This window comes from Tinamus guttatus, unplaced genomic scaffold, assembly GCF_059628265.1.
Source record: "Tinamus guttatus ecotype Peru unplaced genomic scaffold, ASM5962826v1 Tinamus_guttatus_pri_ptg000710l, whole genome shotgun sequence".
Taxonomy (NCBI): Eukaryota; Metazoa; Chordata; class Aves; order Tinamiformes; family Tinamidae; genus Tinamus; species Tinamus guttatus.
This window is the reverse complement of record NW_028289244.1, coordinates 2238072-2380143: the sequence shown is the minus strand read 5'-3', so window position 1 is coordinate 2380143 and position 142072 is coordinate 2238072. Positions and strand designations below refer to the sequence as shown.

The 142072-nt window shown below is 45.0% G+C and overlaps 6 protein-coding genes across 8 annotated transcripts; 1 reads left to right on the top strand and 5 right to left on the bottom strand.

Moving 5' to 3' along the window:
- The first annotated feature begins 27719 nt into the window (after positions 1–27719).
- Positions 27720–33581, top strand: PITX1 (paired like homeodomain 1). Its single transcript, XM_088536750.1, has 3 exons — positions 27720–27934; positions 30595–30800; positions 32926–33581. The coding sequence occupies exons 1-3, from the start codon at positions 27772–27774 to the stop codon at positions 33463–33465; spliced, it is 909 nt and encodes a 302-aa protein (XP_088392876.1). The 5' UTR covers positions 27720–27771; the 3' UTR covers positions 33466–33581.
- Positions 33582–54070: 20489 nt separating this feature from the next.
- On the bottom strand, positions 54071–65098 carry CATSPER3 (cation channel sperm associated 3). Its single transcript, XM_088536943.1, has 8 exons — positions 64995–65098; positions 63682–63835; positions 62338–62568; positions 58373–58555; positions 57826–57966; positions 57057–57176; positions 55843–56019; positions 54071–54091 (listed from the first exon to the last, which is right to left on the bottom strand). The coding sequence occupies exons 1-8, from the start codon at positions 65096–65098 to the stop codon at positions 54071–54073; spliced, it is 1131 nt and encodes a 376-aa protein (XP_088393069.1).
- A 2948-nt stretch (positions 65099–68046) lies between these two features.
- Positions 68047–91179, bottom strand: PCBD2 (pterin-4 alpha-carbinolamine dehydratase 2). Its single transcript, XM_088536939.1, has 4 exons — positions 91115–91179; positions 88235–88366; positions 69535–69615; positions 68047–68153 (listed from the first exon to the last, which is right to left on the bottom strand). The coding sequence occupies exons 1-4, from the start codon at positions 91175–91177 to the stop codon at positions 68058–68060; spliced, it is 372 nt and encodes a 123-aa protein (XP_088393065.1). The 5' UTR covers positions 91178–91179; the 3' UTR covers positions 68047–68057.
- A 1071-nt stretch (positions 91180–92250) lies between these two features.
- On the bottom strand, positions 92251–95255 carry TXNDC15 (thioredoxin domain containing 15). The gene is made up of 4 exons (XM_088536783.1): positions 94767–95255; positions 94478–94641; positions 93809–93939; positions 92251–92985 (listed from the first exon to the last, which is right to left on the bottom strand). The coding sequence occupies exons 1-4, from the start codon at positions 95253–95255 to the stop codon at positions 92789–92791; spliced, it is 981 nt and encodes a 326-aa protein (XP_088392909.1). The 3' UTR covers positions 92251–92788.
- Positions 95256–99659: 4404 nt separating this feature from the next.
- On the bottom strand, positions 99660–113438 carry CUNH5orf24 (chromosome unknown C5orf24 homolog). Of its 2 annotated transcripts, XM_088536937.1 has the most exons (3): positions 113361–113438; positions 103991–104420; positions 99660–102043 (listed from the first exon to the last, which is right to left on the bottom strand). In XM_088536937.1, the coding sequence occupies exons 2-3, from the start codon at positions 104415–104417 to the stop codon at positions 102003–102005; spliced, it is 468 nt and encodes a 155-aa protein (XP_088393063.1). In that variant the 5' UTR covers positions 104418–104420; positions 113361–113438; the 3' UTR covers positions 99660–102002. The 2 variants fall into 2 exon arrangements, with proteins under 2 accessions (XP_088393063.1, XP_088393062.1); XM_088536936.1 differs by having other exon boundaries at positions 99660–104420.
- Positions 113439–116410: 2972 nt separating this feature from the next.
- On the bottom strand, positions 116411–139818 carry DDX46 (DEAD-box helicase 46). Of its 2 annotated transcripts, XM_088536924.1 has the most exons (24): positions 139750–139818; positions 137722–137910; positions 137303–137443; positions 135597–135714; positions 134545–134710; positions 134059–134210; positions 133642–133755; positions 132527–132692; positions 131950–132070; positions 131425–131600; positions 130851–130972; positions 129688–129766; positions 127789–127871; positions 126870–127034; positions 125720–125882; positions 124979–125172; positions 124276–124413; positions 123690–123839; positions 123036–123233; positions 122206–122424; positions 119897–120041; positions 119125–119198; positions 118310–118388; positions 116411–117283 (listed from the first exon to the last, which is right to left on the bottom strand). In XM_088536924.1, the coding sequence occupies exons 1-23, from the start codon at positions 139764–139766 to the stop codon at positions 118341–118343; spliced, it is 3138 nt and encodes a 1045-aa protein (XP_088393050.1). In that variant the 5' UTR covers positions 139767–139818; the 3' UTR covers positions 116411–117283; positions 118310–118340. The 2 variants fall into 2 exon arrangements, with proteins under 2 accessions (XP_088393050.1, XP_088393049.1); XM_088536923.1 differs by having other exon boundaries at positions 117018–118388.
- Positions 139819–142072: the final 2254 nt, after the last annotated feature.

Sequence of the window (142072 nt, the reverse complement as noted above, 5' to 3'; positions counted from 1 at the left end):
AGATTATTGTAAATGTCTTTCTCTTCAGCCCTCCTCTTCAAAAGCAGTCACAAAAAATTAGGCATATGCTGATTTTTCACGCTGCAGCCTGTCTCGCAGCAGCTTTCCCGGTGCACCGGGGGGTTATCCCGGCAGAGCTGCTCGGGGGGACATGGCACAAGGGGCTGGCTAAGGCAGGTATCCCCATGCCACACACAACCGTCCCCAGCATGCACCCTGGGGACCACTCTGTTAAAATGGCCCAATCCTTCATTTTGGTGTCTTCCTCCTTAGTTTAACAGCAGTCAGGCTGTACTCCACACTTGGAAAGGGAGCAAGTCTCGCCCGTCCTTCCTCTGAAAGATGAAGTTTGTAATTAAAAAAATAAGGTGAGGAGAACAGCAACTTTTTGGGGTTGCAAGCAGCACACGTTCCCAAGCAATCAGGATGCTGGGCTTGGGAATTTGTCTTGCTTTTTACCTTGATGTCCGCTAGCTTAAAGCAAGAGGATCCAAAGACTATGATGAGAGCAATAACCATTCCGGGACGTTTATAAATGACCCTCTTAACTGTTTATGAGACATTATCTGAGGTAAAGCAGAGTAGGAGAAATAAACTTGAAGTAGGAAGAGCTGGCTTGCCTCCCAGATGGAGCATGATAAAGCACCAGTGTCAGTGTTTCTTCTCAGTTTTATGGCAGCCTTTAACTGCTTGGTGTTTAGGATTTTTTATCAGAAAACGGAAAGAAGAAGGAATGGATCCAAAGCAAAGTGGTTTTCACAAACAATATTCTCCAAATGACTTTATGTGAGCAGATAGTGTGTTATCTGGCTATCAAGATAACACCATTTATTTTTTTACTTGCCACGACAGCCTGCTGCTCAGATTCCCAGTCCTGGTATGTCCAAGGAATTCCTGAGCACAGCAATAAATTTTCAAAGGGATCTGGATGACCCCACTGTTTCTCTCCTATTAGAAAATATCTTGAACAAAGTTAATCTCTGCTCAGATTTAGCTCATTGAATAGATTTCTATTGTCTCCCTTGAGTAGCGTGTTTGTTTTCCCTTCCCATATTTAGCAATGAATATCATCATCGCTCTCTGAATTTTGTTCATCTGCCTCAAAACATTAATGAATGGCCCTTGGTGGAACCGTGGGAATGGGAGGAAGTTGTTATACAGAATGCTCTGCTGGACGATGGAAGTACATAAAAACTACCTTTTTTTCTTACTTTTCATTAGCACAAAACCTAAACTATCTCAAATCAGAAATTTTCATTGCCCTTTGGAATAACTTTCAATTCTACTTTAGGGGAAAAAAAAAAAAAAAAAGGTAAAACACAGTTGCTCCAATTCATTCAACTTTTAAAATGTAAGAAACCAACGGAAGATTAAATATGCTGGAAGCAGGCCTGCAGGAAAGGTAAAGTGAAATGGAGGCCCTAAACAAAGATTGCTATTTTCAACTACCTGCTTTAGGCACCAAGTAATCAAGGAGGTGCCTAAAATGTGCAGCAAGGCTACAGATAACAAGGTACAATGAGCTGTAATATTCAGCTTGAAAAACAGGGACTAGTTTGATGTTAAAATACAGGAGAGCATTTTAAAGAATATTTTTATCTCAAGAAAACCAAATTACAGATTTAAGCAATGGGATTTGTAAAGCTGAAGATTGGAGCTTGACTGATTTCTACAGCTTTATGCTTCTCTCTCATGTCTTGATTGTGAATTTGCAAATCTATCAGTTTTATCCAATGCCATTCCCCACAAAAGAGACAACCAGGCAGGTCTAGTAAAAAAAAAGAAAAGAAGGAATAGTGCTTATTGAGCAAGAGCTTCTTTCTTCAAAACGACTTGTAAGGGAGTTTTGCTAGTTGTATTGGACATATTTATGTTGGATGAAAACCTTCATTTTATTTTTCAAAATATTATGAAGACTTTATTGAAATGGTTGTCAGCGCTGGAGACAGAACAGAGCTTAGTAAATAGAAAACGTCTATATCCATTTAAATAATATTTTTCTCATGCTTCTGCAAGCATGCAAGCTTCTGGAAATGCGTCAGACAAAACTCATGAAAGAAATCTGGCAGGCAGGGAAAAAATATATCTTTTAAGTACTTCAGAAAACAAACAGTTCTGATGGTCTTCTGCACAAGACAGGCGGTTTTATTTTTCCCCAGTGCTCATGGCAGCTCCCACCATGTGCCAGAAGACCTGGATGGGACCAGGGACGTGTGGAGCAGAGCAGCTGTTGGGGGCAGGAGGTTCTCCCAATCTCTTCTCTCTGTATCTGTGATACTTCCATGAGGACAGAGCCAAGGAGCCAAGGAAGCTCCATGTTTCATCTTCCATGGAGCCAATTTTCATTTGAATCCAGCGCTGTGAACTTCTGCCAAGACCTGTATAAATTTATCATTGGTTCTCTTGCAACAGGGCTTCCTCTCATCTCTCATGGATGGATCCAGCTGGAGCTACTATCCCCAGGCAAAAGCAGGAGTGGAAATCTTGGAGGATTTACCTGAAAATTGCAGACTTTGGGGGGCTTTTGTACCAAATCCATGAGGTTCGGGAAGAAAAGGCACAGCCATTCCCATGCTACTAATGCTCTTTGTCATGGCCTGAGCTGGCTACAAGTTCCCAGTCTCTGGGAGCAGACACCCCTGATATTCCCCAGGCTCCGATGGCAACGCAGCCCACCAGCTCGGGAAATGCGTGCCACGGACGGGCAGGCGGAGCCACTGCTCCAGCCAGGCCCCAGGTACTGGAAATTCTGGATAAATACATAAAATCCCCTAATTCCAAGAGTATAAAATTTCCAGGCAGGAAAAAAAAATAATAATAAAAGAGGCTGTGTCCAGGGAAACTGTGCAGTAGCCTGAACATCAAGCCTCCGGTTCCAGGGATTTCTGAAATCTCAGATTCAAAATTTCCACTCGTGACGTTTAAAAAAACTTCCCAAACCTGTGGGAATGCGAGTGGAGAGCCGAGCGATGTCACACTCTCAGCATGCAGAAAGTCACAGCCAGGTCCTGAAGGATGGGGTGGCTTTGGGTACCTGGGAGACGAGTGTGATGCCATCCCTGCAGCTATGGGATGTCCCTGCAGAGCTGGGATGCGGCGGCACTCCGCGTCTCTGCCCTCTCTCTGCACCGGGAGACCTCAGATGTCCCCAGTGTGTAATACCTTGCTGGAAAACCACACATTTTAGCTCACCTGAGCTTCTCTCCCACTGAACGAGAGCTGCTCTGATTCACCTCAATACTACAGTACCACTCTCAGTTACACTTCCAACAGAAGGAATTAGAAATGCCCATTTCTTGCACAGTTTTAGTTCTTGACAAAGGGAATAGGTTATTAATCTGAAATCAGCACCCCAAAAAGAGATTAACCAAATTCTTTAAGAATTCCAACTGCAATCCTGCTTTCATTATTCATTAGCAGAGCAAAACATCATCCAAGTGCAAAACCTGCTTACATTAAGCACCATCCTTTGTAGATTCCCTAAGATCTACATGACTTTTGAACACATCCCAAAGGCTGGAAACATTTTAAGCATCTTGGTGCATCTCCACTTAAAAAACAAATAAATAAAAAATAAAAAAATAGATGCTTTGAGATCTCTGAGTTTGCTCCACGTGAGCCAAGAACTCTACAAAACACAGCATCATGCCCGAATGTTGCTTGAGGACTGAAAGGATGATGGCCATGTTAACATGTCAGAGAGCATGGAGCCATGACTCACTATCCAGTTTTGCTGCCTTTGCCTTGGAAGTGGCTCAGGCAAAGCCTACTTGCAGGTAAGTGCTCCACAATCCTTCACAGAAACCAGACATCTTTCCAGATACAACAAAGTTAACCCCCATAAGAGGGCAAAGGATCTGAAACGATGCACAGATCTTGACCAACGTCATCTAGGACAATCATAGATATGGATTTTTGGACATGAAAGTCTTATTACCCATTTGCTGCTTAAGAGCAAATGTGGAAGGAGGGTCCTTGATGTGCTGCACTGCTCGTAGGCTGATGTAGAGAAAAGTACTTGTAAAATAAATAAATAAATAAAAGATCTCTTAATAGCGGAATATGTGAGCTGTCTGAAATAGATTTATTTATACATTTTGGCAAAGATCACATTTTAATTGGGGTTATTATTCACATGAGCCAGGAACAATATAATATTGTAGAGTAATATAGAGAATCTGACACCAAAACATGTCACAGCAGACATTACATTTGCATTTGCCAGACATGGAATCCCATAAATTGTTATGTCTGATAATGGTCTGCAGTTGAATGGACAAGATTTAAACAATTTGCAGGGGATTATGAATTTCGACATACAACATCCAGCCATGGTTATTCAGAGTCGAGGACTAAGGAGACAGATCTCATGGCAGTTGCTCATGATTCCTATAAAGTTCAAGTCTCAAAAGGAGAGACTCTCAGGGCCAACTGATTGCAACTGATTTCTCTGGGAAGGGGAAGGTGAACGGGGAAGAGAGGATTCAGCAGAGCCACTGAAGGACCAAACAGCAACAACGGCAACAGAGACAGGGATGCTCCTGGGGACAAGTCAGGGACTCAAGTTTCCATCTTACGAAATCCAGTTGTACTGAAGCTCTGCTCCTAATGGTCTTAATTAGGCATTGCAGAACACTGCTAGGGACATGTGCAAAGAGCCCAATAAAATCCAAATGCTTCAAGGCTTGGAATTGTGCAGTCCCAAAGCATTTCAGGAAAAATACCTCTCATGGAATGAAATGGGAGACCAGAAGGAAAAGCAGGTGGGCTTTTGTGCAAGTCCCTGCACACACAGAGAGCAATGGTGATGGGACGGGTCTGTGCATGGCAGTGTCCTTGGAAATGAGATGTTTTACTACCTTGGGTAATCTTTATCTTGGTCCATTGCCTTGGAGCAGTACAGTAGAGCAGTGAAAGCACATAGCCCTGAAGATCTTGAATGTCAGCCTGAACACCAGGGTTACACTCAGTTCTTTCCAAAACCTCCATGGGATCATTATCCTTTCCCCCTTCTTTCTATGCAGAGTGCTGGAAACCACTTAAAAGCGCGTGTGCTGAATGTGTGTGATCTGACCAAAGCTTTCCAAATGAACTGCGCGTTGGCAAAGCAGTCCGGGTTGGGAGCAGTGGGAATTGCTGTGCTCCATTTAGTAAGAGCACGAGAGCAGCGCATCTGTAGTATAAACAGCCCTGCATCTCTCTGCCAGGAATCTCTGCAGAATAAGACAGAGAAAGAAGGAGAGCTCGGAAGGAAGGATGCAACGCACACGTCATGCTCTGCCAGGACTTGTCTATCCAGGGATGTTCAGGAGGGTGCGAAGTCATCAAAGCTTTGGATGGGTCCAAAATCCTTATGTGAATGTGCTCAGTATCGAACACACTGTGACTTTTCCATAAAGACTTCTCAGTTGCAGATGATCCACCTTAGCTTTCCAAAGAGCATCTGTGAAAAAAAGAGGTAAGAAAACCAGCCAGGACTGCAGCCACCCTCTGCAGCAGCGTAGCAGCTGGGAACATTGAAGTTCTGCCTCTTCATGCCAGCTGAAGAGTCTGGATCCATTTGCTTGTTGCTATCCTTTGTAAAGAAAAAAATACAAATCCTGCCCACCTGAAAGCTCTTCGTCCTGAAAGCTTTTCAAAATGTTCTGCCTCAATGTATAACTTTGAGCAAATAAAAAATTCAACTGGTAAAAAAAACAAAGCACCAAAGACATCTCAAGTTGGTAGGTTTCAAACAAGCCCTGCACTTCCAAGTGACTCAAAAAGTCATACTGACCAAGCTTTATAATTTTCATAAGCCTTCAGATTTAAGCAAAGGCAAATTTTGGCTTTCCATTCCCCAGAGCTGTTCCAAAATACTGGCTGTTAATGCTGACTAGCTTCAAATCTATAAGGAAGGAGACCTACTGGTTTTGCTCTGAATGACAGCAAGAGAGAAACAAGTGCTAAAAAAAAAATTGGACTGTTTTTTTCTAGCAACAATAAAAATCATCTTGCTTATGTTCTACTATTTAAATTATACCACAAACATATGTGAACCCTCTGATGCTAGAGTTGATGCTGTTCATTGGGCCAGCTCTGGTTTGGACCACAGTTAGGGTTTTAAATAAGGCAATTGGAAATGGAAGAATATTCTGATTGTTTTTTTTAAGTGTTTCCTTATTATTGTGCCACTAGCACTAAGATCCAAATGTTCAAAAAGTATGAAATTTATTTTTAGATGTGCCACGTTTGTCTAAAATTTTAAATAATTTAAAATTTTAAATTTTAAATGTCTACTGTAGGTCTTCCATGTAGTCATAGGGATAGTAGCACTTTTTTTTTCCAAATACTGATAGTGATTTTCACCAGGATTTTGAGTTTTTCTGGAAAATGGCTTAAATTTTCGTGAAATACTAATGGCGCTAATGAATGTGAGTACACTAAACAAGGCAAATACAGGACATAATCTTGGAGAAAAAAAAAAAAAAAGTAACTCTTATTTTAAGCTGTTTGAACAGTTAGGGCACAGCCAGCCAGGCCAAGGCTGCGCCTCCTTTGACTGATGTCCACCACAGCTGTGTTGGACTTCGGGGATGTGACTCAGCTCAAGACCAACTACAATTAATCAGAATCTCCTTCCATGTAATCCAAGGGGGAAAAATGCTAGTGGGAAACGTGGATGTTGGAAGGAGATTGGTTGGGGCAGAGGTTCCCTCCACCCATTGGTGGTCACCTGGGCTGTTCCCACCACTTGCAGGAGTGATGTCCAGACCATGAATCTGGGGAGTGGGCATTTCATATTCCCGTCTCACAGTAAGTGAGGTGAAGTTTGGAAATTACAGCACCTGGGAGCTCCCTAAATTCAAGTTCTGACCATGGAGCAAGGCACCTGGGAGCTGCCACTACCTCTTTCCTTGCTCGAAGTTCTCCACTTTCAGCGTGCATTCAGCCTGCGACACAAAACCCATTTCCAAATTGGCTTCTATATCTTATTTCCTTATTAGTGCCCTAAGAACAAGGCATTCCTTATGGTAAGCTTTTTCTTTTTCTTTTTCTTCAACATTATTAATTGTCCTCAGTGACAGCTCTAAACGGTTGGTTGTTTTTTCCCCTCTGATAAGACAAACACGTTTAAATCAAACAAGCCTTGACAAATACTGAAGCTACACACCACACCAAAATAATGAGGGAGCCTTTCAATATAATAACACAATATGTATGGGCAAGTTATTACATTGGAACAGTATGAGCTTGTCAGATCACGGTGAAATTGTATTTATTGAAAGAATAAGTAAGAGGAAGAATAGCTGAATGTATTCTACTGTACAAACACGCAGCTGAGGAAATTTTTGGAAAAAAAAAATAGTACACACGCAACACCGAGCTGCTTTCTACACAAAACTCCCTGACATCAATAAAATTCCCCCAATAAATTAAATCCTGTCATGCAAAAGAGGAAAACTCAAATTAAGCCCCAAATACAACTTAGCCAGGTCCAGATGCATGAAGCGAAGAGAGGAGGAACTGTGCAGGGAAGAATTACAAGATCCTGACACCTTTGATGAACATGCTCAGTAGCGAATCCTGCAGCAAGTCATGCACCAGCCCCTCTCTAACCATGCAGAAATGTGTGTCTTACTAACACTTATATCGGTGGTGAATCAATGGCTGTTAATGTATCTTCTTGCAAACTGCAAACCCAGAACAGGCAAACAAATCAGTCATAGAACAAATTTTATTAAAATATGCAGGGTAACAGCAAACTTAGAAGTGTACCAAGTTACATTTCCCAAATCTATGAGCTGCTCGTGTGACTGCAGGGAGTAGTATTATCTCTTTGACTTGTGTGCTTTCTTGCTAAAATCAGGAAAAGAAAGTATGGAAATAGCCCTGCATGCCAGGCATGTGTTTGAGCGCGCGTGTGTGTCTGTAACGCGGGCGGACGATTTTACAAGGCACACAGTAGCGTGACTCATATTGTCAATACAACTCCCAAACTTCTCATTTCTAAGGAGGTGCCAGTTTCGTGCTATTCAGAGCATATTTTGCCGGGTAAAGCACTCCCGGGACTGCAGCTGACCCACCGGCAACACTGGCCTGTCTGTGTGGAGCTGCAGGAGCTGCCAAGCACCGGGTGCGTCGCAGGACAGGGGCTGCTTCATGCCTGGCCTGGTGCTTCCTCCTCTTCCTCCTCCTCCACCCGCACCACTGCAAAACTGCCCACATGGAGCTCGGCTTTCCTTGAGATATTCCTGGAAGGAAGGCTCCTTCCCAGCACACTGGCTGGAGATAACAGCAGCATGAGCCCTCCGCAGTGAAGGTCGTGGGTGTTCATGAGACCCCAGAGGTTCCCACCGCCCTGGTTTAACCAAAGGGCTGAATCTCCCAGGTTCCTGCCCCAGGCAGCAACATGAGCAGCCCTTATCAGAGTGATGCTGGGCCCGAGCTGAGAACGGCCACTGCAAACCGGGGCTAGGAGCTGGGTGGATAAACTGAGCTCCTTGACGGCCCTGCCCAAGCCGAGCTCTCCGATGGCTTCACGCAAAGTTTGACAGTCTTCTCTCCGGAGGCGCTTGCTGGAGAGCAGCCAGCGAGTCATTTGTAGGCAGCGCTCAGCACCCACAAGGTCTGACCTTGCCTCGGGGCTCCTCGCCTGCCCCAGCATGCTCCTCCCACGCAGCCGAGGAGGGTTTGGATCCTCGTCCTGCTCTGAAGGCACCGCAGGAGGGGATAGCTGCAACCTAACAGAGGAATAATTAAGTGAGGCACAGAGAGGGGAAAATGCGAAGATGACTGTGCTGAGCATCAGCAGCTCAGGGAGGGCGACGGGTCGGGTGCTATGAGCAGCATCCCCGAGCTAATCGGTAGTGTCAGAAGTGTAGTTTCAGAAAACAGCACGATTTTGTAAATCTGAATTGTGGAGAATTAGCAGGTTCTGGAAGGAGGCGCTTCAAGTCGTGCGGCTGCAGCGGAAACATCAGATGGGCACAGGGGAGGAAGGACCTGCTGCCCTGCAACATCTTCTTGTGGTACCCGCCAGGCCCACGCAGAGCATCTGGTGGCTCCTGCTCATCGTGGATGGTCTATCTGCTTTTAACTTCCCTTCCTGGGGAAAATGAGGTGGGGAAAGACCCCAGGAAAGTCAGAGCAAGGTAGGGTCTTTCCAGGAGCTCTGGATGTCTTGCTGCACTGAGAGGAAGGGAAAGCGTCACTGAGCATCCCGAAACATCACTGAAGAACCGATGTCAGAGGGACCTGTGGAGATCAGCTAGTCCATCCACTCCTGCTCAGTCAGGGCTGCCTAAAGTGCCTTGCCCAGTACCCTGCCCAGACACATTCTGAATTTCTCCAAGGATGGAGACTCCGCACTCTTTTTTCAGTGAGATGAAGATGGGAGTCAAGAAATGGTCTGGAAGAAGAAAAGCAGAGCAGGCTGAAAGCACTTGAGTATAAGTGGGATGAACTGCAGCTCCTGAGGCCATGAGTTTTGCACACAAGTGAGTTCCCTTCCCCCAGGCGCATCCATTGCCATCAGGGTCAGCTCCATCCGAAGGAGCTGAGGAGCAAAAGGATGACAAATTGCAAAAGGAGATGGAAAAATGGCCAGTGCCCAGAAAGGCTGCCTGGAGCATCCCTCGCCTGCCCGGCGCTGGCAGGAGCCATGCCGGGAATGTTCACCTCACAGCAGGAAAATGTGGAATACACTCCGGGAAAGGGTTTAGAAGAAAGCAGAGAGCTGCGATAAGGCATCTGGGCTGGAGGGTGAGGGCAGAGCTCTGCGGGAAGATTAAAAGAGCTGCATGCGTAGAGCAGTGCTGGGAGACGGCGAAGGGGCTGCGATAACAGCCTGCAAATATTTGGGTGCTGTAAACATCAAGGAGGAAGAAGACTTATTTATGGTTATACATGGGGCATAGCTAAGAGTAATGGGACGAGATTAGGAAAGGAAGGTTTTAGGCTGAATATCAGGAAATATTTCCCAACAATGTCATACGTTGGGCTGCAGAATAATCCTTCCAAGGGAGGCATGGGAGCACATCAGTGCAGACAGTTAGAGCTACCCATGACTAAACCCTGGGCTATGTGCTGCCAGGCCAAATGGATAATGTAATTTCTATCTCTGGCCTCCAAGGTTATTTCCTTCCTGTCTGTACAGGAGGAATATCTTATCGAGTAATAATAATCAGTACATGCCTCTGTCATGATGCTCCTCTCATCAGAGGCAGAAGAGACTCGCTGTCCTGCAAGAAGCCAGACAATCTGGCACATACCCAGGCTTGCAGAGTTACCTCTCTTGTCTCTATAGCACAGCCACTTCTTCCAGATTTCAACCAAAATGAATACCATTTGCGCTGCATAAATTAACTAATTAATTAATAAGGTAGATGGAGCTGGATAATTTTCACTTTTTAAATTTGCAGTTAGATAACACGCAAAGGAGAAATATAGAAGAAAATGGTCCATGGGGAAGGGGATGGAGCAAGAAGAAACCACATCATGCATTTCCTGCATACAGGAGCCTTGGACTTCCACCACGGAACTGAATGTCTCCTGTTTTTTTACAGAGGACAAGAGGAGAGGTCCTCGTGGAGTCCCCATGTAAAAAGGCAGCTCAGGAGAAGCATCATTATGAGTCTTTTGGAGGCAACCTTGTCGCCCTTTTGGGCTCCTCATTGCAAAACCAGCCAGACAGGGACACTTTAGCCCTGGACAAGACTACAAGACACAGGGCAGAGTAGCCTGAGTCTGGGATGTGCTGGGAGGAGGGAAAATAGGGCCTCTCTGATAAATAAACATTCTCTAACACTGAATCCCATGGGTAATAATCCATAAAATCCTCAGGGTTTGGCCTGAGCAGTCACCCAGTTTATGTGCAGTGAGTTACTTCCTCCACAAAAATCTTCCATGCATCCCTATTTCCCATATACTGTTTCACCTCATGCTATGCCTTGCAATATTAGCTTGTAGTGCATTTTAGAGTTATTGTATGTCACGTGGGTTTATGCTTAAAAAATCAAACCACAGCTCCAACCAGACACATCGGGGCCATAGGAAGAATGGTTAAAGATGCCGAAGTAAACCTGGGGAATATATTTACCACCTGTACCCTTCAACTACCAATGACCCCACATGCATGAGCCATGACTGTAGACGCAGGAGCAGAAATCACAAGAGGTGCCTCTCCTGTCCATGGACAGCACTGAGGAGCCAGCAGGTCCCCAGGCGGTGACTTATGGGGCATTGAGGAAACATTTCCAACACGTCACACTGCTTTGAGAAAGATGCAAGGATGTGAAACCCAAGGTAGCAGCCACATGGAATGGTGCAGCCCAGCACATGGGATGGAGCATCACCCGCTCACAGCCGTGAGTCACCACCAAGGGCAGGATACCAGACCCAAGGAAACAGAGGTCTTATCCGGCATGGAGGAGCCCAAGTTCTCATGTTTACTTAAGCACGAAGCAGAATAAACTCTGGTCCTTAAAACTAAACATTTGAATGCACCCACTAATCCCAAAACATGCAGAAAGCAATTATACAAACACACCTTAAATGTTTTTGGCAATTTTTGCAGCTCGCCCAGAAATAAGTGTCATCTTTCAGAACAGGAACAACGAGCTTCTCCAAGGTGGCGGGGAAGTGTCCTGCTCTTCTCTTGTGCAGGCACCGAAAGGTGAAACCAGGAAAGTCCCAACCAGGTGTTTGGCCCCACTCAAAGCAGACATCAAGCACTGCAAAGGATACAGAGATGGAAACATCTCTGCATCTGGGAGATGCAGGTGGATGATCCTAGCAGGCCAGGGAGGACAGAGAACTCACACGTCTCCCATTCTCGTGGGCAACACTCGGTTTTACAGCCAGAAGGCTGAGCCTGGAGCTTCCCCCATAGCTGTGGGTTGATCCCTTTTTTAAAAGTGGCTCCACTCCAGCCACACCACTGAAGCACTGTTTAAATAGTTTCTGGAGGATTTTTTTTTTCATTTTATGTATTTCTTTTCCCGAAAACATGAGTAGTTGCTATATTTAATGTTTTGTAGAGTAAAACCACAAGGTTTCTCTCAGTTCTCATCTATAATTGTGGTAGACACTAAAAAATCCCTTGAGAGCCTTAGCACACAGAGAGCCAGACCAGATCCTCCAAGTTTCCTCTACACACAAATCCTGCTAAAAAACAAATACTAATATAGAGCAGATAATAACTGCAATACTTAGCACTCTCCGGCCATAGATTTCAAGGTATTCAATGGAGGTGGATGAGTATCTTTATTCTCTTACTCATAGGCAAATGAGGGCTTCTCTTCTGCAAACAATTTCCACACAAATGCTTAATTTTAACCTTGCACCTAGTACTGGTGATTGCACTGTGGTCAGAGGAATTGCAGGGAGAACCCCAGGTCACTTATCTGCTCTAGACATCCCCTTTGGGAAACAAAAATGCTAGAAGTGTTTTCAGTACATACACAGGGCAATTCAGCAACTTTCCAGCTGTCAAATATTTGTACCCAAACTCATTCATTTTCTTGCTCTTTTACCGCTACGAACATTTTTAGTTCATCATGAGGTGGGAGAGAGCTCAGCCTTTTCATACCTTTGTACCTTGGTGGAAATTTGTTCACATAATGCTCCATCTCTGCCACAAACACGTTTCCCTGGCGTCATCTGGGTCTATTTTCTGATCCAGATTAGCACCTCCGTGAGCCCTGTTTCCCCACTTGGCTTTTCTCATCTCCATACAGAATATAAAATATTGCCTCTGCCTTCTGGCATTTACGATTGGGTCTCCTATAAGAGATCCATCAGTATTTTACCCATGCCATTAAAATAGTCACCAAAAAAATCCTTCTCTGTCTAAAGAGATGTGTGCCCATGAGGTTTTACTGATAATGACAACCATGGTAAACCAGAGATGGAGATGCCCAAAGGTGATGATGATGCTCTGGGGCCAAAGGGGTGCTCCAGCAAGGTTTGGGATCTGCAGAGAGTGGAGAGATCCCACACGGCGAAGACCAGAAAACTGCTCTGACCCCTTTAAAACAGTGTCCTCAGACATACAGAGGTCCCCAGGGAGCAGAGCATGGGGCCAGTCCTGGCCGTGGCTGCAGGACAGGAGATGCAGAGCGAGCTCTTGTGGGAGCCTGTGCGGTGGCTGCTGGGCAAGATGGAGCAGAGCAACGTCCACCACGTCTTTGCACGTGCAGCTCCCACGTTCACCTTGAATATCTCCAGCCCGGCGCCGGCTCTGCTCTACAGCACACAAAGGTGGAGAAAATGATGCTGCGTCACGTCGGCTCCGCTGGCCGCTCAGGGCTTTCTCTGAAAGCCGCCTCTCATTTAAGCCTCACTGAATCCAGCAGACCTTGGGGATGGGTTTGGCAAATAGAGAGGTCATCTAAATACAGCCTTGTGCGAGAAGTCCATGAGTAATGAGATGCATATTGAGAAATCAGTGCAGAGCTTGTTGCACCCTCCCCTGTCACTGGAACCGCAGAGAAAGTGCAAATTCCCTAGGAAATGCCACCTCGTATGCAATGTGAGCCCGGGTTTACCTGGAGCCAACTCTACCGGCTGGCGCGTGGGCAGCAGCGGTGGCAAGAGTAGGTGACGAGGGACAAGGCGGCAAGAGGAGGCTGAGCACGAAAAGCAGGAGCAGGAGGGAGCAACGCGGCCCCTCACTTACCCCGCGCTCAAGGCTCGTCTCCCCAAAGGAGCGCGCTCTCTGCAGCTAAATCCATCCCTGCAATTAGAAGCTAATAGCTCTAGTGGGAAAACGTAACAAAATATTAAACCATCAGTTTTCATTTGCATGAGGCCCTGCGGATGTTGCCAGAAAGAGCTGTCCATCGCCCGCGCTCCCCTCTCCCATACGTAATTCCTGCCAAATAATGTGGACTTACCTCATTTCCACTCCCAGTCCAGCATGGTCACCTATAAAAATGAACGCTCGGGACCTATGCGTAGAATGTGGATGAGTTTCAGATGGATCATAAGGCACTCAAAAGGCTTTAGAACAACTTTGGAAGTCATTAAGGGTAATAGATACAGGAATGCTAATGCAAGATGGAGAAGGTCCCACAAGGCTAGGAGGGAGGCCGTGCTGCCTCTAAAATGTTCTCACTCCCCAGAACTGTTTTAGGAGGTAACATAAGGGAAGAAGAGTGGCCAAGTCCAGCCCCACCACAGCCCAGGCGCCTGTTCCTGACCATGGCACAAAGCCAGTCTCTGGGGAAGAGTCTGGAGCAGAGCAAGCACACAGTGATGGGCAGAGCACCTTGGGGACTTGTGAAGTAGTGTGGGCTTTCCTGCCCTTGGTGGCCTTCTTTCTTCCATAAATTTGACCAGTTACCTTTGGATGGTATGAAAACCTTTAGTGTCCACAACATCCTACAGCAAAGAGTTCTACCTAACCAGACCTAGTGTAAAAAACTTCCTTTGGCTTTTGTTTTGTTTAATTTTGAGATAGTCACCTGACACTTTCATGTAACGGCCTCTAGTCCTTACCTTAGAGAAGACACTAAATGTCCATTTCCTATTCTCTTTCTTATTCTATTCATGATTGCATAAATCTCTAGACTTGTCTACCCCTAGTCATGTCTTCATGAATGCATGTGAGCACAAATTTACCTTGAAACATGTGCTTAGCCCTTATTAAAGCCAAAACTAAATGCTTCCCAGCTAAGGTAGAACTCTATTATCTCTATTCTTGTGGGTTTGTTTTTTGTTCTGCCAAAGCCTAAAAAGGTGGTTTAAACAAATGCCAATGTCCAAAACATGGCACAAATGAACAGTGTTGAATGCAGTGGGGTATTTTGAGTCAGATGCAACATCTACACTGTGAGAACAAGAGACATATGACTTTTAAGGTGACACTTATTGTTTTTCTTCAAAATCTATACTGCATGATCAGAGGTAGCCAGAATGGGTTGTCATGATATTAAACAGCAGCAGGGATGCTTGGATCAACATCTAGACCTTAAGAAACTTTCCACTAATGCCAAAATCCCCACGATCCTGTTCTTTGGCAGGAAGTCCTCAGACAGATCTCTAGAAAGTCGTTAAATGTGTTGTGATTTAACTGGCAAGTAAACAACTGACCACAAGCTGCAGAATCAAAAATCCCATGAGTGCGAAGATGAGGAGGACATTAATATTTCATTGATTGAGATCTATTCCCATTAATGTCTACGTTGTATAAGGAAACATCTCCAAATGTCATTCTCAAAGAATAACAAGCAGTTTTATTGGAGTAAATGTGGCCTTCCCAGTTGTCACAAAGCGGGCTGTAATTATTTTTAAAAGCCTAAGAGAATTAAACTAAGTATTACCACCCTCTACAAAACGTTGTTTGTTTGTTTTTGTTTGTTATGGGTGATCCTTGGTTTGCAGCTTGTTAGCAGCGTGTCACCGGGAGCAAACACAACCACGCACAGAACCCTCTTTCCCAACTTTCCTTGCAGAGTGCCCTGCATGCTCACACACAACAATTGCTGCAGTTTTTTGATGCTGCATGGATGTCAGCAATTAACATTGTGAGATACATAAATTTGAAGTGTGTTTGTTTTGCCAGAATGGCAATGATGATCAGTTCCATGACTTAGAGGGAGCAAAGGGATTTCCCCTTGTCATAGGAAGATTTTCTGGGCTTCCAGTGAGCACGCAAGGTAGAAAAGTGCTGCTCATTTTGTCTGCTGAGTTCTCGGGTCTTCCTTGATGGTCTCAGCGTGGCTGCCCTGTCCTCTGCTCACAGCTTTCATGAACCTGCTCCAGATGCCAATGTCCTCTGCTCTTCTACAATTTCTTCACTTATTGAGCTGGGGGGAGTACATCTGGTCCTCACACCTTCCTGCCACACTCCTAGCACCCCATCCTCCTAGGGGCTCCAGTGGCTCCACTGGTTCTTCAACACCTCCAAACTTTTTCCTTTTTCTGATTATCTTCAAAAACTCACAGCTGCATTTTCCAAAGACCAGATGAGCGATGACCTTCATTTCAGTTCTGAGTGTCTTTGGACAGGACAGGGGCAGGGACGTGCCTGGGCACTGACAGTAAAGCCGAGGGGAGGACTCCTTCCCATCCCTCTGCAGCAGAGAACAGGACAGAGGCAGGAGGGATGTCAGCAATAAACTGCAGCCCCTGAATGGATGGGCTCGTGGGTCTGACTCACACAAACCTCCCCAGGGAGTGAATGGGAGGGCTGTTGAACTAGAATTTTAAAGCGAATATTTCAGCATTTGCTCCCTTCCACCCTCCCCACCATGGTTAGGCCTGTCTTGGGAAGGACAGCATTTTCCAAATAATTTGTCCTTTTTTTTCAGAGCTTTCCTTTCCATTTGGCTCCAAAACAAATGTATGTGCAGCGAAAGAGGCTTATTCCTTTATAATGTGCCTCTTCAGGGAAGCTTAGAAATGTTACAGTCCACTCATGTTCCAAACATCCCAGTTTCTCCTAAAGAAATGCTACAGCCTCTTAGACACTCTTCCAAAGATGCGCTAACAAGGAAGGCTGACAATAAGGGCTTGGGAAAGTGTAGAAGAGTCATCTCTTTGCTATATCTGAAAATAGAGACTTTATTTTAATGCATGATTGTGATTATTAAAATAAGCATTTACAGAGGATTCTTCTGTTTGTGCCAGAATGATTGGTGCCACCCTCATGCCAAATGCTGGATTCAGTTGGGGTTGGTTGCCCGTGCAGGCTGTCCATGCAGAGGGACCCGTGGCCACATTCTGCACTCCCTCGGGGTGTAGCCTTTGGGGCACGGACCCCTCCGTGCTGAAGGCATCTGACCCTATCTGACTGCTCTTCCACGTGGGAAGGTCATTCCTAAAGTGGGGACTGAAGCCCAGGCACTGTGACCAACTCATTTCCTCTTTGGATCAGGCACAAAGAAAGCAAAGAGACCCGGGCACCTACCAAGATTTACACACTACTTATCCAGAAGTTCAGTACCACATCTTACTTCAGAAGTGCATTTGTTCTACTAGTGCCTAGAGTTTGATGTTTGAGCACGACTAGAGGTGTCTTAGTCCTACTGACCCGTAAGAGTCTCACTCTTCCTTTGCAGTGAAGAGCATGGACAGGCTTCCAGCCCAGAATAACTGCTTAGAGAGGCAGGTCTCCGAGGCTAGGAGGGACAGGGTTGGGATATACCACCCCCTTGTAGCCAGAAGGGCTATGAGCCACCTGGGCGGCCTCTGAGAAGTGTCCGATCTCTCTAGAGCTTTTCTTAACCTGTCCAAAAGGGAGCTCACACAGAGAGCCTGGCAAGGGGGGATATTCCTGCATCCAGGAAGGTCAGCAGGTTGCCGATGTTCTCGTCTTTGCAAGAGAGGAATCCTAGGCACTCTGATGGGCCCCAATAACACGGGCAAGACATTCATAGTCACTACTTAAAATACTTTAAGTCCTTGCACCATTCCAATGTCCCAGAAGCCTTTCCCAGGAAGGCCCCACTCGCAGCAGATCCAGCTTTGCTGTCCCCTCACAAAAACCAGCCCCAAGAGAGCCGGGACCATCAGGGCTGCCATCCTGACTGGAGGGTCATGGGGGTGTTTCCCCTCCGGTCCCCTCCGCTCGGCTCCGTAGGCCAGCAGACAGCCTGGGAAGCTCCTCTCCATCTTCAGCATGTAAACATCTGCTGGAGGAAGACTTTCCTCCTAATAGCACATCATTAAACATTGATTTAAAGACAATCATCTTCCCTCTCTTTAATTTCACAGCACCTTTAAAACAGCTGTTAGGCTGCAGCGGGGACGAGCAGCCGAACAGGAAACGCATTGTTAGCTCCTCACATTAAAACAGTAGAATGCATTAATTTATGAGCTCCTACTTGCTCTCCAAATGTTTTATTATGTTAATATCACCTTGATGTGCTGCTAGGCCCCAGTGCCAAAGCCTCTTTCACACAGTATGTGCCATCCTAAATTACAGGCTGGGCGCCTCCTGGAACTGCCTTTGGAAAAACTGGAGTAAAGCAGCGAGCACTAAAGTTAATATTATCTTACAGACTAACAACCAGCTAATGCTCGACATGTGAATCCCATTTACTTCTCCTCTCTATAACAAATGGCAAGTGTGGGACTGGACTGTTCCTGATTTTATGCTATTTATCTTTCTGATCCATTCCATATTCGTGGCCTCTGTTGTGCGGCTACAGTTTGTGTGAGTGTGTGTGTTTGTGTGATTGTGGGTGTGGGTATCCCAGGGATGTCCCGCTCCGGTGCATGCCTGGTGCCCAATGGCACATCATGGGTTTTTCTCTTGAGGGAGAGACCCCCAAAACGCTCTCCACCATTTGCCACGGAGTCCCCGCGGGCAATTCATGGGAAATCAGGCTTAGCAGAGAGGAGCGCGTGGCTGGACACGTCCTCTGTCAACTTGCACGAGAGCCGCCCGTCCCTGCGGCTGCTGCCCGCGCGCCGGGCGCTGGTTGCCCCGGGGCCATGCCGACCAGTAAAAAAAAAAAGGAAAAAAAAAAAAAGAAAGAAAGAAAAAAACACCATTGCTTCTCCCTCCCCCCTCAAACGAAGCGAAGCGGCCAGAGGAAATGAAGAGGGCAGGGGCCATATAACCCGGAGCGCACCAGAGCCCGGGGCCGCCGCGGCGGAGCGGGCAGCGGCGCTGCCAGGAGCGCGGCCCGGGCCGCGGCGATGCCGGGCGCCCAGAGCGGGCCCGGGGGAGCCGCGGGGCTCCCGGTGCGGGCGGCGCTGCCCCCGGCCCTGCCCCGTGTGCGGCACCCTGGGACGAGGCTGACGTCAGGAGGAGACGGGGAAAATCTCCGCAGAAAAGGGCCGGAGCGGCGGCGGGGCGCGCAGAGCCCCCGCCGGGCCCGGCTCCCCGCGCCGCCGAGCGCCGCGCCCGGTAAGTGCCCGCGGAGCCTCCGCGCAGCGCCGAGCGCGGGGAGCCGCGGCCGGGGCGGGCGCGGGGCGGGCGGGAGGCGGCGCTGCCCTGCGCGCCCGCGGAGCGCCGCGCGCCCCTTGACATCTTTACACCGCGTATAAATTCTTTCGGGGCCTCTGCGCTTCGTCAGCTCTGACAAATGCCCTCGGAAGTGCAATTCCAAAGGGGTTACCTCATTTCTGTGGGTTTTTATATATATATATATATATTTTTTTAAAACCAACCGCGCTGAACGGTTTGAGACCCCGAGCCGTGGGGGCTGCGCGCAGCGCTGCGCGATTTCCCTGCGCGGCTGCAGCAGCTTTGATGAGCATCGCGGGGCGAGGCTGCGCAGAGGCCGGGGCACCTCGGGGGCGTTTTCCAGGTTTGGGGACATGGCGGGGCGGGGAGGACCCGGGCCGCGGCTGCGTGGCCGCGGAGCAGCCGCGCCCGCCGCCATCCGCGCTGCTTCCGCGGGCGCGGCGCCGTGGGGGAATGAGTTAACCTGGGCCGTCGGTTATTTCCGTTTGCAAAAATAAGCTTCTATTAATATAATGTTCCTCTCGGATTTTATTTCTTATTATTTTTATTTACTTTCGGTATATTTTTAAAAATCAGGCACCATTTTTAGGAGCTCTGTGGTGCGCGAGTCTGTCACAGCAGCTCTTCGGGATAACTCTTCCGACCGGGGAAAGAAATCCTCGGAGTGGCGTAGAAAAATTGACTATTTTTCGCATGATATCCCCGCTAAAAAGGACACAGGGATTTTCTGCTAACGGTATCTTAGCAGAAAAAAAAAAAAAAAAAAAAAAAAAAAAAAAAAAAGGTGCTGTGTTAAAAGTGTGTCCTTAGGCAAGTTTTTTACTTCTCCAGCCTTTCTGTCTAAATTTTTTCCAGGCGAATACAAAGTCCAAGGCAGGAATTGAACATAAATAATAGTGATTTGCGTGAAGCGAGGACCCGAGACCTCGTTTGCTTTTTAAATGGCAATTTTAAAATATATAATTTCCCTTGAACGATCCGAGGGACAGGTCTCAGGCTTCTTCCGTGCGTCAGCTCGAGGCGCTGATCTAAAAACTGACTTCCAAATATTTGTTGAAAACTAGTTCAGCGGGGAATGTCCTCCCAAAATCCTTCGTTTGTTTGAAATGCGAACAAAATTCCTGTAAATGTCGTCGGTAGCCCCAGGACAACTTTTTTTCCCTGGGAAATTTTGAGACGAGTTCAAGGCTCCTATGACCAAGGCAGATTTTTCCTACCGAGCAGCCATCTCCGCAGCCTTCCCCTTACAGTTGGTTTTATTGCTCGCTCAGATTTTATTATGAAATTGTGTATTTCCAAGGGTCAGGCTTCCTTGGTGGAGGGGGGGTTAGAGAAGAGAGTGCTTTTCTCTGAGAATACGCAGATTTCAAGATGACTTATTTCCCTCCTGTGATGAGTAGCTCAAATATAAGCTGCTCTTAAGCAACAAAAGGGGAGGAGAAAACATTCTCTAGTTAAGCCGATTTCTTTCCTTAGACCGCCTCCTAAACGTGCTAATAAAACTAATTCGTTTTATTTGCCCTGAACTTTTATATCTAACCCAGTGTGCTGATTAGCGCAGCCCTCTGGAAGGCAGCGTTTTCCTATCTCGCCGCGGGATGTGCCCGACCAAATAGCGAGATTTCCCCGACAAAAGTGGAGGGAAACGGGGCCGCGTTTACCGTGGCCGTGTTTGCTCCCCGGGCCGCGCAAGAGGCGCGCCGAGAGCGGCGCGGAGCCGCCGGGACAGCGCGGAAAAACGTGCAGCATTTTGCTGGGGGGAGAAATAACAAAAATAAAATAAATTAAAAAAGAAAGACGAATATATAAAAATGAAAAAGAGAGAGAGTACAGAGCGCTCACAGAAGTGGATTGTTTTTCTGGTTTTGCATTTTATACGAAGGAATATACTGACTCCACAGATGTTCGATGTTATTCTGAGAAGACGAAAAAAAAAAGCCCAGCACATTACTAGAATATTTCAGCCTTTCAGGAAATGTCCTGTTTGGGGGAAATGTGCTTCCTCCATCAAAACTCTGCAGCAATTAAGGGATTGTTCGCCTGAAACCAGGTGAAGGAAACGCGCACGGGAGCGTAATCTTGAGCGGTTCCAAAAACACCCTTTTTTTTTCCTGTTCAAGAAGAATCCCAACAAATGCAAGACATGGAGGTCTCCGGCCTCTTATTATTCTGCATCAGGAGCATAATAAGTCAAAAAAAAAAAGGCGCATTTCGGATTTAAAGATGCACTGGGTAACATGAGCAGGCTGCCGAGCAAGCCAGTGCCCCTTCCTCCGTCAATTAATCAGAAAAGCATGTTCCCCCTACTCCGAGAGGGAGCCGCGGGACTGTGCTTATCCTCTCTCTCTCCACAACTAGAGAAATATATATATATAATATATTTCCTGAGCCTTATATCTTCTTGCCTTGTCCCCATATAGGGCCGACTCACCCCAGTAGATCAGGCTGAGCACGACCAGAGCTAAATCCAAGCCACTACTAGCAGCAAATTAATATTTTCTTAGCGCGTAATGCAGTGCCTGTGGTCTGGAGGATGTAGAGAGGCCACGAAGCAGCTCGGGGCTTCCAAACACAGGCAGTGGGACAAAAAGAAAAAAAAAAAAAAGAGGACTTGTCACAGGGCAGTGACAGGCACTAAATAGAGAGTTTAGTTTTCGTGGCGAGGAGTCGGGGGAGGAGGGTCGAGGGGAAAAGCCCGTCTCCTTCCAACTGCAGAAAACCTAGGAGGAAAACCATTTCTCCAGCCGTCAGTCGCTGCGCTTCAAGAAAGCCTTGGGGTATCATTTGTATCTGTCAGGAAAAATTACGCCTTCAACTTTTTCATTCCCCGTTTTTGCACGCTCGCCCGGCGCTGCGGGGCCGCGCAGGCTGCGCAGGAGCGCGCACCCCCCCACACCCGCTCATCCACCCGTTTTGCGCGGCTCTGCCTGCGTTGGGTTTTCTGGCCTCAGCTCCTCGATTGCCCAGGCTCCGGCCAGGGACGCCCCTTCGGATAAATGGGTCGTTTTACCGAGAAGACGCTGGTTTAATTCCCTTTTCCCCCTTCTCCGGGGTTGTAAGGAGGTGGGCTGGGGGGCGATGCACATCGGGACCGGGCAGTCCCTTGGTCTTTTTGCTAGCCCAGGAGGAGTCGAGGGGCCGCCAAGGGCTGGGCATCTAAAAGGGGCTGATTTCGTTTCCCTCAGTCCCCTAGGAAAATTGCTTTCCTGGCTGCGCAGAAGAGGACAGGCCGGCTAGGAGCCAGCGTAATTTTCCACCTTCCTTCCCTGAGCGATTTAACATGCCTTTTCTGTTGGGTTTCTTTCCCCTTCCCGCCACGGTTCTCCCTCTCACTGCTTCCTTCTCCCCTTTGCACCCGCCCAGCTGCGGCCTCCGGGGCCGGGAGGGTCCCGGCTCTTGTCTTGGTCGCCGTCGCTTGGGGTTTCCCCGTTTCTCGGTGGTGAAAGTGCCCCCTCATCGCTGCCCCGACGGGCCCTCGATGGGCGCCCGCGGGTCCCAGCCCGCCTGGGCGAGAGCCGAGCAGGGTCGGGGCCCGAGCAGCCGCAGAGCCAGGGTCGGCAGCAGCGGCTGGAGGCCAAACTGCCACCGACCTGCCCGAGCGAGGGACAGTTTCAGAGGCGGAAGCTTTCAAAATACCTCTGCGCTCGGGTGGGCAGCAGAGCTGCGCGTTTCCAGTCCCTTCTGCGTCGCCATCCATTTTTCCTGATTCCATGAGTGGTGATTCTCCCTTTCCCGAGTCCGCACAGCCCCTCAGCCCCGCTTTTTCAGGAGGATTTAATTATTAAAGCTCTTTTCCTGCAGCAAGTCCTGGTCGGACTGACCCCATGGGGACAGAGGTAAGGCCATGGCACAGGGCATGGAGCTAAAAACATTCAAATCTCGGTGCCTCCAGAAACGTTTTTAGTGCCCCAACTCCCCATTTCTGGAAGGGCAGCGCTTTCTACCGCCTGATCCTGCCAGTTGGCCTGACTCAGGCCATGCCAGGGTGACAGATCTCCCGGGATAACAGAACCAATGAACTTCTTCACTCCTTTGCTGCTGGGCAAAGTTGGCTTTACTTGACTTGAATTTGGTTCAATTTGCCTTGTTTCGTTTGATTTGTTTTAGATTCGTTTTGGCTTGGTTTGGTTTGTTTTGGGATCGTTCGGGTTGGTTTGATTTGGTTTCGTTGAGAGGAGCTAGGGTGGACGGGATTGAGTTGATTTGGGTTGGGTTGAGTTTGGTTGGTATTGGTTTTGGTTGGGTTGAGTTGGGTTTGGTTGGGTTGAGTTGGGTTTAGTTTGTTTGGGTTGGGTTGAGTTTGGTTGCTCTTGGTTGAGGAACCTCTCCCCGTGTCTCACCGCAGCTCTTTCTCAGAGGGTTTCCCCTTTTTCTCTGGCGGAGGTGGGCTTGGGAGGAGATGCTTTCGTTTTCGTAACAATTCCCAATAATTTATAGACTGAATGTGAGTCTATACAATGCTAATAAATTTGAAGAGGAAAAGCTGGCAGAGACTTAACTTTGCTGCCTGATATATGGCCCAGGTGGTTTTGTGCTGGCTGCAGATGCCGAAGCCTGTCGGGGGTGGGAGCTCCCTTCCGAAAGCAGAATCCCCCTTTCCCGGTCCCGCGAGGGCCCAGGCGTCCGCGAGGTGGCCCGAGAACCTCCCTCGGCACCTCCCGTCCAGGGCTTGTCCCAGGGCCGGGGCTCAGTCTGAGCACTACGGGTGCCACTTGCCACCTCAGCAAACGCAGGGCTGTCCCGAGGGCCACGGGGCTGCCCGCTGCCCCGGGAGACGCTGCAAATTCTCCTCTAATGTAGACGTTTCTCGTCTTCTTAACGGAGTTGTCACTGGCGTGGCCAGCGCTGATTTATTTACCCGTGCCGGCCCTCGATGCTACGTTATTTACAGCGGGCGGAAACGCGGCGGGTTATCTGGTGTCTCCGGCTTTTCCCCGGAGGCCTGCGAGAGCTTTCTCTGCTCTTTTAGCGCTTCAGCCGCCACCTGAGAGGCCAGGAAGGTCGGAGTCTGTGTTGGGAAGGTACCCTCGAGCAGCCGGGTTACCCACTGGTTCAGACCTGGAGTGGCCCAAAGACAAGACAGGACGAGCCGGACACGGTCTATGGGGACTCAACTCTCGAAATGTGACCTCTCCTCCCTTTTCCCAACCACCTCCATCTCATTGGGACAGGCCGGGAAAGTGAGAGGAAGGGAGGGAAGCCCGGGCCCCGGGAGCAGCCCTGGGCTGCCTTGTGCAAGCTTTGGCTCGACGGCATGACGTCAGGGGAGCAGACAGTCGTGACGTCATACGGGGAAGCCTATGACGCAATGCCTGGTGTCCAGGGAGAGTCCGTCCTCCGGCACCTTGTCTCCCCGTGGCCCGAAACCCCACCGGGGGCGCGGAGCGCTCCTGGCACGACGAGGGGGACGCGTAAATCCCCCTCCCCCGCTGTGCGCTGTTGCGACACGAGTTGTCATGACAAGCCACAGGTAAAACCTGCCTGTCTTTGGTTCGTACCAAGGCGCAGAGCAAGAAGATGGCCTGATACATGTACACATACCTACACACGGACACATGCATATGTGTATATATGTGTGTATATATATGTATATATGTATATGTGTGTATATATATATATATGTATATATGTATGTGTATATGTATATGTGTGTGTATATATATATATATACATATATATATGAAGAACCACACGCCCGGCGCGTGCGCGGGTGTGCAGTACCTGCACGACACGGTGCCCTCGGCCCGGGCGCGGACACGCGTGTGTGCCGGAGGCAGCCTGGCGCCAACTGCCCTTAGCGCCCGGAGCCGGCCGGGTTCTGCCCCGTCCCGCTTCCCCAGACCCACTGCAGACGCCAGGGATCGTCAAGACCGGCCCGTTATTTCCCCCTTTCTCTTAATGTCCAGTAATTAAGGGCAGTTCCCGTGGCAGTTTTGTTCCCGCCAGGAGCGTCCCCCTCCGATCGTGCCCTGGCGGGTCTCAAACCTGCAGCTCCTGGGTCTCTTCAGAGGTAGGGACGTGGGTCTGGGCCCGCACCCTGGGGACACCCAGAAAGAGCCGGGGGGTCCATCCTGCTGGGGAGGGAGCCGAACCGGCCACTGCCACAGCTGTAACTTTGCCTGGAGGAAAATGCGCTGAGCGCCCCGGGCTGAGCCTTTCCCAGCGCTCAGGGCTGAGCCTTTCCCAGCGCTCAGGGCTGAGCCTTTCCTAGCGCCCAGGGTTGGGCCATTCTCAGCGCGCGCAGGAGCAGAGCTGAAACCTAGAACGAATTTTCAAGATGCATTTTATAGAGCAGAACAAAGACTGTAAATTAGGCGCATTAGGAGAATAAAAAAAAAAAAAAAAAAAAAAAAAGAAGACGAAGAAGAAGAAGAAAGAAAAATGCCGCCTCCAGTTTTAAGGCTGCTCTAAACAGTAGGTTTAAAATAACCGGATTATAAGAGCGCTGCTGTTTGCGCTGCCCTTCCAGAACGGCCCCGTCGCGGGGCCCGCTGAGGTCCTGGGGCCCCGCAGATCTGCCCTCCTCCCCGCAGCCCGGGATGAAGGAATTGGGGAGAGAGGCAATAACAGGGCTGGGCCCCGTTCACTCCCCGTGCCCCAAATTCCTCTTCATCGACAGTCCTGAGCGGAGGCTCGTCACAGAGCTGAGGATGGCCACATGGGTATGAATTTGCAACTTAAAGTAAATAATTAAACAAAAAATAAACAAAAGAGACTTTGGGAAGGCAGCATCTACCTGCCGCCACACCTAATTGCTACAGAAGAGAAGCTCAGAAGGGCAGGGTGGGAGCCCTTGGGTGCCTCGGGGTGTCAGCAAGAGTCCCCCCTGCTGCAGCCCCCCCGGGCTCTCAATGTGTTCCTGGGCTACGAGGGGAGCCCGAGTAAATCTCACCCCCACCGCCTCCCTGCCCCGTGTCGGAAAAAGGCTGCGGAGCGGGAGCGCTGCGCCGTCCACTTTCCATGGAGCAGTTCAAAAGTTCTCTCCCACATCTTTACTTGATTTGAAAGCAAAATAGAGTGTCAGGATGGATCAGCGAGAGGGAGCAGAGAAAATAAAGAGGGAAAAGGTCCTTTCGCAGGAATAGTTACACTCAGGGCCCCCCCCCCTCTCCCCCCACCGACACGCGGGGCCGCGGGGCGCTCGTGCCCGCGCAGCGCAGCGGGAGGGTTTCCCACGCGGGGCTCTGCAGCTCCGCGCTTCCCCCGTGAGGCCGGGCCTCTTTCCTTGCCGTTTGCCCAGGTGCAAAGCTCCAAGCCAAGCCTGGAGTTCTTCTCTCTCTTTTTTTTTTTTCCGTTTCTTTTTTTCTTTCCCATTTCCCCAAACATTGAGGTGCTTCATAAGTGCCCTAAACGACAGCGGTAATAGAGGCCTTCGCGCAGAGGGCTGAGCACCCTCGGAACTGCCCTGTTTTGTTCCCTCTGCCCCCCGTTTCCCGTAGGACCTCCCCACACCTGGCCGGGCCTCCCGGGCCACTGCAAGGGGACAAGGCCTAGGAGCCGCCCCTGTGTCGATGTCGCACGGGCTGCCCAGATTAGTGGGGATGACCGGGGCGAGCGGGAGAAGATACCTCTCCCGGGCCCTTCCTCACACTGCCCCGACCCCCGCGCTCGCAAAAAGTCTCCCAGGGCCGCGGAGCCGCAGCCCCCTCCGAGGGTCACCGGGAGTTCGCCGCGGGAGAGAAATTATTCGTTATTAATAACGTGCTGAAAGCTGATGTGATGGGAGCGTTTGCGCAGCGCTTGTTGCTTCGGCCCAAATCTCGGCGGGTCTCTGCGAGTGGCGCAGCCGCCCCAGCCCGGCCTCCGAAACACTCGTGTTGTTAACCCGTCACCAAATAGAGATATAGAATTGTGATTATATTTATACACGTATACACAATTATATACATACATATATGTATAATTATATGTATATGTCAGTGAATATATATGTGTTTATATATGTGTGTGTGTGCTTCTATGTACGTATAAAAAAATAAACCCAGCTCACACACAAATCCCACGAGGCAGCCGGAGAACAAATTCCCTGGAGCTCGGGAGAATGCGGGGCTGGACCCTGCGCTTGAGTCCCGCTGCAGCGGGAGGCTGCGCGGGGCGCGTGAGCCCGCGCGAGGGGGTTGTGCCCCACACTGCGCCTGGGCGCAAACAGCGCGGGGGCGGCTAAAGGGCGGGAGGGGACCCTGCTATCCGCGCCTCTCCAGGAGGGCAAATACACCAGCAAGGCCGGGGAGAATCTGATATTTTTTGGAGGAGGGAGGGGATGTCGTTTCTGAAATATTTTTTATTCAAAAATGGACGGGTCGGGAGAGGGAGGGCAGGGACGCCCTGCGCAGAAGGGCCGGCGGCCGCGGGCCGGGGCTGGGTGGGCGGCCGCGGGCCGCTCCGCGGACGCGCAAGTCGCGCACCTCGTCGGCGGGCGCGGAGGGAGGCAGGTCCGCCCGCGGCCGGGCTGGGCGAGCGCTAGATGGAGTGATGCATTAGCGAGACGGGGAGGTTTTAACCTTCAGGGGGAGGAGCCGCGTTTAACTACAGGCATTTGTTCTAGGGCAGGTCACTTTAATCTCTTTAGCTTTAAACTGTCCAACTCGCAACTCGCGTTTCTCTATAAGGGAGCTTTACCACTTCCCTGCCTATGCGGCCGGCCGGCTGCGCCTCTCCCCGAGCAGAGACAAGCGGCTCCGAGGCATTGCCCGCATCGCTTCTTCCGAGACCCTTTAAATCATACTGTTAGTAATAAGTGGATTTGCTTTTGTTTTCGTTTTTTTTTCCTTTTCAAAATCAAAAAAAAAGAAAAAAATAGCGCGCTTCTCGTTGCCTCCCGTGTGGAATAAACACCTGCAAAATCCCCCAGGCAGCCCGGCGCCCCGGCCATGGAGTCCTTTAAAGGTGGAATGAATTTGGAGAGGCTGCCCGAGAGCTTGCGACCCCAGCCCTCCCATGACATGGCTTCCAGCTTCCATTTGCAGAGAGCCGCGGAGCCCCGGGACCCCATCGAGAACTCGGCCAGTGAATCCTCGGACGCGGAGGTGCCAGGTAACCCCCACCCCTCCGCCCCTCACCGCTGCCCCGCGGCGCCGGGGGGGCAGCAGCCACCGGCTCTTTCCCTAATGAGCGCAATTAATTGGAGGCGAAGAGGAGGGGGGGATGAGGGGGAAAGAGGGGGGCGCGGGGAGCAGCCGGGCCCCGCACTGACAGCAGCGGAGCAGGGACTCATGGTGCGCGCCCCAGACCCGCAGCGGCTCCTTATTTTTTTGGCTATTATTGTTTTTTGTCAGATAATAATCAATCGGGGAGAAGGAAAGGGGGCGGGGGGCTGCGGTTTTGCCGAATGTTTCGGAAATAGCTTTTGCTCGGGCTTATTTTCTAGCTCGGGAGGTGCAGGCGTGTAAAAAAGGAGATGTCCCTGTCAAATGAGAGGCAAGAGAGAAAATAAAATAAAATTCAATTTATAAATAAATAAATAAATAAAATGTCGCGCGGAGGAGGAGAGGCGGCGCGGGCCGGCGCAAGCAGCGCGGGCCGCGGAGGAGGGAGCGATGCGCGCGGCGGGGCGCGCAAGGGGCCGCGGGCTCCCGCACCCGCGGAGGGGCGCGCAGTTAGAGCGGGGAAAGCTGCGGTTTCCCAGTTTGTGTTTCATTAGAGCGGCAACATTTCTGGGATGACAGGGCAGGCTCCAAGGAGGAAACAAAAGCTGCAGGGAAGAGCGCAATGTCTGGGCTCCGCCGGCTCCGGCGGGAGGCGCGTATATCTCTATCTATACATGTATTTATATAGAGATATAGGTGTTGTTGTTCTCAGTTTTAGCAGGTCCTGTAATCTCTAGAGTGGCCGCGACATGAGTCAATCCCAAAGTGGCACCCGGTGATAAACAGGCTCTGGTCTGATTCGCAAACAAAATTCGGGAGCGCTCAACCCGCAGCCTGCAAAGGGCTCCGAGATTAGAGGGGATTATTGGAGATTAGAGAGGGAGATTTGCTCCATTTTGCCATACCCCCTATATGTGACCCCTCTGTGCTGAGGAGGGCTAAAGACCTGCCTACTTTTCCACTCCGAGAAGACACAAAATACCTTTCTCATTTTCTTTTCTTTTCTCTTTTTTTTTTAATGGAAGACAAAACAAAACAAAAGCAGCAAATGCCAATTAAATCCGACGTGTGTTATGATTTGAAATTGTACCGAAGCGCTGCTCATTGGCTTGATTTTTTTAAGGAAATCATGGCGGGGCTAAACCCGGAGAAGGGGTTTCAGCCGCCTTGGATGGATCTGCGCTGCGGACGCAGAGCTTCGCCTTCCTCCTCGGCTTCCCCTCGCCCCAGTTTCGCCGAGAGATTCCCGGGCAAAAAGAAAAAAAAAGAGAGAGAGAGAGAGAAAGGAAGGAAAGGGAAAAAAAAGAAAAGAAAAGAAAATGAGAAAAAAAAGGAGAAGGGAAAAGAAGGAGTCCAGAACAATATCATATCTGTTTTATTTTCCGAGAACACCTTCAGTTTCTGTTTGTGCGGGCTCGGCCGGTGCAGCGGCTGCAAGGCCGGGCCGGCGGGGCAGGATCGGGACCGCAGGCGGACCCTGGGTCTGGGTCCTGCCGCCAGCCTTGTTTGCTCTGCAAACTGCAGAGGGGCCCGCCGGGCGGCCCTTTGCGCTCGGGGGGTTTCTCCTTGGAGCTCCCCTCGCCCTCCCTTTCCTTCGGGAGGCTCCCAGGCAAAGGCCGCTCCAGGGGGAACCGTGCAAGGACGAGACCCACCCCCGAGCCGCGGCCGATTCGGGCTCCCGGTGCCCTCGCCGAAGTGGCGGCTGCAAAACTGCCCCAGCGCCGGGCACCGCGGACTCGGGGCTGCGCAGGGGGCAGTAGCCTGGCCCAGGCCGACTCCGGCCCCGCTGCAGCCGCCGCCGGGCCCAGGCGGGTGCGTTTCGGCCTGGCCTTCCCGTCCCTTCGCGGGCGCTGGAACCAGCGCGATTTGGGATGAAGAGACCTGGGAGGACTCCTAGAAAATACATCTTCATTTTTTTTTCCCCCACACCGTTGCTGCAGAGTCGGGTTCTTGATTGCTGCCTCCAGTCCTTGCAAACTCTGATCAATAAAACGCGTTTTTTCCTCTTTTATTTTCCTCTTTTTTAAAAGTTATTTCGAAAGTTTCCTTTCTTTTTTTTTCTTTCGAAGGTTTTCGCGCAGCTTCGCGTTAAAATAAACAATGAAGTCCTAAAAGTAAAGCAAAAAGAAAATAAAGAAAAAAACAGTAAAAAAAAATAAAAAGAAGACACGGAGGTAGAGAGAGCGTTTTGCAAATAGTAACTGCCGGGTTTTGCCCCTCTGCCCTCCCAAAGTTTTCTGCAGTGGCCGAACACAACAAAGACAAGGGATCAAAGATCGCTCTGTAAGTTTAAAGGAGGGATAATAATAATAATAATAATAATAATAATAATAATAATAATAATAATAATAATAAGCAGGGAGAGGAGGATAGGCCGACGCATCAGGGGATCTGCTCACTCCGCTCCTGCTCTCGCCCCTCTCTCCTCTTCGGGCCGGGATCGCGCAGCCCCCGCGCTGGGCCGGGCCGAGAAGGGTCTGGAAGCGCCGGTGCCGGCTCTGGAGACGCGCGTGGGGCCCTCCCGCGTGTCCCTGCGGCGGGGTGGGGGGGCTTAAAAGAAAGCAAAATAAAGCAAAACAAAAATACAATCAACACCCCCAACCGCAGAAAAGGAGCGGAGCGGCGAGCAGAAAAACGAGGATGGCGCCGCTGACGACCCGGCCAAGAAGAAGAAGCAGCGGCGGCAACGGACCCACTTCACGAGCCAGCAGCTGCAGGAGCTGGAGGCCACTTTCCAGCGGAACCGCTACCCGGACATGAGCATGCGGGAGGAGATTGCCGTATGGACCAACCTCACGGAGCCCAGAGTCCGGGTAAGAGGGGCGCGGGGCTGTAGCTCCGCGGCCCCGCCGTGTCTGGCGGGGATCGGCGTTTGGAAGCGGGAATCGCCCCTCTTGGGAGCCGGCGGTGGGCTGCGAGCAGCGCCGCGACGCTCGGAGTTTTATTTTATTTGCAAAACTATAACATTGCTATAGTAATAGGAATTACATTTGTATTAAACTGCTGCTTCTCGCGCTGATGGTCGCGGCTGCACTGCAGCTCAGCGCTCCCGCGGTCATTGCGCGTCCCCGTCTGCAAGGCCGGCCGCGCAGACCCCGCGCATCCTGCGCACCCCGTGGCCGGACACCCCCAGAACAGACCGAAGGACAAGGCGCAAAGTCAATAAACGCGGTGGGCTCAGAGTTGGGAGAGAAGGTATCTAGTCTGGCCATGTCGAGGCCACTTCGGAGTATATATATCTATGTATGTGTGTGTGTATATACAGATACAGGCGCGACGGTTGTTTGCAGAGGGAGATTTGCGCGCGCTATCTCCGCAGCGCGACCGGATCACAACCGCTGGGGCTGGATGAAGGCTGAGAATTCTCCCCTCCGGGCCCTGCTTTTCCCCATCCCCTCCCCGGCTTCCCACGCGCGGCCTTTCCGCGGGTGCCGGGGAAGCTTCGCGGGTAGCCCCACAGCTGCAGAAAAAGTCGCTTGTGCCTTGGCAATTAAACGGCGAGTGACCCAAGCAGAGATCCCGCCATGGAGCTCGGCGGAGCAAAGAGCGGCTGCGCCTAAAAGCCCCGGCTTAATTGCACTTAAAGCAAAAACAAAGCCAGGGAGAGGGCTGAACTGCCTTCATATCGCTGGAATACTTCAGGAAGCAAATAAAACTAATATACGAGTTGCCATTACCATTATTTCGTTCTCCCTCGGCATGGAGATGTTTTGGTTTGATGTTCCGAGATTGCAGCTTGCAAATCTAACCTTGATTTGCTTTGAGGGCCTTACTTTAAAATGTCTAGGAGCCATAATTAAAACTATTACCCTCATTTTCAGGAAATTCCTGTCTGGAAGCACCTTCCGAGGAGTGAATTACAGGTTTTGAACATGTTGGCTTTCGTTTCCTCTTCATATTTATATGAGATTTTCCCCCCCTTATTATTATTATTATTTCCAGTAGATCCCGGCCATTCTTTCCCTCGACGGTTCCAGCCCAGGATCGGGGGTCACTAATAGCTGCGCCGCGGCCGCGCCGGGAGGTGCCTGGCTGGCCCTGCGGGGCGCGCAGCCTGCGCGGGTCCATGCGTGGGGCGGTGCGGGCGGCGCGGAGCCTCTGGCCAGGGCGATGCAATTTAATTTTTTTAAAACCTGAAAAAGGGAATTGGAGGCTGCCCGGAGCGGGTGGCCCTTTTTCCTCCCCACTTTTGGGGCTTCCAGCACAAGAGATTCAAATAGTGTTCCTAGGGATTAAAAAAAAAAAAAAAAAAAAAAAAGAGTCAGGGAGTCAGAGAGAGGCAGAGAGTGACTGAGCCTGGATCAGGTTTTGCATCAAACACCAGGAGCGGCCCCCGCTTCTCTGTTCCCTGCGCAGGGCTGTAAATTCTCATTAGATATAAAGGCAGAGGCTGCATCCATCCAAAGGCAATGCAGGGACGGATTTTTTTTTTAACCTAAACATACTAATCCAATCCCCCTTTTTATGATCTGTAACAGGGGACTTTTATTACACGGCATTAGCATGGAGAAAGGCGGCGGAGCCGGCACGGCCGCGCGGGCCGCCGTTTCGCCCTGCTGCTGCCCTCGGCAAACGGGGAGCGCAGGGAGCAGCTCCGCGCTGCGCTGCGCACACACGCACCTCTCGCACGGCGCGCACGGGAGGCGGATGCGCGCACAGAGGGAAGATGCGCGCAGAAGGGGAAGATGCGCGCAGGGGCAGAGTTGCGCGCAGAGAGAGAAATGCGCGCAGAGATGCGCGCAAACCCACTGTATCCTCATCCCGATCTCTTCCCTGCGCCCAGTGCCGTCCTCGGGCTGCGCGGACCAACCCCCGCTCGCCGTTGCGCGCTCCCGGCCGCGGTTCCCGCGCGAGGCTCGTTCCGCGCGCACTGCGCGGCCGCGGGGAGGGGACAGGAGAGGGGCGTCCCGCACTCACCGGCTGTGTCCGTGCCCGCAGGTCTGGTTCAAGAACCGTCGAGCCAAGTGGCGGAAGAGGGAGCGGAACCAGCAGATGGACCTGTGCAAGAACGGCTACGTGCCGCAGTTCAGCGGGCTCATGCAGCCCTACGAAGACGTCTACGCGGGCTACCCCTACAACAACTGGGCCACCAAGAGCCTCACGCCGGCGCCGCTCTCCACCAAGAGCTTCACCTTCTTCAACTCCATGAGCCCCTTGTCCTCGCAGTCCATGTTCTCGGCGCCCAGCAGCATCTCCTCCATGAACATGCCCTCCGGCATGGGCCACTCGGCCGTGCCGGCCATGGCCAACTCTGGCCTCAACAACATCAACAACCTCGGCGGCTCCTCGCTCAACTCGGCCATGTCGTCGCCGGCGTGTCCCTACGGGCCGCCGGGCTCGCCCTACAGCGTCTACAGGGACACTTGCAACTCCAGTTTAGCGAGCCTCAGACTGAAATCAAAGCAGCACTCGAGTTTCGGCTACAGCAGTTTGCAGAGCCCCGGCTCCGGCCTCAACGCCTGCCAGTACAACAGCTGACGGGCCCGCGGCCGCGCTGCACCGCGCACGCACAGACACGGCACCCCCGAGAAAGAGAGAGGAGGAGGAGAGCAGAACCCGAGCAAGCGAGAGAGCAAACAAAACAAAAATAACGACAAAAAAATATAACCCCCCCAAAGTTTCGCGGATTTCGATTGCATAGGGAAGAAAAAAAATATTAATAATAATTTCAACCAACACAACCATCAGGACAACTTTTTTTTTTAACATCAAAAAATAACACCGTTAACGGACCAGAAATCTTTTTGCAAGGGACAACCGAAATCTGGTACATGGATGAGTTGCAATTTTTCTCTGGATTATGCGGGTTGTATGTGTTTACTTGAACTTGCACAGGAGTTATTTTCCTTTTCTTTTTTTTTTTCCTTTTTTTTTCTTTTTTTTTCTTTTTTTTTCCTTTTTTTTTTTCCTCAACGCCCCCACTTCCCCGCGAGGAGAGGGGCGAGGGAGGGGGACGCCTCGGTGGTGAGAGCCAGTGGGACGCTTCTTGGCCACTTGTCGCACGGGAAGAGTTTGGTTAAAGTTTACCACTGAGAAACAGAAACACACGCGAAAAAAAAATATATTAAAAAAAGGCGGAAAAAAATATAATTCGCAGAAAACACTCTGCGGGTAAGAAACAAGAAATGGTTAAAATATTAGGTATGAAACTATTAAAAATAATAATGACAAGGGTCAACCACTTATATAAGGCTATATTTATATCTGCCGTTACATTATGCCGGATCATTGTCCATGGCGGTTGAATAAACTGTTTTTAAAATGCATGATTCTTGATTTTTTTCTTTAGTTGGAAGCTATAATCCAGTCATTCCTGATACTAAGCAGCTCAAGGTTCCTACCTCTTCACCCTTTCCAAAAGACTGCAGTATCCCCGGTTGTGAGACTAGCACAAATATCCTCCAGCGATGCAAAAAAAAAAAAAAAATCCAAAAAGACTCAACTGCTCAGCATTTTCCTCACCCAAAGTCTTATCCTGATAATGAAATTATCGTTCATCTTTATTTAAATGCGGGGGAGGGGGTTCCTCAAAAGAAAAGAAGAAAAAAAAGAAAAACTTTTGGAGTTTAGAAAAAAAATAAAAGACCTAAAATGGTCCACTATGAAGTGAATCCTGATACTGCATCTCCGCTAGAGAAACGGCGAGCCTCGGCGTCCGGAAAGGTTGCTTAGCAAAGCTCCAAGTGTTCCTTGGTTTTCTAGCTGTGAAGGAAAAACAAGGAATCAAAAAAAGAAAACTTAAGGTGTTATTATCTTAAGGTGTTATTATGTAAATGTAGATACTTTAACAAGTGCTTGTTGGCAAAAAAAATGGAAATGATAAATATGAACTTTATTAATACGCATACAAAACGCATATGAAGTTTAATTGCAGGCATATTTGTTGCTTATTTTTTGTCGATACTTATTACCTGTAGATGACAAAGAAACATAATATAAAATGCACACGGTACTTCTTTCCCAGTGTATTTCACACCTGTGGTAAACGTTACGCTGGATGTTTCAGTTATGCTGTTGTGGATAAGGATGCAGTATATATTGTTTTATAAGTTATGTTTTGTGATTTTTTTTTTCAAAATTAAGAGCATGGGAATAAAAAAAAAGACAAAACGAAATCAAGAAATGTTCTTTAATGTTTCTTTGCGTAGCTGCGGTTAAGAGACCGGCTCTGTCGGAAGCAAAGGGTTTTTTTGCGCTCGCCCGCGGGCCTTGCGCGGCCGGCAGCGGCGGGGACGGCTCTTTGCGCGGAGGCTGAATAATATCACCGTTAATCGTGCACGTATTTTTTCCACCCCCTCCCCGCAAAAAGAGCTACCCCGCGCACCTCCGCGCTCCCTCCTCGCGTTCCAGCCCCGGTCCCGCTGCAGCGTTTCCCGGTCACGGAGTTTCGGCGCAGTTTTCCCTCTCTCCACCGCGCAAGCCTCAAATCGGGCCCGACGCGATGGTCTTGATTTAACGATTGTTCTTTTTTTTTTTTAGTCTGTTTCCAAGCCGTTGCAAGCATCAATTACACTGACCATTTGTTGTTTGTTACTATTAATAATAATAATTTTTATTATTTATTAGCTACTGTTTATTACTGCTAATTATTTGTTGTTATTAATATTATTTTGTGGAGGAAACAACAACAACAGCAACAAAATCCAAGCCGCGAAGCGAAGCTGGCGGCTCCGCGGTCCCCGACGGCGCGAGGGGCCGCTGCCGGCGCCGCCTCCCCGCGGCCCCTGCGCGCCCGCGGAAATCCCCGCGCCCCCTGCTCCGCACCCTCCGCACGGCGCCTTTCGGGGCCGGCTGAGCCCCAGGGCTCCCAGCCGGGACCCCCCGCACGGAGATTTTGCGGGGGGACCCGCTCCCAGGGCGCCGCGTGATTGTTCCGAGCTTTGCAGGGGCTGTTTTCCCCCTCTCCCCAAAGCGGGGCTCAGCACGAGGTGCTCAGAGCCCCCTCTGCTACATTATCCCTTGGGGGCTTATAGGAGTATGTATCAGAGCAGGAAAACTCCTGGTTTTCCCCTCCGTTTTCCATACGGTTTACATCCAAATGCCCCAGGCTGTTATTTCACGCCAGCTTTCCCGTTTTCCCCACGCTCCTGGAGGCAGCACCGTTAGTCCTGCTGTGGAGTCTCGAGTGCCTGAGCGCTCGTGTTTAACCAAGTCCTGCCGTGGGTGTGAAACGTGAGTCCCAACCCCTCCCGGGCCCCTGCCAGCGCTGCAGTCCAGGGGTGCCGGTGAAATCTGGGCATCTCGACACATTTATGGCTCAGGGGAAGGAAAGCTCCAAGGAAACACTGAGAGACAGCAACATGGGCACCTTTTCTGTGAGCTTAGGGTGCATCCTCCTTGCAGACGCTATCAGTCTCCTCCATGCTTTGAGCCCAGACTCTCCGGGCTGCTTGGAGCAAGGCTTGGCACTGCTTTGCCCAAGCCTGACTCCCTCCAGGAGATGCTGGGGGCCAAATCCACCTCCTCCCACCCCCGTCTGCACTGGAGACCCTCTCCGCACTGTGCCGGAGGTCACACAGGCTCTGCTGTCGTCTGCTCCAGAGCCCCAAAAGGGAGGTCCCAGGTATAAACCAGCTCCTTGGGAGTTTTGGAACCGCCCTGGCCACCAGCTCAGCTGTGCGCGTTTCTGCACAGCAGAGCTTTTGCAAAAGCCTTTCCAGAGCGCGGAGCTCGAGCAGGGGGTTCTGCGGCGGCATCGCCTTGGACCCACCGCGGCTCCACCTTGGTGGCCCTCTGCCCTCCTCTAGGTGCCCTGGCCCTAGACCAGCTCCCGGCCTCCTGGCCATCAAGGACAGCAACCACTTTGAGGCACTGAAATAGCTGGAGCGCATTTTTCCATCTGCTCCAGGCTACTGACTTGCCCGGGAGCCCTGCACGGTCTCCCGAGGTCCCATACGGAGCCCACACTGCAGCCTTTCCCATTGCATCCTGGCCCGGGTGAAGCTCACAAAAGGTTTTCCTGCCTCAGACGGTGCTGCTCATTCGAGATTAAATGTCTCACAATAAAAAGCTGTGGTCAGTTTAACTCGGAGCTGCATACTTGCCTTTATCTGTGGCCTGGAACGCAGCAAGCTATGCAAAGTCCCATTTAAATTAATGGGATGCTTCAGCACTGATTTTAATGGGATTTTGTATAATAAAAATAACACTTCGGAATGCCCTGACGTTTTGTTGCAAACTTGCAACAAAGGTCTCTGGAGCTGGGATAATAAAAATACAGGCTTGATTTGAAACCTATGAGGATTTTGTCATTAATCTCAATGGCACAGTTTCAGGCCTTATTGTTTTAGTGTGCTGTTATATAAGTAAAAATTACTTCAGTAATTAAACAAAAGTTTGTGACAACTTTTCTGACCCAGTCTGGCAGCCAGTAGGTGAAAAATGTAGTTTGATATTATTAAAACAGCCAAGATATTCAGACTCGTAAACCAGCCTTTATACAAGGACTGAAAACAAATAAAAACAAGAGGCTGCACATTATTTGGCTAAATAAGAGTTTGCCCTTCAAACAATATTAAGCTGCAAATACTTCAGGTCTCTCTCTCTCTCTTTTTTTTTTTAATCTAGCCGAGAGAATAATTTTCTGCTCACCTTCATGGAAAACAGCAAAACAAAGTCCTTCAAAGTAAAACATGTTTTAATTAACAGAATAAAGTCTCGAGCTATGCAGCAAGGCTCCTCTGCAGCTCACCACTGTGCGACCCACGCAGGCCGGCTGCACTTATTAACAAGCTACAGGCTACGCTCTGCTCCAAACTGATTAAGCAGCAGAGCTGCAGGCATATTTTCTATCAAAAAAAAGTCTCAGTGGCAGCCAGTCTTTTCTTTGCAGCAGGATTTGTTGTTGTTGTTGCTTTAAACAGGAAAAATTTGTTCCTACCGAAACTCCGATTCCTCTAATGTAAAAATGCCCAAGACGAGATTTTTATTTAATGAAGCCTTCTACAGAAATAAAATTTCTTGTAGGATTTTTTTTTTAAAAAAGAGAAAATATATATGCATTTGATTTTTTTTTTCTTCTCTTGACCCAAGAAGTTTCTTGCAAAAATGCAGGTAGAGGTTCAGCCTTTGTGGGAAAGGAGCAGATTTTCCCAGTTCTTGGCAGGAGCAGAGGCTCTTTTGTGCCCACAGGGAGCCCCGAACCAGCCCCTCCGTGCAGCTCCGCCGAGGCAGGCGGATAACTGACGGCAATAGGCGATGCCTCCATGGAATAACATGTCAAAAAGCAACGTTCAGTCCAGGTTGCTAGTTCATGTCTCACATAGCAGCTCCAGAGCTTCCCCCCTTGCTAAAATAATAATAATAATAAAAAATTTCTATGTGTTAATATATAAGGAACAAAAATCTGACTTACTACGAGCAGGGACAAAGTAGCTGCTGTCCCGCAGGAGTGCAAAGTAATTTATTTTACAGGCTTCAGAGTGATACATGCCTGGGTACAGGAGATTAGCAGTGGGATTTTCGAAAGCCCTGTGTGAGTGAGGACCAGATTTTAAAAAAGAAAAAAAAAAAAAAGGTTTCATTGGATCATTGGATCGGTCCTGGTGTGAGGCTTCCTAGAAGTGAGCTGGGCACCTGGGATTTGGACACTGAGAGGGAAATTTTTGGAGGGATTTAGATGCTTGAAGATATAGTAAAAGCACCCAGTGGCCCCCAGCGCCTGGGTGAGCCTGTGGGGGGACCTAAGTCCCCACCAAAGACTGGTCCTCCCCTTTAAATCCTCTGGCGGGGGCTCATGGCATCCCCCGTGTCCCCTGTCCTGCAGGTGGCACTGGGGTCAGAACACATTTTGGAGGTGCTGGAGGTCGGGGAGACCTTGAGAAATCCTGTTGAGAAGCCAAAATTAATCAGCTGGGACCTGGCACCTCCATGGGTTGTATTTGCAGGAGCCACAACTTGGAAAAGGCCGGCAACCTTGAAAATATCCACAGTCATCTTCCTTCCCCTCTTGTTCCTTATCTATCCCACATAAATACACACACACTCTCAGCTCTCTGATTAACTCCTCTATACTAACCATCTCTTCCTTATACCTTTTAGCAAACCTTCCCCCCGGCCCTAGCCAACAAATGCTGATATTAGAGATCCGTGTATCTCAGACATATTCTTCAGTTTTCTCTTCCGTCGTATAAATTGCCGGTGGAACACAACTTAGTATCAGCTAAACACAAATTTATTTATTTCATCATGTTTCTCTAAGGTGCAAGGTTAAGATTAACTTTGAGGCTAGTGTCTGGGATAGGGTCAAGGATTACAGGTTGGAGCTGGGGGCTGGAGGCAGCTGGGGTTGGGGCTGAGATAGGTTTGGGGTTAGGGCTAGGGTTAGTTCAACATCTAGGGTTATGTTGGGACACAGCTGGGATAGCTCAAGCAATGGGTTAGGATTAGGACACAATTACACTTAGTATTAGGGTCTGCAACCAGATTTAGCTTGCATTGGGGTTAGATGTGGGGTTAGGATTGGAGGAGATCTGGAGGTTATAGGCAGTGTTGGGTTATGCTCAGTGAGGCAGGGTAAAGTTAGGGATTACATTAGGCTTAGGGTTGTGTTAGGGTAAGGTTTAAGGTTAGACTTGAGTTTGTATTCGTGTTAGGGTTCAGGGTTAGTTTTAGTTTTTTTCTGAGGGGAGAGGGAGGCAGATTTCAGCTTGGAACATGCAGTATCTCCCTATTTATTCCCTGTGTAATCAGGTCTATTCTCTTGACATTCCTCCTAGGACTTCTGATCACCTCTTTTTTTTTTTTCTCTCTCCCACAGATCTATGGGTGCTAACAGTAGAGTTTCATAATACTTCCCAATCCATTCTCCCCATATATTCTCATTTACCTGACCTATCTACCTATTTTGCATTCATTCTTGTCTCACACGTCTGGTCTAGCCCATACCTGCTAATCACTCTTGTCCTTTCTTACTGAGCTGATGTATTCAGCACTTCTGCTTTTGCCTATCAAACCTAAGACATCTACAAAACTAACGCCACAATGAACCAAATTTCTTTGCAGTCTAGTTTATTTTATACATACTCATTAAACTCATGTCTGTGACTACTTACCTATCTGATCCACTCATGCAAATTCTAATTAATCTCTCTGTATTTCCATAGCACATGGTAATCTATGTATTTCCATCTGCCTCCTGGTTCCATCCATATGCATCTTTCTGCTTGCCCATACCCACTCTGTCGAGCTTCCTGGTACACACTTATCTCTAGGCACATCCACATACTTCTTCATTAATCATCCTGTCCAGAATCTACCCATCCTTTTAGCATCCCTCTAATTGCATCTTGATCATCAGGCTAATTTCTCAACACTCCCAGCCCATGAACCGAGCTTCTGTCTCTTTTTCTGATACCCAGTCTGACTTGTTCACTAGCCAGTTATCCCAGGCTTGTTTTTTCAGCATAACCTCTAGTCTGTGTGGATTTTATATATAATTTATCTACCCCATGTTTCTCTTAACTAACTCTTCCTTATGCATTTTAATGTATCTGCTTTTCTTATATGCATATATATATATATATATTTAATGCACCTACCCAATATTTCCTTCACCTATCTGTGACATTTAAGTCTCCCTTTTTTATATTACTCTGTCTTCATTCCTCACACATAGTCTAGTAAATTCTCTGCCTTCTCTATGTGTATTATTAATTCATTACTTTATTAACTACTCATCTATTAACTCTGTTATTGTTCTTCCATTACCCCTTCCTTCCTTCTCTGCATTCCTCATAACAAATATAGACCCCATGCAGCCCACCTGTCCATTTTTTCTGATTGTATTAGTAATGTATTTATTCCATCACTGCAGCTATCTTTCTGTCCCTTTACCCAGACAACTCATGTTTTGCCTGCCATAAAGCCACCCGTCTCAATCTAATCTCTCCCTCTCTCTGGGCCTTTAATTTATTAACCTGCCCTCTTCATGTTTATCTAGTCAATCTTTCTGGCTCAAACGAGCTCAGTTAATACTCCCTTTAATCTGCATAACCACACATCTCTTCACCCCTCCATTCAATTTTTTACTTAGCTGATCTAACCCCAGAATATTCTCCGTGCTTATAGGGGCTCATCTCTTTATATATTCATTTTTTTTTTCCATTTCAGATCTGTTCGTGCCTGCTACTCATCTCACATCTATTTTATCTATGCATTCTATAATATCTTTACATCTCTTAACATAAGCTTACTGAGATATCTATTAATTCATGTCTCCATTTATTTTGTAAGCACTTATCTTTTTGGCTGGATCTGTACTTATCTACAGTTGGATCTGATAGATATTATATCTACACACTTAAGATACCTGCTCCACATTTCGATATTTTAATCTATCGACCTCATATTGATTTTGCTTAACTTTCCAACCATTCAGCAGCTACTTTACCTACCCAGTCTCATTTTCTCTTCATATTTATCTATTCCAAAGCTATTTAGCAAACTGACATGTGATACAGAGATCCTTATTTGCTCATTTTATCATGGCTATCAGGCTCAGATACACTTCTCTCATCCCGTGTGTGTTTATCTAGCTGATTTCAGTGTCTTTATAAGCTTTTTGGGTTATACCCCGTGGTCTGATTGATCTATCGCTTTGTGTGCTCACAGAGCCAACCTTTCTTTCCATTGCGCTCTGTAGTTCTCCCCTACCTAATTCTGCATCTTTGAGCATTTCCATCATACAGATATCCACCCTTGAGCCATCTCGCATCCAGCCCTGCTCTCCGTCCAACAGCTCCTACCTAGACTATCCAACCATGCAGGGCACTTGTCCTACATCTGCTCTAGTTACCCCTTGTCCATCAAGCCCAAACCTCTGGCTAGACCATATGGTGTATGTCCAATATACATATTTTTCCGTGCACCCCCTCATTCCCATTGCACTGCTACCAAATAACCCTTCACACTGCATGCACCTCCACAGTGATGCCAATCTACTCCCTCCTAGCCATCTTCCATGCACCCACCTGCACATCCCTACCTATTTACCCTTATGCATCTGCCTAATCCACTCATCACTTTAAGCCACAGGTTTTGTTATACAGCCACCCAGCTCCACATCTGCCACTCGTGCTCATCTTTCCCAGCCGGAGCCCACACTGATCCGTTTGCTCCGTGCGCCCGACACGGGCTCGCGCTTGTGCTAAAGGGGGTTGCAGCTCTGAGTGACCTTTAGCAGCAATACCCTTATCACACACGGTGACCTTGCCTTGCACGGGGCCAGGAGGCACAAGGATATGGACAGCAAGAACAGGGATCATCTGAATGAAGGGTCATGAAACGTCGGGTGTCTCAAAGCACTAGTAGCAGACGGCTGCAAATACATAGTTTGCTCCCAGCACGGTGTGTGCATGTGGCATGGGGGAGAATCAAGACTATCATGCTAACAAGCTGAAGAAAAGTTGACAACAACAGACAAAAAAACAATCTTTGTAGCAGTGAAACGGGTGATTTTTCATGCTATGGCATGGGTCAGCTTCTCCAGGTTTAAATATCTGCTTGGCTGTGGCAGCTGCATGGGTGATAACATAGGTATCGGTTTTGCCATCCTATAGAGCAGGATAAGAGAAGAAATACCAAATTTTTCATCTAAGCTTTCCATTCCCTCTTTTAGGTGTAATTTCCTATATTTTGCTAGTGCTCCAGCATCTTTTTTTGACCAGGCATCGTGCATTTGCCCAGCACCATTTCTAGGTAATTTCCATATTGCAAAACAGAGACCACCCTCTTTTTACTCTTAACTGTTGGGTTTCATTCTCCTGCTGAAATTCTCACTGCTGATCTGGGTCCAAACAACAGCCTGGTGGGATCAAACCCTGTGTGTCTGAAATGCTGAAATCGCTGAACCTCTGAATTTGGGAGTATCCAGATCCAGGAGCTGGGATTAGAGGGTAACAATGCTAAAATGGGGAGCTCAGCTTTGAATGCCTTGTTGGTGATTTCTCTATCCTTGATTATCCTGGAAAACTGCCCCAAAGCATCACTTGCTGCCTCAAATCTCTGGGATCCATCCATGCATCACAGGCTGCCGGAGCAGCTCCAGCAAGCGCATGGGTGAGCGCCGAGCGAGGCGCCCGGCGTGTTTGCCGAGTCCTTGCAACTCGCAGATGCAGCAAGAGCAGGGGAAGAGGAGGGCAGGAGGCAGGAAACTCTTGGGAAAGTGTCATAAATACCTCCCGATATTCCTGCAGATAGCAGAGCCCGCACAAGCCCGGCTGGCCGCAATCGCCGGCCTGTGCGCCAAGCTGTTTGTCTTGGTCTTTGCATTAGGTAAATGCCCAACCCAAATGGGCTGATAAAAGCAGACACCCAGGGAAAAAAAAAAAAAAGAAAAAAAAAAAAAAGAAAAAAAAAAAAAAGAAGAAAAACAAGCCAGAGACAAAGTCCCCCAATCAACATCAGAAAAAAAAGGCAGGACCAGACAGCCATTTAGTGAGCATCTCAAAGCTATCTACCGTCTGCTGGAGGGGCTTTAAAGACACCAGATTTGTGTGCTTGGCCAAAGCCAGGCGAATTGCAGTCTAAAGCTTTTCCTTGAATTCAAGGCTGTGTTTACTGCAGCCAGGGCGAGGGGAAGGAGGCAACCCCAAAGCCCTCCCTCCTCCTCTTCCCCCACCCTGCAAGCCCCGGGCTTGAAACTTGATTTAAAAAAAAAATACAAGATTGAATTTCAGTTTGCAGGATTAGGGAGACGACTTTTAGGGGCTGCTTGTTGGAAAAAAAGCAAAGCAAAGCAGCTGGGAGGGATTAGGCTGAGCTGGCGTCTGCACTTTCAACTGATTCAATTTTGCTCCACAAGACATTGTATCTGAGCCTTTCTGGAGACTATTCAAAGCAAATCATTTTCATTTTACCATTTGGTAAGTGATCAGAGTCTATTTTTAGTGACTTAGAAGTGTCGGGTTTTTTCTCTCTCTCCTTTTCGATTTGGTGTTTTGTTTTTTTTTTCTTCCCCTTTCCCCCTCTTCTTCCACGCTCGCCTATCCGCACTGGGGCTCTCAAGAACAGGCATGTTTCGCGGGAGCGTTTCCCGCAGCCAGCACCTTCCTGGCGCGATCCCTGGCAGCAGGAGAGGCACCGGGGCTGCCAGGGCTGCTCCACTGCCCTGGGGCTCCAGCTGAATCCTGGCAATTTTGGGCAAAGGCAGCGCAGGAGCCGCTGCCACCGGCTCCGGCAGCCTCAGTGGTTGGCAGAGGTCAGCGGTGGCCCCGGCTGTGCCGCGGCCGACGGTCCCAGGTGACAGTTTTTCAGGTGATGCTTCCTCATTTTTAAATTTTATTTTAATTTATTTATTTTCCCCTTCCAGAGCTTAATTTGGCAGTTCTGTGTTTTGCGAAATGTGTATTGCCCTCCGTATGTTTTTCATTGGAAATCAGAAAAGCTTTTTAAAAATGCCTATGAGAAAAAAAGAAAAAAAAATAAGAAAAAAATAAGGAAAATGCTTATGTATTTTTTTTTGAGGGGGGGGGAGAGAAGAGGAATAAATGTGATCAATGCTTTTCTTTGCAGCTTGAAATTCTGCTAGAGTTTACTTTTCCTTATATCCCACTTCACTGAAACGTGGTGGGCTGGGGGGTGCGTTTTTTCCTTTGCTGCTTTTGCATTTTCTGGATGGGGAAGGTGCGTAGGGGGCTGAGAGGGGCCGAAAGGGCCCTGCAGCAGCACCCGGGGTGGCCGCAGCCCCAGTCCCGGTGCAAAAGAGCCGTTTGCTCCCGGAGGCTTCGCTGCCGCTCTGTGCTCCCTAGCAGAGAGCACGGATAAAACTGCTACATCCACCCCCTCATTTCCAAAGCAGAAAGAGAAGCCTCATCCAGCCCAGTGAAGGCTATTTTCCTTCTCCTCTTATATTCTTTGGGAGGTGTTTTTTCTATTAGCGATGTCTATAAAAAGCAGTTATTTTGCGTAACACCCTGCAGGCTGCATCCCGAATAACCTGGGTGACTTTCTGCGGTTTATTCAGCCCGTAAAGCCGGGAGGAAGCGGCATCACCCGACCCGGATTCGCACCCTGTGGCCGCGCACCCGAAGTGCACGGGCCCCCACGCGCATCCCCCTTGGGTCTACACCGGCAAGGAAGGATTAAAGCGACCCGGAGAAGGCAATAAACCCCATCCCAGTGCCGGGATGCCAGATGCAGGAGGGAAGTGGGGCCCCGGAGCTGGCAAAAGCCCAGGAGCCTGATGGAGGGACAGCCCCATCATGAAGGGGACCACTGGGAAGGATGCTCCGGCATGGGGAGAGAGCTGGAATCAGCTTTCCCTTAAAAACAAGGAGGGAAACAGCCCTCTACCCGATGCCTGCATTTGTAGGCCAGACAGGGGGGAAAAAAGAGGAATTTGCAAGCAGGCAGGAGCAAAGCATAACCCAATCTTGCAAAAAGGTGCCTTAAAAATACCACGTGCCTGTGTGCAAGATTTCTGCTGGTGCAGGGGGAAGGGGCAGAGGCAGTAGCTGGATGGCATGGGGGGGCCAGGGGATGGGAATTCGCTGAAACAAATGGGAATGGGTCTGAACAAAGGGGAAAGTTCTGCTTGCTGAGAATGGCAGATGGCACCAGCCCCACCATGCTGCCCTTCAGCTGCAGGAAAGTACAGTAAAGCAATTTAATGAAAACGCTTAAACAAGCAAACAGCGCAGTTAATTGAACCCATATGCATTAGGAAGGAAATCTAAAGTGTACTGATTCATTAAGTTTTATATAACTGTAAACCCCCAGAACCTAAGAAAGAGCAAGGAGCCATGATGAAGTGCCAGCTAAGAGGAGACCCTCTACCAAACTTCACTTTGCTCCGTTTTGTTATGACAAGAACAAGTGGTTTTAACAAGTACGCCATAAATCAGGAGTGCACACTGCAGCCTGGAGTCTTCCAGGTACCAAACTGGGCTGCACACTTGCATGCCTTTATTTTCTGGTAGTTTCTTTTTCTTTTCTTCAGCTTCTTCCAAGATACAGAAATAACTGGAACTTGGATGCTGTCATACGCAAAGAAAACAAGAAGAGAAGTCCCTCAGGTCTTTATTTATTTGTTTTACTCCAGCAAAACTTCCAGTGTTATCTAGAAGATGTTCCCTGCGTCATGTCTACCTGGAGGCCACGGGCTTTGGTCTATCAGATGTGTCTTTCATTCCTGAAACAAAATCCTCTCTGTTGCAAGGAGCATGTCTTGCCAGCCATGACTTTCTTGGTAGGAAACTGTTCAGGATGAAAAACCCAGGCTGAGAAAGGCTCTGCAAACTTGCTGTCAAACAGACTGGCTTGTTCAGTAGAGTCTCTGCCACAGGTTCAGTTTAAACTCTGCCCCCAGAAGTAAAATGTTGGGGACAAAAAGGTTCTTGAAGGTCCCTTTGAAGGAAGGGCAAAGAAGTTCCTTTTTGTCACAACAGGGCCAGAACCTCACCTGTGGATGAGGATAGCTTTGGAAATGCCTGGTTTTGGGTGCTTTAAGTGTGTTTTGGGGATGGGGTTATCCCATTTCCTGCCTTCTTTCCTCAAACTCTCCTGGACTCCTGGAGCAGGATTAGCACCACCTGCTGCATCTTCCCAGAAATCTGGGAGATCTCAAATGAAGGCCAAGAAAGGAAAGGTGAGGATTCAACACAAAAGCAAAGAAAGGGTTGAGGGTTGAGGTCTTGGCAGGTTGCAACGATGCTAATTTAAAGGGTTGCTGAGTGATGGTATTGAGAAGACTTCAGCTGGATCGAGGGTGGTCACAGCCAGGACGAGGTCTTAGCTATGGCTGGAAAAGCATTTCAGGGCACCCAGGGTGGCCAGGGAGGTCTTCAGGAGCCCCCTGAGGTCCCCAGGACTTTCCCCTCGCTCACACACACAGCACGGTGCAAGGGGGATGTAGCAGGAGAAACAGTAGTGCAAGCGAGACCGTGAAGTCCTCTTGAGCAGGGAGGCTAAATCCGGGGGCGCAGGCTTAAAGAAAAGGTAATAATAACAAAAAAGCACAAAAGAAGCAAGCTTTGCTAACGGACACACAGAGTATTATCGGAAAAAAAGTCTCAATTTAAAAATTGTTAAGAATGAAGACACCCAAGGCTCCTAGAGGGAGCCACCATGACTTCAGTGGAGGTCTGGTTCCCATTCCTGTCCCCACATGCAGTGGGAATACAGCGGGACCCGGGGACAGGGGAGCCTGGCTACAAAGTGCCTCTGGAGCAGAAATGTCCCTCCGGGAATACTGGGACCCTGCTTGGCTGTCCGGGATGTCCGTCACCCACAGGGTTAGAGACAGCGCTGATGGATTGGCCCCTATTCAACAGAGCACTTAAGCACAAGCTTAACTGTAAGTACGTACTTAAGTCCCTCCTTATATAGAAGAACATATGTTAACGCCCCAGCGAAGGCTGTGCTAAGTGCATGCTTAAAGTTAAGTGTCTGCTTAAGTGCTCTGTTGAGTCAGGGTTGTTGTTTACTTCCAACAATTGATGTCTCCTGGAATATCCACATTTCTACTTGTGAACCTGACACATCTGTTTTCCCTTAGCATTATTAATAGAGCCATTCTTCAAAAAAGAAAATACATGGCTGCACGATCTTCTAAAATCTGTGATCGCTGCGTTTCGGGAGCACATGGAATCAAGTTCGGAGCAGACCTATGTAGACTCCATGTGTTTTCCTCTCTTGTGGTACTGCTTTTTTATTAAATTTAGAGGGTTTATAAAGAAGCCACAAGGTGACAAAGCAACACAGAGTCACAGAAGGTACCAACAATCCAAATTCATCTTAACAAGAGAAGTGTCACATTGGGAAACCCTCAACTGGAAATGACCGCTGGAGAGTAAATTGTAAACTAAATTGAATTTCATTTCATTAAAATGAAACTCTTACTGCAAATAGGCATTAAATCAATATTTACCTACATGTGCATAACATAAATACAGACTTTTTAATCCCAAATAAAGTCATGCTAGGAAATCATGAACGAGGGAAGATCATTGGAGAGCAGCCCAACAGCACCAGGGACAACTCGAGGAATCCTGACATGTCCCCGCTTGGAACAGCTCGCTGCACCAGGGAGCACTGAGACAAGCACCAAGATGCATCCAGGAAAGATTCATCGGATAAGGCACCAGACAACATCTCACACCTTTGCTCAGCCTTTTGGGTGGTTTTTTTTTTTTTTTTTTTGCATAATTTTGGCAGATTTCAGTAGTGGTTGTGTGGCAGCCGGGTGCTGGTCCTGCTCTGCTCCGTGCTTTCCTTGGATCCGTCCTGGGCCCCTCCTGCCCTGCCGGGCGGTCTCCCATCCATGCTGGAGCCTCAGACCACAACCGAAGGAAATCACTAAACTGAATTGCTCCGACTAAGTCCTCAGCAGGGTTTGACTGGTAAATGTTTAACAAGGAGAACTCCCTGTCCTCTCCTGGCACACATTAAACTAATACACTTATTTTAACAAGGGAAAGGTTTCCCTAAGCTCCTGCTCAATTTGAGCCCTCAACTTCTACAAAAGCCGGTGTGAGGGAGGCTTCCTGGGGCTCAGTAATCGCTGGGACTAAATGAGAGATGGCACCGAGCCACCACCCTGGAGCCCGGGACCTCCGCAGGGCTGGGGATCGCTCGGCTCCGGGCTTCCCACTCATGGTGATCCCAGTGTCCATCGCCGCTCCGTCGGCTCTCCAGGGTTTCAGCCATCCCACGATGGCCACAGCCCGTCCACGGTTCATGCTGGATATGGTTGGCACAGGCAGGACTTGCTGCACAGCGCTGGCTCCAGCAATGCCCCTGGCTGGGATGCGAGGTGCTCTCCCTGCCAGATGCATTTCCGACTTGCTCCCAAGGAGAGGAGCATCTCAGCAAGCAGCTCCCCGGTCTGCACCGCGGCTGTTCCAACGCTGGAGCTGCAGCTGGAGCAGCCATGGGGTGATGTTCCCAGGATGGGGCATCGTTGGGCGCAAACAGCAGATGTAGCAATGGGAACGCAGTGACTTCTGCTCCATGCTGCGGAGATGCTGCCTTTGTAGGAACCCTCCTCAGCTTCAGCGCCAGATGCTTCTCCTCCTGCCATCACAATCCTATGCCATGTCTGTCAACTGTCCCCCCAAAACTGTGGAGCATCTCTACAAATGCTCCTTCCCTCAGTGCTGCAGTCTGCCCTCGTCTCAACATTTAACTGACGTCTCTCTTGCAAAGAGCCAAGAAAAACATGATACATTTGCAAATGTTTTTCTCTCCCCTAGGAACCAGCAGGCACGCGGCTCTGCCGGCACTCACCTGCCCAGGCCTGGCATCGGGGCAGTGTGTTTCTCCTACAGCTGATAGTATCAGCAGGAAAACCCTTTCCACTGCGCCTGTTTTCTTGTGGGGCTGCGATTCCAACAAGTCTTACAGCAGCTTGGCAGTACAGTAAATAAGAAACAGATTTCCCCGTGTTTTGTTTTACCATTTTCTTCTTTTCATAGCATTCAAGTGTAGGCTCAGAGGTCTCTGATCTCACAGGTCTTGGGTTGCGCGTTCTGAACTTATGGCTCATAACCGAGCCGGGAGGGCCTGCTTTGCTAGGCAGATATCTCCAAGCAGAGCACGTTATCTGTGCTGGTGGGTAATTGGGCAACTAATTAGGAGAGTAGAAGTGCACGTGCAATTGTTCAGAAATGCAAATTTTGATGGGAAAATGAAAGGAAAGCAAGACCCGTGGGGCATGCCCCATGTCCTGCATGGCAGCAATCCTGAAATTGCTCTTTCTCTGTGCCAGAAGAACCTGCCGGTTTCTGTGCTGGTTTGAGACCCCTTGCCGCTTCCTGCAGCATTGCCGAGCTCTGCTGCATCCTGCAGGACGTGGCAGGAGGCCTCGAATGAAGGAAAATTCTGCAAATTTTCTGCAAAGCTGCCATGTTTGAGAGCCCGCTCGCACCTGCAAACAGCAATGTCCCGGCTCCAAACTCTGCGTCTGGTTCTCTTTCCATGCCAGCATCCATCTAGAACAGCCTGACCAGTTAGATTAGCCCCTGTGCACAGGCGTGCAAGAGGATTCATCATTTAGCTGGGTAGTTAGGCCTATTAAGATCAAACTCCATTTGCAGTCTTCCCTTAATCTCCTAACTGGACTAATGCTCTTCCAACTCAGGGATGTTCCCACTAATTTTGAACACTTCGTTACGGTATTTTTAGCAACTGAGGTGGGCAGGGGAGCAACAGTCGAGGCCTTGCGGTGCTTGTGGTCGGAGCATGGTGCTCCCTACCAGCCCAGCATCAAATGCTCTATTGGCCTAAGGGTAGGACTCCTTGCAGTAGCACATTTGGGGAGCAAATCTGGTGCCTTTTCCAAGGAAACCCTCCCAGGATAGAGCCACCTTGCAGAACACACACTGATCTCCTTACCGAATGAAGACAAGCGATGGCAAAGCACAAATCCATCGAAAGCCTGTCCCACCAAAGCAAAAATCCCATCGCAGCCCAGTGATTACAGAGGGAAGCAATGCTAGGGCTGGCTGCAAGTCATTGCTGATGTCATCGCTGACATCATCGCTGAGGTCACTCCCATATCCATGATGGTATCATCACTGCTCCAGGTCTGCAGCTCTGGAGTAAGCTGGTGCTGGGGCATCTCCAGGGAAGCCTCTGGAGAAAATAAAAAGTATCCTGGTATTTACACGAAAGCCTCCAAACTTTGTTATCCTCCTAAATGCAGTTTCTCTTTTAAACACAGCGTTTTGCACATTGCACATTTGTTTGCAGCCAGCTAACGAGGCCAGATTAGCCCTGTGTAGGTTCCAGCACGAGGCAGCAGCAGCAGGGAGCCAGTCCCGAGCATGGAGGTGCCTCCACGCGCCCCTGCAGCCTCCTCTGCAAGGCTGACGTGCAAAGCAGGCAGGTAACTCCCTTCATCCCAACCTGCTGCTCGAACGTGCACCACGGCAATGACGGAGGATCACAGCCGCAAACCAGAGGTGGGATTCTGTCTGGAGGATTTCAGAGGTGTCTAGAGGCTTTGGGTGCTGAGGCTGGCATAGGCCAAGGTCCCAACTTCCATGTGAGCTGCTGGAGTCAGGCTGTGTTTCTGGGAGTGCAAACCAGCAAGCAAAAATGGCGCAGGCAGCTCTGGAGAGCAGGTCAGTGGGCATCCAAAACCATCTCCTCTCGGAGCCTGGAGCTGTGGACACACAGCCCCACAGCCCGGGATTGTACACCAAGACACGTGGAAAAGTAAGGTTTGGCAGGGAAAAGTTTGGTATGGAATACAAAAAAACCCTATTGGGCTATATGGCAAAATTACCATCACCCTGTCTAGTAACTTCAGAAGTAATTAGGAGCAGTTTTATAGCTACAAGATCCCACTGGGCACTAGACTAGTAAAACAGCATCCAAGTCTTCTGATGGGAGCATGCAGAATCCCAGGACACGCTCATCCACCACCTCAGGGACCCGTCACCTCTCATGACCAGCCAAGCCTGGCTCATAGCTCATAGAATGTCCAAACCCTCAGAAAGGCCAGACTCCCAAAGGGCTAGGTTGAGATTTGGGAGATTAAGCTGGTCAAGGTTTTGGAGGCCTCCTTTGAGGCTCCTCTATGGAAGGATGGATGCACCTCCCTGGCCAGCAACCCATTCCTAAGTACCCAGCCCAACATGCAGCAGCAAAGGCCACCAACAAAAGCTGGCCATTTCTTCGGATCCATTCTTCTGATTTTAGTATTTTTCCACCAGCAGAAGAGACAAGAGGCTGTTTCCAGGTTGCCAAAATAAAAAGCAGTGGTAGAGGCCACTGCACCGCAAGCAAATTGCTTGCCGCGACGCGGGCTGCAGCACCAGCCTCACGTTTGCAGGAGGAGCAATTTTACAGTGCCAGTTTAAACCATTAATAACGGTCCGCACAAATCCTTGCAAGCTTCCAATGTTATGTAAACACAAGTGAATTAAAATTATTTTTTCCATTGCTGCTTAAAGCGTGCGATGTTTTTTCTAAGCGGCCCCATGAGCAAAAGAGAGGGTGAGTCTGCAGCGACGTCCTGGAGCCCGGCCAGCTCCGAGCAAGTACTTTATATTTCACTCTCGAGATGGTCAGAGCGGAGGTTTAAGAGGCTTTGAACACAAACAGCGTTGGGTTAGTCCTGCTTCGAGTGGCAGCGAGCACGGGAGACATAAACAGATTTCATTTGAACCCGGCTTAATGTAACTGGGTTTACAGATTGGCCACAGATTTCGACATCCATCAGCAGGGCTGTACATGCAGCCCAGGCGTGGGGTCTGGGGGGGACAGGGTGTTGGTGCCACCGCTCTGCACTGTCCCCAGGCCCAGCCTCGGGCAGCGCCGGCGGGCGCGTTATCTGCGCATGGAAATAGCTGACCTACTTCACGGAGCAAACCTGGAATCAATTAATGTCTAGCCTGCATTTAGGAGAGGCAAAACACTATATAAACATTATGTATCATTTAGCTTCTGGGGAAAAGCCATTGCCTGAGAAAAGGGGCCTCTCTTTCTACAAGGTCCAGTCCACCCTTCTTCAACCACTGCCTTGCACCGGCCCAGAGGAGGAGCAGGGCACTAAATATATTAATTTTCCCTCATTAATACGTGCAGGCTCTGCCCTCGCTCTGTCCCCCAAAGCTGCTTCTGACACAGAGATGGGACCGAATGGGACACATGGTCTACCTGGTTCCTGGGCACCACCAGCCCTGGCCACAGCAGCCAAGGGCTGTCCCAGCAGGGCCAGAGCCCAAGGGTGTCAAAAATCTTAAATAAATAAATAAATAAAAATAAAAAAAGCTTTATAGCAACTACAACGCAAACCCCGGAGTAATTCACCAACTCAGCAGCACCTACTGCATCCTGACCCCGGTATGTGTGACACTGTTTTGTTGAAATCTCAGTTCATGCTACTCGTAGAAGAAGATAAATTGGTTGAAACAAGTAAACTTCTTTTAACCTCACTGCTATTAACATGGAAGTCCCCAAAAGTAATTTCTAGGATCTGCATTCGCTTCCCGCACCTTGGTTTTGCCAGCACAGTGAACACAGCAGTGGTCCTGTGCTCCGAATAAAATCCCGGGGTCCCTTTTCGGCATCCCCTGGGGCTGCGGATGCCTCACGCTGCTCCATGGGGCCAGTTCATGGGAAGCCTCCCGGTGCGAGTGTCGGAGCAAAGCAGGTTTTGATCTAGTCTCAGCAAAAACGGTCCCAGAGCACTGGAGCGCCACATGTGTTTCCATCATGTTGGGGAAGTTTTCGGAAGTATTCCTCATAAAACACAAAATTATTACAAACGAGAACATGAAAAACAAATTTAGGAGGAACTCATGTCACTGCTTTCTCTCTGGTCCTTTTACGAGGAGCTTCTGTGAGCAGCTGCAAACCCCTTCAAGAAGGACAAGAGACCATGGTCCAGACCTGGCCAATACCATTCCCATCCCAAATAAACAGGAACAGTGACGTGATTAGCATGGAGCTGCCTTTAGGGCATGCTAACAGTGCAAAAGGCAGCTCCAAGGCCAGTGTATAAAAAGTAGAGCTGTAAAGAAATACCAAGAGGAGCTCACTGCTGTGATAACAGCCTGGGGCATCGTCGGCAGCATCCCATCTCTCTCCGTTGGGAAAAACATCAATAATTTTGATTTGGGTGATGTTCTGTGCTGCTCCTTGTTTATTTTGCTGCTGAGAGCCGTAGCAGGATGGTATGTCCTTGAGGAGGCTTAAATAGAAGTTATTGTTATTTAGTAAAACTCAGCACCCAGAAACCCACTATGAAAACCCTCATGACTTTGCAGCACCCACAGGTCAGAAACACATCCTGGGCACCCAACACCCAGCTTGCACTTTCTTCCCTCTTGTCACCCTCCAGCTCTAATTTCCTGGGTACCACAGCAAAGGGAGGATAGGGTGACAAGTAAATCATGATGGGTACAGGTTGCTACAGCTCCGTTAATCCTCGTCGTCTGTGCAACAAGAGACAGGTCACGGTGGCCCTTTCCCTGTTAGATGATGCATGTGGCAGTGACTACCGTGCCTGGGTGCCTCCTCTACCAGGGCTGGCTCTGGGGCAGCGAGATATTACAATATCTCCAATAAGGACATGATGTTATGGTCTGTGTCCTCAGCACGGTTCATTTCTCTCCAGCTCAGAACAGCCCCTTAGCTATATCGGGTCTGCTTGATCCTAGAAAGGAAGGACAGACAGTTCAGGCACTTGCAGGTCTAATCCCAGCTTTATTGCAAGGTTTCCATGAAAAGGAGCTGAGCTGTAATGCTTTGGGAGCGTGCAGTTCCTGCAGCCCGAACAACAGTGTCCTTCCTGGGCTGCCACCTACCAGGTGTGTCAGGGTCTCCATCAGCACCCGGGATAGACATGGCAAGAATGAGCCAGGAGAAAGGAAAACTAATGTTTCCCGAATTATTTTTGGTTGCAAATGCTTCTGTCCTTACTCAATAGAGCTTCGGAATAAAGATTCTGGGCAGAGTCCTGACAGTCCCCAAGGATCACGTTGCCCACGACAAAACCTTTATTTTTCAATCTTCTCAGGCAGTGGCTGAGATTTTCCTTCCATGCTTTCCAAGATCCTGCTCAATACGCCAAGCATTTCACAATGTAGCTCTTGTAATCTGCAACGAGAGGGGAGCATGGCAAAACTATCCTGCTAGCAGGATGGATCACTTTCCAATACCATTGAAATACCATGTGGAGAGCCTATTTAAGAGGCATATAGAGAAGAGCACTCCATCTAACCACCCCTCTGTAAACCCAGGCAGTTCAAAAACAGTGAAAAGATCCCATGTATTTTGTATGAAGCTGACTCCCCTTTCTGTGTTGGTTTTATTTAACATTCTTTCAAATATTTTTCTCCTAAAGATCAGATATGGTGAATGGCAGAAGTGCCATGTGGGACCGGATCAGCAATGTGCACGGCAAAACACTTCAGGAGCGCTAGTCCTGATGGGTGCATTCAGCACACAGAGGAAAAGTGATGCTAAGACTCCTGGAAGGATCCCTGATCCCATGGGGAACTGGACAGGAGGGAATTTTCAAAATAATATGTCTAGGGCAGTGGTCAGATCTGTGGTCGGGGAGGCAGCAGCGCTCCATAAACCATTTCCTGGCACAAGCTGGAGATGTGGTGAGCTCTGCTGAACCAGCCATTGGCATCTCTCTCTCTCCCCCAACGTGGTCCTCAGCATGAGAAAGCTGCAGCACTCCAGACCAGATCCAGGGTTTTTTAAACAATAGGTACCCAACGTGATCATAGGCTTGCCTCACATTAAGGTTAACCTAAGATGTGTAAAATGTGTCAGGCTGCATTCGAAGGATTTGAGGGAGGTTTTTATGGTTACACGGTCTAAGCGAATTGCCTAGGGTTAGTCACTCCCCTGAACAAGATCCAGAAAAGTCCATTGCTGAGTCAAAGCACAGGTCAGCCTGGATTACTGCTGTAACAAGGCAGGCGAGCATCCTGCCTCCTCTCCTCCTGAATGTGGGTACCAACAAATCACCCCAGTTCCATAAATGCAGGAAGGGCCCTCCTCTCTCCTAGGGATGCAGCAAGGAAACGTGAGAGGCAGGTGGAGGATGGACACTGGTTCTGGGGGACACCCAGGGCTTCCCTGGGGACAAGACGTGCTGCACGAGGCCACCTCTGTCCCTTGCCCTGCACAGGGGTAGGTGGCCCTGTCCAGGAATGCTGCTCACTCCAAGCAAATTTTCCATGTGTTTTGGTTTGAGTGTGTTAGAAAACAGCCCTGTTTGTAGCGCGTATTGGATGTGGGAGCTTTCCTAAGCTCTCAGTACTGCTCATGCTGAGAACAGCAGCATTTTCCCTAAGGAGGATGGCCAAAAAACGTCCACTCGCTCCAATAACCCAGTATGTAGAAAGAGTATTCGGGGGTCTTTTGTCTTGGAGTCTCCCCCATACTCACCAGCTCCACGGTTACCAACCTCTCCACTGACTCATCCTGCAGGTCCAAGACTGTCAAATAAAGATCAATAAACCGGAGGCTGACGCAAAAATCCTCTACGATGATGGAATCCGTGTGGTGCAATGTCTTCTTGAAGTTATCCACCATCTCGCTGAAGGCTCTATATTGAATGGATTTCTGGTGAGAAAAAAAAACAAGCTCAGGAACAGAACACTGTTAGCAATGAGAAGGGGTCGCACAGAGATAGTTGTTCTCCAGACACTTGCGAGCTCCTGCTTGCACCAAGCAGGGTGAAACGAGAGATGGGCTGGAAATGGGGCAATCTGTAATTCCTGCCCCCATGGGGCTTTAGGAGAATGGGGTAGGTGTTGCACGTCCTGGTACCAGCAATCTGTAATTGCCTGTTGAGAAGGGACCCAAGGAGATGGGTCCTGTCATTGTTGAGCTATTGCCACCCCTGGTGCTAGGAGCAAGACTTAAATTGCTGCTCAAAACCAGTCACTCGACACAGTATTTGGACCAGGGATTTTCTGGCCCAAATGCAAGAGCACTCTCAGCCGAGCCATTCTGAAATGATTAAATTACATTTTCTAGCAAGAATGAGCAGAAGAGTTGGGGGAAACAGGCAGTCACGTTGCTCTAATCATTTACATTTCAGTGACAGCTTTACTACATTTACTTCAAGACTGCTTTGCAAAAGCCCTTTATCAAGCAAGGCAAAGCACTCCTGCAGAACCCAGGACATGAATTTCAAGTCCGTAGTAACATTTTGGAAACTTTGCATCAACAGACTGCGAGAGAGCAGGCAGCATCGCGACCTCCCTCGAGTGCTCGCTGAAAGGGAGTCCAAGTCATTTCTGGACGGGATTCTTGGCTTGACATGACCTGAAAAGTTTTCTTGTTAATTTCTCTTTGAAGTTAAACAAATTCAGACAGAAATACACTGAAACCTTTTCTAATATCTTTACCATTAAGTTCCATTGCAATGCTTTTAAGAGCTGATCCTACCAAAATTCTACCATGTGATGATCCTACCAAAAATGCACAGAGAATGTACAGCCTAAATTGTCATAAGAAAGGGGGGGAGTAAAAAAAAGTAAATTATTCCTCCATTGAAAATGGCTCATATTTTTCTTGTCATAGTGAAGAATACCTAATACCTGCAGTTCTTGCTATGCACCCAAGGCCAAACACTGCCTAGCTGGGTCACTCACCCGCTGATGTGTGATCTTGCTCATTTCCTCCTGCTGCTTTTTCAGGAGTACTTGTTTCTTGGCCCAAATTGCAGCCTTCCTCGTTGCTTTGCACTCCCGTTCGTACTTCTGGTTTGAGTCCTGCCAATGCCAAACGGGCAGCATGAGAGCGAGTCCCAGAGCACAGTCAGAGCGGATGGTTCAAGGGATCAGTCAAGGAGACTCGTGCTTCAAAACCCCCGGCCCAGCTCCAGCCCCACGAAGGAGCCAAAATTCTGTTAATTTAGATCAGCCGGGGCTGACACCCTGCGGTTGTCTGAATGCAGGATGCTCTTGCCATGGGCTTCACCTTATTCCATGTGCAGATTCATCCCTGCAGCCCAGTCCCTGTCTCCAAGCACTGACTTGTATCAGATGAGTTAGAGGCAGTTACAAGAACCATGAAATCAGCCAGGGGCTGACGAGACACAGGGTCTGTGTCTCTGCCCTTGGTGCAAAGTGCACTGGCTGCCCTGGTGCAAAGGGCTGGTGGTACTGGAGAAGTGGGAGATTTTAGCAACTGTGGAAAAACAAGAGTCAAAGTAGAGATGTAAAGATGACCCAAACCAGGCAGAGTTGGAAAGACATGCTTATTCTGCTCAGGACAAAGGACTTCTGAATCCAAAATGTTTCTAGTTGCACCAGGAGACCATTTTTACAAGCAGGCAAATGTCAGTTTTCCAAGATAGGCCTGTTGGCTAGTGACATGCGCCCCCAAACACAGACGTGCAATGCAAGGAACCACTACTACCTGCATTTTGATAATCACAACTCCAATGAACATGTGGAAGAACACAAAGAACCCCAGCAAGATGAACACAATCATGAACACGTGGCTGTTTGTAAACCCATGATTCTCCAGCTCTTCCTGTATGTCTGTCCAGCCATCAACCTGCAAATGCATTTAACCAGAACAGAGAGTTAGTTCCAAACCACAGTATAATTCACAAGCCATATGAGATCTTGCTCCTCTCTATTTTTTCTCTCTCCTTTTTATTTTTTATTTTTTAATTGAACACAGTTTCTTCTCTTCCTTAGAGTTCCAGGTTTAAGACAGCTAGCAAAGGTCTCATTGCCGGCAGCTTGAGAGATTTACCCTCCTGAATTTTCAATACACGGTAGGAAATTTATCTACCAAATCACATTTTTCAGAGAGATCTGCAATATGATCTCACTATAGAGCCATTCACACTCACCCCAGCACAGTTGCAAGTTAATTAATGGGCTTCTTCAGCAGCACTCCAAAATTCAGTTTGTTTTTTTGGCTGACAGGAACTGGAAAGTGCTGCTGTACTTACAGTGAATAAACTGAAGAGTGTGAAGAAGGCAGCCTCCATGTTGCCCCAGTTTTCCGTGTCTCCATTTTCAGGATGTCCATATAAACCATGTCCCAGAATGGCAAATATAAACATCAGTAGGAACAGCAAGATGAGGACATACGTCACTGTCTTCACCATCTGGCCAAGAGCCTTCATGACAATCTGCAGAAGGGAAAAGAAAGAGAGTGCTTCTTAGCAGAAGAAAAGGCAGCCCCAGGTAAAGGAAATGCCTGTTGGGCCAGGATGAAGGCAGGGAAGTGGCACAGCAATTCGGTAGGTGACAAGCTCCTGAGAGCAGTCCTGAACCAGCTCCTTCCCATGCACCTGCAGTGCAGTACCAGAAATCGAGGACAGTCGTGGGGCAGCCACCGCTGCGCACTCAAGTGCTACAAAATCCAGAGACTCTGCTCATGTTCAAGCCTCTTGGACTGGGAAATGTCCTTGGCAGGGCTCTGCAGTGAGCAAGTGCTGCCCAGAGGCAAGAGCAGGGGCTGTGCAGTGCCAGAGCGATGACTCTCAACACACATGAGCCTCTCACTCCTTCCTGACACAGGGTTTCACCGTGACAGGTTGCTAACAGAGTAACACGTTCATGTTCATAAAGGACACGGCTCTTCCTATCCCTTGCAATCCACCAAACCCAAACGAGCAGTGCTATTAACCCTCCTGCCTCAGCATCTACCCCGAGCTGCTGCCCTCAACCACTGCTGTGCAGCAAGGGCCTGGGTATGGAGAACTTCCCCCTCGTCCCTCCGGGGCTGCTCTCCTAGAGAAAGCCCTGTGCAAAGCTTGGGTTCACCCAGAAGGAGCAGGGTATGGCCCCTGAGACAGCCTGATTTCTTATAAAGACCTACATGTGACATCGATATATACAAAAGACACTCTTGGGAGTTGATGGGAATGCCGGCTGGGGGATTGAGCTTAGGTCGGATTCATCGGCAATGGCTTTTAGCCAAATGCAAACTTTCCTGTTAACTGCAAATTACAGAAGACGACATGTAGCCTCTTGCATCCATGTTATATTCCTCTAGAGACCAGCAGCCACATGGGCTGGCTGCTTTCCCCTCATTGCAACACGCCTGCTAACACCAGAGCGTTTCTCACACAGTGCACTAGCTCAGAGACCATCCATTTATCATTTCCTCTTTGGACAATAGCTCTGTCAACAGCATCTCAAGTTAAAGCTCTGAAATCTATCCAGTTGATCTGCTTGGATGGTACTTCCTGGTGCAGACATTTGTGCAAAGCTAGCATAAGACGTTCTTTCCAGTCCCCCCTAGCTGCCAAAAAGTTGATCCTGTTATGATGGATTAAGGACTCCCGCAGCACTTGCCTGAATAGACTTTTGGCTTTTGCAAGGCTGGTGTGCTCTAGAAAACAAACACACAACACTGCGTCTGGCCAAACGTCCCAGGTCCTTCTTTTGGCCACTAGTCACTCCTCAACCTCGATGGGCTGAATTTCTTGGATCTACCTACCAAGGCAACAAAGACTTATGCAAAGGCGAGTGCCGGCTTTGCCTTTTTTTTTTTCCCTCTAAAATTTCCAGCTCTGGCAGCTTTGCTAAGAGTGACCACAGAGGAAAGCGATAATGTGGCCTCATGGCCGTGTCACCCAGCCGTGCTCAGAGACGGGCGGCAAGAGCGGGGGTTGCCAGCTCTGTGCCTGCACCACAGAGACCCAGCAGTGATGCTGTAGGTAGCAGCGGTGCAGTCACCTGGACACATCCAAAACTCAGGAGGAGTCAGGTCAGAACACGTCGTCTGGACCACAGGAAGCTGCAGAGTATCCCCAGTTCATAGCTTATATCCACAGGCAGCATCAGGATTGCCTGAGCCTGCTTTCCTCTCCAGGACAGGCCAAGGAAATGGCCCAGACCAGACTGTGCAACGCCTCTGAGCATCTCCCCAGATGGGGAGCGTTCCCAAATGGATGCTCACTCCCTGCCAGGAGGTTTCCGATCACTCCTTGCCCAAAACCCATTCAATCCAGCCATCCTACGGCATTTTTGCCACGTTATGTCACGGCATTCGGCATAAAGAAAAACAACCTCCCCTGGCCCAGCGTAGCAGGAGGGCTGTAAAAAGACTCGGGGCAACTGCAGGCTGGCAAGTGCCTCCTGTGCAGGAGCATCGAGGCGTCCCAGCGGCCAGGGCAGCTCCTGCCTCCCCGCGCGCCCTCAGGAACTGCTGCAGATTCCTCCAAGCTCATATTAAGAAGGAGCTTTGTGGTTCACAGCCTGCACAGGTAGTAAACTACATTGAAATTAATCCTAAATATATATTTTTTAAAAAAGCAGAAAAGTCCTTTTTTTTTTTCTTTCCCTTGAAGAACAGCCTGGCATTTTGAAAGTTTGTTTTCAATTTGAAATAAAGATGAACGGGGCCTACACTGGAACGGGGATTGCAGCTAACAGAACGTCTCTGTATGGAATACAACAAGGAAATTATTTCCTCAAGGTGGAAATTTATTGCTCCAAGGTGGAAGGCAGAGTGTTTTAAAGAGGTTTTTAATTAATAAAGGGAAACGTGCCAAGAATGTGTTGCATGTTTGAGCTCTGTGCATTAAATACTGCTAACCTGTTGAGGGCCAATTTAGACTTCAATTAATAAATTACAATGCACACACAGGTATAAGTAACCTCCCACACCCTCAGCAAAACACATTTAGGCAGACCTATTGCATTTTTAAATGATTTTTAAGCAAAGAGGTGTTGCCTGTTGGGATGTCAAACAGCTTGGGGCGCTCGTCTCCTCAGATCAGGATGCAAAGGCAGGAATCACATGGCCCTGGAAAAGGGGAGGCAGGAGTAAGGCAGGACTTTGTGTGATATTTATAACAGCTCTGGCACAGGAAGGGACTGCTAGAGCCTAAAGAATTTTCCTTCTTTGGATAGTTTTTCCCAATAATGCCATCCAGGCACTCTCTCCCAAAGGCAGGTACAGTGTCCCAGTGGGCACAGTTCCTTACTGTCAAGTCTCACTGTCTTCCACCAAAGCCTATGTTTGCACGGGCCAGATTTCCAACAGCATTTAGGCTCTTAAAGCCACAAACTTGTGCCTACTGGGATTTTTCAAAGCACCTTTGCGTTTAAACATCCCATGGGAGTAAGGTGCCAAGTCTTATCCTCCAGTTTTCCTTACTCTTCGTCCCCAAACACGGCATCTCGGGCGGTGAGTCCCACAAGTTGAAGCGCGTGTAGCGTGAGCTCCAAGCAAACACAAACTCTTCATTGGCATTAAACATCTGCCCACTTTGCCATGCGTCAATTAGCTCTTTTTTAATCATCCAGACTAAACACGAGCATCCGATTTGCCTTTCCCAAATCATTCGTTATTTCATAGGCTATGCTGTCCCTCCTCCCAGCAACACAGAATAATTAACATATAAAAGTCTGGCGATAAGTGAAGTTTACGATCCAAACTAGAGCAACGAAGGCTCAGAAGTGAACGTTATAAGAGCCCTGTGCCCATAAACATCCCACTTCTGGTGGGCTCCCCAGCCAATTAATCACACGCAGAAATGCTGGCCGAGCATTCATTGCCCACATAAGCTCCTTGCTGAAAAACAAACCTCCAGCGCTGCCAGGAGAGAGCTAAGCAGGAGATGGCGGAGGAAAACACGCACAACCCAGGAGCAGCACGTGACCCCTATTTTACAGGGATTTTTTTGTGTCTACTCTGCTGTAGTAAAAATAAAATCCCTGCACTCCACTGGGGAGGGAGCAGAAATGGGAAAGAAACCGTGACCAAGTCAGGGGTGTCTTAAAGAAATCAGGGACTATTAGACTTCTCCTTCCCTCCCAGGCTACCGTGATCAACAGCCCCGTGAGAGGCCAGGCAGCCCCCTGGACACCCAGCGCTCGCTTAAAAAGACCAGGAAAGAGAGTCTGAGTCCAAAGGGACGGAAGAGCCGCCGTCACCGAGCGGAGGGCCGAGCTTTACCCGCATCCCGCTGCTGTACTTGATGAGCTTGAGGATGCGCAGGGCCTGGAGGCCTTTGGCCACCTCCCAGGAGTGGGCCGGAGGCGAGCTGAAAGCGGGCAGGATGAAGGCCAGGAGCAGGATGACGGCGTCCAGGACATTGTAGCCGTCCTTCCAGTAGCCGATGGGGTCCACGTAGAGCTTGAGTAGAAACTCGCTGGTGTAAATGGAGAGGATGAGCGAGTCCGTGAGCTGTGTGGGGAGATGGGGACGTAAGCACCTTGCTGACCTAAGGGATGGCACCTCGGCTGCTGGCACCATGCCTGTGGGGACCTGGACCCGGCCACAGGGACTGTCACCAGGACTGGGCCTGAGAGACACTGCAGTACAGAGCAGAACTGTTGTCCATTGGTGCTGCTGGCCCAGAGGCCACCATGGAACTCAAGGAAAAAATTCTTAACAGTGAGGGTGACAGCACTGGAACAGGCTGCCCAGAGAGGTTGTGGAGTCTCCTTCTCTGGAGATCTTCAAAACCCGCTTGGACGCAGTCCTGTGCCACGTGCTCTAGGTGACCCTGTGTGTGCAGGGGGTTGGACTGGATGACATCTAGAGGTCCTTTCCTCTATGATTCTATGTCCTCCCTCTACAGGGGGGCTCCTGGTCCCTGCTCCTGCCGTTCTTGCAGCAAATGTGGGCCCCAAAGCAGCATTAGCCTCAAAATGGACCTCTGAAGGGCCACGAAAACCAAGAAAACAGCAGAACGTGGACCGAGGCCCTGTTCCACCAAACAGCATCCCAACGCAGCTGTGGAGGGGCACAAGGAGGGCATGGGGAGGAGGAGCGGAGCAGATGCCATCCCCATTGCAAACACCCACCGGGTCCCCTCAGCAAGGGACAAATGGGAAGCAGAGAGGCCCTGGAAAGCCGCAGTTCAGCGCTGATCAGTCATGAGGCCACACGAGGGTCCCAGCTGCATCCCAGATCAGGGACCCTCCATCCTGGCACCGCCTGCTTCTCCCGCACAATCCTGCTTCTGGAGGCGGCGCTTTCCGAAACCTCTGAAGTTCCCCCAGAGCGACTTGACATTAGCCAGGTCTCTCTATATATTACTGGGGTATATAATTAAGGCTCAGAGATTTGCGTACAGTAGCTGAGTTGTGTAACACGAGGAAATCAAGGAGCGCTACAAGAGGGGGTTTTCAATGTGAAAATTGACTAATAAAAGCGTGCTTAAGCCAGCCGCCTTGCAACAACGGAGGGGAAAAGAGCCGCCATGAAAAGGACGTAACCGTTGCCTTCTAAGAACGATAACCACCATGGGAAGGAGCTTAAAGCTCAGCCCTGAAATGTGTTTCCCGGCCTTACCGCGAAGAAGGTGCTGGAGCTGAGCCGGAGGCGGTAGTCGGTCTCCACGGCCAGGAAGACGGCGTTGAGCGACACGATACAGATCATGAGGAAGGCGAAGAAGGGGCTGCCCAGCAGCCGGCGCAGGTAGGCGCAGAACTTGGTGTCCTTCCTCCTGCCAGGAAGAGCTCGGGATACCCAAGTGGCCACCGGCAAGGAGGACTCGAGGGACAACGTGTCCCCTTGCCCATGGCTCGAGGGACAACGTGTCCCCTCGCCCGTGGCTCTCTGCATGCCAAGTTCAAGCGCAGTTTTCCAGAGGGTCCCAGCCATCCCAAGCAGCGGAAAGGCTGAGAAGTTTGGCTCAGCCGGCGGATTGGGACAGATGAGCAGGAATTTAGGGGTCTTGTTGGACATCCCTTATCACTGCTGGGTTCTGCAGGTACAGGACTGGGTGGCTGTGAGACTGAATCCTGATCAAACACAGCGTGGAGACCTTGCAACATGTTGTGTATGGACACCAGCACTCGGAGCTTGCTGTCCTTTTTTTTTTTAAAAAAAAATCTGTGATTTCATCTCATCCAGGAAACAGTATGGCTCCTTAATGATATTTAAATTTAATATCACGTGGAAAGCACACAAAATATCACCCTGAGTACATTTGCTCCCACGCAGAGCCAGGCCTGACCACTCGCTCTTGCAGGCTGGAGACTCCTATGGCCAAGCCCAGCCCTACCGAGACCCTTGTGAATCCTCGGCTCGCCAGCTCCACGTCAGAGCCCTTCACCTCACGTCCAGGGGTACAAACCCACCCACTGCAGTCGTCTCTCACTAGGTTTGCTTTCAGGAGGTGGAATAGCCACACAATTCTGTAGCCAGCAGGGACAGGCATGTCCCAAAGGGAAGGACTGCTAGGATAAGTCAAGCTGCTCCTGGTCGGGAAAAATGCACAGAAAACATAGACATATTCTGTTCTCAGAGGACATAAATGAGGGACTAGGACATTCTTGTTCCCTTGTTTTTGCCACCAAAGGTCATGGTCTAATAAGTACCGAATCTGAGGAAGTCAGTTAATGGCAGTGAGGAAAACCATCAATACCTGAGACATACTTAAGAACTGTTAAATATTTGTAAAATAATATTTGAAGTGTAATCAAAGCTAACACAAAATTCAACCCTTTGCTTTCATTCAACATAATTGCATATTGACCCAGTCGATCCCATGGTGGGTCCCACAGCACAGGAATTACCCAGCAGGTGAATCCCGTCATCCACCCCAATCCCATCCCCGTTAACCCAAGAGCCGCGTTAGGACGACTTCGCTCCACGAGTACCTGAAGTGAGAGAACACCGAGTACCGGGTGTCCACCTCGGAAAAGGAGGTCAGGGACGTCAGGAGGAGGTCGGACATGACGCGCTTCTTGTGCAAGGGCTCCATGGCCGGAGGCGCCGCGCGACAGCGGCCGCTCCACGCGGGACACGCTGGAACCCGTCGCGCAGCGTCGCTGTTTGTGAGGTCACTTCCAGCCGGAGGAATCCGTGTTCCAGGCCAACTCCTGGAGAAATAAAATCCCTAAAATCGCTAGGAAAATAACAAGCAGGTGCTGCTTATTCCCCAACTCACTGCTTTTGCAAGCAGAAAGATAAAGAGGAGGTAACCGCAGGGTTTCGCTGCTCCACAATCCTCTGCCAAGGTGGCATGGGCAGGGTGTCCTCCCCCTCTTCCCAGGGGATTGCTGCATCCCTGCTCCACACGGTGGGACCGGGAGGGAAGCGCTCCAGGTGCCTGTCCCCATGGAGGCAGCCCTTTGGCTTTGGCAGTGCAAAATAACGCGAGCCGCTTCACTCTGTTTTCATGTATTGTTTTCATCCTGGCAATATTGTGTGTATATATATATATATATATATGTGTGTATATATATGTATAAAATTACAAGCACTCCTACAAAGAGGCAAAATTACATTCATTTTCAGCATTTACAGCCTGCGAGGTGCCAAAGTAGCAGGCGACAAGCATTTTTTTATTGCTGGACACTGCCCAGCTCTTCCATACAAACCGCACGGACAGTTTCTTGCGGTGAGACTTTCATCGCTCCCTGAGGAAACCAGGAAAAAACCTTGTCCCTGGTGTCCAGCGGGCCTCGGCTGCGCATTCCGAGGGGCTCCCTTTGGAAGGGGATCGTGGGGCTGTGCCGTTCAGCATCCTGCATCCGTGCTGTGCATAGGGTGAATCCTCCTCCGCGACGCCAGGGAGAAAACTCACAACCACATCTGCTGCTTTTCGCCTTGTTTCCTTAGGAAGCGCAGCCGGAGCGTTAACGATTGCTAATTCCTGTCACTCTGGGAGCCTCCTGGGCGCGCTGCTCTGGATGCTCCATGAGGATGTCATTCCAGGACACACATGTTCGGCTGATCCCAAGGCGCAGCCACAAATATTTGTCTTCTGGAGCAAACAGAAGTGACAAACTGACAGCAGCTTGTGCAGTGGATTTCCCTAGCCGAGTTAAGTGGCAATTCCCTTGCTGGCCGGAGGCTCAAGGCTGGCAGGGCTGCCCATGCCAGTCAGAAGCTGCAGAAAGCCTGAAGCCTTCAAAATAGCATTTTGCATGATTGAGAAGCAAGGAAAAGGCAGAGCAGGGCTGAGGGAACAGAGAAGCTGCATTGAAGCAAGGATCTGCACAAACCCTAAGTTATTTTATCCTTCAAAGCCTGGGGCTGCTGCAAGCATCCAAGAGTCGGGAAAGACTCAGGACCTTGATGGTTCAACCTGTTGTTCCGGTCCCACCTTTTCCTATTACCATGTGTGCCCACAGGGAGCAAAACCAGCAGAAAAGTCAAGTCCAACTCGCCCGGTGCTGTTGCTTTGCTCTGCTGGACACCCAGGCTATCAGAGCGGGCAGGCTCACGGCCAGCCCAGGCTCATCCGGACGCTGCGATCCCTCCGGGCTCACTCGGAGCAGAGGACGGATAGAGTGTCTAAAGAGAGCAGAAGAGTCACATCACAGACTAGGTTGGCGGGGACACATCCAGTTAAAATCAACCTAGATGCAGGAGGAAACAACCTTCCTCCCTTTGAGGAGCAAGGTCGTTTCCTGACTGATTACCCATATACTTAAAGCCACAATCAGCCTTCAAGAAAAAATTAAAAACAAAAAGCTCCCTTACTCTTCTCTGCAGAGAGCAGCTAGTTTCAGATGCTCCAAGAGCTAAAGTAGCTGGTGGTGATTTTTTTTTTTCCTATCAGAGTGTGTAAATAAATACCAATATTCCAAATCAAAGACCTCCCAGGAACTAAGTATTATTTATCTTAAATTTATCTTAAAACTAAACATCTTTGTCACATATACATAATAACAAAGAAACAAATAACAAAGGAGGAACTTGATTTTATTGTTTTTTTTTCCAAAGCGTTTGCATTATATACCAATTTCTAACAACAGTTTTCACAGTTCACTAGAGACATTGTCACAACAAGCTTTGTTCACGTGCCCACGGGTAACAGAAGGTACCACTGTCTCGCTGGGTGTTTTGGTTTCATTTATTCCTTGCAACATTGACCATTTTCAAGCCATATCAGGGAAATCCGCTGCTTCAGTGGGAAAAGGCACTTTTAAGGGAAGAACATTTGAACAGAGAGTCTGAATTGGGTCTCTTTTACATTTTTATGTGGTAACTTAAGTGTAGCTACTGGCAACAAACTCCAACATCTCACATATTCATTCCTGTTACCAATTAGCGCATGACAGGACACTTGCTAAGGATTAACAAAAAAATTGCCTTTCTTATGTTATCAACGTGAGTATCTGCTTGTCAGCTATTGGCATTTTGCATCCAAAATATGTGAGAGAGACCACACACCCGACACATCCACCCCGCTCGGATCTTGGCAACCACTCACACGTCAGCAGGTATCTCCGTGCTCGGCAGTTCATAACGCGCCTTGGGTGTCATTCCCGCTACGGATTTAGGCCTTTCCGGAGTGTCAATCTTCCGGGAACGCCGCAGCGGCAATGAGGCAGGACTGGGCACGCGGGGACAGCAAAGGGCTGGCACAGAGGGGCCCACTGCTGCAGTCTAGTGCTTTTAACATTAGAAGAATAGCTCTAGGAAATGGATCGTTCAGAATGATTGTTTGGCTGTTTTATCTTCTGCATCCTCACCTGCAGCCAGCAATGACCAGGGATAAGCCCAGGCTTATTTTTAGAGGGGGGTCTCTCACACTGAGCTCTTAAAGGAAGACAAGGCTAAACCAGTCTGTTTTGTTTTGTTTTTTGATTTTGGTTTCCTAATTAAGTACCTCTGAGGGATTTGACCTAAATCAGTGTTGCAAGGAATGAGGGCTACTACTCAAACACAAACCATCGCTAGCGACCCCGTTAAAATATCTCACATCTTCGTTACACCGAAGCAGCAGCTTTGTCGATAAACTGGGCCAGCTTCACATCTCTTCTGGTCAGTCCACCACAGTCGTGGGAAATAAGAGTTATCTGAACCTGTAAAAAAGGAATGGGCATGGATTAGAAGAGCCCTCCTGGTCTTGGTTGCATAGACTGATTGAGGGTTAATCCACACACTGGGTGCTCTGCAGTGAGCTGGTTTAACCAAGAAATAAAAGCTCTCCGCAAATAGGGAATTGAAGTCTTGCTGCTTATGTATTAGGAAATATTGTTGGTGAGGAGGCTTAACAGAACCTGAAGCGAAGTTCCCTGCAGAATGAAGCAGACTTGTCCTCTTGGATTTCATCCAGAAAGAAGTGTCCGATTAAACAACCCATTTTAACTCCATGTATCAGCGTCACCAAGAATTTGGTGATGTGGCCCCTGCGTCGGTCTGTTTAGACTGACACACACAACGAGCTGGGCACCTTCTCAGACATTTTACAGAGATTTGGGGAAAAGGAACGAGAGAAAAGGGAAGCCAAGAAAATCATTGAGAGTAGGTGCTCAGGACTCTGCCCAGTTGCCATTTAACTACCCTTTAAACCGGGTGACTGCAGGGGTTGCTGTATATTTTGCCAAGTTCCAAAACCAACAGCTCAGCACAATGAAATGAGAAGTATTACAAAATAAAAGTAAAGGGAGAGCAAAACTCCCCTGTACACACCTGCCTTTCATTGCATCACCTTTCGTTGCAGTATACTTTGTACCCTTGCAAATACAAGACCACCATCAGTTAAGGAATAGTATAAACAAATTTTACAAGCTGCTAGGTTGAGGCACAGTGGCCCACATTTGTCTAAAATAACAACAACAACAATAATTAAAAAATCAAGTCTAAATTTAGAATTTCAGGCTGCCATTTAGGGACTGATCTCCTGCTCCTCTGGCTCCTAACTTGTTGCTCAGAGAGGAATTGAAAGTTGCTGAGTGTTCACTAGCTTCAAAACAGTCATTTATTCAGGTTAAATAAGGAAGGGCTTAAAGGGCTCTATTTAATTCCTAAATCCTGGCCAGAAACGTTAAGTGTCAGTCCAAATCACGCAGCTGGTAGAAAATAATTGCAGAGAAGGACTCGGTTCCTTGTGCCATCTCACCACTGCAAACCTTGGAGAATATGTGTATTTTACTCTTTGGAAGATCCCAGAGCTGGAGCACTCCAGAAGAACGTCCAACAAAGTGGTGAGAACATTCTCACACACAGAAAGGAAAGAGCTGGAGAAAAATATGTCGGAAAAGAAGAAAACCAAGACACCAACTCATTCCATCCATGAGGAGAATGGGGCTATCTCTGCAAAGATCATTTTTAAGCAACACGTCCTATTTCTGCCACTGTATGTCAGCTAAAAAGACAAAGGTGTAGAGCGTGTGCCACTATGACAGGGTCTTGGGCTACTTAATTCACAGTGACTGTAACCAAAGGTGGTGGATGTGTTACCTTGCTGTAGACATTAAACCATTCTGGGTGGTGATTCATCTTCTCTGCTTGCAGAGCGACTCGTGTCATAAATCCGAAAGCCTAGGAGAGAAGGAGCAAAGACAGAAACAGTCATCTATCCACCAGGACAACTGCCCCATGTTACCCTGGCACCGAATCCGCCCAATTGCACCATCTAAAATCTGGATAGTCCCAGAGATGCTCCAGAACACAGGGCCTCATTTTTGCTTGCACGAAGGAGCGTTTCATCTCATGCCACCAAAGCATTTCCTGATGCAGAAATTATCCCCTTCACGTGCTGGTAAATCATTCTGCTAAATGTTCCTTACTCGGGAATTCAAAGCCACTGCATGGGAGCAACGATTTTACCTTTGACACCACAAGGTATTTTTGCCAAGCTGCCATTTCTAGTTAAGCATCATGGCCCAGCAGTCTTATACTGGACAGACACCAGAAACATCCTTTCATGTAATTACTTGGTTGTTTATTTTCCAGGGGGCAAGAAAGGCAGCAGGTGGGTTTGGCACTCTGCTTCATGACCTCATATTTTACCTGAATCAGTTAAAATAGATTTCCTAGTTTTCTGCCCCTATATTCTGCACCGCACATTTCTCCAGAAGGCAGTTTTTATCACAGCCTCAAGAAGAAAATAATAGGAGACTCTTGCCAAAATACTTAGAGTAAATGACTACGCTACAAAGAAAACGAGGATGGCCATGCAAAACAGGAGTGCAATTATACTATGGGGCCCAAAGGGTCTCAGTGCATGAGCAGAAAGCCTTAAAGTCAACGGGCTTTGCTCATGTTGTGCTTCATCCATAGGGCACAGGACCTAAATTAACATGCAGAACAAAAGTCACATCCACCTCTATGGTCTGGTTCATATTACAATACAACAGTCTCATCAAAAACCTACCTGATATAGGTAGTTTTGCAGTGCTAATTTACTGGAGAGAACATAGAGAGTCCACATTCCACCAAGCGATGGCCATTTCAAACAAACATGTGGTCAATAAATAACATATAATGGTTGATAATAGTTTCAGTCTTTTTGCCTCTCACAAATTGCAAAAAGCTTTAAGAAAAAAAGAATCCAGAGCCTGGATGAAGTATGACTTTGTTAGTCGCTTTGCCAGTCAAATGAATGCAAACGTTATAATCAGAGAAAATCATTCCAATGAGGTTTGTCATTTAGAAATCACCAAACTGTCAGCAATTAAAAAGCTTTCTTCTTTGACCCAAGAGCATTCCAAAATTTGGGAAACCTAACTTCCCTTGAAGCTCTCATTTGGTTTAATTTTACTTGGAGTGAACAATTATGCTTAAGAAATTTCAAATGTTTCAGCAACAAGCTTTGAAGCCGAAAGCTTCAAGTTGTGCGCTAGACGTTAGTGAGAAGTTGGAACACATATGCAAGAATTGCTCTGAAACTTATTTTATTTAAACTTTGTTAGAGTTGGCTTAATTGGAGTGCTATTTCCCACATTACAGCCTATACACAGAATTGTCCCAAAGGTTTGAAATAGTCAGCAACGGATCTGCAGTTAGACCGCCTTTGTGCAAGAAAACAAGGGAAAAAATAGATCAAATTTCTGAAAAACTCTCTCCTGACAAGGGATTGGTTTCGAGGCAGAGGATCCTCCCCAGGACAGGTCATCCTGCTTGTTCCTAGGACCCTAAGGCTGGAGATGCTGGAGTCTCCACAGACAGTTTGTTTATAGGAAGGATGAAAAAAGGCACATATGTGGTGCGTACATATTGCCCTGCTTTACTCAAGGCAATTCTTTGGCATTGCAAATAAGTCAGAGCAACTTGCTTCTTATATTCAAGTTTATTTTATTTATACACAAGAAGAAAAAAATCTCCCTCTACAAAAATGAGCTACAGCTCTGCGGAGCAAATTTCACCCCTGCAATCTCCATTAAGGTCCTAAACACTTCCTTTGCCAATTAAATTAATTAGAACGCTATTGTTTACGAATCACCTTTATATTTGTAGAGCCGTAACCTTCCTTTTAGAAAATACGATTGGCACTGGAAGAAAAAGATATTTAGGTTTGATTAGCTATGAAAACACTATTATATAAAATCAGTTTGGACATTTCTTCACGTCTTGAAACTCGATCGGTAATTTGGTCTAATTGGTGATCAAGGAAACTATCTTGTGATCAATTAAAGTAATTACCACATTCCGGCAACAAAACCAACCCTAATTTGAGAAGGAGTCTGCACTTCTTCAACTTTAATTAAAAATAATGAAAATTATTAAACAGTCTGCAGTGCAAGATCATTGTCAAGACTGCAGCAGTGGGTAGAGTTTATCAGAGCATCATACATTTCTTGACAGAAGGAGGACAAGTACTTTACTTATCACAGTAAGATCCAAAACAATCTTGACCTTAAATATACTAATGGTAGAGTTCTGTAGCCTCTTGGCCACTAAAGAGAACTTTTCCAGATCTTAACTTGAAAAACAGGGCGGAACAGAAGGATTCATGTGTCTTCCAGAAACCATGAATAAGTGTTTAAAGATGCTCAATGTATTAAATATTATATAACGTATCGAGCTATTTCAGTAACAGGCATATTAAGTAAATATTGTCAAAATAATCTCCAAATACTTTGGAGCTATTCAGGCTCAAATAACACCTGTAAATGTAGGTTAATCTAAATAAGTTCATCATAAACCCCAGCCAAGGAGGAGAGCAAAACCTGGCAAGAAATGAGGCGACAGCAGCAGGAAAAGCACCAAGCGGAGCAATCCCAAACAGAGAAGATGCCCTCCTGGATTCCTAGCAGGTCTTCTCCCTTCGCGTCTTGTAAGACCATCAAGGCAGGAACTGAAACTACTGGTGCTTCAGGTGCAATGGCGCTTTAAAATATTTTTCAAATACTACCAGTCGTAGTGTGCCTGCATGAGAGGAAAATCAGAGCTACTCTTGGAAGAATAACTTATACTAAGAAAGTGGAAAAAAAAGAATAAAAATAATAAAAAAACTGTCATCTTTCTCAAGTAGTCTTTTGGGACTGGCCAAACCGCTTTTTAAAGTGACAAAAAATGCTACCACGAATGAGGCTCCATGCAAGTTGTGTTTCTCGAAAATGGGAAAAACAGAAGTGGGAGAAACGATGAAATTCCACCCGCCGCTCCGCACGGCACAACGCTTAGCGGCGCCGGGAGCCTCGCAGGATCCCTGGGCTAATCTGCTATTATTCTTCCTTTCACACTTCTTAAGCAAGGAATCAATTCATCTTAATACTTTTTAAACATGCTGCTTTTGCACTGCGCTTGCCAACATTATCTTGATGAGTTATACATCAAAGCAACGCAGGTCGATAAGTCGTGCTAATATATCACCCAACAGCGAGTCCCCAGTGACAGATTACTGCAGTGCATCTCCAGAACGAAGCAGCTGACAGTACTTTACACACACAAAAATGAAGATATTCAAGAGAAACAGCTGAGGGGCTCCACAGTATAACCGTGCTTTTTATTTATTTGTTTTAAAACGTGTAAATTTTGAAGACAGTACCCAGGCCGCTTCCACCTCCTGCAGCCGTTGAGCCAAGGAAACCATATGCTAATCACAAGTACATTAAGTTTCTGCCTCCCATCTGTCATTATAATGCTTGAGGCAGCATTAACCTCGACCCCAGGCAATGTAAGGGCTACCTGTCTTCCCTCCCACACCCATCAGGGCTACTTTGGTATCGGTTATCGTCGGGAAATGCATAAATAACCCAAGTTATAGTGACATTGTCATATTGACAATAGAGAACTTGGCTTAGCCCATTTCTTTTCCATTCACTCAAGTAAAAATGATCATCTCTGGGTTCCTCAAGCAGTTTTGAGGGCTTATCACAAAAACAAACTCAGCTTGCCCAGGTTCAGTCCCAAGCAGTAGGTTTTTTTTTTTTTACATATCTAGCTTGCATTACTACCTAACAGATAAAAGGTAAAACTCCTCAATGTCAAGCTAAATTGAGGTACCTTTCATAATGCTACTAGGGGGTTAATTTAATCTCATGCCGTTTTCTGCTGTGCTCACAAGAAACACCAAGTGTGCTTTATTTTAACTCAACCAACTCCATTAAAATATTTTTACCTTATAAATATGCAAAATCTTCTTATAGTCACATATGAATTTGAAAGTGACAATACGGTTAAAACACAAATGGAAAAGGACGAATCCCGTTCATATTTTAAAAGGTGAGAGCAACGCACAAGGACCACTATCCGCTCCTAGGAGCACGTTCCCATTTTAGGATTCTCTCCCTTTTGTGCCATCGGTTCTCTGAACATTTTCCTGGGAAATTGAATCCACGTGGCGTTAGACATTGGGTGTCTTTATTTTCGGCCCTGTCTGGGTTTATACATGACATGAACCAGGGGAGCACGTTCCGGTTGCTCTTCTCCCTGCTCACGTCATTCCAGGAACCCTGGAACATTCCTTCCTAAGGATGCAACTAAATCATGTCCTAGAAACGCTCCATGGGCAGCCCCTTGGGCGACCCTGCTGCTCCGGGCTGCCCTGAGGGCCTTTCCCTGCGTCCCCCCTGGGCCCAGCTCATCCCGCTGCCAGAGCACGCTTGGCCTTGGCCAAAACCTTGACATTTTGCCCAAGTTTCCCTGCTACCTCCTCTTCAGGATCTTGTTACTCCGACCATTAACACATCCAATGCTCCCATTCTCCTGCTCAGGGGTGGAGGGAAAGGCTGGAAGTGGAATCCTGCAGACATATAGACAAGCACCAAGATGCCATTTCTGTCTTAAAGAAAGAAACGTGGCACCACAAAAAAAAAAACAAACAGAAAAACCCTACAACCTCCAACTTAATTGTCCACATTCTTCTTCATTTACAACAACCTTTCACAAAACCAGCGCTGGCAGCTCGCACGCCACACGCGTATCCGCACGCATCCTTTCCAACAAAACGAAGCCTCGCTTTGCTCTTCAAAATAAAGTTACCTATTTATTAACTTAAAAACAAAGTTTCCTATTACAGCTGCAAACTCCAAACTGTGACTTACATGTTAGATCTGCCACAATGTGTGAAAACCTTCACCCTATGTTCTGCAAAAAAGGCTGTTTCTGTCTTGCAACACTTGTTTACAATTATGTCAGTGAAGAAACTAGCTAGCCAGCTCTATATCAAACATTTCTGACAGCAAAAGCACAAACACTGATCTATTCTAAGTAGCTTGCCACTCTATGTAATCTTGGAAGAGGCATTCTTGCCTTTGATTCTGAAAATGTTTATATTTCATACATTATGCAAATAGTTTTTATATATTAAGAAATAATGCAAGCAAAGCTCAAGTTAAATTAAATTCTTCAACAATAACTTTGCCAAAGCACTGATTTTCCTATAAAAAAAATTATTCCAATTTGTTGATCTTACACTGGATGAAACATACTGTAACAATCTTCATAATTTATGTCCTGTTGGGACACTATGATTTAAAGTAACATAATACAGACCCGCATCACTGCTAATTTAAACCACCTGACCAGATAAACAACAGTTTCCCCTTCCCTCTTCACTGAGGGTATTTCTGTTTATTGTCATATGATTTACCAATTTGAAGAACACGCAGAATAAGTAGAGGCAAAGGGAACTGGAGCTCTGAGGCCTTTCCCAAACTGGGGTGTTTTCTCGCACAGGTACCGGGACAATGTCAAGAGCTGCAGGAGATGACAGAGGCAATTCCAGGAATTCTGTCCTTGGGAAAAAGCCCGGGCTGCTCAGAGAGAAGGATAGTTAAAAACGACTCCGTGCGATCACAACGAGCGGCAGCACAAGAAGCTCAATGGCTCCAATGCTGCTAAAGATGCATTTCTCCCAAATAAATTTGGGCCAAATTTTATCTCCCAAATTCCACAGGAATGACAGGGTTATCCCAAGACAGGTGCGATCACAGTGTGCCCCATAAGAGACTCAACAGGCCTGAAACGAGTACAATTTTTCTTTTAAGGCTGAAGGATATGGAGAGTCAATACAAAAAAGCAATAGCAGGGAGGTATAAAGAGTTTTGACTCACTCTTAAATCCTGCATCCTTGATCTGCTTTAATCTACCCCTCACATTCACTCATGTGCAAAATGCACTCAAGGGCAACCTGCACAAGAAGTCTCACCTTTCCCGTTTCTAATTCTGCTTTTATCGGTCTTTTCATAACTCCTGAATTCTGACTTGTTTTTCTATTAGTGGTGATAATATGATAAAATGTGTTACATCTATTACCTTCTTCCTCTTCATTTTTACTTTTCCAGCAGCCCCTGTGTTATCTGAGGACCATTTTCCCTATTCTCGTTTTTATTGCAATAAGTGATTGCACCTGGACTTCATGAGCAGAAAGCAGATAATACACCCTGCGATTCAATGAACAGATTCCACGTCCAATTTAATCATCTGTACCACCAAAAAGATTTATAAGCTCGATTGAACAAAGTCAGAGAACACGGAGATGTCGTAAACCAGCACAAAAACTTCTTTCTGCTAGTGATAAAAATTTCAAACCATCTAAGCTCCACCTTATGAGAAGAGATATTCCTTTGCTTATAGGCATATAAAAATAATTACGGATGCCTGTAAAGACTTATGCAAAAATAAGTAAAGGTCCTAAATTTAAAGGTGCAGCTAAAGCTTGAACAAGGTCCCAGGAGCCCCTAACAAGGGGTCTCCTCCGAGGCACCATCTGCTCTGCAGCGGCTGCAGCATCCGCTGGGCACCCCCAGACCGCCCTTACTGCCAGTTTTGGCAATATATAAATAAAAAATGAACATAAATAAAAAAATATAAATTTTATCAATATATATCCATATCTCAACTTTTTAGAAAAGTACCTGAAATATTTTTTCCCCTTCAAGCTCTAGGCAAATGCATCCTCGTAACATTATTTATTCAAAAATCAGCTTCAATCAAGTTTTAAATATCTATATTGACTTTTATCAAGCTATACTTGCCCTTCTCCTTTACAGTATTCTTACTCAACAGAGGGGAAAAAGGCAGAAAATAATCACAGCTTTCTGGATTGAACTTGAGCACAGAAGAAAAACTCCAGCCTCGCAGTCAGATAAATATTGCCCTGCTCCTCCCAAGCCATTTCCTTGCACTTGAAAATGGAATAAAAAGGTTGCACTTAGGAGGTTTACACCAAATAAAATGGCTATTTAAAGAAACATGATTTTTTTAAAATGAGCTTTTTGCACCCTACCTGAAAACATTAAACAACACAGTGAAGCCTCCATTAACTGAGCACCTGCTAAAGCAATCAGTCATTTAAAATAATAAACTCTCTTGGCCATGCAACTGAAAGAACAATGATAATTTCACTTGTTAAAGCAAATGCTCGGCCCAGCAAATCCAAACTCTAGCTGTACTGTAATAAAGTCCTCAAACAAAACACCGTAAAAATAAACTAGTAATAAGATGCAGTTAGTTCCCATTCTAGCCTTTTGAATTCATGCACCTGAGTCTTCTGTTAAGTCACTCTACTAACCTATGGGCTTCATATTGCACAAATATGCTGGCACTTGGATGTTAAAACATCCTTGATCACAGTTCTAGCCCATAGCATAAAGCTATTGGAAACTGGACCAAATGTGAATTAATTTAAGCAAATGCTTAACTTCAAAAATGTGTTCAAATCCTCTGATTTTTATAGCGCTCAGGTGTTTTCTTGAATAGAAAGCTCTGCGAATTGGTCCAGAAGAACAGGGAAGTTCATTATCCATTACACACATTTTGCATAAAATGGACTTGGCCATGGCAGAAACACTGCTCTTTTTCCAAAGCTTCTTTTTACTTGTACACAAAGGAATGATTTCATTCTGTAGACATGAAAATGAAGTTCATACGCCATACATGTTGCTGATAACATAGGGAGCACTCAGACAAATTCTCCTTAGTTTTCTGGCCAAAATTACACATACTACCAGTTTAATATCCAAAATATTCTCTGCCGAGTATCCAAGGCAATTGAAGCATCCTGCCTCTGATAATCCTTTAAATCTCAACCATTTATGATCCTAAGAAAACATCAAAGAGTGATAAGAAAGCCATTGTTTTATGATGGATTAAGAGAAGAAGCAACTGGTCCCACGGTCATTTCACATCTCTGCCTGTCCTCTTACCACGAGGCTGAGCCTTTTTGTTTTGAGCTGTTTTTTAAAAAACAGAGCACAAGGAACTCAAGCACGTGATAGAGGAATCGCCGAGGATGGAGGTGTGAGGACTTCAGAGAGGTGCTCTAATGGCCTCTTGGCCAAGCCAGAACCCAAGAAAAGATCTAAAGCCACGAATAGTGTGTGCTCTGGGGAAGACACACGGCAGGGATGCAGCCAGGGAAGCACTGCATCCTACCAAGCTGCTGAAGACATCACATGAGATGGCCAGGAGGAGCCTGGAAAAGGTTGGTGGCTCTTCAGCAGGTTAGATGTGGACGCAGTGACCTCAGCAGGAGCTTCATCAGGGCCGGCAGGGCTGGCTCCTGTCCTACACGGCAATAGGATGTAAAGGATACAGGGACACCAGAGCTCCTCCGGGCAAGCCGCACTGCTTGTACCCGGGGGCATCCTGCAGCAGGACAAACACTCATTCTTACCCTCCAGTGCAATTTCCTTTAGAAATACAAACGAGCACAGTGTGAAGTCAGGGAAACCCTTTGTACGCCTCTATTTTTATTTTTCTAAGATGAGGCATTAAAGGAAGCATGCACAAACACAAGCCCTGAGCTGGGGGAGCTTAGAGTATTTTTGCACATCTTGGTAACACGCAAGTGTGTATTTAACTACCTATTGTTACTCCCATTGCATCATGATGAAAAATCACACCCGAGCACAAAATGAACCAGGACCTTTCCCTGCGCACCGAAGAATATGAAACATTTTCCTATAAAGCACCCTGAGCCATAAATAAGCAGAGCGGGGCGGTGCTGACTCAGCACTGCCAAGGCCAGGCGTTAGCCCCCGGCTCCTCGCTGCACGCCAAGTTCTTCAGCAAAAGATTGTGAAAAACCCTCAGAAACAGCACCTCGGGTTTTCCAAACACCAGCAACTCTTCATCGAGCCCAACAAAATTAAGGGAAGAAAATGGCAAATAGTGAGAAAAGCAGAAAGAGGAGGAGGAGGAGGAAGAGGAAGGGAGACTCTCCCCCAACAACCTATTTGAGGCTGGTTTACAGCTTTATGAAAGACGAATGAAAAATTATACTCACATCACACTGATAAACTGTGGGGCTGCCAGTGGCTTTTCATAGCAGATGTAACATTTTAGCAAATGTGATTGTTTGTGAAAGAAATAATTCTGATCAAAAACGAAATTGCAGCCAGCCCAAGCGCTGCACTTTGTCACTCTAATCCAGCCTGACAGGAAGCAGTAAGTGGAGATTCCTACTGTGAAAGGAGCAGATGTGAAAGGTCAGCGTTGGCCTGGAACTTCAAACCCGTTAACGTGTAAAACAGTGTGCATTAAAGCCCGAAACAGCTACCCGCCGGATTAACGGATGTCCGCTAAGCGGGTTTGATGTGCTTTTGGCAAGTAATGGTTAATTTTTAAATAGGTGCATTGCAATTTTATTTTATTTTATTCTACCAGTCTGGGTCCATTTTTAATTACAATTGCAGAGCATAATTTCCCAAAGCGTGTTTCTCCTCCTTGCTTTTTTGGAGGAGGACTACTAGAAAGTGAGAACTGCTGGGGTTCTTTACGGTTTTTAAATGGAGTCAGGCTCTGTTCCAACTGCAAGGGGAGGCAAGAGGTTAAACACAATCAAGCTGTAGAGATGTGCTCTGCACATCTACATCAGCATCTTTCCCGTGCCCCCATACAAATAAATTTTAATGCATAAAGTTACAAGGCATGAGGTTTCCTGGACTGAAAAGGTAGAAGAAATTGTTCAGAGTGGCCATCTTTACAAAAGGCAACATAAATCTTATTTACATTTTCCCAAATGAAGTGGTCCAGTGAAATTCAGAACCATTACCACATTTGCCATAGCTCGTTTAAGAAAGAGTCCAAACTTTAGCTAAAATCAGCTGACCGCTCACGTCTGCTACAGGCTGCCTGCATGGCTGATATACAGTTTGTCCAGTTTAACCCAAACAGAATGAATAATCATTATAAATCCATTTGTGCATTGCATATCGCTGAAAGGAGGAGAAAAATTTCTCCTCCTCAAATCTGCAAGAATGCTTGTGAAATCTAAAGGGCATTGACAAATAATTTATTTTTATTCAGATTTATGCATGAAATAAGCATAAGGCAAATGCTGTCATATTTTTTACTTAAGCGATAATAAATCCATCTTTTAGGGAAAGCATTCGCAGTGCAGCCAACTGGAGAGCAGCCCAAAGATCACTTGGACAGCCTGAAGCTTAAATCTACACACCCCAGGTCTACGCCGTGTGCCATACTCGGCAACGGGAGATGCAGTTTCCCCCATAAACTGCCAACAAGGCACAGAAAGAATTTTGAGGCGAAATAGGGCATTGCTCATCAATAAAATTACTGTTCCTCATCACAGCAAAAGTCATAAGAAAAAGTCATCATCCTCATGACTAGGCTTCACGAACGAAGATATGGGGAAAAATTAAAGCAGTGCAAATGGGGCTTCTACAACACCTAGGAAGGGGCATCTTGGATTTCACCTCCGCTTCATCCTACAACGGCCAGGGGAGAACCCTTCAGTTCTGCTCACCTCATCGTACAGGGTTTAAGATGGAGGGAAGAGACAAGAGTTAGGGGGAAGAGTTAACATGGCTTTATCCAAAAACCAGAATTTACCAGCAAAGCAGTCCCTAAAGAAAGGGAGGGTACGTAAGCAGTTTAAAAGGATTCCACTTAAGTATCATTAATATTGGGATGTTTTTAATAATGCCAACAGCCTGCAATGGTGACGATATAACAGTGACACTGATGCTGTTCTGAACGGGCTCCGCTGTGCTCTGATCTGGACACACGGACCCAAGGCAAAGGGGTGACCAGAGACCCAAGAGTAAGAGGAGGAGCAACCACAACTTGTCACCTGCCCAACTTTTATCTGGCAGAAGTTTCTGATATGCATTATAAAAGCAAAGGTTTAAGGAGCTAGAAGATAAAGCATTGGTTCCCTAGGAGTACAGAAGTATTAAATGGGGAAATATCTGAATAAAACAGGCATAACCGGCTTGCTGTTAAAGCAAAGCAGGTTTTATAGTAATATAGTTGCCCAGATAGTTGAAGAGAGGCTAAACTTAAACTACTGGCTGCTGATGAGCTAAGGCACCAACTTTTAAAGTAGAGAAAATGTAGGTAAATATAAAGCATCAGAGCAGAAGTGTTCTGGAGCACAGAGTGACTTGCCCTGTGCTCTTGAACCCGCCACCAAGCTGGCCACGAGAAGAAAATAAATCCAGCGCTTCCCAGCACCAGGACTTCATTTCTACCTCAATGCAAACAGATTAAATATTTCCATCACAAAGAGCTTTCTAGCTCTGCTGCATTTCTCAGCAGCAGCAAAAAAACGCCGGTTGCCAGTTCGCTGGAATCATTACTGGAAACGGGCTATGTGGACCTGGCCACCACTGTCACCTCCTCCTCCTTTAAAGCCCGGGAAGGAGGACCTCAAGCTTCCAAAGGAGCCACCTGCCCAGAGCCGGGCTGAGCTCGGAGCTCATCGGAGCCGCTGCCATGGCGGGAGGAGGAGGGCAGCCAGGCCCTGCAGCTGCATCTCGACCCGTGCGACCTCCTGACTCAGAGGCAAGAGGGTTATTTACCAAGTCAATCACTAATATAAACTCGAGGAAGGTGTGATCATCTAGGAATAATATATTTTTTACTACGCTCAGTTCTGAGCCAGTGGAGCCAGTTCATTCGTGCCGGTTTAGCCTGTGAGTTAACCTCGGCGAGTCCTCAAAATTTCACTATCAGTTTCTAATAAAAGGGAAACGTCAACAGGCAGATAGGCCAGAAATTCATTATTTTCAGATACAAAGATTTTCTCAACTCTGTAAACCCACTCATAAATCATTCTGATTTATTGTAAATCGGTTATTGTATTCATAAACATGGGGAAGTTAGTGAACAACGTTAACTACCAGCAGAAATACTTTCATAATGTTGCAGGTGCACAAATCACAGCATATGGGAGAGGACTCAAAGGATAATGGAAAACGAAGCAGTCTAGGAAAGTCTATATGAAAAACAGCACTTACCGAGATGGATAAAAATAAAATCAATTCTTTTCATTCTACAGGTAATATAACATAAAAGTCTAAAAAGAGGGAGCAAGCAAACATTACATTATACATATAAAAAATGCCCCAAACAAATGAAAATGGGTCTGTGCATTGGGTAGCCCAACTGACAATAACAGACTCATGTTGCTCTTGCTTTGAGGTTAAACAAAAGCGACATAAGCTACACCTGAAACCAATCAGTACGGAGGCTTTGAGAAGATTCACACGCGAGGACTAAATTTGTCACAAATGGGTTGGTTTCCGATCCTAATGTAGCCAACTTGCTTTATTCTGACCTCCATTTAACAAATCAACTTAATGGGCACTGGGAGTGCTATAAAACTTAACAATGGAGTGATTTTAACTTTTAAAATATAGTTATGAAGCAAAATGTTGGAGAGCTCCTTCAATACTGGAAATCAAATTAAATCTAGACATTTTTTAACAGTCTTGACAGATATAATCCTAGTTACCATGTAAATTTATGGTAAGCTGCTGTGATATTAGCCACAGGTGCTACTTTTAATATATGGCCCGCATCTGGCTGGGAATAAAGTTTCTCCGAGGACTGAAAATGACCTCACTATCAGACAATGGAGAAGAAAAAAAACCAAGACCACTGTGGCATATAAAAAGCTGGAGATGTGGTCCACAACTGAATATTTTAAATAAAATTCTTTTCAACTCTGCAGATTGTAGGTTAAAGGATATTATGTTTTCAATGCGCAAAAGGCGTGGACATGTTTGGGCCCAACAGCCAAAAGATTAAGTATATAAAACAGCAATGAAACTCACTGCCTACGCATATAAAAACAAATTTTCCGATCTTTGATCAACGCACGGGACAAAGCGACGCGCTGGGGTTGGAAAAGGAAGTTTTGACACAGATTACATTCATGGTGTTATTGCACAGAGCTGAAGTAGCTGCAGCAACCAGCCCAGCACTGACTGCATAGAATCTGCGCCCGCTGCTCCAGCTCCTTAGGGAAAACGTGATGAATGGCCCCAAAGAGCTTTGCGGGGTAAAGGTACCTTAAGACAAGGACCCAGGCAAGGGATTTTCACCAAGTAAAGCGATTAAAACAAATCAAGAATTTCACTGCATATCCTACTGAATTAGTCTGGATATATAACCATATTATAACCGTGATATACAACCACATGCAATTTAAAGGGACAAAACGGAGGGTAGGTCTTCCTATGGTTAAAGGAAAATAGCTGGCATTGCAATGAGGGGGAAAAAAAGGTATTGGTTATTCTTTATAGCACTGTGTTCTGTTGGAGTTTAGAGTTTATTCTGGATATCAAGGAAAAGAGCTAGCAAAATCAGGAGGAAAATGCAAAGTGAGAATGATTATTTAACAGTGATAGACTTTTTGCACATCTTTTTCAAAAAAAGTTCCCAAAAAACAAGTTTCCATGCTCACGACGAAACACGGGTGCTTTGACTCTCACTATGCAAAGTTCTCCAGAGCGTTTCCTTACTGTCCCCTCTGCTCATCTTTCAGCTGTGTCCCATGTCACCAAACATACTGAAAATATATTTAAAAATAACTCTTAAGAAGTTTAAGGCACTGGATTTCCTGTCATTTTCTAAAACGACATTAGAGGTCTTATACACCTATGCAAATACCCTGGGCTTTTTTGAAATACTCTAGATGAAATTATAAAAGCTCTCACTTAAAAATTATCCCATAACAGAAAGCAGCTGTAATTACTGAGCCTGCCCATCAGCAAAATGCCCACCTTTTTAATGCTGTAACCACATTTTCTGCCTTTGCAGATTAACGAAGGAAATGCAATCACACAGGCAGTTGCCCTCCAAAGCCTCTGGTCAAAATCAACCAAATTTGACAAGAGCCACGGAAGTTTCAAGGCTACAATGCTGCATCTTGGTGACAATTAGAGCAGGAGGCCAAGTGTGGGCTCAGCCCTGTTCTTCTCTGCTTGTCTGTGAAGGAAGCAGCATCTACGGGGCTTGAAGATTCTCATCCATGTTCTGCCTCCTGCCACCTCTGAGTCTGGATGAGAAACATCGCGAGGGAGAAGAGCTGGAGTTATCTGAGCAATGACAAAGAGAGACAGGGGCATGAATCCCTAGAAACCTAAGTTTCACTGGTTTCATTGCTCCCAGAGGGGTTTTCTGTGTTCTGCTGCTTCCTTATCACTGATAGGTCTGTCCATACAACCCCAGCAAGAAGCTAACAGGCCTGGCTAGAAAAAAAAAAAAAAAAAAAAAAAAAAAGGCTCCCTGATCAAGGCAGAAAAAGATCACCAATTTTTGAATCACCTGCAAGCACAATTTGTAAGAATGGGCAAACCGTTTTCAGCAGAAATTCTGGATTTTAGGCCAAGTCTGTCCCCTTTGCATGATCACCCCTGAAGTTTAGTGAGGTGGAATACTGAGAAAATTCCAGGAAATTCTCCAAGAGAGAGGTCAGGACACAAAAGTGTGCAGCAATTCTACCACCCCCTGACTACTGACTTTCACACACTTGTCCAGTTTGCACTTCCCTTTCTGAATCTCAGAACTATAATTAGTAAAACTTACTGGTACAGTTGGAAAGTGCCAATTATATTTCTATCCTGGTTCTGGATTTAGTTCTGACAGACTGGAAACAAACTGCCTGCTCTGTAGCTGGAAGATAAGCATGTTGTTGCAGTCGCACAGAAACAGTAGTTAACAGGCTTTAAAACATGTCTTTTTGGTGATACAAAGTAGCCTGAACGCTCTGATCCCATTTTTCTTCTTCCCCTCTCCCAGAACAGTTGCCCCCAAGGAGGTCTTAAAAGCCAGATCCTCAGATCTCTCTTCTCTGCCAGTTCCCAAAGGAGTAACTGAGGGAAAACACAAGAGGAAAAGGGGCTGTGACCCTAGCCCTGGGTTGGGCTGCCTTGCTGCCAGTCAATGGCTAGAGAAAGTTCACCTGCAGACAAAAAACAGACTATTAAATAAACTCTGATATCACTGTAAAGTTTTGGGTGGCTCCTCTTCACCCAGAACCATCTCGGGGTTATGAGATCTGCTGGGGACCAGTCCAAGCCCATCTCCTCCCAGTTCTCCAAGGCCTCATTCTCAAAGTCAGGCCTTGATGAAGCAAAAAGCTCTTCAAGAGCATCCAGAACCTGCTCACAGCAGTTGAGCTGCAGGGCCACATTGTGGTATGGGGGACGCTGAGCACTGACGCTGCCTTTGCCAGGACAGCAGGACGAGAACGTGCCAGCCACCCACAGCAACGCAGTCAACCAAGGGCTTCACACGGGGACTTCAAACCCTTTCCAACTTGTCTGAGAGAACTGGATCCCAAAAGCCCGTTTTCATGAAAATGTATCTCTCCAGAATAACAAACAGCATCAGCAGTTTTAAGCTCTGTGTTGCAAAATAATTCTGTAAGCCAGAAGTGTCATTAGCTTGTCAGTGACTAAGAAGGCAGCCCATTTCTGATCGCTTTTAACCAAGCTAATCTCAGCCTGAAAGCTTCAGGAATCTAAATAACTCTTGTTTCACAGAAGTTTCATTTCATTCTCATGCTGAAAATAATATACATAAACCAAGTTCATGTCTACACATTTGCATGACTTTATAATAAAAGTTGTGTTTATATTCTTAACATCTGTTGACATACACAGACTTTGTAAACCTGGCATAGATTTTAAAGACACAGAATTTTCCATGCATCATGAACATTATCTGTGAGAAGCAATAAAAAAGCAATGAGTACATTAATCATACCACTATCATCTGCAAAACATAAATCTGAAATACCTTTCATGTCAGCTCAACTCATTCTTTACACACCTGATTTTATGCCATCTGTAAAAGTGCAGAATGAAGAACACGGAGGAAATTATATTTCTCAGTTCTCTGACTTTTACTGAATACTCACACTTTAAATACTGTAAACAGAAGATTTATTGCATGAAATAAAAGAAGTTTTAGAACCTAGAAGTTTGCTCCTTTCATTACAAAACTAAACTCTCCCATACTACAAAGCAGGTAAATAGCTCTAGTTTTGTCATGTGTTTCCTGAGTTGTAATAAACGTTATTTACTTAGAGTATTATAACTTTAAGTAAGCATACACATGCATCAATTCATTTCAATTCATTTCCAGCTCCAATTTCCAAAAAGGCAAATACTTGCTCTCTGCCACCCAGCTCAGAGTATCCCAGCTGGAAATCACACATTAAGGCCCTTCCCTGGGATTGCGACACCACAAGCAGCTTCCACCTTCTGCAACTGCAAATGATGGCACTTCATCCGTTTTCTCAAAAAACGGTAAGTGATATTCTGCCTTCAGATACTCACAAATAGCCTTGATCCCAATTAGAGCTAGAAAGAATCCGCTCTCTGCTTGTTTTCCCTGCTGGATGCACCACATGTTGCCATGAAAACATTAAATTTTGAAGCCAGCTCCCAACTTCTGCTGACACCATTCTCATGTTCTCCCTTAAAAACAAGGAATGTGAAGGGCAAGCTAGAGGGGAACACAGACTGTACCAATACCTTCCAGCCAATAAAGTGGCTTGCTTTTTTGGGTCTGCCATTTCTACAGGGATAGGTACTGGAAGTATAAACATCCACTACTGCAAAACTACTTACTAATATTTAAATTAGTATTTAAATAAACATAATTTCCTATACAGGCATGTTTGTTAATCTTTAAGTTAGACAGACATATGAATACCTTTGCAATTTGTAAGACAAATCTACTAGAATAAAAAAAATAAATAAAAAAAAAAAAAAGGAAGAAGAAGAAATGGCCAAAGCAATGAATTTTCCAGCTACCTGCTGGTGGGATATTGATTTGATGATTTGTCTCTTGATATGTCTGCCAGTACAGTAATGCATCTGATCAAAGCAATTTAGCATATTTACAGTATGCAAAAATATTTTCTATTAACTCTTAAAAAAACAATGTCTAGCCTGCTGAAGCAGCAAGGTGTTTGGCTGGGTCCTGTCAGGGTTCAGGGACACGGTTTCATGAATATTCCAAGCCCAAAGGATGAAATCTCAGCTCCTCTTCCACGGGTTTCATTTAGCTTCTCAAGGTCAAACCTGCCGCGCTCTCTTGGTTCTTCCAGTTCTCCTGGCTGCCTTCACGTGTCACCAAGGTTTCATGTGAGCTTCCTCTCCCGGGCTCAGCTCCTTCGCTGCCCCGTGATTTGTTACACGATACGGTTTAATTTGTTCTATATTAACTTTCAGGTTTAAAGTGCAATCCAGGAAAAAAAAAAGCACCGAGGACTCTGTGCTCTCTGGAACGGCTCTGTCCTGCTTGTGGGCTCAGTTTTGTTTTCTCTGCTCCTTTCACCTCGCTCAGAAGGGCCGGGGAGCACTTCTCACCTTCCCTCTACTCATCTGGGCTTCCCTCACTATGACACTACTACTACAGGAAACAGCAAAGAGAAAGAGCCAGCGTTGCAAATCGTTGTTTATCTAGCTTACTATTGATTTCCTAAAGATCTCCGAGCTTAAAGCACAGCCATGTAAATAAACAGTTCACAGCTCACTTAGTCCCTACATACACCAACAAATACCAGTCTGGGGGTCTGCTGCGTCCTTCCAGCAGCGGAGGAAGGACCACCTTACCTGAGCAAGTCACCTTAATGAAACCCTGTTTCCCCTCACACCTGGGAACACATCACCTACAAAAATTAAATAGAATGGGAATTGCTTTCTTTCACTTCCCCCATTGGAAAATGGCCTGTATGGGGAAGTGAAAGAAAGCAATTCCCATTCCAATGCCCAATGTAAATACTAGAGAAGTAAATAGTATTCACTCATAACATTTCACTGTTACTTCAGCCAGAAAAACAAAAAAAAGAAACTTGAAAATATCTGAATTTATGGCACAGGACCAAAGGGAAGAGGAACAGCAGAGATAGGACACATCAGAGCAAACTTTCAAAAGAGGTCAGCACAGAAATCTAATTGAAATGGTAACCACATACTATAAGTATTCACCTTATGGCAGTAAATCCTTAAATCTGAACCTACACATGCTAAATAGACTATACGAAAGGTGTAAATAAATATTACTCTTAATTTAAGTTTTGGGGAGAAGTTTCTGTTCTTACACTTACCCATCTTTTTTTCCAGTGCTTACAAGACAAAAATGAATCACACTATCCAACAACTAAGTTTTCTATTATTAATCTAGCAGTGCTAATAATTATATGAAAAAAATCGGAATCAAATATTATTTGTCTAATCCCATAGTACCAACCCTGACCTCAATATTATAATTAAGAAAATGTGATATTAGAATATATCTACCACACAAATACAAAATGAAATTTATTTACTCCATCTAGTAAGATCAGAATCAGAGAACAATCCACCTAGGCAAATCTAACAATGTTTGGCCTCAACAGGACACTCCCAAATTTCTGAATACAAATATTTTCCCATCAAGATCACATGGAAATTAAACTAATTATGTTTCCTTTATACTAACAGTGGTATATAACAATAATTACCTGATTAAAATTTTTGAAATTGAACTCTTTGTAGATGGCATCTCTTTCGCCTAGCTCAGACCAGCCTGAAGCCTTAAGATCCAGCAAAACTTGGTTCCTCTCCTCTGTTGTCAACCAGTGAGACTGTGAAGACTATTCAAGAGAAGAAAAAAAAGAAAATAAGAAACACTCCATAAGTGAGGCTGAGGTCCTATTTTATACAATACTAAGAAAACCACATGATGAAATTGTGGTTATTACTATAGAAATGTAAATGTTCAAGAAATAAGAGGTGTAAAAAAAAAAAAAACACTATATGATTCGTTAGTTTTGATAATTTCTCAGACCAGCATAATACAATTTACTCGAAACAACCAAGAAACACTGTTTCTGTTTGGACCCTTGAGCTTGGCTATATGTTTTTGCATTGAATTGCAGATGAGTGATGGACTCTTATGAAATCAAATATGGACACCAGCATACCTGCACCCTACAGTCTGTTCACCTGTATTATCCAGATGCTGTAACATTTGCATTTCCATATATTTATTTTGCCATGTAAATAAGATTATTTACATTGTGCACTGAATGTACAATTATAAGAGGCTAGAGGGATCTTTTGGGGAATATCTGTATTTTAAAAGACAGGAAAAAAAAATATGAGATTGCATTAAAGATAACTTTACTTAGGAGTAGTAAAATATAAAATAAATTTACAAATAGCAAGTATTGCAGAAGTCTAAAAGCAATTGAAAGGTATTTTTTGCCCACTGACAACACACACACAAAAAAAGACAGTACAAATATATGCAGCTGCACGTTATTGACACAAGCACTGGACTCTATGACACCACTCATACATATATCCAATTTTAAGCAAAATAAGTCCTTCTAAACCCAAGAGGGGCACAGACTTGGCAGATTATACCATCTGCTTAAACATCTTCATCAGTGTCTAAAAAGAGATCTGAAGATACGTTATTATCTGATTTATAGGTTATTTCAAAAAGGTCTGATATTTTTTCCTAGCACCTGAGATAAAACATCCAAGTGGTTAACTACAGACTGCATATTCTAACAGGCTGGGCTCAAATTCGCTCTCTAAATGTAATGATTTAACAGGATGATGTTTTCTCCCTCACTGAGCAAAATTCAGTTTGTTTGGCCTTTATGAATGCGAGCAGGCTATCCTAATCACACAAACCCTTATGAAAGTCAATGAGCACTTTGGCACCAGGACTTCAATAACACACGGGAGGCCTGCAGATATTGACAGCAAAGCTCTTCTGTTCAAACTTGTGTCTTTTTGTTTTTTTTTTTTGTTTTGTTTTGTTTTTTTTTTGGGGGGGACACTTACATGTGCAGTTATTTCATTAGAAAAGTGTGTATCTGTGTGTGTCTTTGACCTCCAGCCACTTTCCTATCCCCCGTACTTACGGAGGGATCCGGTGGTGCTCATGGGCACGAGCATTTCTGTGAGCACGGGTCAGTCTGAGCCCCTCTGCCACCAGATGGTGCTGCACGCCAAAGCTAACACAGGCTTAGAATATTAAATTATTAAATATTTGAGACAATATTAAAATATAAAACTATTAAATATTTAATGCAATATTAAAATATTTATTTAACGCAGTATTAAAATAAAGCACATGTTAATGCAATTAATTCTAGCTGAGCAAAAGCCTTTAGGATTGCTTTTTACTACCAAATCTTTATCTCACAGGAGTAGCAAATACACAGGCACTGCTAAGGATCAGCCAAATGAAGGCTCTGTAATTTCCAAGAAGCAAAATTTTCATCAGTAATAAGGGAAAAGAATAAGGGAAGTCACTCAAATAGCAGCACTTAAAGGGGTTATGTTCCATAGGACACAGACATCACAACACAGAGGTTTTTCAGTCTCCAAACCGAATCTATTTAGGCCCTTTACTCTTCAGAAGAAACACTGCAGGCTCACAAGAATAAACAGCTTTTTGATGTTAAATGTGTATTGCTATCACAACATTTTGTAAGTTAGATTTTTATTATTATTATTCCTTCAAATTTATTATTTAATCTGACGAGAAGTAAAATCAGGAGATGATTTAAGAAAATTCTGGGAGGTTTTGTTTCAGGTAGCAAAGTGCAGGATTTGGGCCAGGAATCAGTGCAAGGTTCACTCTCCTGCTCCTCAGCAGTTTTGTTGGATCAGTTTAAACATTTCAGTTACCTTCACCAAGCCACAGAAATCACAGAGACAATTTGGTGATTTAAAATTAAATTGTGTATTTCTTCATATAAATGGGGAGATTGAGCTTGACCTAGACCTGGAAAAGGAGCGTGGGGGGAAGGAGCTGAGCCAAAGGAAAAAAAAAAAAAGAGAGAGATTTAACTGGGGACATCAGAGATTAGTGCAGAATATTTGGGGTTTGAGGGGCAGGATATGAACTCTGCATATACATATAGTCACTAGTTCATGTAAAATATATATATACACACACATATATGTATATTTACACACATACACAGAAGAGCTTTGCCTTAGGTATCTACAGACCTTCAATGCGTTATTGGAGCCCTGATGCAAAGGTGCTCAGCAAATATCAGTAAAGTGCACATCATCTCTCTGTATCTATACCTATCCATATCTATCACATATATATTTATATATATAAATTACAAAATAAATATATGTAAAGGGGTGTGTACATACATGTATACACCCCACACACACACACACACATACACGCATACAGTAGTTTAAAAATAATAAAAACAAATGATCAAAGTGGAATTTCTCTGCTCGGCCCTGGCTGAAATGAGAAACTTTTTTGGGGGAAAAGGGTCTCGTTTTCAGGGTTCGCCACCCGCGGGCCCTGTGGAGGCCGCGGGGCCGCCCCGCCACCCGCGCGGCCCCCTCACCATGGCCGCCGCCCGCCGCGCTCCCAGCAGCGCCCGCCGCAGCGCGGCCGCGCCGCCCGCCATGGCGCCCGCACCGCCCACACCGGGGAGGCACCGCCCGCCATGGCGCCCGCACCGCCCACACCGGGGAGGTGCCGCCCGCCCACGGCGCCACGGGAGGGCGGCGCCTTCCCGGTGTGGGCGGTGCGGGCGCCATGGCGGGCGGTGCCTTCCCGGTGCGGGCGCCATGGCGGGCGGTGCCTCCCCGGTGTGGGCGGTGCGGGCGCCATGGCGGGCGGTGCCCTGCCCGCCCTCACGAGGGAGGCCCCGCCCCTCGCCCCGCCCCCTTCCCTGACTAGAAAGGGAGCGAAAACAAGAGAGCAGGGGGGAAAATTAGGAATTCCTGTGGAGAAAGGGGGAGCTTTCAGCGCGCAACGGGGCTGATGGCTCTGCTTCTTCCTTCTTAGCTTCGGTTCTGCTCAGAAGCTTCGTAATGGGGGTTTATGTCAAGGCTGGGTCACGTATAGAGGCTATGCTGTGAAATCGTGCAAAAAAAGCCATGCAACGTGCCCGCTGCACCTTATTCTAGACTTGGAGCATTAGTCACAACTAAAATCACACTGGTTCTTTACGTAACACCAGACATCCCAAGAAAGCAAACATATGTTAACAGAAATTTGAATAGAATCTCACATTTATCTTGCTAATTTAGGTTGGTGATCGATTCTTCAGGGGTTGCATTTCTAGTCCTGTGAGGAAGTCACTTAAGGCCATGCAAAAGGAATGCGATTGCATCCCACAGGGAAACCCCAGTCATACACCCACAGTGCAGTGAGCTCTGGAAATGACTCTAAATGCTACAGAGAGCCGCTGCTACAAGTCAGACTGTTACTCAAAAGACTCACAGACCACAGCCTCTAATCTCACTATTAAGGGAGAAATAGTCATCCTATCTAGACTTGTACAAAAGCTTGTAAAAAATTTATTATGGCTGGTATTGTTGCATCCAAAAAACGCACAGTGAACACATACTGAGTCTTTTTAGACAGAGGAATCATTGGTTTGATGTACATTAATATTTTTAAAAACATCTTTTTCTTCTCTGTGGTTCATTTTCCTGACAAACTAATTTAATAATGCTACCTTTCACTAAGATATCCCTTTTAACAATTTATTATTTCAGGAATACTTAAGCCAGAAAATAAGAATGATCCGTGTGCAGCAACACATCCTAATGCCATAGTACACACTGCATCATCCACGCAGAAACCGTGGGTTTTGTAAAAGAAGATTCCCAGATTCCACCTGAACAGAAGCGATTTTCCTCTACTCCTTTACTAAGCAATGCCACATATACAAGCAAATATGCTGCAGAAATCTTAACTGACCTACAAAGCTCAGGAGCTTCTTAAGAGCGAAATAGAACTGTACCCCATATTTACATTAAAAATAAGCAAGTCGGAGCAATTTAATAAATACATTTTAGTTAATATTTTTCCTATGTTTACTTACCGTTTTAACCATCATGTGTTTGCTTTTTACAGATTCAGTAGTTGATGAACAAAGCAGATTTTCAGTCAAGATTATAAATTACAACCAACAAATTCAACAGTTCACTCTTACGTAATTTTAGTCCATACAAACTCCTGCTTTAGCAGTAAGCAAGAAATCCTGTCCTGGCTTCAGCACCTCAGATTACTCCTGATGTTCATGCTCTTGTCCTGGGATTAGCCACCGGATGCTCTCAGTCCGAACAGTCGCATACATTACGAAGCTAGCCAGAAAGAGTAAGGAAAACAGGAGCAGCCAGTCTATTCCTTTCGTCAGGACACTTGGCAAAGGGCCTTCCCAGTCTTCCTCGGTCACAGTCACATCGCTTTTAGCTTCTATTCCTTAAAAGAGAACCACTTGATAAGTAGCAATAATAATCATTTAATCCTAGTAAGTTGGTTATATTTGGAGCTTTTTTTCTTATTCTCAAAGTAAGGTGCACTTAATATTTTGGTGAGAGTCTTGGTATTTTAACATATCTGCCACAGAGTTTACTCATGTAGAATGAAAGGCTTATCAATGTACATGGATACTTTTATAATAAAACTTTCATCTTGTTTATCCATAGCACAAACTTTTGGGGGAGGGAGCAAGAGAGAAGCTTGGTATTCTTACTATAACAGCAAATATATACAATTCCTAGCCTCTAATGAAGTCCCTCGTTGGCCTAGACACTATTATTATTATTCAGGAAAGCACACTACAGGAGACTGTCCAACTGCGAGCTCACAACGAGGGCAGCCAGAGCACAAAATCTGGAATCCTTTAGTCCCTTCCAGCACCATCTTATCCTCCAGCACTGAAACTGTCTTATCCCCCAACTGCAGTCAACCTACACAGCACTGGCAATATTCCCAGTATTCCTCTGCCTTTATTCTCCAACTAATTATTGTGACAAGCAGGTGCTTGATCCTTTGCTGGCTAAACCTCACTGTCTCTCCTTTCCCTTTAAACACAGCCCAGTAAGATGAGGTTCTGCATTTAGCATACCCTGAAATCCAACTCACTAAAGTGAGCAATGAGATGGACCTCTGCTGCAGATGACCCCCTTAGGGTCTTCATGAAACTAATTTAAAATAAGAACTAACAGCGAGAAGAAAGCTCAGCTTGGAGCTAGGAGGCAACCCTGTTCCTACTATTGCTAATGAGAGCCAAGGTACGTACCTGTTTGATTAAAAATGAAGTCTTTCAGTGTTTCCAGTGTTCTGTCTGTATGATTAAATCTAGCCATAGGTTTTGCCCCTTGGAAAAGGAGGATGTTGGGTACAGCCACGGTTCCAAATCTGGTTGATAAACTGATTGACATAAAGCAAACACAAGACATGAAGGAAGAGAAATGCACTGGAGAAAGAAACAGCACTTACAATACAGGTAATGCCAGTTTTACTTTGATAATTTGTCACTTTAGAACAAACATGCAACAACTTTCTTGTGGCATTAGGGAAATACTTCTCTGATGAATTAATCAACATCGCAAGCTTCAGCACTGGATCAACATGTTATTTCACCATAAGGACTTGCATCATATAGGTCTTAGTTTTGTTATTTGAGAATATTGTGGGATGTGGAGGATATGTAGTACTTTTGTGGCTGAAGAAATCCCCAAAGGAAGTGGCAGAACACACTTCTCAGTTGCGTTGCACCTACTGATAGAGTTATATGTATCCTGTATGTTTAAGTTGTCAAAAATAAGAAAATAGCACAGCCAAAAATAAAAGGGACAAACAACCATTTATATTATTATTTTTACTTTTTTAAATCACTTCTGTTTTTAAAACATAATACTTTATATTGGAAATAAACTGCTATAAGATTATAGGAAGTCGCAATTACCTGCTATGCTGAGATGCATCTAGGGCCAGAAAGCGAAGAGTCGGGAACGCCCGAGGTAAAGAATTAAAATGAGGCGCCAGGTTGGCAGAGAAGCGGCACCACGGTGTGTAGAACAAGACTAACGTACAGTCGCTGCTGTTTGGGTTCAGGAACTCCATTAGATCCTTCGGGAAAGCAGAATAAGAACAGACGCAGACAATAAGACATTTAACAGAATTCCTGTACGCAGGAAGGCACCATCGAACCTGCAACCTGATATTGCCACCGTTCACTGAAAAGACTGACTGACCTGAGACACGTTGAGGATCTGCAGCGTGGCGTTGCCGAGCCCCGTAACGTTCCTCTCCTCGCAGTTCACTTTGGGCGTTTTCACGCCCTCGGTGCCGTTGGCCTCCTCGGCCGGTGCGGGCAGCACCGTCTCCAGCACAACCGGGGAGCCGGGCGCCGCCGAGGGCCCCGCGGGGCCGCCGCACTCGCCGCCTCCGCCCGCAGCGTCGCAGGCGCCGGTGGCCGAGGCGGCCGCGGGGCCTCCGCTCGCCTCCGCCGGCGCCACGGAGAGCAGTAGCGGCTGCTCGGCGGGGAGGCCGCCGCCCAGCATCGCGTCAGCCATCTCCGCCGTCCGGTACCGCGCCGGCCCGCCCGGCGCCGAGGCGCCCTCCTCGTGGCGCGCGGGCCCCGGCGCCGAGCGGCCGCCTGTCCCGGTCTCGGCCGCGGCTCCCGCGGGGCCGGCGGCGGCGCCCAGCCAGGCCAGCGCCAGCGCCAGCGCCAGCCGCCACATCCCGCCGCGGTCGCCCGGACAACAGCCGCTTCCGCCCCGCCGCTTCCGCCGCGCCACGGACGTGCGCGGCCCCGCGGACGGCGCGGCGAGGGGGAAGGCTGCCGCCATCTTGTAGGGGCGGAGCTGCCGCCATCTTGTGGGGCGGGCCGGCGGCTGCAGGTAAACGCCCGCCCTAAATATAAATATAAATAAATATTTAATTGTAGCTAGTGCTGCGGCCCAAGGAGTAATTCTGCAAATCGGCCTATCAGGGAAGCAACCGGGGCCGCCGGCTTTTTTTCCTGCTGTCACGGCGTTTATATAACATGCCACAAGCACCCGGGAGCAGTGAGGCACCCAGGTACCCTGGCTGCGGGTCTCAGGTGGAACGAGCGCCAAAAATGCTCTCCAGGTAAAAACACCATCCCCATGGGCGTACAGGGAAAATACTCGAGTGAGGCAGGAAAATAAAAAAAAAATTAATTAATTTGAGGGCCCAGTCACTACAAATTGCTAAAAACAATGCTTACAGACACAGGCCCTGTGGATGCTATACCTGTAGCAGAGCTAAACTAGGAAGCGCTCGGTAATTTGGGGTCTTTCATGCTCACGGAGCATCATTTTAGTGCTGATCTAAATTAACCGCCTTGCACCAAGGGAACAGCCACCCCCAGGCCTTGACAGGATGTTGTGACCGGTTGTTTTTATGGCACACCATGTAATTCCAGGTTTTATTATAGCACCGTGACACAGCTGCAGGCGGTGGCTGTGAGGAGCCCAGGTAGCGGCCGTACAATTTTCTGACTTCCTAACACGATGAAAAGGAAACCCAGACTCGTATAGATCGGACCACTCACCTACTTGTTTTGGCATCAGAGAAGGACAGATTCAGCCTGCCACATTTTCAGTGGCCCGTCAACTCTAGATTTAAACCTGCAGCCAGACTGAAATAGGGGGCAAAAGCCATCTAACTACAGCCATATATATATGTATATATATATATATATGTATCATTAACATATCAACCAAAGCTCCCAAGATGACAGGCAAGATAAATATTCTGGTATTTCTTTCTAGGAAAAAAATAAATCATTCTTTTCACAGCATTACGTACTTGCTGTCAGTTTAAAATTCAAGCTGGAGGGCTGACTAGTTGGAGCATTTTGAGTATCAATACACTCCTTCAGCTGCTAGTACCTTCTCCCCCTTTTTAACTATTCCTTGAAACTGTCAACAACAAGCAGGAGAGAGCTGCATCTGTCAAGAAGTGAATGAGCATTACAAATTAGGTGAGGGGAATTACACACGCCTAATGTAAAAAGTAAGGCACTGCACATGCAGATAAATATGGATGTCAGAGGGCTTTATTACAGAAATTCGGTTTTTGGTTTTACTAGGGAACACTTATCCAACTATTCTTTCTCAGAATGCACATTTCTTTGCTTGAAAAAAAAAATACTGCTCCAAGTCCAGTTTGCATTTGTATTAATATAGAAGCCAGGATAGCCTAAGGATGTGACACAGGCAGGATCTGCACTTGAGAGAATACTTAATTAGACCAGTTGATATGTGAAATACACATAAGGAGTCCAAGTCTGTACAGACTAGTCAGAGACACCTCCCCCATTCCAGCTGCATTAATCTTTTCAAATTTGGGCAAAGTGGCACATTCAATTTAAAAACTTTTTTTTTCTCTCTCTCTCTCCTGGACATGGCTGCATTTGGTTTCTAGCTCTTGGCTCTGTGTCATCAGACTCCAGCTTTCACCAACCAGAGCCCTGGATGGTCTTAGATCTCCGACACAAGTGGTGATATTCAAACCTTAAAAATAACACAGTTTTATGGCAACATACCTACATCTGAGACAGTTCTGTGGATCTAATCCAAACAGAATACTCTCCCTAGCTTAACAGAAAACAAAAGGTTTATGTAGCATTGCATTTTTTTGGTCACCATATAAAAGTAATGCGCTAATGAAACAGATATTTACACCCTATAATTACAGATACTCAGGCTGTATCATATTAAGTTGCAACAAATGTACTATCCCAGTAATTATATATTACAGACAGGGCATGATAATTTATTATTATGTCTACTAGTTCTGTTACAAAACTGTTTTCAGTGGCTCACATTTTGCTCATTTTCTTTATACCAAATGCCTGTTTTCAAGAAAATGCCTATTAGGATTTTTTTTTTCATAATCTACTTAATCTGGGGGACCTTGGAAAGAGCTCTGCTAGGGAAGTGTCTGAAATTTAGCAGAGAGCAGGATTTGATTTAAAATGAATCTTTTGTGGCACCCATGAATAATCAGCAGAGTTCGGTGGTCATTTGTGCATCTTAGGTTTCAGCAGCTGATTTCCTTCAAAATTTCCATCACGCCAGGGAAGCTCCTTCAGGGGCAGAATAGTCAGAACATGGCCTATAAATAAATAAATAAATAGAGTGAAGGAATAAATAACTAAATATGTTGGCGGTAGCACAGAGATTAGGTGGACGAAAACATGATTTAAGCATTCATGTCAGAAGCCCCAGGCTGAGGTTGGCCAGGCAAGGTTAACTTACCTACATTTGGGATGCTTGAATTTGCAATCTTTGTGTGCTCTTAGCCTGGCTGCAGCTGAACATTTGTATTTACAAATATGACCTCTTTAAGCAGTAAATTCACCTTTTAGTATTGTGCATATCTCAAAGGCCCACTCTAAATAATCAGATTCACACTAATTATTATCAGGATTTTTTTTTCACTAATTAGAACAAGCTTTTGTGGTATAAAAAAGGAAAACATGAAAGGCAAGAAGATTTATCTGTCTCAGATCATTTTAATAACACTTAGCAATTCCACAGCATTTTTTTTTTAACTTCAAAGTATTTAAAAGTTGTTAACTAATGATTCCTTCCAGCAACGCTGCAAGATAAGCAGATATTTTTGCCATGTTTGTCCTGACGTGAAAAATGAGGCTCCGCCGTCCTTAGGCCATACGGGGAGGCTGGACAGGAGCCAGCTGCGAACGCGGAGCTCCTGGGCTGCCGATCCCGTACGGCCAGGCCGCACCTCGCTCTTAAATGTTAAACAACAAACACGGAGCCACGGGCAGAATCCTGATAAAAACAGCACAGCGTGCAGGCCCGCAAGGCAATCCCTTACTTGCCGGCATTGCAGCTTTAAGTGCTAACCGGCAAGAATCATTTTCATTTGTCTTGGTAGGGAAAGACACTGTGATGACCCAGCATATTTAACAAGTACAATTTCACTCATTCACACTAAATTACTTGTGCTATTTTTAAGAGATCCTTGAGACAGGTACTCCAGAAAAGCTTAAGAAAATGCCAGTGCTGCCCCAGAGAAAGCCCTGGCATCTCATCATGCTCAAAAATAAAACATTATTAAGAATGGGAGACACTGCGGCCTTAAAAACTCCTTGAAGATGTCCCTGCTAGCAAAGCTAATGCTCCAGCATTGCTGAAAGCCATGTCAAAAAGCTGTCAGTCCTCATCTCTCGGCATGAATAAATCATAAAGCAGTTCTGTCACCTGAAACTCTGCAGAGTACTTTCCATTTATTGTTGTTCATTATGTGGCAGAGAACACAATAGCCTTGCAAAGAGTAAAGCAACTTCCAGCCCCATTAAAACCCCTGCATCATCCTATAATTTATAAATGACTTAATATCCAGTACTTAAGTCTTCCTTAAAACTAAGAAAATAAACCATTTTTCCCCCCAAGGAACCACATCCAGGAACTAATTGGATGTTGGACCAGAACGTGGCAGACTGTGGTCCACTTTAAATATATCCAGTCACTTTCAAAGCCAAATATCCAGAACCAGCAAAGCAGTTGCTATCAATGCAGCCTGACATCAGATGGCTTTCTTTTTTTGGGTAAAAAAAACTTCAAGTCTCTACAGTAACTAAAATAGTATCTAAAATGATTCATACCTGTCCTTACTGAGGGCCTTTGAAAGGACATGGAGGGGAAAACGGATGGTGCTGGCGAGCCAGAAGGAGCAGCCCTTGCAGCTCGGAGCAGTTTCTCATAGGGGAGGGCTGCTCACTTAGTGTCTGCAGCAAAGTAACCAGGAGCTGGGCGGCGAGCAGAGCACACCACGCCAGAGCCGCTTACCTGGAAATAACTACTGGAATAGGGGTTGGATGCTGCAAGAAATGCACTGCATCCAGCACTGACTAATGAGTACATCACCGCTATCCCACCTAAGTTTAGTACATAAATACTCTCAAGTTTAACAGTTTCAACATTTTCCTGTCAGTTTGTCACTTAAACTATAAATGAGACAGCAGGAGAGTAAACAGCAGCAGCACCCTGTTTCCCTTTACAAGTTAAGCTAAGTGGTCTCGCACATTTTTATAGATGTTTTAAGTCGCAATTTAAAATATATAAAAAAAGCCAGAGAAAAAAAGAGAGTTAGGTTTTAAAGTATTAACTTTATTAATAAATATACATCCATATGATGATGTAAATACAGATCATGAACACTACTCCATTCCCATACACATAATTGCACACGAGTAGCTCAAGTTCATGGACATAAAAACATACACAGTATCTAATCAGGCTTTTTACAGCAGAGGACAGGGTGCTGATACTAGTTATTTAACAGGTTGCTGTTTCCCCCAAAGTAAACCTGTGGAAAAGCAAATGGTGAAAGATTAAAGAATCACAAAGTGGTTCGATTTTCAGAATACAGATTCACCTATTTGAAAAAAAAATAATCATAAGGAAAAAGGTCTAGTCTCTACAGGAATCATAAATATATTATAGCAGTGTTAAAATATATGCATTAAAATAGAGAAGAATAAACGCCTTTTGGGGTCAGAAATGAAGCCTGCAGTTTGCAGTATGACTATTATCAACTGTTTCAACTGTCACTCTAGGGATAGCATGAAACTTCATTATACAAATGACAAAGAATAGCAGAGTCACAGCTAATGAAACCATCAGACAAAAGACTTCACATTGCTCTGCCTTTTAAAGCTCTTCAAAAAGGGGGAGGAGGGGGTAAATTCTGATCTGAATTACTCTGCATATTGCAGTTGCAAGGAATCCTTTGCACAGACACATCACTTTTCACTGACAAAGCTTGGTTTTGCCCTGACTGAACTCCAAGATCTTTTGGATAAAATGAAAATATATTCATTCAGAACAGAAATTTTAATGGCTCTCGATACATAGTTACTTTGATCAGTTTAAATCCAAGATATAAAGAACATTTCTTTAATGACAAAGCTAACTGCTGATTTTAAAAATACTATCTTTGCTATCAAAGTTAGCCACTTCTGATGGTATCTGTATTTCTTTTCTGTCAAAATATGGTGCTAGCATCTTGAATATGTCCAGTGCAAGACTTTATAGTAGCAAAATTATTTGGTTTTAAAGTTAAGTAAATTTAATCAAAAATTGAATAGTAGTTACTATATGTATATTAAACAGTGAACTTGTATAGTATCATTAAGGAATAATAGCAAGCTAATACATTTCATTTATGTTTAAATAAGACATGTTAGAAACTTGATAATTAAAAGAACTTACTAAAAACAAACTTGACATGTAGATCATCTTCAGAACAGTGTTAATACACAACAGTGATCCTAGCTTATGAAGAGCTGAATGATGATACGTAATATAAAATAAGCAATTTACCTTACAAGAATCTTTATGCTGTGGGAAGGAAAAGGCCAGTTCTCCCATTGCTAGTAAAAAAGTTTAGGCAATAACATGCTCTTTCAGTGTTTGTCATGGAAAGACAGTGTTAAAAAAGCACAATGTATTCTGTAGACTATATATATAGGCAAAGCAAAGTATTTGAAAATTCCATTCATATTTCACTTTGAATCTTTTAACTTTTTTGCTTCCCCTCTCAGCATGGCACCAGTAAACTACAGTCAAATATAAAATAAAGCCGGAGCAGGAAATGCCCTGCAGGGCCCTTCTGGTCTCCTTGCTAAGTCTGGGGTGCCAAGCAACCCTCTAGAGACTCTCTGAACACCTTCCTGCTCTACGCTCATCATTTCCCAATTGACAGTGTTAATTGTTTTTACTGGGATTATATTTTGTCTGACATTATTAATAAACACTGTAATGAACAGAAACTGCTTAGATGATTTAATTATTTCATCAGCATACTTGAATACAAAACTCATTATACTAGCAGAACATTAACACATCTGCATTATCTCCTGACACACAGCACAGCACCATTGAGTGGATGCACAAGTGAGAAGGAAACGGGAGCAAACGGGATTCGCAGGAGGAGGTAAGAAGTGGAGTTTCTCCAAGGTACAGTGGTGACATGCAACACGTTCCTTGCCAGCGAGGTGGGACGCTCCTGTCGTTATTACATTCAGCTGAAGAGGACTGCTTTCCCAGCTGAGTTCAGGGAAGAGCTTAAAGCAGTCTTTGTTGAAAAATCATCTCATTAAAAACAGCCGATACAATACAGATCCTGAGGGTGAATTAATTCACGTCAACATTTTGCGTGTGTCAGAAGTTACATCGTTCTGAGAAAGATTGTTAAATTTCCTACTTGCGAGTTTCTTGAGGAACAGAACGTCTAACTGGATTCATAGCTTCAGCACGGAGAAACTACATTTTAGTAGCAGTTTAGCTGCCGTTAGTTTATATATTGACTAAGGAGCCATCCAGTATAGTTGAGGTTCATTGTCTTAGTTGCCAGTGCATACAAAGTCCCCCCAAAACAATTCAACACACCTATCGTAAAGTACAGCATAAAGTCCAGCTCATTATGTGTTAGGCATCACTGGAACACCTGAAGGCTTGCTGCTTTTTTCCTGATAAAAAAGGTACGAAACATCACATCTGTTTCTCAACTTGTCATCACTGAAATCAAGAGTTCTCATGAAAATGACAGCAGGCCAGAATAGCATTTATGTTAACAAAAATTATCAATACCATTAACTCATTCAGGACAAGCTCTAAATAACCCAAAATATTTCTGCTCCCCAGAATTTAAAGACTTTATATGCCCCCCGATATCTGAAGTTACAAATTTATCATAAATTTATATTATACTTAAAGCAACTTAAATTTAATCTTTCTTCCAGATGTAAGAAGCTTTAATACCAGTAAAATAAGTTTAGAACAAACAATATATAACACTGAGGATTTTTTGAAATATAAAGTATGTGCACGTTACACACACACGCTCTCACACTCCCACACTTAAAAAAAAAAAAAAAAAAAAAGACACACCCAGTTGAAAAATGGAACATTTCTTTTGGAAGCAGGGAAGGGTTTAGTTTGAGTCAAGAAAGGTATTTATAGTTAACCAACAACGTATTTTTTCAGCTCGCATGCATAGGTGAATTCCTATGAACTGCTCTATATCTGGGGGCTAGCAGTGCAGTAAACTGCATCCTGTTTGCACCAGCTATACAGTTCGCTTTTATAAATCATGAAAATGGTGTCCTTTGGTAGATATATAAGCTTCCATAACTTAAATATAGTATAAGTGTCAAACAATGAGATAACTGTATTTCTAGGACTATCTAGCAAAACTAAGTCTGAAAACTTGGCAACAGTATATTTAAAAAATTTAATTTGTAAACATTATAGATTAATACTTTAAAAGCTATTAAACAGCTGCCAGCTAAGCGCAGACTTTAAAGGCAAAAAAGCAGTGTAAATAGCTATTTACATATTTATGAACATACTGTTTAATATTAACCAAGTATGTAACTAGAATGGACAGTACTTATTTCTTATAAAATACTTCAGATTTCAAAGAATTATTTGTGATTTGGTAGGTGTGCTATTAGGCATAAAAAAAAAACACACAGCAGAATCCTGTAACAGCATAAAGAAAAGAAGAGCCATCATCTAAAGGCAAATTAGTTTGTATTAATAAGGCGCTGTGAAGCTGTAATGTGCTATACAAATGCTAAGTTTCCTTTAATATTTTCAAAAATATTTTTGGAACATTAGTTGAAATTGACTTAATGCTACAACTCTAGAAATAAGAGTCTCCTGAAACCAGCACTTCAGAAAAGGTTCTTAAAAGTTTCTAAGTATCTATTTGAGGTCTGTATAAGCTCCGGCAGAAGTGGAAAACGTATCTTGCTTTCTATTCTTTCCTATTTAAAAACACAGAGGATCTCAGAATTTTGCAGTTGCTCCTAGTCAAAGTCATCAATCTTTTTTTTTTTTTTTTGCCTTGATCAAGTAGGACCTTATCTGGGTAAGTTCTTTGTTGTGGCATATGCCACATCATGAACCAGTGGCCAGCTAATTCTATCCTTATTTCAATTACTTAATGCATAACCACACAGCTAGATTTACCAGAAAGTGAATGTAAAATTGAGGACATGAGCATTACTTAAAAGTATACACACCAAGGCATATGTGTCACTTCAGATTTTCTTATAAATTATGATTTAAAGGAAAAAGATAATATCTTTATACCAATGCCCTCACAATGTTGCTTTTAAAGTTAGTGAACTGCACCCATAGGCCATGGCATTATTTGAATAAAAATAAAATTTAGAGAGTCATAATTCTGCAAACACTACAATAAAATGCAAGAAACATGCCAAAATTCAGAGTAAAGCAGATTAGTAAGGAATTACTAATTCTTTTCGTTCATTCATTAGGCTGTTTGATTTTGCTGCTGGTTTCACCAGGGGCATGGACTCCTCTGTTATGCACCATAGGGTAGGGAAAAGCTGCACTGCCACAAGTATAACTTAGATTTGCAAGGCGTGAGAGAGCTTTAATGCTACCTGGAGGTCTGCCTGGGCTGACTTTGTATCCCGCTGCTTTAGTTGTACCCAAGGGTCTGCCTGGACTTGTCTTAAATCCAGCTGCTTTGGTGGTCCCCAGGGGTCGACCTGTGCTGGTTCGGTACCCTGCTGATTTTGTGGTCCCTGATGGTCTCCCACGTTTGCCAGATCGGTTGAGGTTTTTCTTTTTCTTCAGTTCATCTTTTGTCTCTATATTCCTGCCACTTGTGGTCTGCAAGTGGGACTCATTGAGGGCATCTTGTCTCTGGCAGGCGATGGGCTTGTGGCCGACCGTGTGGCCGTATTTGCTTTGCTGGCTGGCATACAAGTCAAACTGCTCAGCCGCCCTCACGCTGTCTTCGTTAAGGCAAGAGCTCTTGCCGGTCCCACAGAAAGCTGCATTGCCGCTGGCAACAGGGTGCATCATTTTCTACCAAAAACAAGAGAGACAGATATGTATCAGTGCATAATAATACTGCAGCCTTCTACAAGAAAGAATCCTTCAGGAGCTACCTCTATTTGTTAAGATTAGTCAACTACTTTGACTATTCTTAGCAGCCTTGATGTCAGTAAATTAGCTTTTTAGATAAGAGCGAGCTTTCATTTGAGGGTTTGCACTGCAACCCTTCCACCACTAAAAGTGACTATCTAAAATAGTATTATTCAGACACACATAATTAGGGAAGAAGTGCATTAAAAATGAAAAACAGCATCTCAGCAACCAAGAAAAACAGTATTTGTTCACTCACTATGATTTCAAAACCTTTCTAGCCAAATTTCCTCTAGATTTTAGCTGTTCTAGCTGCAAGATTAACTTATCATATGTGCACCAAAGAAAATACAAGCCCCTTGAATTAGTCCTTTGAAGATTTTTTACTGCAACAAATTACTAAAAGACAATCACTTCTGTTGCTTCTTTTGAAATTATGTATGCAACAAAACAGTTGATAACATAACAGTGCCAAAGTTTGGGAAAGCAGAGGTATAAAGTTATCCCAGTAAAACACAGAAGATGCCAGCCTGCAGAAATTTCCACATTACTGTCCCAATTAGAAGAGCAGATGCAGATTGCCAATGATACCAACTCAGTGGTAAGAAGCTACCATACTTGTACGGACGCATATTGCAACAATACTGCAAAACAAGCATGACCAATGCCAATAATAGTTTTACAGAACCCACATTTTTTTCATAAGCTTAAACAACTTCATTTGTGCTTAGCTACAAACCCTGGAGAGGTAGAGTCCCTGCACCTCTCCTCTACCTGAACGTTAGGGCACACTAACCCTGACTCCTATGGATGAACTGATGTCTAGCTGCTGGAAACCATGTGAGGCCACAGTTGTCATCACAAGCAACGTCTCTGCATCAGCTGGTTATGCTGAAACCAGTTACGCCAAATCCCTTCAGCAGGTCTATGGGGGCAGAATCACATGCACGCACAAAAATATGTTACTGCTGTTCTAAATCTTTTATAGTATTAACAATTCTAAACATGCACTGCATACGTACCGATTCAGGGGGTAAAAATAAACTCAAAAAGTAACAAGAGGGCATTTGACCCATTCAGCTCTACTGACTCTACAACTTAAATATACTCAAAATACTTCGCTTAAAACAGTAACGTTTAACCATGCTGAAGACAAGCAATCCAAACAGCATCTGGCACTTCTGGAACATTTCTGTGCCTTACAGTTATGCTTAGTAGGCCAAGTAGCTGTTCCTGTGGAAAATTTCTCTAGCAGATAAGGCCTAGAAAGCTTACTATATTTTTCCAAAAGTAGAACTGAAATAAATTCAGCAACCTACAGCTGAATTCTAAGCAACCAAAATTAAATTCTACCACTAACTACTGATTTTTTTAAAAATTTTCTTCTTTATTTCTTTTTTATTTTTCATTTACCCAGGGGTACGTCACAGTTCCCTTTTCTTCTACTTACAATGGTTACATTTCCTGTTTGAACATTCATTTTATCTTGGCTTGTAAGATGCACATATCACAGTGTCGACATTATTCATGTGCAAATATATGAATATGATTTTATTTCAAATATTGAAATTATGATAGTGATATAGCTTAAGTATTGCATGGTTCTAGTAGAGCTTAGCTAAGTACAACAATTCTGGTTTGTTGAATTGGGTCACAGTAGAGCAAATGTGAAGCTACTGCTATTGCAGATGCTCACTAGGAAGCGAAACAACTAAAAATAAATAGCAGTCCTGCACTTAGCAAAAAAAAAAAAAAAAAAAAAGTAAGCTGCAGACCAAGAGAGCAAACTGCCTTTTTTTTTTGTGCAGCCACAGGAAAAAAAAAAAAAAAAAAAAAGCTTAATGTTTTCTACACTAAGCAATCAAAAAACCTTCCATTTTAAGAAGTGTTATCTTCCTTTAACCCTGCTAGAAAAGGCTCACAATATTAAAAAGACAAAAAAAAAAAAACCCTGAAATTTTTTCATGACGCTTAATTGCAAACATAAGGGTGCTGATACTGATTTTTGCTGACAGGAGTCGCAAATTGCTGGTGAAGGGCCATTCCTCTGTTTGCTGACATGCTGGAGGACACTCGGAGAGATTGGGGACATTCTTTTCCCTGTGCTCCCTGCAGCGCAGGGATACTGGCCGCGGCCCCGGCAAGCAGCTCCAGCTCTACGGCCAGGAAGCGGGATCAGCTCCATTGCTCGGGACGGTGGCGGGGAGCAGCTCCCAGCCCGCTCCTGTTTACCTTCAGCATTCTTAGCTCTGCTTTTCCTCCTCCTTACAGTCCTGGGGATCTTTAGCACAGATTCCAATCATTCCTCTTTCCTGGGGAGAGCTATTGCAGGCACTGCTCAGGACACTGCAACAGCCTTGGCATTTGGCATTTCATCACCAGTTGCATGTGTCTGTAGGTCCATCCATAAAAATTTCTAGTACCCATAGTCTGTATTCTATACAGAATTCTATTTTTATTTTAGACATTCTTTTGAGAGATTTTAAGATACATTACAATTTTGTCCTTAATTATACTATCATGGAGATTTCCAGCACAATTTTACTTCACTCACGTTACTGTGGGGAATAAAAGAATGCCGTGCACACACGGCACGAGTCTATCTGCAAAGTAGAAGCAAGTTTCTTGGCAGCGAGATCTACAGTATAAACAAGAACTTGTATAAAATACAAAGCTATCCAAGTTTAAAAATCACACTCTAGCTCGATTGTATAGCCAAACATATGCAACTTGGTGTGCAAGCATTCTGAAATAAAACTGACCAGAAAAGTTTCCAGTGAAATCGAACTTACTTGTTTTAAACACGTAAATGTATATGTAAAAGGTATTTGCAACAGTTTACTTAAATCACTTTTTTAAACTTTATGTCTCTGTGTAAGGAAATAATTCAGATGAGAGACTGTAGTAAAAGTCCTATTTCACAAGGATTTTTTTTTTTTTGCTGGAAAGTGTCCCCAGTGGGGTTACTGTTTGGATTCTTTCTTATTCAGTAATTATTATTATTATTATCTTACAAAGATAATAATACTGGAGCAGAAGGGAGGCAACTGGATAAAGGAACTTTGGAGAAATGGAAACAACGTTAGAGATTCCCATGCAAAGGAGGACAGAAGCTTCACTGCTGCAGGAAATAAAGAAACGAACAGGCCCATCCGTGTGGGAGTTGCAACGCCTTAGTGCTGGGGGTATCTGGACACAGTAAAGCCATAGCTTCCAATGTATAGCCCCACTGCCATTCTTAACAACCTGCATGGTTAATCCGTTCTAATGGTAGTGAGGTGAGTTTTAAAGTTTTATTCTGTTTAGATGACTGCTACTGCTCTGTCAATACAGAGTATACAGAGCTGCCATTAACATTTTTGCATTTCAAAATCAATCTTGATCTCACTTGTTGGTTTCTATTGGAAAAAAAAGGAATTATATCTAAGTAATACAGACTCTGAAAATAAGAAATTTCACCTAACTAAAAACCACCCAGTGATTTATAGGCTTTTGGGTGGACAGAAAAAGTGGTTCCTTGTATCATTAATTATAGAGCAATACATTGCCCAACTCTAGCTTACAGCTACTGAGACATCTCCTAGCAGTATGGCCAAGCTCTGTATTTGAAACTATGCAAAAAACAATCAAACAAGACAAACGAACAAAAAAAAAAATCATGTCTTGTTCATGGCACAAGATTTTAGGAACAAAACTCATCGAAACATACTACATTAAAAAAAATCCTCTTGGGCTGCGCCTGCACAACGGTGCCTTTGATAACATTCATCAGACATGGTGCCCTTGGCCTCCTACATGGGTAGAATTTAGCCGCCAGCGCAGACGAGACAAACACACTCAAAAGCAGAGAAAGGAGGAGAGCCCACTGCAAACAGGCTCTCAGGCACTGAATATTTTATACAGAGTACTGAACCTGTGACCCATAGACTGCATTAAACAGAATAATCAATTCCAGAATACGAAGTGGGAAGCTGTTCTGAGCTCACCAACCCCAGCTTAGTGTTTTCCTACTATAGCAGAGCTCAGCTACTTCAGCTCCACGAGCCGCAGCGCCGAGAGGCCAAGCACAGACTTGCGGCAAGTGCTTTTGAATTCTGGCACAACATGCTTTGAATCAAAGTCTTTGAACAAAAACTGGAAGCACATCTGTGTTACAGCTTTTCAGATGATGAATACCAGGAAAGGTAACCCTACTGCCAGGGAGGAACAATTCTGCTTAGGAAAAGACATTTCAATGAGAGTTAGTACATAAGAAACACTCATTTTTTCCCCTCTGTTTTTTCCACAGCTGAGCTAGTGATGGTTTCAACAGTATTGACAGGGCCACAGAAAACTGTTTACCAGAATATTTTCACCCTGTCATCCAACCTTGCTTACCGCAAATATATATGATGTAGTATATAGAAACATAAGTAGCTACAAATATTATTTCTATATTAATACTTTCACTGTCACTTCCACTAATTAAAAGACTCTCAGTGAAGCACAGGACCAGCTCTGTTCAAGGTCTTCGCATAAAGAATGCTCTGTGCTGCTGACAACAGTGGGCAGGGACCACGGCCCTGGAGAATACCAAAGGCTTTGGGCTTTTTGCAGGGGAGGTTTAAGCAGCAGCAACATGGTTGTTTTACCTTTCCAGTCCAAAGATTGTAACGCAGATATGATTATTGGGTTTGTTTTCCCCTTTTAGAATTGTGGCTGTGATAAACACTTTCATCACTCAATTTATAAAATAAACTGCATCTATTAAAACATTTTTTCAAGTGTTCATTTCAGTCAGCTCCTTTTCTACATGTTAATTCTTGTTAAAGCCTTGCCTGATTTTTTAAAAACCCGTAATTGTTTGGTTTCTCAATGTTGCACTTTATCTTGAAAATTCCCGTAAATGTAAATATTTAAAAGCATCTAATATGAAATTCTGCCTTCAGTGGCAGAACATACATAATAACATTTAAACCTATATTTGAAATATGATCTACCTCTGAAGCTAGATAACCAGTTTCTCCAAAATGTGCTTACGAAACACTTCTTGAAGTTAAAACCGATTGCATAATCTGATTTTTCTCATCATTTGACACAAGGTAAAACATATTTTTAAAAGCTAACATATAAAAACAATCTCTTTACAGAAGTGACTTGCTATAGCAACTACAATAATGACAGGAGACTGCAAATAGAAGAGATAACATATAATTTTGAAAATAGACAGTTTATTTCTCAATTATTCTTAGTGCAAAAAGACTAAGAAATGAAGAATTCACTGAGCCACACAATAAATTACAACTGTAATCCTTTTCCTGCTGACCCAAGGTCAATTTTTTCACTTAATTGTGAGGAATGGCAAAAGACAGTGAAGCTGGGGTGGCAGAGGTGAAGGGTGGAGATGGCAATCACCTTTCATTGCTCCTTCCCAGGCGTGCCAGGGGAGCCCTCCCTTGTCAAGGAGTGCGGCTCCCTCTCCCACTCCTTACTCAGGAGCTAGAATCTGGAGGAGTCTGTGCAGCTTTGGGAGCTCCAGTCTTTTTTCCAGCCCCTCCACATTATCTGAGATCCAAAGGGCTACGCGCACGCACCCAGGATGCATTCTCTGGTCTATATGTTGTATGTTATCTATCTTTTGTCTCTGTTATGTGGACTTGAGGGCAGTGCCAGTCTGGCCAGGCCCCTGTGTACTCTGAGATGGGCTTTCCCGGGGCTCAGAGGGTGCCTGGCTGCTCTTGCTGGCGCCAACACAAAGCAAACACGATGGATGCAGGAGACACACGATGCCTCCTCACGTGGAGGCTACACCACACGGGCGCTGCCCGCTCGAGGGCCAGGAGCAGCCCTGCGAGGGCAATTACTAGACAGTCTGGGCATGAGTCTGACCAAGAGTTTGGTTAATGGGCAAGTGGGGAGGCATCAAGTTAGGTGGGTTTATTTGCCCGAGGGTGAAGGGATTAGCAAACTTATCAAATGTGATTTTTCTTAATGGACTACTCTAGATGTTCTACTGGGCAGTAGGTGGAAGCTGCTCCTGTTCAGGCTCAATTCAAAACTGATGATACCTAACAACGATAAAAAGGACTCAGAGAAACCTGCAGAAACAGTGGTCACCAAATCCTAAACATCAGTTCTAGATCTACTGCAGAGACCAGCTCTGCTCCCTAAGGTTAGATCTTGCTGGGCATTAGCTAGGCCAAATGTTCTGCAAACTGTGAACTTTTAGGGACGGACTGTGATTTGATCACAGAAACAGGCAAGCAGGTAATTGATATGCTCTCTAATACATATATATGTATATATGTCTTTTATCTAGGAGTAGGTTTTTATGAGACAGCAACGTCAGGGAAAAAAAAATAAGGCGAGATGACTTTTTCCCATCCCAAAATAAAGCTAACACAACCATACAGTGACGCTGAGAAACACAACACATTAAAAGGCTTAAATACCTTCACAGAAACGAGGATCATGTCAGCCACCTAATTAACTGTGCGCCTCCAATGACCCTGACACAGTTGCCAGGACGGTTTCACCATCAATACAAACCACTCCAAATGGCCAGCGTTACTGAACGGGATAATCTTGCCCTTTCCTCTTTGCCCACATTCCCTTTCTTTGTGCCAACGCTATTGGGCAAGAGCAGGATGAGCCAAAACCAGGGACCTGATCCTGCTGCAAAGTAATGTGGCAGGAAAGAAAAAGCAACACTTTGCTGGCAAAGCAGGAAAAACAGGGACGCACATTTTTGTGAGAGCACAGACACAGACTGAGGTTCTAGGTCAGCCTAAATTGCTCTACTTAGTAGCTGCCAACTGTCTCATTGTCCTCTGGTCTCAGAAAAAAAATTAGACCTCAAAAAAAAAAAAAAGTCTTTTTGACATCTTAATGAACTCAGGAGAGGGTGTTTTCAGCACAGGGAATGGGGCTGCAGAGAAAACCACAAGTAGGAGCAGGGCAGCACAGAGTCAAGGCACCACCAGGCAAGAGAGACCTGGATTCCTGTTGCAATGTGCTGCAGTATCAGATCGGCTTAAAAAAACAAAATAGCAAAATGGCATTCTGATTATTCTGTGGTTCTGTAATTACCAAACTTCAAGGTGATCCAAATATGGATACGAATGACAGAGCAGGTAGAGGGAGATCTTTCTATTTATATATATATATATATATATATATAAATAAAATATATATACATATATATATATATATAAGAAAAAAGGATTACTGGTGTGTGTGAAGCTGTCCCTTCATCTCAAAGCGATACTCCCAGGTAAACAGGAATAGACCTCAGCATAGCCTAGAACAGCTCAGAGGAGGAGGAGATGCTCCTTCATCTCGCTGGGTGTTCTCAGCCACCTCTTTTCTCCCCAGGGAACAGCCCTCGCCGTAGTCTAGAACAACAGCTCCAAGAGGTGGGAGATGCTCCTTCATCTCCATGGGTGTTCTCATCTCCCCTCTCCTCTCTCCCTAACCAATCTCCTCCCACGGGAGGATTTGAAAGCATCAAGAGAGATCAAATATTCATCAAGGCTGTTCTCAACTCCTGGCTGCGGTCTGAGTTCTTGGTGTGCTCTTCTACAGTGTTTCTCTGGGACAGAATTAGCATGGGGGCTCCAGACCCCTATCAACACACCCAAACGTGTCCACTGCCATGTCCTTAGGCTAGAATGCAGGAAGACATAAAATGCATTTGTTGAATCCAGAGTCATTGGACAAATATGCAGGATTTTGTGTTTAATGTAGCATCTAAAACTTGAAGGATGCAGACCAAGAAAAGAGTTGCAGGAGAAAGTGACGTTTCAAGATTGGAAAAGAAACCATCATTTAAGACATACATTAGCCTAGAATTCCTCCTTTCATTTTGAAAAAAAAAAAAAAGAGAGAGAAAAGAAAAATTACATGGCTCAAACTGTTACTTTCTCAAGAGAGACAATCCAGAGAGAGTTGCAAATTAAAGGTGCAACTATTCACTAATTAACCTAGAAGGATTACGCAGCAATAGGCATGCACTCGACTATTTCTGGGCATCCCCAGGAACATACACCATTTACACAGGCGGTGCGTACGCTGAGTGTACTAACCCGCGGCACAAGAGAGGAATGCCAGGGGCACATGGCATTCAGATGCCCCGAAACGCGTGCGATGTGAACGAAGACACGAACTAATCCCGTTCGTCCAGGCAACGCATTTCAAGGAAACGTAAACACGGGCCGTTGGTACACACTGAAATTCCAGGTGTTAATGGGGCTGTGCTGCAAGCACGCAGCAGCGAGCAGGGCTCTGCGTACCTGCCCAGGCCGCAGGTGAGGGGCCACACAAAGGGGGCCACGCGGGGGGCTCCGGCGCGTTTGGGGCCGCTCGGCCACCACGGGGGCACGAGCAGGAGCGGCCTCCCCTGCCGGGACAGGCCGCGCAGGGCCCTGGCCCGGCACGGAGCGGAACCGGGTCCGCAGGGCAGGGCGCAGGTGCCCTCACCCCGCCGGGCCCTGCTCAGGGCTGCCCCTGCCCGGGACATTCCCGTGGGGGAACGGTTCTTCCCCCGCGGCCGCGAGGCCTCGTCCGGGCTCCCCGCCCCGCGCGGGGCACTACGCGGGTCAGGCCCCCGCTCGGGCTAAACGCGGCCCCGTTAACGGCCCCGCTCCGTCCCGGGCCGCGCAGGGTGTGGCCTCCCCGGACACCCCAGCGGGAGGAAGAGGAGGAGGGGGGTGACGAAGGCCCTGCCTCTACCTCCCCCACCCCGAACCCACGGCGAGCGCCCCGCTCCGCCGCCCCAGAGCGGGGAGGGGAGGCCGAGGCCTCTCCCGGGCCCGCGGCCTTCGCCCCGCTCCCCTCCCCCGCCGCCGGCCGCGTCTCCATCTTGCCGCGGCGCTGAGGGGCGCAGCCCCGGCCCGCACCTACCTGCACGGATCGGCCCGGCCCGGCCTGCGCGGCTCGGCGGGCGGCTGCGTGCGGCGGCGGCGGCGGCCGCCTCCCCCGCGCCCCGGCAGCGGCGGCGGCAGCGGCGCGGGCAGCTGCAGGGAGCGGCGCTGCGGCGGGCGCGGGCGGGCGGGCGGGCAGGGCGCGCTCCCGGGCGGGGCCGCGCCGCGGGGCCGCGCCGCGAGCCTGCGCCGGGGCGGGGCGCGCGCGCCAACGGCCGCCAACGGCCGCGCGCAACGGCGGCTGCGCGGGGGGCGGCAGGGAGAGGCGCGGGCGCTGAGGCGGGCGCGCGAGGCTCGAGTTAGATCGTTTGCTAATTTAAGCTAAATAAGTGCAGCTTGTCCCCCGCTGTTCTCTTAGATTCGAAGTGGGGAGTCTTGCCTGCACTAGGAAATACTGACGAGGGAAAAACAAACCAGAGTCTTGGTGTAATCTTGGCACAACCTTGGCGGCCGGCGGGAGCAGAGGGCGGCCTGGCCCAGCGGCCGGCCCCACGCTCAGCCCCCCTTGCTCTCCCTCCGGCTCCCTCGGCCGTGTCGCCGCCAAGCACCTTGTCCCCGGGACAGCACGTGCTGGTGGATAGTGAAAGCGGATCAGAATCACGGCCGCTCCACGCTCCAGGTACTGCCAAGGGCTATGGGTGATCCCCGATGAAGCCAAACACGTCCTCATTTTCCTGCCGTGCTGTGGGGATGCGAGGTGAGACGCTCACCCCACGCACCATGGCACACGCTTCGTGGCCCGCTCTACTCCGGGGGTTCTCTGCCCTTGAAACAAGGGCTTTGAACGTAAAAACAAGCAAAACCTGACAAAAACTGGGAACAAGCAGCTTCTGCTAGCATCTAATTTTGTTTGCTTCTAAATATTTTTGTCTCCTGCTGCTATGGAGGGAAGCGCCTGCCGCACCCCAGCCCTGCGATACTCCATTTCTACAATACTCAAAGCTCTGCAGGCCAAAAACTGCTGTGTGAAAGTGTAACATCCCGCCAAGAGCATCGTTTGTGCATTTTTTTGCCAGTGTTTCCTAATGGAGGCAGGACTCCTTGCTTCCAATATAAGAAAGCAGTGGGGGAAGGCAGCACTTACTTAGCTTAATTTAGCAAATGATCCAGTATGAACCTCCTTCTGGCTTGCTGTTTTCCAGTGCTCCCTGGAAATGCTGCTTCAAAGTGAAAGAAGTGGAGTTCAAGTAGCTTTTTGGTGTCCTGATATTTTCCTCTTAAATACCCAAGAGCAGATGGTGATGGAAGTCAGGGTGCGCTCAGCCTCATTTATCTCTAAAACGTTTTGAACACAAGAAAACGCAGGAACGGGCAAAAAACACGCAGTGAACTTGCACTCGAAGCACGGGGAGGTCCCATTTCCAGAGCCCAACACGGGTTCCAAGCCACGACGGCCGTTATTAATAATTTTTTAACTCACTTGCACTACATTTTCCTGAGATATGATTTAATTTACCTCTGCTGATATTGGTCAGCTTGACAATTTTGTATCCTTCAGCTTGAATAAAGAAAACTATTTAAATCTGTTTCAAATGAGAGTTCTCTGGAGAACCAACATTTGGGTGGCAATCACTCAGAGTAATGGTCATTTATTTAAAAGCAACTGTTTCCACTGTAGCCAAAAAAAATATGAAAACAAATCTCCTTGTCAAGGATTGCATAAACATTTTACAAAATGTACATTTTGGGACAAATTTGAGTCCAGCTGTGTGCCTTTTATCTTTACATTTTTAGATCGTTCTCCGCCTCTGCCCCTGCCATACGGCCACGGTTAGCTGGAAGCCAGAATTTCTTCTGCAAACGCCCGAGCTCTAAGAACACAAACTTGTTTAAGCTGAGACCATATTTGGAAGAGATCTGGGTCAAGAAAAATAATCAAAAGGAAAGTGCATTCCTGGGACATCACGTGGCGCGATGGGAATGCGCACACGCGTCCCTGTCCTCGGGATGGGACGCAGCAAGCGCCTGCACCCAGCGGGCACGGAGCAGCCGGGCTGGAAGAGCCAGGGCTACACTGACCTTCACACGCGGTTTAGCGCAGGCCTTGGAAAAGGGCATTGGTGTAAATTGAAAAAGAGCATTTGTGTAAATTAAAAAAGGGCATTCTGAATAGCAGTGTGCCATTGATACATGTTTCCGTGGCAAAAAACAAGACCTTTGGAAACCTACACAGGCCCCATTCTTGCAGCTGGGCATACCTGTCTCTCTAACCGTGTCAATAATGTTAGGGAAGTAACGGGGCAAGCGAGGAAAGGAAGATTCCTGCCCAGCGCAGGGAAGCCGCTGAACAGCTCGAGCTGCCCCCGGCCGCCCGGGTGTTCCCCGCTGCAAAGGGCCCTTCTGCCACGGGAGCCGTGTACCGGTATCAGCACCAGACTCACGTGAAACAGACACAACAGCGAGCTCGTGATCCAGCAGCGACTGCCTCTTCCACTGATCTACCCCAAACACGCGTTTACTCCAGCACAAACCGGTCTAGAAAGCAGAGCTCATTCTCCTTGGGCAGGTAACGGAACAAGCCCTGCTTAGCAGCGTCCTTAAAACCACCACCAACCCCAAACCCGCCGACCAACCCACCCAGCGCAACAGCTGGTGCCAGGCAGAGGCCCAGGGAAACAGCCCCTCCACAGTGTTCATAAAGATCTTATTTATATTCATTAACACAGTTGGAAGGAACCAAATATAACACTTGTCATTAGTTAATTGCATCTTCTCCCTTTTTTCCTCATGTTTCTACCCTTTTTCTTTTTTTTTTTCTCTTCATGTTTGTTAACCTGAGTTTCTTTTCTCCTGGCACAGATGTATTTGGCTCCTGTTTTACTGTACCCGAACACCTGCACTGCACCTTTTCTGTGCAGCAGCCGCTTCTGAACTGAGCCTGAAGCACCTGACTGCACATCTAGAGAACAACAAGCCCTGTGACAGGTACCGTACACAGTTACAGGCTATCTGTTACAGGAAAAAAAAATGCAGAAGCAATGTAAGAAGTACCAAAAAGGAGTTATGCAGAAAGACAGTTTCTGAAAAATATACATTGAAAGTATTTTTATTTTTTGCTGGAATTTAAAAAACATAGGAATATTGACATTGCATTTAAAAACCCCAGGAAGTTGAAGATTATACATCGTTAATTCTCTGAAATCCAACAGTGCCAAAGCTGGACATCACAAAAATGTCTCCATCATGCCTCTCTTCTTTTTAAGGAATTACCTAGATATATATATATATATGAACATTTTGAAACAAGATTTTTGAAGAAATGTCAGACTGTCCAAGCTTGAAAGTACTCTTCACTAAACACATCCAAATCTCTCCTTATTCTGGGGGGACACTGCCAAAATTCAACCAAACAAGTTTTAGGAAACACATCAGAACCCACTTCTAATAGAAAGAAACCCAGTGTATTTAAAGGGAACCATAGGTTTTTATTTTGATTTTTTTTTTGAATTTTAAGATACATTATTGTGTGTGCTTATCATTTTGCTCAATGACTTATTTGCATTAACATTGGCAAGCATTATATTAAGGGTTTTTCTTATCCTAAATGTAACCCATTCATTTGTTAGGATCATTACTTTCCCTTCCTGCACTGAGAATAAGGTACACTGACATTGGAACAAGACAGTTGTAGGCAAACTGAAACAATCAGCATTTTAGGAAGAGAAGTTGTGAATTTGTACAGCTATGAAGCAATTCATACGATCTGTCTTCACGAGGTAAAGCAGTATATACACAGCTATTTTAAAATGACACATTTCTTCCCAGTGTGTCAGGTAAGGAAACCTTTCTACAAGTCCTTTTTGAAGGTCATCGCCTTGAAAGACTCAGAGCTGCTTGAATGAGACGATTCAAACTGCTACTGCTTCAGCCCCAGATAAGCACAGACACAGGGAAGTTAAATATCTAGAATAAGAAGCGTTTATCACTAATAGAAACGGTTTCATGGGGGTGAAACCTCAAAAAAGGTCTTGCCTGTCCCGGTACTATGGTAGCTTATTGACTGCAATGCTAGTCAATATACACGGAACTGACTCATAAATACTATTACTCAAGTTTGCCTAAAGCCATCTCCTAACAGTAATAAAGACAATCCTGGGTAAAATCACATTAAATGTATATATAAGAACACTATAAAAATTGACAAAGTCATATTTCATTACAAAAGAGGTTTCTCTTTTTTTTTCTGAGTATTTCTTTTTAAACTAAACAAGCTTTCAATCTTATGCCAGAGTGAGAAAAAAAATCAACTCCTAAAATTCTGATGTTTAGAAAAAAAAGAAAACTATTTTCACTATTTTCATACTACAAAACATTTCACTTTACAAAAAATCCAAAGATTTATTCTGTTACCATGATGATAAAGATAAAATGGGAAATGAAAGGGATGAAAAGATCTCAAAACTAGATCTCAAGTATTTTGGGGTAAAATTCTCTACTCTGATCATTGCGAGACTCTCTGACGTAACAACATGTTTGGACCAGAAATGAATATATGTGGAACCAGCCAGAGAGATGCTATGGATCAGAAGAAAGTCCTGCCTTTATTTTGGTGTTTTATCATTATTCCAGTATAAACTGATATGATGTAAATCATCCCCACAATAAGAAACAGGTACATTCTAACAATTTCCAACACAAGTCCCAACATTGTTTAATTTACTCAACAGTATAGTCTGTCAGGAAAATTAAAATCTGTTTTATTTGATATTCTTCATGGTGAAAAGTATTAAACTACACTTTTAAATTAAATCATGCTCTGCCCAAACTGGTTTGCTTTAAGACTTCTAACCTTAGCGGAGAGAATTAAGATGTCTCAGCAAGTATCAATTTTGTGTTAAAAAAAGTCCGCAAGACAAAATAAAAAAATTCTTAATTTACAGTAAGCAGTGTAAACAGCAAAAACAACAGAAGCCACAAAGTTTTACACACCAGCTGCTGGCAGACAGATTGCTCCAAATACTTATAGAACTTTGTATCTTCCTTTGTTGGTTGGTTGGTATGAATTTTGCTGCAAATAAAGAAGAGAATCACAGTTAAAATTGCAATAGGAAAGTGAGTTGCAATAAAATTCCCCGGCAATAAATGCACAACACAAATTATTAGGCAGTTCTATAGCAATCTCCTTCCTCTAGAAGTCAAAAGAAACATTTATGGGGAAGACAACAATTCTGAAAATGGAGCAGAAGAGTAAAGGCTCAGGGGGACCAGGTGAACTGCTGAGCTGAAAGGCTACTTGAAGAGAAGGACAAAGCAGACACCACGGCGCTGAATACAGTTTTACCGAGGGTCACTCCAGAGAAAGTCAAGGTTTCTCTAACCAGAGAACCCAAAACACAGTTTCTCAAGACCATATCTTATTTGGAAATAGAGTATATTGGACACAGCTAATTATTAGTGGGCTATGCTGCAGAGTTAAGGCAGGCAGCTCTCCCATCACCCTTTCCGTCTGATAAAGATGATATTGGGAAAAACAACGAGGGACTGACCCGTTTAAAGGGTTTTGGGACAGAAATTTCTGTTGATGTCCTATCTCCATCTGCTGGTTGGATAATAGCCATATGCCCAGCTAGCTGACCAGAATAACGCGCTTTCGGGGCTGTTCAATGAAACTGTTTTTTAGATCTACAGTTTCAGGAGCCTGATAAAAACTTAATAGCACTGCTAAAGTGTAAACATTTACAGGAATCAGTCTCATAAAGCATTAAGAGAAACACATTCCTCTGCATTCTCAAGATCTTACTCACCAATCTGATAAGTTCCTCTTTTATAAGTCGTGTGATTTCTGCCTTTGCTTTCTGTACAGCCAGTTCATTGGCACCTGAAGACACAAAATAACAGTGTTAGGCTCTTTCTGCATGAGAAATCTATGGAATAAACATTGCTGGCTATTAACTTTGCTGGCTATTTTCAGAAAACCTGTAAAACTTTACAGATACCCTCAGCTATTTGCTAATGAACACCAGTATTGCGTAGATTGCCACAGCTAGGTTGGATTTTGTTTTAAGAAAGACACTTAAAACTGACATTCATAATTTACTATCCAGGAATAGTTAAGATTAGAGGTTTCTTTAAGAAACGCTCCCAACCACAATGGAGAATTCCACAAACATCACAAGATATGCAAAGTGGCTATAGGTACCTGATGTAATCTCTTGTGCTCTTAGCTTCTTAAAGACAAAAAAGGACAAAATAAATATTTTTTCCCCTAATTTCACAGCAGCACAGGCAACATCTTTGTTCTTTTTTTTTTTTTTTTTTTTTTTTTGACACCACAATCTCTCCCAAATTGCTTCCGTACATGTTTGCTATTCTTCTGTGGCTGGTCAGTGTTTTCAGGAACAGCATCTCGACAGTCCCTTTCATAAAGTGTACCAAGATAACTGAGTGTTTCTGTAGTTATTATATTATTTGATCAGTCTGCAACTGAACATCTAAGGATTATGACTTGAAAGACTTTATGCCTAGTTATAAAACTACAATTATACCCTTACTGAAACATTTATAAAGAATACTTACTCTCAATAGCCAAATAAATCTTCCGTTCTCCTTCCTTGGGTTCCTTGCCTGGAGGGAAGTAAGTTCCTCTGATTGTAATAGCAGCTTCAGAATATTCACTGATTCTCTGCAGAGCTTCTTTGGATGTAACTTTCCATCTGGCAGTCTGCAAGGTGAAGGATGTGGCAGAGTGAACAGGGAGAACAGCACCACAGACAACGGGAATCCAAGGGGTACTCAACATCATAGATTAACAACAACAATATCCCACTGGAAAACACAGCCATGTCATTCTGTTTTTAACCTAACTGATTAAATCTCAATCCACGTTTTAAAGAGAAGGTATTAAAAAGAATTTATGTTCACAAGAAAAAGTCAAGGAAGGGAGAGAAAAGAAAGTGGGTATATAGCACCACCAAAGCAAAAGTTCTCCTTCCATTTTGCTACACTGGAAGTTTAAAAGCTGTACTTTTTTCCTTATGATTCTCGAAGCAGTACTTAATGGTATTTTATTCAGCATTCTTTGCACAGGAATAGACCTCAAGGGAAAATATGTGCTGTTAATGGGTGCAAGTAGCTGCATTTAACAAAAATAAATTCTGCTTAATTCTACACAGTTCATTGGTTGAAGACAAAAATAAGTGACCATTAAAATTGTTTTCATAAATAAAGACTAAGAAATAAATATTGCCAGTTACTTTTCAAACACTGGAAAATTGTCACAAATCTCAATAATATCCTCAAAAATACTTCAGTATCATAAAAGTATCCCATTCATTTAGACAATGAAATTATTACAAAACACTATTAGTTTATTAGAAGTTATTTCTAGCCTGAGCTGACTTTTTTGTCCTTTGTAACTCCTGGGGTGCTCCTGCATACAAAGGTGAAGAATGGAGCACAGGACTGGGATAGCTCACGGTGTCTCTGTGTGAAGGCAGTGCTATTTCTGACAGAAAGAAGCATCACCAGAAGGTCCCTGCTCTGTTCCTCACTGCTGGTAGGCTGAGCAAACACTTTGCATCTCATACCTTAAAGCAACTGCTTTTCCAGAAGCCAGCTTTGGAATACAGCCTCAGAAGGCCAGATGCATGTGCCTGGATCAGAACTTTCCTGTTACATTTACTCTGCACAGGAGGTGCCACGCCAGCATTACTCGCATGCTCAGAAATCACTGCACCCACCAATAAGGCAAAATATGCCAAAAGGAAGGCAGGACCCTGCATATCTTGTGTCACACGTGGTGGTATTAAGTGGTTGCACAGTAATTGTACCAGAAATAGCCTCACAATCAGCTTTCACTCTTGCTTTAAGTAGCTTCAGGTGATTATTTTACTTACTCTAGAATAGTCCCTGGCATCTCTGCTCTGCATTAAGCACTTAAACACACGTACAATAAAATATGAGTCCCTGGAAGACTTAGAGAGATTTTCCAGGGTCATAAGCAGCAATGATGATTCTCACTGATAAATTGCCACTTATATTTCAGCTTATTAGGGATTTCTCTTTTTATTTTTTTTCTTTTTGTTAACAAAATACTGAAGAACAAAGAATGCCAGAAAGCGGTGAAACGGTGAAAGGAGATAAGCTTTTTTTGTTTTCTTTAGTGCAGCTCTACAAACATTCCGAAGATCTACAAACTGCTTATTTGTAGATGTGAGTATGCAGATAGCAGAACAGCTACCTCCTGTCTAGCCATAAGAAGCTGGCTGTGTTTTGTAGCCAGCAGGCTTATCTTCAAAGGGCTAAAAGGATCCTTGGCAAAACGGTGAGTCCAGACAGACCATGTTCCATGAATGAAACACAGCTTAGGAATAGAGTTAAGAGGATTTCTGAGAGGGAAGGGTAACCAGCTGATAATGTAACAGCTTGATAAACCACAGCAAATGAAGAAGCACCTTGAATTTGTACAAGGACTTTGGCATCAGTTCTGTGTGACTTAGATCCAAAGGATCTGTGTGAGTTTGTTCCAGAGGAACAACTAAGGCAGATGAGAGCAGCAACAGACTGCAGAGGAAAACACCCAGGTAATAAGCAAGGAGCAGCACAGGAGACACAGTAGCAGGCTCTTTTATAAGAGCTAGATGGAGTCAGAAGATGTGGGTGTGAAAGAAGTCAATAGCTGAGGGTGAAAAGATTTCTGCGTGGTAGGAATTACTTGTTTTCATGATACTCTGTCTACAAGCTGAGAAGTAATCACATAAAATGTAGTAATTTCAATGAGGCACAATCAGAAAAAAAATATTGGAATAACCATAGTCTAAGCTGTAAAGGGAACCTTTGTTATATAACGGTCATTCAAATTCAATTATAGTAAACCAGTGACTTGCCTGTGGGAAGTCATTGATCTCCAATTCTTCTTCATATCTCTTGAAGGATTCATTTTGTCCTCCATCCTGTTTCTCTTCCTCCTGCTTTTCTATGGGTACATAATTGAGCTTAGCATTGATTTTTTCAGCCAGCTGCTCTGCAATAGTCTTGGCAGACACAGTAGGAGCTTGAATTGTGCCTCCTCTCAGGATGGCGTTTGTAGCCTGCTGCATCACATCCTGTTTAAAAGCAAAAAGATCACATTCAGAACAAGATAGCTAGAAGAAGTCCTGTACAAGCCAGCTTTCGCAGAACGTGGGTTTCATTAAAGATCTTGACATATCTTGAATGTCACCTAACGAATTCATCTTTAAAAATTCTCTTTCTCCTCTTTCCTTCTTCTCCGTACCTCCATCACTCCTGCATACCAAAGATTTTCTTGGGCTTGCTTAAGAGCTTAATTACTTATTTCAGAATATTCAACTCAAAATACCTTTGGGCCTTCCAGACCACATTAACCTAAGTCCAAATGGATTGGGCCCCATATGCCTCAGCAGAGAAGGATGTCCTGCAAGGCTGCTAAGGCAGCCAATTGTAACTCACTACTGATAAAATTACACAATTAACCCTTGGTGCCGGGACACATAAGGAATTCCCAGTTTTGTATTAAGCATATTAGCATGCCAGTACAAATCCTACAATTTATCACTGAGCTAGCCCAGCACAGATGAGCTAGATAATGTGGTACATTATTACTGCAAGGAGGAGCTAAATAAAAAAGCAGCCAAGGAACTTTAAAAATATTCTATATGACATTTATTAAGAAAAATTGCTCTGTAAAGAGTCTGACCTTGAAGTGGAAAGGGACAAATACTTGTGCCTCTGCTCCAAGATTCTTCTGAGCATTGATTCTCAAAGCCAATCTTTTAGCAATTTCCAGTTTTTCTGCATTACCAGCTGATGGTGTAGGAACATTTGATGTTCCTGGCGTGCCCATGTCTTTTACTCTTTTCTTTGAATTGAACATGCTTTCAATTTGTTCATCAATCTAAAGAAAACAACAGTAATTAGATCACTGCATATACCATTGGATAACCTTATCCTAAAGAAAGGAAACACTAAGATACACTTAGTTTGCAAAAAGAGCAGATGATCAAATAATCAGGTAAAGGTTTGAACAACTTAGCAAAAAGATTTAGTTCCCATTTCACAAAAAAAAGAACAACAAAAAAGATTGACATTGCAAAGACAAATGTTGTACCATTTTAGCTATAAAATCCCAGCAAGTCAGGAGCATTCTCTCAAGATGTTCACAGGAGAACTACATATCTTTTACGTCAAAGAATGTATGAACCTACTCACAGAATTCAACTAGTTAAGTCAGTAGCATAGGACATGGAGTAACAAAAATCCATGAATTCTGCAAAATGTTATGTAATCTACTGGAGGAAAAAAAAATGACACTGGAAATCCTTAGAGAACTTAGCTATTTTCAGATGCTTACATCAACAGCTGTATCTTCATCATCTGAATCTTGCAAGCCAAGAGCTGCTTTTTGTAGTTTCTTTCGTTCATTAGCCAAAGCCTGTTCCGTTTCATCAAATTTAAAACCTTTGCCAGAGAATCCACTGCTTTTTTTAATCAGCTTTCCCTCCTAAAAACAAAAAAGTTTATTTTTATACTTAAATACAAATTTTGCAACTCACTTCCAGTAGTCATAAAGTAACTGTGGAAACATACAAATTACTTTGAAGTTATTTATTAAGAAAAATAAATATTAGGGCATTTAGAAAGCTCTTCCAAATTTAAAAACTATTTTACAATGTAGTGCAATGCAAAGTTACTTTAGTTCTGCAGATAGAAACAATAAACGGTTCAGATTTTGTGTGCTCCTCAAATACTATAGGAAAAAAATCTGTTCTTATATGTGTAAAACTTTGAGGTCAACATTTTCAGTATAAGCAAGATCCTCTGATGGAGAGAGCTGTAGAAATAACACATGAGTTCTGGGAAAGAGCTTTTATGTGAATTTTGGTAACAGCCAAAGTGCCACTTATACAGTGGGCCCTTCCCCAGCCCATGGTACTTACAGCCTTTTGCTGGTCTTTGAAGTCAGCCCAGAGCTTCTCCAAGTCGGTAGGAATTGGATTCCCAGACAACTCCAAAGCCTTAATGATATCACCGGCATACCGTGCCTGATCCTCAGTAATGAACGTGTATGCATATCCCTAGGCAAAATTCATTTTTAAAAAGGTAAATGAAAACCTATACAGACATTTTAACTCTACTGAAGCACTTTTGCACAGATGCTATTGTTCTGGTCAATAGATGCAGTCATGATATTCATGTATGTTTTATTTTTTTCTTATCTTAGCAAGAATATAGAACAAATAATATGATTTCCCAAGGAACTGATAAGGAAGTGATCAATCACAGATGGTAAAAGTCTTTCCTTTCAATCTTGTCATGGTTATAAGTTTGAAAAGTAAAATCATGCACATTAGTAGGCATATTTCCAAGAGTGAAAATACATTTTTCAGCTACAAAATGGAATTTAAAAGGACATTCATACATCAGAAGAATTTGTAAACTGCAGTTTCTCTAGTATTAAAATTCAGTCTGTATTTCACTCATGAGCTCTCTGAAAACCTTACAGACATTCTAAAGGAAAGGCTTCTTTCCATCAATATATGAAATACTCTTCTCTATGGCTACCTCTTGTGAACACCTTATCAACAATAAACATGGCAAAATTTGCAGCAAAACACAAAACAGGCAACTGATTTTACATACTTTATTGCCAGCTCGTCCAGTTCGGCCAGCTCTGTGCACATAATCCTCATAATGGTTGGGACAGCTATAGTTGACCACCAGCATCAATTGTTTTACGTCCAAGCCCCTTGCAGCTACAGATGTGGCCACCAGAAGTTTGCAAATTCCATTCTTGAAATCATTAATTATGCTGTCCCTGTCATATTGATCAATACCTGCAAGAAACCAGACAAAACAGTTGAGCTCTCCTGTTTATTCCTCTGTATTAGCTTTCTTGCACTAAATAAGTAGTTTTGTGCTTTCTTCTTACTGCATTTTCAAAAAACACTATGTAAAGAAATACTTTAAGATGGACAATATTTTGGAGAGATTTCCTCTTACTACTCCTTCATTAACATCACTATTTTAGAACAGTAAAACAACTGCCATTACTGTGGGATCTCAAAGTCTCATAATGCTCCCCATTAAATCTCTTCTGGGTGGTTTTGCAATAGCGAGCAGTCTAGCAAAGAGTATTGGCAGACAGGTGCCAACTCTCAGTTCCCCATGCTGGTGGACAGAGACAGGATTTGTCATCTGATGACATGAAATATATAACAGTATAGAATAATTAAGGAAAGCTCTGATGTCTATTTGAAATTACAAAGCAAAACCTGTTTGGAAGGAATACTATAGGTACTACAGTACTATAGGTACTAAATAGAAATATACTCCTCTCTGTAATTAACAAATCCCAATATTCTGATTTGAAGATAGCATTACCTCCGTGAAGAGACAAGCAGGGATAAGCAGCTCTCATTAAATCTTTTAACAGACCATCAGCATGTTCTTGTTTATCTACAAATATGATAACTGATCCTTTCTCCTGATAGAGTCCCAGCAGTTCAAGTAACTTCAAAAACTTGTTCTCCTCTTCTATGACAATCTGGAAAAAAAAACACAGAAAAGCAGAGCAGAGTTTAAGCTGTATCTTCAGTCATCAGAGACAATCAGGGGGCATAAAACATAAATTCAAGTAGCTTTACCTGTTGATTTATGCTATAACCATGCCCTGAAAACAGTTCCTGTGCTTTGTTAGTCAAAGAGCAACAGGATACAAACTAAAAAAAAAAACATTTCAATGCACAAAATGAATTCCTATTTCAACCACATATCTTTTTTTAAAGGAAAGTATAGTCTGCTGGTGTTAGATATGTGATAAGACAGCACCACAATATCATTCTGTTTGCAAATTAAAAGAACTTCATTATCTCTTGAATCTAATAAGCTAAAAGCTGTCAAAGAAACAAACTCTATTGGCAATATACAAAGGAATTTCTGTGTTTTAAACAATATTTACTACCACTACCCATCGTATTTCAACTGCTTCCACTGGCTACCACAGCTAGTTCATAAACAGTTAGACATTAAATAGAATGACAGCTCAGAAATCTTGCTTCCTAGAAGATAGTGACTTTACTTTTCCTTTCAAACCCTTCTGCATTTTACTCAGGGATTTTTTGGTCATAGGAGTATTTCCATGCTCTTCAGCTAGTACATACATCAATTCCATTTAAAATATTGCTAAACTTTTGTAAATTCTGTTTTTTTTTTATGCGACATTCCTTACAGCAAAAAATGGTACCTCCCCAATTAACACAAAAAGAAAAATAAATCTTATCAGCATAAAGGGACTTCATCTATGTGAATATTTATATGAATGTGTTAATTTTCAAAGTCAATACGTCAAACTGCTGCCAAGAAACAGAGCGAAATAAATAGAAGAAAAGTGAGTTCGTGTACAGTAAGGTTACCCAAAATCGAGCAATAAAAATGACCTGGATATGTTTATTTTCTATTTATATTCCATATTGCTGGAAATGTTCTTTTGCCTGCAAATCAGAAGATAAAAAAGCAGCTGTGTGATACTCACAACGTGTTGCTCCACATCAGAACAGACAACACTTCTGCCTCCAACCTGCACTTCTATGGGTTTACTCAGGATCCTCCGAGCTAAGGCCTCCATAGCTCTGGGAAAAGTAGCAGAGAACATGACAGTCTGACGGTCAGGCCTGACGTTGTCTACAATGCGCATGACCTGGTTTGAGAGAACGTTTCCAGTTAACATCCAAGTGCTGTAATTGAACCTAACACATGTACTGAGCAGTCTTCTCTAAAGCTTGAAGTTACCTATATCACACAGAACTCTAAACATTTCTTTACAGGTTTTATCTTGGGACCCTGGTGTTCTCAGTGGAAGACAAGCAAAACATGCTGGACTGGACAGGAGCTTGAGGAGCAGCGTGAAACCCTCCAGGGGCCCAAGAGAAACTCTGAACATGCAGCAGAAGCCCCACAGCTCAGGAGAGAAAATAAGGGAATATTCATGTTTTTGCAGAACAAAACAGTCTAATGGTAAGTGAAACAACCCTAGATATCAAAAGCTGCCAGCAAATACTGTATTCATCAGCAACATTTCTATCACTTCGTTCCCGTTTCCTGCAGGACATGGCCAGGAGATTTCAGAGGCTTTTTCACCAGGCTACAACTACTTATATGACACCCAAACAGGACTAAAACATGGTAAAAAAAAGTTCTGCAAGCGTCCAAGCTAAGCATGCTGGAAAATATACTTTTGAGCAAAGCTCTAACCAACACAAAAGTCCATCAAAATCAAAACTCACGATGCTAATACAAAGATCAAAGAGTTGGTTTAAACTGTCATTCATAAACAGAACATCTTAATGAGAAAGCAGTTGACATCTAAGGAAAAAAAATCACACAGATTCTCGCTGAATCCTCTAAGTGAGGAAATAACATCTTGCAGGAATGCCACTCATGTCATTAATTACCTGAGGCTCAAAACCCATGTCAAACATTCTGTCTGCCTCATCAAGTACAACATAAGTGACTCGGCGGAGATTTGTCACCCGACCTGTGAAAGGAGAGGAAAAAACACATGGGAAACAAAATCAAACGGAAATCTAATTTCCCTCAGGAGTAATCTTTTAAAAATGTTATAATATTCTCACTATCTTCTAAGAAACACGTTAATTATCTTTTTTAAAAAAATTCACTGAACGTGAATTTAAATTTCTCATTTTAATCGCATCTACATTCTGGGAAACGTGTAAGTATGCATAAGGCCCTTTATTTTGTCAAACTCTTCTCTTGCATACCATCATAGGGCCAGAAGAACCTGTAAAATTCAGAAAACAGCCCTCGCCAAAACACATCATAAAACTAAGACTGAGATGAAGCAAGGAGCCACATCAGCCATTATCTGACAGCGCCACCTAGAAAAAAACATATTAGAGATTACAGCGCATGTGTGGAAGGCAAAGTCCAGTGCTAACTGTTGCAGCCTCAGAAAAATTCCTTTTATACATTTTATTGCTTCCTCGGAGCTAGAAATAACTATTTGAGGATAATCAAGCTAGTTCTAGTTAACTGCTAACGCTATGCATCATAGAGAATAAGCAGTTTTCTTTCAAAATGGGTATCTACAGATTGAAAGCTACCCAGCCAAGCTACTAAGTTTAAAAATAAGAACCACCCCAAATTGTGGGACAGCTGGAAGCAAAATAAGCAAGTTGTATATCTGTTAACATCCTGAAATGACCATGGGTGAGATAGTTAACACCCTTCCCAGACAAGGAGCTAGAAGAGGTTCCCATTCATGAGAAGCATTTAACTCAAAGATTAAAGAATCACTTTCTCAAAAAAAAAAAAAAAAACACATGAACACTTCCAATTTCAAGTGCAACAACGTTGTTGAGTGCTCTCAGAATGGAAGCAGAATTTCCACATTTTCTACATCATCACTCAAGACTTATCAAGCTAAAGCAGAATTTGGTATTTGCTACTTCAGCAAATTGTAGCTGAGTCCTCAAATTATTTTTCAGAGATTTGGTGCTGCATTATTTTAAGATACTGAATTCACAGTTAAGTAAGAAAATAAGTATTTCTTAAATATGCCTTAAAAACCTATATATCTATTTAACATATTAACATCTTCATCCCCAAATAATAACTTCCTAAAATTACTTGGGAACAGCATTAATGTACCTACCTTTGACGATTTAAGTCTTGGAAGCCCAGTTCTATATGTCTTGAAGGTACTTTTTTCACAGAAGTTAAATAATGTCAACAGTTTAGTAGAGGTTTTGATGTGGAATAATTTAATAATAAAACTTTATCTAATAAGCATGCAATGGTTACACTAGGACAAAACCTCTTAAAGCTGCAGTGTCTCAGTTTAATCAACTTGAGTATTCGATGTAAGGGTAGTTCTTTCACATTTACACTCTCATTTAGGGAGGGCTGGGTTTTTTTATTATTTTTAATCAACACATGAAGACAGAGTCAGACACTGAATAGAAACAGGTAACTGCTGAGTTGCACTAACGATAATGAAGATCAATGAGCAGTCCAAATAGGCAACTGCTATTGAAACTGATCTTTGTCTAAATAACCTGAAGTTAAAAAAAAGTAGCAGCACGTTTTAAGTCGTAAACACTCTCAGAAACTCTTCAGGAATTTAAAAATTCCTGTCTCCCCCCAACAAAATCAAACCAAGAAAAAACTAAAGCTATTATTAGTGCTAAATATTCTTGACAGTTAAATAGTGCAGCCTGAAGAGATATAAGAAAATTCCATAAGACCATTTATCAAAATACATGATCTTTTGAATTTGTTAGAATTACACAACAAATATGTAAGTTCTCCATAGGAGAAGGTTTTCTACTCACCATTGTTAGCTGCTAACATGTCAATCATACGTCCAGGTGTACAAACAATAATTTCAGCACCTCTTTTGAGTTCAGCTATCTGATTTTAAAACACAGTAAACTTAATTTAACAAAACATTAAAAGTATTTTTATTTAACACAAGATGTGTGACCTTATAATGAATAAATCAACCTGCAATATCTTTGTCACTTTAATACAGCTGTTCTAGTACTGCAAATGGCTCTTTTAAAGATTCGCTGTACTGATTTCTTTGGAAAACTTTGCTATCTAAAAGGGTGACCTCTGACAACCTAGAGTCAGTCCCATTAGAAGTACATTTTTAATGAGGATGTGACTTCTGTACAGTTAAGGACCTATAAGAAAGCCTGCGTATTACATTAGGGACAACTGATGTGCTCACTACTGTTAATAAACTATGTTCCATCATACATGGTGACCGAACTTTGAAAATCTTCTCTGTAGTTTCCACAAATGGACGGGAAGAAAATATCCACCCAAATTCATCTCCAGATTAGGCTAACAACTATCATCTGATAAGGCAACAAAACAAGGTTAAGAGTTTCTGCCCAACCATCCCCAATATCTGAACTTGTTTTTTTCCTTGGGAATACAATTCTTGTGAAAAGAAATCTCCTCAATTATTTTCATACTGTCACATCACACAAATGGCTTAATTACTGCCAAGCTCAACACATAGATACGAACAAACAACCTCAGACTTTCAAGGACCAGACTTCAAGAATCTTCAAGACCACCATGAAAGCACTCTGCGTTCCTGTTCCCTGAAAGCATTTTATCCTGGCAGTTTGGACACGGAAAAGTAATTGCCAGGCACACACAGCAAGAGGGCTCTGACAACCCTGAGCACTGTTCTACGTTCCAAATCAGTGCTGATTAGCCATGCCAAACAAGTAAATGCCGTACACTCTACAGGCTGGAGGGAGATTCTCTACTTTATAACATCTAAATTAAGTGGAAATGCTAAAGTTTTTTGCACTACTATTCACACAGAGAAAATCCAGAACAAAAGTTGCAAACAAGGATTGCATTTATGGGAAAGAGAAACGAACTATGCACTGTAAGAACTATATTCACCGAGAAAGTAACATTAAACAAAAACAGATGAGAAAGACTTGACAAATAAGTTATTTCATTTGTTTACCTGTTCACTGATTCCTGTTCCTCCATACACACAGACAACTCGAAGCCCAAGTGTCTTTGAGAATTTCTTACACTCCTTGGTAATCTGCAAAGCCAACTCTCGAGTAGGTGTCATAATGACCGCTGTAAAACAAGCAATTTTTGTCATCCACAGTAAGATATGCTGTTACTTACATGATAAAATATAACCTCTTGTAATGAAGTTTAAAGCATTTCTGTTAAGTCTTGTGCAATTACTATACAATTTATTTGCGTGTGTTTTTAAAAAACACAATTTCAGGAGAGCTAAGACTGTACAGAGACAGGGTGGAAACCTGGTCAAAGTTTCGAAAAATCAAGAAGTAAAATCCCCCTTTTAGATATATGGGTTATGTAGGTGCCCTTAAAGTCCTGTGATCACAGAAATTTTGGTAACTGATTTTTTTTTTAATGCTACTCAAACTAACAGATGTAAACTTAAGTAAATATAAACTTAAGTGAATGTGCCTCTAACACCATCAAAAGAACTAAAGACCCTTCTAAAGGGTATACATGACTTTATTTAAATCACAGTTCTGAAAACAAAAGCTTTTTACCTATAGGACCTTCTCCTTCTTCTAACGCCCTCTGATCCATAATGTGTCTAAACATGGGCAAAAGAAAGGCAATAGTTTTTCCACTTCCCGTTTTAGCAATGCCAATCAAGTCACGTCCATTCATGATTGCTGGGATAGCCTGGGTTTGAATGGGAGTGGGCTTTTCATAGCCATGTCTTAAAGAATGGAAAAGAAAAAGATATTAGAAGAACAAATTTGTGATTCATATCTGTCAAATCCTAAATCCTGCTGAAATATATATATATGTATATATTTCATATATATTATGCCATTCAAAAAACAGAGCTCAATAATGAGGAAAAAATGTAAGTTACAAATGGCAGAAGGTATAGTCCATGGCAATAGCTCAACGCTGAGTAAAAGCCATTCTGATGACCGTGCACATATCATCTACAAAGATGGTGCACACTGAATTAAATAATGAAGAAAAAATGTTCTCTCGTAAACATATCAGAGATCACACTGAAGAAAACTGGAGCATGATATGGTTCACGAACTGCTTACTTTTTGAGGGCGGTGAGAATCTTCATAGAAATACCACATTGTACCCAAGTTTTTATTGGTTTGGGGCAGCCCTTTCCTTTGACTGTAATTCCCTCCAATTCCAGTCTGTACACATTCACCTCTGAAAGAGAGTTTGCATTACAATACAGTTGCATATGGAATTTCTCTACCACCTTGACAAAAATATTCTTAATCTGCCCCAGAACATGAAATATTAATTTTACCAACTCCAGAAGAACAGCTTTTAGTTTGTGATATATAGGTATGAGGTAGATAAGAAAAGACTTGGGTAAATTTTTCACTCAAAACCTTGTGTATAATCATGCAAACTTATCAATAATATTGTGATCTAATTGATTCAGTATTTTTTTCTCTATCAAGATGCTCCAAAGAATCCCCTCTTGCCTTTAAATTCTCCTCCAAGTTACTCTGAAGTCTTGAAGGAACAATGATTTTTATTTTCTTTCTTCAAAAATTATCTTTATATCCCAAGAGAACTGGCTGTTTCCTTGAACATAAAAACACAACACACTTTTCTTTAACAGTACCCAAAATGTTCGGTTGTTTTTGGCATTACCTTCCTGAGTCATTTTAGCTAGTTCTGGCACTTCAACATAGAAGTTTTTCCTGAAGGGCTCATATTCTATCTTTCCATGATCCACCGGTTCCAGCAGCTTTCTCTGCTTGGTCTGATAGCCAGTCAGGGCAGTCTGAAGATCAACCTCCTCCTCTTCTGAGGAATACTGTATAATTACACTTAGCATATTAGTTACTGTGAACAATTTTCTGAGAGGTTCTGGGTTTTCATTTACAAAAGAGCTTTATTCAGAAGCTACATTCAATCCTTTCCCCCTTTAGAATGCATACTGAAAACTGACTCTCATATAAGAGTTCCAATCATTCTTTTATCCATTTCTTTCATTTTCCTCACAAACCTAACTTTCACCGTGTTCTACACCACTTTCCTGATGTCAAAAATACTAACAACTAGACTAGCCTTGTCATTTAGAAATAATCACTGCTACATGTTAAAAGCAATACTAGGAAGAAAATACTAAAGAAAAAAAAAATGATGGAATGCAGCTGCCAAATCGATTTTTGGTTTGTTTTCATTGCCTTGGTGGGGTTTTTTGTTTGTTGCTTTTTTTATTCATTTTTTAATATTTTCTTCCTAATATTGCTTGTGAGTGATTCATGTCCAAGTGCAGTCATAGTTCCAAAAGATGCTCCCAACCCACCTTTAAACTAGTCTGGTACTACTAACACCACAAGTGCATGGAGTATAGCATGACCCAGCTACCTTGATATCTAGTCTACAGCTCGGCCAAGGATGCCTCCCTGAGCCCTCCCAGGCTGCTGTGTGTAACATATCATTAGAAACTCTCCAGGCCCACGACACCACAGCACAACCAACTGTTCTACGCTGTAATTCAATATCCATACTGATCTGCCCCTGCAGATCTATCCGCTTGTACCATCTAACCCCACCAAAGCACATTTGTTATGCACAGCCCATGTAACACCGAACGTTTATGAATAGGTTTAGGGCACTTGGGGTTTGTTGGAACATGTGACTTGGTGTAGTATCCTGCAACTCCTTTCTATTCTTTCCTTAATAGTAAAACAAGAATATCTACCTCTCATCAGCACCAAAAAAAAAGGCATAGTGGCAATACAAGACACTTCCATTACCTCCATTGCATCTTGGTCATTCTCCATGAGCTCCCCTTTCTTCTTTTCTGATTCTACAGCTGCCTTTTTAGTTGTCACCACAGTTACTACTTTGGTAACAGTTGGTCCAGATTTCTTAAAAAAAAAAAAAAAATCATGTTATAAAGCAGAAGATACATTATATAAAACAAAAAGAGTATACACACTTCTGAAGGCACTATGTTTTTTTTCCCCACTTCTTTTGATGAAATTTTAACAGGATAATGCTGATAGCTTGATAAAAACAGCAGGGAATCAAAGTTAAATGTATTTTATGCCCACTTTCTCACAACTATTTCTTGCTCTTTCGGCATATTTTCTCCTGTTTTTTTTTTGACACTAAGGCAGTGAAGCTCTTTTTAAATGAAAAATACGATAAATCCTAAAAAGTGATATTACCTTATCACTCCCACCTCCACCTTTCACGCTTCTCATATTAAACTTCTTGACCTCTTCTTTAACTTCTTCCATATAAGCATCCAAAGGGTCTAATTCTTCATCTTCAACCTCACTGCCTTCTTTTTCTCCTTCTGCAGCTTCCTCTTCATCATCTAATATAAGCAAGAAAAACATGAATAAAACAGGGAAAGAGCAAAGTATTCACACGTGTATTAAATTATTCCTTTGCCCATATAATTAACTGTCCAGTTTTATTACTGCATTTTTCCTCACCCAAATTCCTCCACTTTGTTAATCTCAATTGTATCTTAAACTATTTGAAGTCATAATCAGATTTATGCTTTATTTTATAGCTTACATTCTGAAAGCTATAATTTTCAGAAGTTAAACTGATGAAACTGTGTTTATATCACAGTTATCAGTTTATATCACAGTTATCAGTATAATGTATCACAGTTAAACTGTGACACATTATAAATTCAATACCATCATCGTCTTCTAAACTCCATTTTTTCCCCTGTTTCATCTCTTCAATTTCCTTTTTCAGTTCTCCTATGTTTTCCATAGCCTTCTTGCGTTGCTCTTCCCTCCACTTCTCCACTCTTTCTTTTCGTTTTCTCATTTCTTCCTCTAGTTTGTTCTGATCAAAATTCTACAATTAAAAAAAAAAGGTGAAAGTTATTAGCTACTGGCTTTAGTCTATGCTCTCTCAGAGTGAACATTTCTTCAGATCAATTAAGCTTTGTTTCAGCACACAGCAGAAGTTGGGACATCTACAAACCTGTAACAACAGAAGTAACTGAAAGATATCGAGATCAATGTTAACTCTTTCAAACAAGAAATCCAGTTTTCTGTGTTGTTTTTCAAGGTAACAGCTGGCATACAAGTTTTCAAATAACTACTCCTTAAGGAATTACACTTTACTTAGTAGGAAAAATATTCCACAACAGTGAGTTTCAATTTATCTTTGCCTTTGATCCATAAAAGGCTGAATAATTATTAAATTACCCTCTATATCCAATAGTCCTTGGAGTGGAACAAACTGAGATTGCTTAAGCATGGGCTGCCCTCACTGATAGGGCAGCCACTGTTAATAAAAAAGCGTGAAAGTGGCGGTTTTAGAAGAATTAGTTAAAATTACGAATGCAGGAACTTTTCACCTAGACACATCTTTCCATAACACGACTTTAAGCAAATCAAGCTTCTTTTTCCTTTTGTTCTTTGATTCCTGTCAAGTTCCATTGACCAAAGATTTTCCAGCAACCCTATCAACACCCAGAATGTGAAAAATGAGATACCCTCCATTCTTTCCTGTGGTTTGCAGGCTAAACAACTTCCAATCTTGAGCTGAGAAAAACATTCCTCATGCCAAGAACTAGAAGCCTACACCACAACAGGGGTCTGTGCTACCGAAGAGAGTACAGAAACTAATTCTTTAATTCAGTGGAGATTTTGTCCAGAGCTAAGATGGGTGTTTTTTTTTTTTTTCTGCTACTACAACAATCTGTTGGTTAATAGAAAACTGGTAAGATCATTACCTCAGTGGCCACAGTAGTCACAGGAGCATCCTTCTCCTTTTCTTCTTCTTTGTCATCTTTTTCTTTTTTCTTTTCTTTAGAAACTTCCACACCATCAGTTTTTTCTTTAGATCTTGATCTAAAATGCAAGATCGAAGATTATGTGTATCAGACTTAGAGCGTTCTGGCTTTTCTCAGGAGAATACACATGTGCTGGACAGAAACAATGCTATTAACACCATGAACAGGATTCTGGTTTTTACTATCTCACAAAGCACATTTTGCCTCCCCACGAACCCTTCAGTTTCATGGAATTCTTTCCTGCAGGCATGTAAGTGATGGGTTCACGGTTGGACCTGATGATCTGGAAGGTCTTTTCCAACCATAATGATTCTAATAATTCTGTAACTGCTAGAAATGTACAATTCATTACAACTATGCACTGATGCACACTCATCAGTTCTGTCTCCTCATTTCTTTACAGAACAAGTTGCAGACTTCATTTTCAGAACTCTTGCAAGTGACACTCTAGTGGTTCTACAGTTCATTTTAAACATCCTTGAAGACAGCACTTAGAAATGTAGAAAATGGATTTTAAAAATATCTGTCTACTGTATTTCTAGAGAAATGTAAAGTGATCTAGCACCTTGCCCTGGAATTTTGAACATACCCCTGAGTACTGTCTGAAAGACCTAAAAATCACATCCTCCTGACAAAATGTGCAGACCAGCATTAATTTTATATGTATCACAGATTTTATTATCCTTACATGCTTCCAATTAAATAAAGAAGAAGAAATAGATGTATTCCATATTGCTCACTCAAAACACTTAACAAACAGGAGGTAAGAAAGAGGTGGTAGCTTTACCAAGGGAGACTTCTTGTGCTTCTCTGAAACATGATGCTACATAATTCATCTTTCTGCACAACTATCGAGAACATCTTTTGTGGAATGCATGGATGAAACACCGAACACAAGTAGTGGCACCACTAGTGGCACTTCAAGCTCATATTACTATTCTCCGATAATTTATAGCACTTCAAAATTTCTTATGCTCATAAACCCATCTAAACTATAACAAAACAAAGATAACAAAGCTCTAAGCAAAGCACTGTTAGGCATACAAGGTGATGAACATAAAGTCAATAAAGTAAACGAGTACTAGAAAATATTTGCATTCTACAATTATTTTTAAGTAAACAGTCCTTTTTCTGTAAGTAAAGGAAACAATAATGTCCTTAGCACATGCCAGAGACTGCCTGTATTTTATCAATTTGCTAACACATGCTGGGCATAAAACATTATTTACTGAAGCATTATATACTGGAACGAGAGGCAGCAGAGAAGCACTACAAGACCTCAGAATGGTCTCAGGTTCAGTCTTAACTCTGAAATTAACTGCTTTTGGGGTTTTAGGTGTCACAACTTTAGCTGTAAACCAAGGCTTGGATCTTTTTTAAACAGAAACATTCTCGCACCAAACTGCAGGAGAACCAAGTAACACACAGATATGTTAGTATTCACAATCCTTCGAAGAAGGAATACATTTGATCCAGGAAGGCACCTTAAGCAATGGGAGAGACCAGACCAGAGCATTGCTGAATATTCTCTTTGTTTCACAAACCAAAGCTCCACATTGCTTTGTCTCACGATTCCTGACTGGCTACAAACAGTTTTACAATCAATATCGTGGCAACAAAACACAGTGATTAGGGAACACAAATACCTGTTCTCTGTTTTCTTGTTCTTGCTTGGACTAGGGGATCGAGACCGTCTCCCTCTACTCCTGCTTCTAGAGCGTCTTCTCTCTCGGCTCCGGGATCTTCTTCTCTCCCTGCTCCGCTCCCTTTCTCTACTTCTTGAACGCCTACCACAGAGCAAAATCACATTTATTTAGCACAACATAATGTAATCTTAGCCTGATCTGAAGGAATAGGTTGTGAAAGGAATCCAACACTGCTCAAGGGCACTACAAGTTCACAAACTCCTACACTAGCACCTAGATGCCATCTAATAAATGAAAATAAACTAAGCAGGATAAAATCCACCAGAAACAACACCAAAATAACCAGTTATACCAAAGGAACACTCGCATGCAGGTGCCTGGCATTTTTATGTGTATTGTGTGGGTTTCCCAGCTCCTACCTTTGACGCTTCCTGTCGCGCGACCGAGACCTTCTCTTGTCCCTGCTGCGCGACCGCTCCCGCCTGCGGTCCCGATCCCTGCTCCGGGAGCGCCGGTCGTCCCCACGTTTCCCTCGTTTATCCGACGGAGAGCGGCTCCTGGAGCGGCTGCCTGAGCGCCCGCGCGACGCGGAGCGCTTCCGGTAATGCCTGGTTTGCAAATTCACAAATGAAAAGAACATCAGTATGAGAAAAATAACTAATGCTATCAGAAGATGTATTTGTCACATTTACATGGACAGCAAAATAAAGAGCCTGCTTATCTTAATTTCTTGGAATTATTCATTTTCTAAACGTTTTTAATACTCTTGCAAAACTAATATGTGCACATTCCTAATAATGGCAAAATTAATTGGATTATTTGGTCTTTTTTTTTTTTTTAAGTTTTGATATACTGAGGAAAGAAAAGAAGCCCTTTTAGAAATGTGCTGATGAAGGGAAAAATGGCCAAACCGCAACCAAAGGAACACAGAAGGATGAGCACACGTGATGCAGCAGCCTCTCTGATGCTGGCACCACAAGGCACCCCATAAGGCCATCAGACGTCACCACAAAACCCTTGAGAAGTCAGTAGGGCTTCAAGGGGCTCTCATGGAAACACACGTCTCCTCCCCTCACTAACTCGTTTGTCCCAGGCAAACCGTGGGATGGGGTAGGGCTAGGATTTCTGCCCAAAACTCCTGCCTTCAGTGTACAAGTTAGGGGGACCTGCACTGGGACCATCTCCCCTCCAACTCCTGATTTTCCACCAGAATATCAGAAAAATCCCCTCCCTCATCCTCTTGTAATCCAAGACCACAGACCCTTTCACCCACCAGCCCGGTGGTACCGCGTGGGAAGCAGCAAAAAGCAAAGAAAGCAAAACCTCAAGCCCTTGGCCTCAAGCCCTTGGGTTCTCTCTTTCCCTTTCCTCGCTACCGGGCAGGGTTATATTACCACTGCATCAGCACTAAAAATAATAGCTTATTTCAGAGTGTGGATATATTTAGGCACCGCACACACATGGAGCCACAGCACCGTGGATACACTGCCCATCAGCAGCAAGGCCGCGCGTGCAGGACGTCTCTCAGGGCCAGATATCCCCGATTTCTTGCCCATCTCTGTCACCACGGCGCTGTGCAATGTGCTCCCTAGCCCCCCACTGAGTGTTTGGTACATTGGCTCCTACGGGACGGACACAGCGAGGCTGGTGTCTCATCCCAGCTCTCAAAAGCCCCTCCAAAACTCGCACAAATCAGGGAACGGTGCATTCGGGAGCATCAGGACCTGTGGAGCTGCTTGGAAAAGATCAGGTCGGCAAACGGGGTAGCGCGTCCGATCAGAGCAGCCTCGGTGGCTCTCAGCCGCCAGCGCCGCCGGGCTAACGAGTCTGGGCTAAGCGGGCTCCACCTGTGGGATCCCAGCACAAGCCCCAGGCCCACCTCAATTCCCGCTCCTTTGCCTCCCTCTGGATAAACCTTAACCCAGGATGTCCTCTCAGCCCTGGGACAGCCGCACGTGGCAGCACAAGACACCTATTGTCGTTGCGCTGCTGTTTCACGGGGATAAAACCCTAAAATTGAACTAATTAAGCAGGATGAAACTAAAGCCGCAGTCAGGGCCGCCACGTGCTGTAAGGGGACTTTCAGGGTACTAAGAGCGGTCCAAGCCCGGCCAGGAGACACAGGGCACTGAGCTGCGGCCCGAAACACGCGGCCCGGGGGGAGCCCGTTAAACACCGCGCTGGATCCGTGCCCGGGGACGGGAGATACGTGACCCCGCGTGGCTTAAAATGAAATATGGAGAAAAATAAAACGTAACAACAACAAAAAGGCGCGAGGCCGGGCGGCAAAGGACGCGGCTACGGGTGTTTTTAACAAACCCGAGAAGGCCCCAGGCCTCTTCCCCAGCGCGTCCCCCGGCCTGGAGCGCGGCGGCCCGGCCGGCCCCGCCGCGGCCCTCGGTCCCCCCCCCGCGCCGCCCCCGTCCCGGCGCCGATCCCCCCCTCACCTGGACTCGCGGCCCATGGCGGCGGCGGCGGCAGCGCGGGCCCGGCGCTACACGGCGGCCGCCATCCCGCGCCCCCGCGCCCGCCTGCCGAGCGCCGGCAGCTCCCGCCCCGCCGCTTCCTGCCCGCGCCGCCCCCTGGCGGCGGGAGGCCGCGCCGCGCGGCCCCGATTTCCGCCGCTTTTTCCCCAAACCCCCGCGCGAGGCCAACAGGGCAGCGCGGTTAACAACCTCCCCCAGCCATTGTAACAACCCATCGTAACAACCCTGCCTTTTTTCTTCCTTTTTTAAATTTATTTTTTAACGAAAAGAAACGTCAGGCAAAACGCAAGCAGAGCAGAAGGCGGTAACAAATATATCTTTAATAGAAAACAACCGGTTTGGCAATAAACATTAAATAGAATTATGTACATACGTGAAAATAAGTTAAAAATGGAATTAAGGAGGTTCGTTTCCTGATGAGGATGGAGAGTCTTGGGAAGTCGCTTTTGGGACGAAGCCGCAACTCCCATCCCACCCCCAGGAAGAGGCTGTTGTGGAAAATGGGGCGTTTTCGGGCTGGAAAGGGCCGGGTTAGGTCTCGTGGCTATGTTACTTTTACCACTTGGTCAAAGAAATGAAAAAAAAAAAAAGAAAAGAAAAACAAAAGCAAGTGGTTTAAATGTTTTCTTATTAATTAGCTGATCTGGATTGAAATATTTGTGAATGGGATTAGAAATTCAGTGCTTTTTGCAGAAATCAGCACCTACTATTTTTGAAATGTATTTGCCTCATATTTAGGCATATAAGGTCAGAAAGGGAATAATTTTTGAGCAAACTCATTACTTAATATAATGTTGAAATTCTGGCTATTTGAACTCTTTGAGCCTACAGAAGCTCTAGTCTAATTCTCAGCCAAAACCTTTTAACACTTGCACTGATAGACCTAATCCGGAATCCTTCCAGTCCTGCCCTGGAAGTCTGTAACAAGATATTCAGTATAAAATAACTAGTGAAAACTGAAAGAAAGCGTCAAATCCAAAACAAAAGCTTGTTGTTTTCACACCACAAACACGTACTGGACTTTGGAGTCAGAAATGCAGCACCAGAATTACAGCAGGCAGCTTGAACGGAGAAGATTAAGCAGAAAGCAGAGCCATTTATTTTAAGTACACATAATCAGTTTTGCTCCCTAAAATTTATGCTAATATCAACATAGCTAGATGTTTCCCTACACTTAAAATAAAAATAAAAAATAGCCTGGATTTCCTGAAAGTCCCAATCCCAAGCAAAAAATTACAAGTTGAAGGTAACATCAGGTTGAATTTCAACAGAAATTTTCACAGACCTTCAGCATTGAAGTCTGGCAATTTGGAATGACACCTCCTTCCTCTTACTGTTTAACACTCTTATGGGACTTAAGACAACACTCACTGATTTACTACTTTCCCCAGTCATAGGATTCATTTGTGTTTGTTTTCCTTTCACCTATGGTGCTGGACTCCCACAGGAATATTAAAATGCTATTTACATTATCCATGGATCTTTATGTGGGAGTCAACTCAAACTAACAGAGCAATGAGATACTTTATTTCATGGTCACCTGTAGTTTTTAGGCAGGAATGGCTGTTTTGATGTAACTGGGAGGATCTCAATAACACAGCACGGAAGATGGGAAATGAGCTAAGATTTAAGTATCTCTGCTGAATCAAAGACTATATGCTGTTGGGTAGCATTATTAAGCAGCAGGAGCAGAACTCCTGGGCAACTGGGATCCTGTTTACATGCAAACGTCTGGCAATTAACAGAGAAAAAAACACAGAGATGAATGTGGCATTCAGAATTGCCTAGTGCAATCCTGCAAGGAGCTAGGGGAAAAAAAGTTCCCCCATAATTTTGTAATTATGTAATCTTTTACATAAATTGGAGCAAATGTTTTATCATTTATCATGTTTACCAACCCAGGTTTCTTGCCAATATACATACATCTTTCCTTGCACGAGGCTAAACCATTGCTAAAAGAAAAGGTTAGAATGAAAGCACAGGTATGAGCTACCCTATCAGTAACAGGCTGCCAGGAACTCACAAACAGATGAGATGAACAACTTTGTTTCTTCCTACTTTGATTGATGTAGACCAAAGGTGTTTTTTTTTTGCCTTTTTTGCTTTTTTTTTTTTTTTTTGCTTAGCTGTTTTGCACTAGAATCATCAAACGAAATTAATCACAATCACAACAAATAATTTATAGCAAGGCAAGGATTAGAACAGAGCGGCACGTTTCACCAACGTGCTCCAGAAGTAGCTGCTTGGTTCAGTATTCTGAACTGGAACAACAGAATACAGCAAT

What these genes read in the sequence shown, in the direction of transcription:
- PITX1 (XM_088536750.1), top strand. Translation starts at nt 27,772, where the DNA reads ATGGAGTCCTTTAAAGGTGGAATGAATTTGGAGAGGCTGCCCGAGAGC. An exon ending in CTCGGACGCGGAGGTGCCAG is followed by an intron (nt 27,935 to 30,594) that starts GTAACCCCCACC and finishes CCCCAACCGCAG; the next exon opens with AAAAGGAGCGGAGCGGCGAG. An exon ending in TCACGGAGCCCAGAGTCCGG is followed by an intron (nt 30,801 to 32,925) that starts GTAAGAGGGGCG and finishes CCGTGCCCGCAG; the next exon opens with GTCTGGTTCAAGAACCGTCG.
- PCBD2 (XM_088536939.1), bottom strand. Translation starts at nt 91,177, where the DNA reads ATGGCGGGCGGCGCGGCCGCGCTGCGGCGGGCGCTGCTGGGAGCGCGG. An exon ending in CGCGGCGGGCGGCGGCCATG is followed by an intron (nt 88,367 to 91,114) that starts GTGAGGGGGCCG and finishes TCTCTTGAATAG; the next exon opens with TCTTCACAGTCTCACTGGTT. An exon ending in ATTTCAAAAATTTTAATCAG is followed by an intron (nt 69,616 to 88,234) that starts GTAATTATTGTT and finishes CTTCTCTCCTAG; the next exon opens with GCTTTCGGATTTATGACACG.
- CUNH5orf24 (XM_088536936.1), bottom strand. Translation starts at nt 104,417, where the DNA reads ATGATGCACCCTGTTGCCAGCGGCAATGCAGCTTTCTGTGGGACCGGC.
- DDX46 (XM_088536924.1), bottom strand. An exon ending in ACATGGGTTTTGAGCCTCAG is followed by an intron (nt 127,035 to 127,788) that starts GTAATTAATGAC and finishes CTCTCAAACCAG; the next exon opens with GTCATGCGCATTGTAGACAA. An exon ending in ATGAAGATACAGCTGTTGAT is followed by an intron (nt 123,234 to 123,689) that starts GTAAGCATCTGA and finishes TGTTTTCTTTAG; the next exon opens with ATTGATGAACAAATTGAAAG.
- TXNDC15 (XM_088536783.1), bottom strand. Translation starts at nt 95,255, where the DNA reads ATGTGGCGGCTGGCGCTGGCGCTGGCGCTGGCCTGGCTGGGCGCCGCC. An exon ending in AGATCCTCAACGTGTCTCAG is followed by an intron (nt 94,642 to 94,766) that starts GTCAGTCAGTCT and finishes GCTTTCCCGAAG; the next exon opens with GATCTAATGGAGTTCCTGAA. An exon ending in GATGCATCTCAGCATAGCAG is followed by an intron (nt 93,940 to 94,477) that starts GTAATTGCGACT and finishes TATGTCAATCAG; the next exon opens with TTTATCAACCAGATTTGGAA.
- CATSPER3 (XM_088536943.1), bottom strand. Translation starts at nt 65,098, where the DNA reads ATGGAGCCCTTGCACAAGAAGCGCGTCATGTCCGACCTCCTCCTGACG. An exon ending in AGTACAGCAGCGGGATGCGG is followed by an intron (nt 58,556 to 62,337) that starts GTAAAGCTCGGC and finishes TCCCTTCTGCAG; the next exon opens with ATTGTCATGAAGGCTCTTGG. An exon ending in GGTTGGTAACCGTGGAGCTG is followed by an intron (nt 54,092 to 55,842) that starts GTGAGTATGGGG and finishes CTTCCTTTCTAG; the next exon opens with GATCAAGCAGACCCGATATA.